The sequence below is a fragment of the Anabas testudineus genome, chromosome 6 (genome assembly GCF_900324465.2).
Source record: "Anabas testudineus chromosome 6, fAnaTes1.2, whole genome shotgun sequence".
NCBI classification, from domain to species: domain Eukaryota; kingdom Metazoa; phylum Chordata; class Actinopteri; order Anabantiformes; family Anabantidae; genus Anabas; species Anabas testudineus.
This window is the reverse complement of record NC_046615.1, coordinates 17,442,713-17,543,749: the sequence shown is the minus strand read 5'-3', so window position 1 is coordinate 17,543,749 and position 101,037 is coordinate 17,442,713. Positions and strand designations below refer to the sequence as shown.

General features: G+C 40.1%; 2 protein-coding genes and 1 long non-coding RNA gene across 4 annotated transcripts; 1 reads left to right on the top strand and 2 right to left on the bottom strand.

Moving 5' to 3' along the window:
- Window positions 1-13,025: 13,025 nt before the first annotated feature.
- Window positions 13,026-78,253, top strand: LOC113166139 (A disintegrin and metalloproteinase with thrombospondin motifs 20). The gene is made up of 39 exons (XM_026366105.2): window positions 13,026-13,385; window positions 13,486-13,847; window positions 17,482-17,650; window positions 24,586-24,839; window positions 25,901-25,984; window positions 26,446-26,570; window positions 26,681-26,721; window positions 27,040-27,145; window positions 29,922-30,068; window positions 33,028-33,169; window positions 33,599-33,703; window positions 42,052-42,197; window positions 42,488-42,669; window positions 43,510-43,646; window positions 43,914-44,031; window positions 46,457-46,552; window positions 47,947-48,113; window positions 48,350-48,479; window positions 49,136-49,262; window positions 49,351-49,561; window positions 49,725-49,889; window positions 50,191-50,361; window positions 51,226-51,345; window positions 51,597-51,704; window positions 53,096-53,260; window positions 53,992-54,261; window positions 55,544-55,705; window positions 55,958-56,134; window positions 67,456-67,623; window positions 70,471-70,644; window positions 71,497-71,667; window positions 71,912-72,118; window positions 72,319-72,448; window positions 73,230-73,324; window positions 73,424-73,518; window positions 73,677-73,810; window positions 75,187-75,278; window positions 75,485-75,589; window positions 75,791-78,253. Exons 1-39 carry the CDS (start codon window positions 13,295-13,297, stop codon window positions 75,878-75,880), a joined length of 5,739 nt encoding a protein of 1,912 aa, XP_026221890.1. The 5' UTR covers window positions 13,026-13,294; the 3' UTR covers window positions 75,881-78,253.
- LOC113166141 lies at window positions 60,249-65,960 on the bottom strand. 2 transcript variants are annotated; one of them, XR_003299156.1, is made up of 3 exons: window positions 65,694-65,960; window positions 63,708-64,841; window positions 60,249-63,450 (listed from the first exon to the last, which is right to left on the bottom strand). It is a non-coding gene; the product is annotated as an uncharacterized LOC113166141 (long non-coding RNA). The 2 variants fall into 2 exon arrangements; XR_003299155.1 differs by having other exon boundaries at window positions 60,249-63,864; window positions 64,795-64,841.
- Window positions 78,254-88,720: 10,467 nt separating the features above from the next.
- Window positions 88,721-90,313, bottom strand: LOC113165345 (SLAM family member 6). Its single transcript, XM_026364765.1, has one exon. It carries the CDS (start codon window positions 90,122-90,124, stop codon window positions 89,123-89,125), a length of 1,002 nt encoding a protein of 333 aa, XP_026220550.1. The 5' UTR covers window positions 90,125-90,313; the 3' UTR covers window positions 88,721-89,122.
- Window positions 90,314-101,037: the final 10,724 nt, after the last annotated feature.

Genomic DNA, 101,037 nt, shown 5'->3' with positions numbered 1-101,037 from the left:
TTTCTGTTTGAGTTTCCTTTCAGCTTCACAGCTATTATATGACATGACTATGACAAAGTCAGACACAAACACAGCCTTGTAAATTGACTAATATCTAAGCTGTAAACAACTGCACATTTAAAAAAAAATACAGCCTGGGGATATGATATATGCATTCAAACATATTATATACCAAAGAGTACAGTACACAAACACACACACACACACACACACACACACACACACACACAAACACAAACACAAACTCTCCACGGTTACTAAGTTCTTAACGGCACAAATGGAACTGGCCCACAGACATAGCCAGCCCCTTTCACTCACACACTCAGTCCAAGACGTCTGTTAGCAGAGCCCCTCAAAACTTAACCTCTCTCCTCACCCCACTGTCACCTCCCACACAGCTGCTTGCCGCCATATTGTCCCCCCATCATTGTCAGTGTCACTGTCATCACCATGCACAACATGCGCCCACCCTACTGCTAACCTTTCCTCTCAGCAAGCCTGGCCTCTGGGGTTTTAGCTGTGAATTGTTCTATGACACGACTGTGGAGCTGAGTGGCAAATCAAAGCCCCGCAGTCCCGCAGCAGGAGAACCCCTCAACTCTGGCTTGCTCTAGGCTGTTCGGCAGCCCACAGCAACCAGCCTTCCTTCTCCAGATCTCTGATTTTAGGAACCCTGCCACTCCTCCCCACTCCATTGCTCCAGTCCCCGGCCAGGAGCAAGTCCAGAGAGACAGGCAGGTCTGTGAATAGGCACAGAGGCTGAATAGGCATTTCTTCAGACAAGGCTAATGGGTGGTCCCTTTACCTCGGGATTGAACTGCATGGAGGCAGCCCAGCCAAAATAGCTCTCATGCAATGTCACCTCGAACAATAATCTGCAAAAACGCTCCAGAGTTTGGACTTCCTGGACAGACATTTACTTTGCCCCATTTCTTTTTGTTCAAGGGATTTTCAAAGGCAGCTCTTGCTGAGCAGGGAAGCTGTCTTGAACTCAACCCCCTCAGCTTTTTTCTCTTTCACCCTTCCTCTCTCTTTTCACTCCCTTTCTTTGTTTGCTCAAGAGGTGTCAAGGATTAAGGTGTCTTTAACTCACAAAACCTCTACCTGAGAATTTGTCCATCACTCACATGCCACTTGTCCACTTAGTAGAAACTGAAAGATTTGTCCCCAGCGTTTCTTCAAAATGTCACAATGGGGTTTGCTTTTCTGAGTATGTATGGTGACCTCAGGTCCGCTAAGAATGAGGTGTTCTGCGAGGTGAGCATGATTTCCATGGCTTGTGTTGTGCAAACAGAGGCTGTCAAAATGCAACAGGGCCTCTCCGAAGGAACCACACCAGACAGATCTGTGTCTGTCATCTCACTGTGGTACACACATACACACACAAATGCACAGCACTGACACCGGCTGCATGTAAAGGTGCCTTTGATCAGAGTTTCTCTCAGATGTTCAGCAGCTTCCCTGCCATTTAGACCTGTTTACACAACTTCAAACTAGCTAAGGAACAATATCTGAAACACCCATTTAAGGAGCTGGAGGACATGTATAGTTGAGGACATACTGTATTTGAATAAGTTTGACGTGAGCTTGTCCTGTTATTGTAGGTCATTATTATCTTCACATCATCTTTTCCTTATTACTTTTATAGTTCAGTGTGACATATTCTTTAGTTCTACATACTACAGTACAATACTCATGTTAGTTGAAGGTTTCATCGCGTTTGCATCCAACAAAAGATAAAACCCTTTCAGTTTACCTGCCAAGTAACAGCAGGTATTCATGTCTGCTTTACTTTTCTACATCAGTCATTGCAATTTTGCAGTTTTTTTTTGCTGTAATACCACAGCTGTAAAACAGAGGCAACATGGTGAGAGATGCAGTCTATCATCATGATTAATAGAGATTTACCAGTGTTTTACCAGCCGCAGAGCTCAGGTGGACTGCACTGAAATGCACATTAAAAACTGTTTCAGAGTGGATGGATGGGAAATCAGCAATGAAGTGTTGACCATGTGCTGAGATTTTACTGCAGCTCAAAGCCCCCTGATGGTGGTATGGGGATAAATGAAGACCACCTGGACTGGGGCTAATCCTCCAATCACTATCCTCATCCTCAGAGCTGCTTCACTGACTCATGCCACAGGATTTACAGAGTTTTGGATTTGAAACAGGCTCATGAGTTTGTTTATCTTTTTTTGGTTGGAGAGTGGATGAAGGTGGTGGGGAGGAAGGAGGTACTGAACCTTCTCTTGTGAGTCTCTGACTCACAAGGTCATGAACCTGTTCAAGGTCATAGCTGAGGCATGCTGCAAGGACAGCACAGAGGTTTTTGTAATTAATGGATTTGTCATAATATAATTTTAATTTTCAGACTTTTCAGACTAGCGTCTGTTGTAGATTAGGAATTTGTAATCTGAAAAAAGTCTGTTCAATAAAAGGGCCAAATGATTCATATCACCAGACTATGCATCTACTTTATCTTGCATATTTGCACTAGTTATCTGTTTAGTTTTTGCCACATGATAGCTGTTATCAAATCACGGGACTACTTGATACAATTGTAATTCAAAATGAATGTGTTGAGAATTTAGGCCTTCGGCGTGGTATTTAACCAAGATTAGATTTGAGGAAACATAATCTTTTGAAGTTGTGTTAAAGAGTAGCCTCAAACAATACCGTGGCGTCAGATTTGACTTTGTTGCACCAAAATCACATCCATCCGTTCTTCCCGGAGAGAACACAGCACAGCACACAAACACAAAGATAACATAATTAAATAAGCTAGGGACACTGATTATCTACATAGGTCTCAGGATAAGGACGAGGTGAACAGGCGGATTACCAGGTGTTACACCCATTTCCTCTCGGCTGCAGGTTGTCTCAATGCTGAAGAGAGGAAACAAAAAGCAATAAAGTAAACATGCGCTTGCCCATGCAAAACAGTCAGGACTGGACACTTGGTGGTGTAGTGATAATTATCCCTCCCCCCTGTAGTGAGCGAGCTAACCATTAACTCACTACTTAATAACAATAACTCACAGAGGTTCTTATTTTCTTTCCCTCGTCTGCTCTGTTTACCTCCCATCTGACAATTTGTTTACTGTTGGACACTATTGTTAATGGCCAGTTAGCAGATGGGAGAATACATAACTTAATAAAGGTGATTTAAAGGTGATTTAAAACATTTGTGCAGTTGAATCCTCATTTCTTTTTCTTTTTTTGTAACAGTTTTTACTTAGACACAGAAGCTTCAACAAAAGTGAATAAGTTCAACTATATACAACTCAGAGTTTTTAACTGTTGAGGCGGCTTTTGCTCAGTCAAAGTTCACAAAAGATGAATGAGCAGAACATGTGTATATTTTCAGTTTCTCTACCGCTCTGTTTCTCTCTCTGGAACTCACAGACACATACTGTACTCACAGGGCAGCGGTGGCAGCAAAGTGACTACTAGTGAGCAGCGTAAAATCTCAAGCTTTCTTATCCTGAACCATTCTGACAACACTAATTTTAGACACCGTAGTATCTCTGAAGCCAAGTTATCTGTGGTTGAACGTTCTCTGGGCTCCTTGAGAGCTGCCATTTTTTACTCTGGGAGAACCAGGTCTTCATCAAGGGACGCCTGTGCAAGCCGAAACCTTTCTTTGACAGAGTCAGCTCAGGCAGAGATTAATCTCAGTGTGTGTGTGTGTGTGTGTGTGTGTGTATGTGTGTGTGTGTGTGTGTGTGTGTGTGTTTGTATAAGAACCAAAAACTCATAATAAAAGTAAGAGGAGGAGGTAGATTTCAGAAGTGGTGGAGAATGTTGTTCTAATTTTTGACAAATGCTGGATGCATACATTACCAGTGCCACAGTTTGGGATTACAGGTAATATTAGGCTTAATATGAGACTTAACAAGGTCATTTTAAGCTTTGCAGATGCTGGTGGGATTTCTGGACAGAGCCTCTCTTTTCCTTTTTTCCTGAAACAGGCATTTTACTTTAAACAAGCTTTTTACTTTTTGCTTTAAGTCTCATTCACTAATGATAAGGTCTATGCATGCATCTGTGTGTGTGTGTGTGTGTGTGTGTGTGTATGTGTGTGTGTGTGTGTTTGGACAACACATTTCTGCTACAAGGCCCTAATCCTGTTGCAAGGAAATGAAATGAGGTGAAAACAAAGGGATTTCATGTGAGATTGTAGAACAGCGGTGAGCTCAGTGGGTGAATCAAAGATGAGACTTGCTTTAAACTGACTGACTAATGACCTTTGGTCAGTTTACTCAGATCACATTTTTATTCTAATTGAAATTCATTTTTAAGTTGTATCAGGTCTGGTGTGTTTCAAATCAGAGATTTTGCTGAAATCATAATAAGGCCATTTAAGACCATTGTTCTTCACTATAGCTCATGTGACTGCCTAATACAATGAGCATCAGTTTGTGCTTTCTGCATATGTTATGAAAATGACATCACCAGACAGTTCACGTGAGTCCAGGGGTGTCTGCATATAGCAAAAACGGTTGTGTCTATGTTTGTGTCTTTCCACACTGCGGTTTCCCCACCTATTTTCCCGCTTTAACACTGTGTGTTAGTCGTTTTTTGTCTGTTTTATTTAGGAACTTACCCATCAGTGCATTAACACTGCTCCTGTTTGATCAATGTCATCAATTTCATGTATAAGCTCTATGATATTTTTTTTATTTCCTTGATGAATATCGTTTTTATTTGTGTGTGGTTTTCGAATGAAACACAAAAACAGAAAACACTGTCATTTTACCATCAGGCTCTTTGAGAGGCTGTGGTGAAAACAACACAAACCTATTTTAGGGAAAACAAAACTTGAGCTAACTACAGACATAAACTAATACTTAATTACAGCTATGAAAACTAAAATCACCTTCTGTGAATGACTGAATTAATTTAATGAAAAGAAATACCAGTTTGCCATGAATAGAGATATTTAGAGATTGACAGTTCATAATTCCAAAGCTATGTGAAGCAGATGAAGAGCTGTAATTAACCAAAACACTAATGATAAAGGGAATTAACTAAGTGAACAGGTTGAATAGTGTGAACCCTTTGTTTAACAACTATATATTAGTTTAAAAAGTAGAAGAACTAGAAGTACATTTTCTAGTAGAAAAGTATGAAGTCTGTGCTTGTGTTTTTCAATTAATTGTCTTCTAATATGAGACCATTGTGCAAAAATCCTACAGAAAGAGAGAGTTACAAGACCCAGAGTGAACAGACTGAACTTTGAACAGAGGATCACCATTTGTCACTCAGTGTAATGTAAACTACTAAAACTACCCTGAACTGTTTACACTGTATCTTCCCAATGTTCCCAGCGTAGCAAAGGAGCATTAACATCATACCCACATGTAGTCTCCAGAATTTCTCCAGTGACGCTAATTTACTGGGTGTCTATGATGGGTGGTGTTATCTATTTCCACCCCTTCTGACCTCACTGTTATTTTGGTTGCTGGTTACAAATAGTGCAGCAGTTGTCCTGCCTGTGGCCTTCTGGGATTTATTAGTTTATCCTCTAATTTAATCTCTTTTCAAACGCATGCAAGTTACTGGTCACCTGATTATTTATATGACATGTCCAAACACTTACGAACATGCAAACTATAGTAAGATTAAAAAATCTTACATATTGTGTGTTTGGAAATTAAATAAACAGAATGGTTGTCATCCTGTGGTATGAAGCCATCAACTATGAAGCAAATGGAATAATATGTTTTCCACTTACGTCCTAAGACATCCAAACATCACCATAACCCTGAACTATGGCTGCTAATTGAATAAAGAGAATGAGAAGAGAAACTTGCAAGCGAGGAGCCCTACAGTAAAATTTAGGAGACCCTTATGTGGGGGATCTTCCCTCAATATTCTGTAACTCCCCTTATAAGTTAAAATTATTGTTTTTACATGAGAATTGATTAAACCAACAAGTTATGACACCGTAATTAGCCTTAAAGATAAGCTAGCTGGAATCCCTCGCTTCCACTTCCACATATGCAAAACTTGACTAATTGTCTTCTGGCTCTAGCTCAATACACAGACATCAATTATCTTATATTACTCTAGGAAAGAAAGTAAATAAGTGCATTTTACTATTGCTTTACAACTGCAGCTATATTCATGTAAAGTGGTGGTGAGCAGTAAGATGTGTCTAAGAAACTAGAGGTTTTATACAGTAAGACACAGACTCAACAGTGGTCAGTAATAAAACAAACTGTTGCAAAGAGCTGCAAAAGCCCTGCACCATATTTACCCATGATCTCACACACACGACTCACACTCCAGGATGTTGTGTTTATACTATAAGTGGAGCAGAAGAAAGATCCAAGGACCCCCTACTGGGCTGTCATCAAATCTCACGAGTCGCTGCTTGCTTAAAGTTCACAGCTGTTAATATCCCAGATACCAGGCAGCTGTCTCTGGCATGGTCCGTGCCACTTATCACTACCAGATTAATCCACTATCTCACACAAGATCATGCAAAGCCCTGCAAGGTGAAATAGTCACATAGTGTGGGTCATACAAACTTTACCTGAGTAAATCATGTGTACTGTTGAGTTGTGTGGCATTCAGTGATGGTAAGGAGACATATGATAATGTAGATTGATACCAGCGTTTGCATTTGGTGTCAAAGCATTTCCAAGTAAAGTGAGAGGCTGAATCTGCCTTCGTCCACTGGATCAATTGAGGATTTCACCTGTTGATGTGGAAAGTGAGAAAAATGCAGAAGAAATTAGCACCCTCTATTTCTATCACAGAGATGGACACACGATTGCTGGCAGACAACTGCAGAAAGGGAATACGCTGAGTGAAACCAAATCACCCAGTCACATGACCTGTGTGGCAGGCATCATGTGGTGAGTGGAGTCACAGTGGATCTCCTGGGTGTGAAACACTTGCATAGCTTCTGTTTAAATCATCGTCCTCTCTGTGTAATGTTTATGAGTATGATATCTTAATACAGTTTATGACCTCCCTTTTGGTCCTTGTTCTGGCCTTTTTTTAAGTCAGGTATAGCGTCAAACATGATCTCATGTCGCTTGACTGCATGATTTGCCTCCCAGTTTTAGGGTAAATGATACAATCATGTGATGCATTATATTTTGGCTATATGACACCAGACATGGCCCTATCCCAAAAACACACATGCATGCTGACTAAGGTGCAGTTTTTCCTTTAGTCTCTAATGAAGGTATGAAAAACAGCAAAAATAAAATCTTTGGTCCTGTCAGCTGACAGATCACAAATAACAATACACATATGGTGTAAATCAGGATTTGGAAAAAGACTCTTTTATTTAACACCCCTGTAATGCTCCCTCATTAAGCTGTGAATTAGAGACATATTGAGGAATTAAATCCTTAATCACTCACTTAGTTAAGCAGTTGTCCATAATCCACAGGGGCAGTGGTTGAGTTCATTCCTGGTCACGTCATCCACAAGTGTCCCTGGACAAGATGCTGAACCCCAAACTCTGAGCCTTAAATGTGGCACATGTCCACAACAATTTCTCCTTGGGCATAAATAAAGTATATTAAAAACAAAGTAAAGAGGTAACTGGATTGCCACTTTGGCTCATTATTTTACATAGACCTACATATTTATGCAGCCAGTACCTCATAGATCAGTTACCTCTAATTAAAAGAGAATGTAAACACAATTCTAAGCGAATAGCCTAACTCACTGACACGATCATTTACTGTAATGTAAATATCTGAGTTAAAATACAGTAGGTGACATTCATCATTTTCATATATATATGTATATGGGATGAAGCAGGACATGATTTGCATAGCAATAGACTGTTTCTCTACTGCAGGTCCTGATATTTTCTTAGCAGAGAGAGGCAAGCAGACATACATTCATTTCATTGTTGCTGCATTTGTCCTTACACCTGTTATGTATATGACACTATTTGAAAGCACCAAAATCAAATGAATATCAGGCATGGTAATTGTTGTGTTCTTTTCAAAATCTGTGTAATGTCTCTCATTTTAAATGCCAATACTTCTGTGGAGTGTCAATGTGCTCTTTGACAAACTTCATGCGTGCAGAAATGTTCTTTTTAGTAAGCAGCAGCTTCTTTCATGGTGTCCTGTGATAGACACCCTGCTTGTTCAATGTATGTTTCGCATACTGTAGACTACTGAACACAGGTGTTAGCCAGTTCCAATGATACCTTTAAATCTTTGGCCACTAATTTTCTTAACTTATGCTAACATCTAAATCCAATTAGCTTTTTTGAGATGTTTATGTCAAGGGTTCACATACTTTTTCCAAGAGTGTAACAAATGGATCAAATTATTTGCATATTTTTGGCATTTGATTTAATTTTTTGATTTGAACAGATGTGGCCACTAGCTACAGTAGTTAACACAGTAGACGCTCTAGCAAGCTAATATAACACTTTTGTAAACTTAAAACACAACAATGTGTTAAATGTGTTTGTGTGACATATGGAATTTTAATTCAGAATCACAAACTACTCATTAAGAAGGTGCTGTGTTTGCTTTATATAAACTCAAAGATCAGATACATCAGGAACCTATTTAGGATGTTAGTGGCGCTTTACACATCATTTAGTTCCAAATATGTTTCTCATTTGTTCTTTGGAAAGCACACACTTCTGTGGTCTATACTGAAAAATAAAGTTGATTGTGCTTTCTGCAGCCCTTCTTTGCTGTTTCTTGTGATGCAATGTCCTCAATGGTACAATAATAAACACTGATCCATGAGAAAAAAGATGTCAAAATACAGGATCTGTATTTGTAAAAACAGGAAGACCTCATCATTTATTTACACAACTGTGTTTACCACATTTATCACAATGTAAAATTAAAAACCTCTTTGTTTCATTTCTTTCAGCAAGAACCAATCTTTCTTTTCTGCCAACCGTTTTTTCATTACTTGGCCATAATATGATGCTTATCAATGAGACAGTGCTCAGGAGGGTGGTGAGAGAGTCGAGCTTTGACATTGTTTTACAGCTGTCTGCAGGGCTAAGACAGACAATGCCTCACTCAATGGGAGCAGGAAAGAGGTTGACAGATCACTGTGTTTAAAGGGCACTTGGAATTCAGCGGCTTATGAAGCTTCGTTGCGGCAATGGGGGGGCGGAAGCCTCTTTAGGGGGTGCCTTAATCTGCAGTGCAAGCCAACACAAGTCTCAGGTGGCCGAGCTCCTTGATCACTGCACCATGAGAACCACCTGAACGGTCAGAGACGGGGGAGGGTGGGAACAGAGATAGGACAGAAAGGGGAGGTGTGGCTAGTATGTTATGGTAACTCCTTCGGTGACACAGTAACCTGCTATTTACACACCAGTGACTTTTTCATTTATCCTCAGGTGACTTGAAGTCATTGCACCATGTAGATTATAGTACAGCAAACGACATCAGTGTCCAATATGAGTATCTTTATGCAGCACAACACACGTTTGTAATGCTCTATTAGTGTTTCACTTAGCTCTATCGATTGTCATGATGATATCGCTGTCAAGCACACTACACTACAACAATGTGCAGTGATGTAGTGCAGTTTTTGGTTACCCACCGGTAAGGAATCATTCTCCAAGGCCATTTAACAATCTTTGCCCAGGAGGCCTCTTACATGTGCAGATATTTGTCAAAGAAAGTGGAGATTGCAACACTGCAAGGAGTGGCTGGTAAAGGCAAGGCCCTGATGTATGTCAGGAGGTATAGATCACTGTTATGACTGGGGAGTTCAAACCAATTGAACCATGAGAGGGAGAGTGGCTCTGTTTGAGCTCTCAGACCTGAGCTTTGCGCAGGTTTGGGGTAAAGCACAAGGAGGGGGCTTTGAAACCTAGATGATAAATCACCTGACCTGTAAGTGTATGATCTTCCACTGCTGCCTCCAGTTACAGTCTACAGTGAGTGGCACTTCTCACAGTACAGAGAAACATGTTTGAAGGAGCCTTCTGGTTTTTATATTACATTACCAATTATACTTTGTAATGAAAAACATATTTACTATTACATAATGCATTTCTATCAGTTGTACTTAAATGAGTCAGACAACTTCTTTCACGCCTTTGTCGATTTAGGTTATATTTTATACATTTCTGTTAATAAAATTGAAAAGTAAAATTGTTGTAAGATGTAAATAAATGTAGTGACAGCAGTCTTTTGCTATCATGGCAGAATAAATATAATATCATAACAAAATGTTGAACACTTGAAGTGTTTTAAATACAGTGCATTTGTATTGAAAATGTCCATGCAGCAAAAAATGGGGATGAACCAGTTATTTATTTAGTTCAGTTTATTTATATAGCAACAATTCAATTGTCTCAAGATGCATATAATTACATAGATATCATGTAATTCTAGATATATTGAGGTGAGTGGAAAGTGGAGAGAGAAAAGAAAAACAACAGCAAGCAACTGACAAATATACATAGTGCAATGATGCTCAGTGCATAGATTTTAAAGATCCATGTCCTGTTTTATTAGTCATTTGACCAAACCTCATCCACCTCTTTCCCTTGACCCCACAGTGTCAGCTGGGGCCAAGGGTCAAGCAAGACGCAGGGCCATTCCAAGATATTTAATTGCTTGTTTCAGACAATGAGATGGATAACATGAGGAAACCAAAAAAGCCTTGACCAGCACTTTTTCAGACACTGTCATCTGATGTGTGAAGCAATGGCCTTATTATGTGCACAAATAGGGCCTCTAAAACACATAACTTCCTGATGTGCTGTTTTGGGTACATAATAAGTGGAAGCATCACTAACTTTGTGGGGACTGATAAATGGCAGTGCTCTGTACGGCCATGGATCCATATAATCAAGATGAATTGGACTTATTGCACTGCAGTGTCAGTACACTCCAGATTCCAAAATTTATAGAGGCCTAAAGCAGAAACTGACTCATCAGAGCACCGACTAGGTACATCTGGCATGAATTGAGGATGTTTCATCCATTAACTGAGGCATCTGTGAAAAATTAATGAGTATGTGGCAAGCTACACTTACACTAAATAAGCTATTCAGTGCAGTCATATGGGTAACTTTAAAATGTGCCGTAGGTGACAAAAGCCAGTTAATGGCTGGCTGGCTGGGTGAAGTGAAGTTAAAGTGATAGCTACAGGCCTTGGCACATGTGTATAGCAGAGGGTCCAATAGGTAACATCCCTACAGTGGTTGCTATAGTGTGAGAAAACTGAACATCTGGGGTTTCCCATTATTTTTACTCCCTTAAAAATGTATCTTGATTTTCAGAATGCTTTTTCTCCCCACTCTCATAAAACAGGATCTTTAATATAATATTTTTTCTGGCTGTAGAAATGATTATATTTTGAACATACCTACAGATCTATCAGACAATCTTAGTTATTTAGTAGCCTTTGCTTTTTTCTTTATATCTTTTTTATAAGCCATGTGTAAATGTCTTTTTGTCAGCTGTTTTCTGCTCCTGTCAACTGTTTTGCACATTCTCATTCTACGTACATGTTGTTGTTAAAAGAAAAGTGACAGTGGGTTAGTGGGATGAATAGCATTACAGGAGGTTTGGCAAGTCTTTGAATAACGCATCAGGGGAGTAACATTGGAGAGGTTTTGTTTAAAATAACAAAAACTTTATCCTGAAAGCTCTGAAATTCAGATTAATCTTGTAAAACCAGGCTTGAACCCAAGTCTACACATGCATCCACCGGTTTGTAAATGCTGTAAACTATAATAAAGTGGAATGCGGGAACCTTTGGTTGATGTTATTTTATTAGCAAGTTGGTTTCCAGATGTCTGCTGTAGCAGATGTGTACACATTTAGATAGGTGGTCTATTTATCATAATGAAGACGTTCTGATCTCTAAACAGACTTCATCCATTTGAAATATTTGGGCATAAAATATTAAAGGAAACTTGATAGCCTAAATTTGAAACCAGAGAGAAAGCTAGAGAAAGCCAGAGAGGGAGGAGGGAGAGAGAGAGACTTTTAAAAAGTAATAGCCATGACTTGGAGACTAGATGTTTTGTGTCTAAGAAAGAGCCTACAGGATCAAAAAGTGTTTCCGGTGAGCCCACCGAGTCTAATTACTCACAATGCTGTGACATTAGTTCTCAAAGGACATGTAAAACAAGACTTCTTTCACACGTCCGTCAACTTTTTGTAAGACTTTATGTGCCCAAATGATTAACGAGAAGCTGACCACATCATGGCCAAGGAAGTCCATGTCCTCCAATAGATGACAGTGAAGAATGGCTTTTAATGCTCTCTTTGCTAATTATTTTGTGCTTTGATTGCATAAAATTTTCCCACGAGTTATAATCACATACTACGGTGGACACATTTATAAAAGTGGAATTCAATAAAATATAATTTTTAATGAAACCTATAATACACGCTCTACATAGGGCTAAAGAATAGTCCTATAATGTTGTCAGTATACCTAATCTAACACTGTTGAATGCTATTAAATTTAGGCCTCATTTGTGCAGCCAATAGTGAGACTATTATAGAGACCAGTTCAAGGTAGAATGGAAGAAGCTGTATATATATATGCTCTGGTAATTTAACCCATACTAATAGAAATAATAAGTTTAATTTCTTAAATAATGACCATGGCACCAAGATTTCAGTCCCTCCATCTATATGTCAGACTCCACAAATTGTAAACGATGCATTGTATTTGACATCCTCAGGCACATCACAAGTCTCCACACTAATAACTTAACAATGAAATATTGTTTTTGAAATAATAAGCACCTGTGTGACACCAAACGTGGTTGAGGACCTAGAACCTAAAGCCCTGAATTTAAAATGGTTTTGTTGTTCTTCTTGGGGTTCACATCATGACTGATACTGTGGGTGATTTGAAAGACTTGCAGCACTGAAGCTTGTCCCATGTGTTGTGGTTGAGGCGCACTCACCATTGGATCTGGAGCCAGAAGGGGCGTTGCTTCGCGTTTGATGAGTGCTTAGGGTGCACGGGGTGTTGTAGGGATGGTTAAGGGAAAGCGCACTTGGCACTGATTCCTCCTCTCTGCAGAGACTTCTAGTTTCCACGGGGCAGCTACGTTTTGTCTGGGGGATGAATGTGTCATAAATAGTTCGCGTTCATAGAGGGTAGTGGATGCATGTTTAGCAATGCGATGAGGCCAGTGCACTTTGCAAGACTTGCGCTGCAGAGAGCCTCCGCGGATCCCACGACCTGTTGCTGTTGACAAGCCGGGGAAAAGGAGAGGGAGAGGGGAGCCGCTCGGGAGAGCCAGAGGGTACTGTGCTTGGAGACGACAGCCTGGGGTTTGTTCGCTGAGGAAATCATGCAGTTTGCAATTTGGCTGGTTGCACTGATGTGTCATCTGTCAGCTTTTGTCCAGGGAACTTTGCAATATCGATTGCATCCGAAACAAGGTAGCGTTTTGTTTTGATGTATGAGTTTAAAGGTGTTTTCACAGTTGTCTGTTGTATTTGAGTGTGATGCATGGTATTTTTATTTTTTATTTTTTTGCAGAAAGCTTCATCAAGCAGCTGTCATCATACGAAATCATCACCCCGGTCCGTGTGAATGACTTCGGAGAATCGTTTCCACATGAACTGCACTACAGAAGGAGACGGAGAAGTTTAAATGATGACCTGTCGGGCTTGCGGCTTCACTACAGGATTGATGCTTTCGGGGAACGCTTTCATCTCAATCTGACCGCCGACTCCGGCTTCATCGCCCCATCTTACACAGTGACACACTTGGGAGCGGAACAGAGCAACGACTCGGTGTCCCACTTGCACGACCCGAGCGATATGCGCCACTGCTTTTTCCGTGGACACGTCAACGCCAAGAGCGAATACCCTGCGGTCTTCAGCCTGTGCACCGGCCTTGTGAGTATTGACTCTGCACTGCACTTGTGGAGAAACATTTTTCACACGCTTTAATCCAGCGATACGCACCGTACCTCCACGCTTTCCCCCGTTTCAGTGGCTTCCATCCATGCATACCTCCATGACTCTCAGCTGAAGTGAAGTGTGTAGGAGTGTGAGAGGAGCAAGTGTTGCTGGACTAGTGTCACTGAGGTGCAGAGCCGCGATGCATGCATCATACAGTGCAGTCAGGTCATCAGGTTGCTGTGGTAGGCTGGGCTTGACGTGACAATAAGCATCCTCAACTGAGCAACTGAGCACAAAACAAATCTTTGCTCAGCTCCAGCTTGGGTTGGTTTTATGTGACAGACCCAATGAGAATTGGGGACAAACAGAAAGACACATTTTTCCTACACAGACAAGTACCCACAGGAAATACTAGAATCTCTGTGCAGTTATTTGGTGTTTTTACTGCTACAACAGAAATAATGCTTAATACTTTTTCTGCTTTGTAAAAATGAAGATATTTGTGTTAGGAAGTGTAGGTTGGTGGGTATGGATTCAGATAACTTGTTATGGGACTTAAAGTAATAGGTACATGGAGAACTAATCATCATATATGCTGTTAGTGAAAGTAAAGCAACTGCCTGCTTTGTTGTTACCTCTTATCATGTCTTCTAATGGGGCTGTAATGGAGTTATTAGATAATAATGAGTTAACAGCCCACTTGTGCTACATGAGGATCCTGACGCTCAGGTTATTTAGTTTGTCGATTCTTGTGTGAGAGAATACGATAACTGTTGAAGGGGTTGACTTCATGGGTCACATAAGGTTAGTCGTGCAGGGGCACGGGGTTGACCTCAGTCGCGCCAGCTGGATTCTGGCATAGACGCTCACTGGTGGGGGTGTTTGGCTCACTACAACACAGACAGGAGGACCATAGCTTTGGATTCTCCATCCTGTCACAACCCCTATCAGTGACATAATCCTTATTTTAGATAGGTGCACTGTGTACAGTGCCAGGAGCCTCTCACAGAATAGAACTGCCCTCTGAGGTGTTTTGTACCAGTACATTCACAATGCATGGTGGCTGTACTCCTGTTTAGACCTGGTATAATGATTATATTTGATTATTTATTATGTCTTAGCAAGGATAACTCTGATTCACATTACATGTTTTGTCATGTTTGTATAGCAATTTAAGACGTTGTGTATAATGCAGCTATCAGGGTAATAAGCTTTTAATTGCCCCTCTTCCCAACTTTGATGTATGACTCGCTTATCCAAACATGTTTGCATCCTTTTTTTTAGCAATCTTTGTTGCTTATCCGCATCATCATTCATTGAGAATGACAGGACAATGAACACTGCACCAGAGGCTATTGGGTCATAAATGTGCCCGTATGTGATCACTAGGCCTTAATGGCCAGGCACATTTTGTGGAGATGAGGTCATTAAAGAATAATTAAGCCAAAAACAAAGCGGTCATTCTAGAAAAAGCAGGTTCCCCTTTATCCAGAGTTGCTCCAAGCTGTCCCCAGGGAGTAAATCAGGGGGGCGGGGTTGAGGAGCTTTTGGCCTTTTCAGAGTGAGCTGTGACAGGCAGAAAAGAGGAGAAATGCTGTGAAGAGGAGACAACTGCCAGTGAAGGTTTCAGGGAACTTAAGGATTTCTCACACCGTGGGAAATGTTAGTTCCTGAAGGAGCTTCGTCTCTCAGTTCACTCACATAATAGAAGTGTGTGGTGAGTCAGCCTGTCCTGAGACATGAGACTATCTTCAGTCCAGCACCAAGTGATGTACCTCTGTGCAAATATCAGGCTCGTGACACCTTTATGTCCTATTTACCTTTAGAGACTGACTGATTTGTACTATCACTTTAGAATGACTCAGCAGCCACAGGATTTGAGCGTGTCTTTGTGGGATTTCAATAAAACAGATGTGTGCCAACAGTCATTCCATCCATGTCATGAGTGTGACCTTGCTTCAAATAGGATTCTGTCAGTTTCAAGGTCCAGTTCAGCACCCACTACTGAACAGCAACCATTATGTCTTTCCAGACCTTTGCCAAATTTGTTGCTGAGCTAATGCTGGGAAACCCTGAAACCCTGCCCCCTCCACTGACTAAACAGAGCATTTGTCTGTTCAGACTTCTGTTAACACCACACGAGAACTTTAGAAAGGCTCAAACATAATCACCTAATTAGAGTTAACTTACTGCAGATAGTGATTTTCAAGAGACATGCAAACATCTAGTATTTGTTACACTGTATAAATCACTAATTACATCTACATCACTACACAGTAGTTGTAGTAATACTACAATGTGATAAGTGTCTAAAACTTTGTTTAGGAGTAATCAGAAGAAAGTTTAATGTCTTACAATCAGACGAGACAAAACAGAATAACTAGCAGTCTTTCTTTGAAATCATGCAGACGAGAATTTCTTAATAGAAAAAAGAAAAATATTTAATTACATTTTGGACCACGGCTCCTAAGTAGAAGCTTTTTGTTTATTTTACACATAATAATCATTGTCAGTGACTGATATTTATTTACTAACAATGCCTGTCAATGTTAATGTGAATAACTGGGTAACTATTAACCTTTTTATTAACAGGGTGATTGAAAGTCATGTTCAAAGTCAACAGGTGAATGTTAAAATGTTTTATTTTTATAATAGGGTCTTTTGGTTTGATTCGTTTTCTCACTATTTCCACAAAAGATCTATTGGCATGGATCAATGGATTTGCTTAATAAGCACTTAGATGTGATCAATTATAGGGTTCGATTATGGGAACAATAAGTTGTGAATGACATATTTGATTCACCTTAGTGGGACCAGCTCTAAAATGATAAGACTTCTAAGTTAAGCTTATTAGACAGTGGCACTGAATACATTTAGCTCAAGGTGTGTGCATTTTTTGAGGAATTATGTTGTCTACATGCAAGTCCACTGATATTTCACACTTTGAAAGGTGAAGAGAAAAGGTACGCATGCGGTATGTGCATGTTTTCCATTTACGATTTGTATGTTTTCCATTGTCAAACGTCTATCACTTGTGTGGATGGCTGTGGAGAAATGCTGCCTTAAAGATAACATTCCAGTGTGTAATATCCTGTTTAAGTGTGCGTATGAAATTACCATACAAACACCACTGTGCCTCATGGCTGAGTGAGTAAAGAAGCTTTACTGAATCTTTACAGGAACTGAACTGCCAAATCAATATTAGCATTCCTCTGTCAGCAGCTCTGTCCATATGATGATGTCACTCCTTCCAGTGTCAGGTTGTGAAGGGAAATACATGTTCATAGTTATAAGTACTCCAACATGACAGACGTCATATACAGTGAAGGCGTGAAATAGTTTAATAAATGAATGAATATGTGTCTAAAAGGCTTAAAATAGCTCACCTCGATTCTCTGTTTACTGTTACAGTTTTTTTCTGACCTTTCTGAGTCATCATGTTCTTTCCATGTACATCTTTCAAAAGCAGAGGTTGTGACACAATGTGCACAGTGGTGCTTGGACAACACCACAACCTCTCTTCTGTAAACTAAACCTGCACATTCCAGTATATGGTTTCGTATGCACACATGTAAATGCATGCTTCGTGCTAAAGCCATCAATAACGCCTCTTCTTCTTGTTTTTTAGATTGGGACTTTTACAACACAACACGGTGAATACTTCTTGGAGCCTCTTTTAAATGCTGTGGGGGAGGAATACGACGAAGAGCACAACAAACCCCACCTTGTCTATCGACATGAGAGTAAGAGAAACATTTCAAAAACCGACAACAAGACAGAGACCTGTGCTGCCTCAGGTAACAGACGATAGACTGCCTAACTATACTTACTGTAACCACTGTCTGTCTCACTTTCTCAAACGCTCACCTCCTGATGACCTGCATTCACTTACTGAACCATGGCACTAAACACTGTTCTAAAATGTAAATTATACGCAGTCACGATCTTTGGCTTGCAGGATTCCCGAACAATTTCAGGCTTGATTAAGGGGTGTTAGAGAAAACTCCTCAACTTAATTAAGCAAAACGCGTTCCAACACTGCTTGGTGTTTTTATTCATGTTCTGATGGAGCATTCAGTCTCAGATTTGTGGCAAGAGCTCAGAGGGAAGGAATAATTACTTTTTAGTTTTTAGTTGCAATGAAAAGAAGTGGAAAGGTTTTCTGCTTGGGAGGCAGCTTGAACGTTCCACCGGTTTCATTTGAATTTTTATGGTAGGAGCCTTTGGGTGGTGGAGAGGCCCTCAAGAGAAAAGCAGGGTGACTGAGTGGAGTTCACCATGATGGAAGGCCTTAGCGTTGTCCTTGCAGGGATCTCTGTGGGCGGTCTTTGTTGTGTGATGCAATAAATCTTTTATGTGCAGACTGCTTGATTTGCTTGTTGTCTGAACCCAGCCATTGTTGCCTGGTGGTGGCTATTGTGTATGGCGGCGCTTTAAAGAACTTGGACTGACCTGATGAGCACAGGCCAATACCTCCTTAATATGCTTTGCCCTTTCACTCACTCAGTGTGTGTGTGGCAAAAGAGACTGAGAAATCTTGAGGGCCTCTCAACCCCCACTCTGAGGCACTTTTAAATATACTCTTGCTTAGGAACTGGGTAAGCATAGACTTTGTGAATGACTCCTGAGTTGTGATGGACCAAGAATAGTCATTTAATTATTGTTTTTGTCTTATGCCAGCTGTTGTTTAATATCTGCTTAGATACATCATTAAAATAAACCAATACACTCCTTCAGTGTACAGCAGGGGATAAGGAAACATGCATAAATGGATGAGCTCTCTGTAGCGCTTCATCAAAGGGTAACAGGTAAACAATGAACATGAGGAGTAAAAGGACCAGTGGGCTGGCTTAGGACTGTGAAGTGTCCCAGGCTGCAGTGCGTCAGTTTTATCTGATAGGCCCCTCTCCAGATGAGGCGATAAATGGGCTCTTTGAAGGCCACGCTGAGCCAAGACTAACAGGACTGTCCTGTCTTTTTATGGGAAGGAGTGCAGTACACACTGCTAGTAGCAGGTTAGATATAAACACTGACTTGGCGCGTGTCGTCTTGCTTGCAAAACACTCATAGTTGCTGCTCCTGCTCTTCGGTTTGGACATTTGCATCTTGACTTTGGACTTGTGGGTTAAAGTTTTTGAGAGATGTGCACCTTTAGCTGCTGCAGTGTTGCCCCTTTTCATTCTATTTACTTTACCTCAGGTCTGTACAGTATGTCTATTTCTACAGGCTCTTCCTCCTGTTTATGTTCCTCATCAGACTGAATTAGTCTCTAAGTATGGGGTTTCTAACCACAGCCTAATTGCTGAGAGAAAGAAAGTGTCAAGAAACACAGGACCACCAAGTAGAAGTGCGGTTAGTTAAGGAAGACCTGGATCTTTTAGAAACAGTGTTTGGACTGTGTCTTTAAAACTTATTAAAACTGACAGAGGTAACAGAGAAGATGTGTTTTATTTCACTTTAGTTGACTTCAGCTTTCAATATGTCACTCACAGACTGTAATTTATAGCATGTTGGGTAACAAATGTTGGGTATCTCTACTCAGTACTCTTCATCAGGGTCAATCGTCTCATTGGCCTCTCTCTTTTGGTCTTTCTCTCTTTCCTTTTCTACTCCATATTCCTGTGAAGGGGAACAGTTAGAGAGCTGATGGGTTTGGCGGATTAGGGACTTTGAGTTTAGAGTTTGAAATACCTTGTAGGTCCAAACATACTCACAGTGATGATTGTTGTTTTTCATGAGCTGTACTTGGAATAAAACATCTTACTTAAAACGACAAAGATGAAACAAGCTGTGTTTTATAAAACAGATCTGCTCATCTTTGCACAAATGTGTTGAAAAGATAGGAAGGCTATATTTCCTTATAGATAGATTTAACAAAGACGTTTTGTTTTCAACTTTGAATGTCATCTGTGACACATACAAATACTCGAGTTCTTCATACATGTGCCGTCACTACCTGTGAACTGTCAGAAGTCAAAGTACAATGAAAAGGGCTTTTAAAGTGTTACCTTGATGGGGTTTGTTATTTCAGCAGTCATCACACAGCTGTCTTCAGCTGCTGTTGTTCACAGTGCTGTTGATAAGCACCACAGCATCAGAGTATGTGCTGCTAAATGGTAGCAAATTTTAAAATAGGTTTTAAAAGCAAAGTTTTAGTTTAAGACAGCAAATCAGAAGCGTAAGAATATATCAAAATACAAAAGTACAATCTGTGAAATAAAGTCTCATTGACCTCAGAGAGTTATAAACTCTATCAGATTCCTTTTGCTGTCAGCCAACCTGGGTGGCTTCCCTGCTGTTTAGAATACCTGGAGCAGATAGCTGTTGAGTGGGTGATTAATGTTTGAAAGTCACAAAGTACATTATTGTGCCTGGTTCTGGCATTTAAAAGCCTCTGGAGGAAGAAGCTCAAATCACAATACAGATCCAACCTTTAATGACACATTCTACAGGGTATCTGTCTGTGAGCTTGCATGTAAACCCCTGCATCGTCCCTCGATAGAGATAGCCACAAAGATGAGGGTGTCAGCAGATGGGGGCAGATTCTTCTCTGCTGTGCTTTCTAAAATCCATGTGAAGACAAGCAAGAGATGGAGGGTAGGAAAACTTTGCAGTGTCTCTTTATCACGGTCTTGCTGTGGGGTGTCATATTTTGTCTGCATTAGAAAGAGTGCATTGAATAAAAACAGCTTGATGGCAAAAACTTTACCAGCTGAAATTCCACGGTTGCCTCACATTATGTCATCTGATTTTGTTGGATGGCTAACTGAGGAACGCTGCGACAGCAAAGTGATTGACTTTGATGTGACAATATTTGGCACACATGCCATCTGTGCCCCCTGACCCAGAGCACAATAAATGTATACGATTCCCCCACGGGTGCCCACTGTGTATACATGGTGGTTCAAATGCTACCATCAGATGTTTGGTCAATGGGTTCATTTACATGGAAAAATACCCTCCCCCGCATGGGGTTTGAACTAGCCGGCTTGAATCACTGCCTGCTCTCCCTGTGTACTTTCATGTATGTGAATGGACGCACTTGTTGGTTGTAACCCCACTTCCCTCTTTGTTTGGAGTCACTCACTGGATGGGTGGATGTGACCTTGAAGGCTTCTCCTCCTATAGGTGCATGGCTCCTGGACGTGCTGACTTATTTACTGAGATTCAGTCAGTCAGAGCTATGGATGCATTAGGCCTTCCTCTTAACTCCAGCTCTTGACAGGGGTCAGGAAAGGTGGCCAGGCTGGGTGTGATGGACGGGTGCTGATCACTCAAACAACCTTTCTCACCTTTAGGCCAAAAGGCTTAGGCTTGCTCCGTGCCCCCATGCCCCCTGGACAGATTGAACCTCCCCCATTCCAGGAAATATCCATTGTTGCCAAACCAAACGTTTGTTTTTGGGCTTTTGTGTGCACATATAGATGTGGTTTGCTTGTGAGCTTTTGTTTACTTCTTTTAGGAGTGAATGTCAACTCCCTGGCCCGTCAGTGGATGAAGTATCCCACTGAGTATTGGAAATTGCTGAGCAGGCAGTGCAGAGGAATGGAGAAAGGAGTTTCTTTCTTCATATGTTTGAGCAGTCCTGGCCTGTGCTGCATGTGCCTGTCGATCTTGCTCCAGACATTGGCAGAGGCCCCAGCCGTTTCGCAAGCTTCCACTGTCCACTGCATTTCTGCTTTTACACCTGTTTCTCTCACAGTAGTTTTCGAATTCATGCCTTTTTGTTGTCATGCATTGAAATTTGAATTTCTATATATTTGTAAATGCCTTTTTTTTGGAACTCTAAAGTAATAATGTTAGCATGTTAACATGTTAAATGAGTTGAAACATGCGTTGACTGCAATTCTTGAGCCAACATGTGCATTAGTTTTGCTTAATATGTAGGGTTTTCCTTCTGGCATGATCATACTGTTATTGCTTCACATTTCATGCTGCATGACAGATGCAGGTGCATGCAGCCAATACTATGGTGCGTTGCACTCATTGTCATCTAATTTTAAAATAATAGATACTTTAAACTAAACAGGGCTGGCTGGCTATAGACAGTCTATAACTTTAATAGCTGCCATGTGTCTGCCTCTCCTCAGGCATCAACCCTATTGAACCCAATGTGTTATGTTGTCTTCGGAGTTCCTGTGACAGATTCCAGCTGAGACTATTTTCTGCCACTGTCTACTGTCTGGGCATTCTTAACAGATGGCCGCTGATTAGAATGGTTAGAGCAACTTGAGTGACAGAGACTGACTGCATGGTGGCATGGGTGACAGTCAGAGGTGAGAGGGGGTGACAGGTGAGCGACAGTTCCCCACTGAGATACACTGGGAAGAGATAGTGGCCAGCGAAATGTCAGTGTCACTGCTTGCAGCTCTGGCTGTTTTTCATCTAACAGTCCAGGCATCACTCAGACCTGACCTGCTTTGTCTATTTCAAAGCAAAAAATTGTTGAAACTATTGCGTCAAGATGCAAAATAGGTTTTTTGGTGAATGGAGATGTAGTGTCTTACTATTAGGTGCTTGCAAATACAAATGGCAAATTGCTTCTATACTTTCATGTTTATAAAAGAAAGAACAAAATAACAACATATATAAACATGCAAAACTGTGCTTGGCACTCATTGAGCTTATAAATCTGTTATTAAGTGAATATATATATAAACGCCGTTCCTACTATTTGCTGCGTTTGATTATCTTTTGGCACAATGATAAAAAGAATTCAAGTTTACAAGTCAAGTAGGTGTTGGAGCAGAAAAGTGAGTGTGGTATGGGGCTGTGTTTACTATTTGTATACTAGAGCCAACAAAATGACAGCATTTAAAAAAGCTTAACGCTCTTTCTGTACAGGGTTCACTTTATTATTCTCTGTTATGAAGAACTGCAGCAGCCTGGTGTCACAGGAAAATTAGCACATTACATTCTGATGTTTGCAAATCAGATCAAAAGATACACATGTCTGGTGATGTTGAATTGATGTCCAGTGCCCAGAGGGTGATGTCATGCCTTTGTTTGTCCAGAGGGTCGGGGCTGTCAACCCTTTCTTCTCATGGTGTAAGTAGCAGCTCACTACCTAGTGAGAGGGGGATTTTCACCCTAAGGCGATTTGGGAAAGGTTGTGTGTAGCTAATCTGCACTGATTCAAAGGCTGTTTTAACAGTGACCATATTTTCACCTCCTTCTTCTCCTCTTTTTTTCATCTTCACCCGCTTGCTCTGAGTCTTAATACCAGTTTCTGTAGATGTACATACTCTTCTTTGGTTTGTTAATCCCCTTGATGTCAGATTGTCTGCAATGATGAGTCTGTTTAAGGGGTTTAGTGTAGTGAGTTTGGCCCCGGAGAGATTTTTTCTGGAAAATACAAAGCTCTGTTCTGGCCCAGCTGCCTGGCCTGTGTGCATGGGCACAAACGGGCTTGGCACTGACTCGGAAGCTGGCTTTGGCATGAAGCTGGGGCTCACGGTGGCAAGAGCTGCGTGCCATTGTGCCAGGGAGTCACGCTCCGCCTCGCGTGCCCGCTGGGGGCATCGCTTGAATAATCTCGATGCACTCCTTTCTCTGACAGTTTCAAACAATCTCTCTCTGTCTGACTGTCTGGAAAAATTGACTCTTCAGAAGACAATGAAACTCTTCACTCTATCTGGCCTATTTAAAGTCAGCTTGTAAACACTGATAATTGTAAATAATTAAATATTATAAACTATTACAATTCATTTACTTATTATTTACTTATCTTTTGTGTCTGTGTGTGTGATTTGTCACTCACTCCTGCTTCATTTTTCTAGCCAGTTGTCTTGTGGCTGCCTAAATCTATCTTTCCCCATCTGAGAGACGACAGAAGTTACTGTAAGCAGTGTTTCTCACGCAGTATCATATGTGGCTGTGTTTCCACCGCAGATCTGGACAAAACATTGTGCTGTTTTTTCCTCAGATGTCCTCAGATGGCCTGTTCCACACAAAACAGCAATAGAAATACATCAGATGCTAATGAATTATTGATCTTGGCTGAAATGAGGACAAACCATGCTGAAGATTTTTAATGTTTGTCATTAATTTGATTGATGATGTTTAAAGAGAACTTCCTTAACAAAGATCTATCACTGGATGGCTGTACTGGTGGATTACTAGTCAGTAGCTCCTATACTCTAAAGCTTGACTGTGTGCCTTGACTCATAAACAAATCGTGTATGGACATCATACAGTATGTACGTGTAATTGGGTTTACAGTTAGTTTACTTTGCATCAGACATAACCGCTTCAGAGTGTTCTCTTCTTATCCTCCAGTGAAACAAGTCTTTCAGGCTTTCCTAGCCCTGAGCTTTCCTGTGTCTCTGCTTCTGTCTCCCTCTTTTAATTTGACTCTGTCATGGTGAAGGAATCTATCAGTCATAGCCAGCTCAACACGTGCAATTCAGCTGAGAGATTGTCAGTGGAGTATGTGAAGTATATGGCTGTTCTGCTTTTTTTTTCCTTCTGAGGCGTCTGTTGAAGGGATTTAACCCAAGCATATAAAGGGAGTAATTTAAATTTGGCATTAAATATATTTGTTTTGTTGTTATAGCTGACTGTGTGTTGTCCTGTTACATCAGTGGAATCATACATTAATTGTATATGTACCATACTCTATCATGAAATGTCTTTGTAAGTTGAAGTGGTGAGTGTTTTAAATGCTGATGAATCACCTCCCAACATTTTCATCAGACCACCTTGACATTTGTCATTTTTCTTCTCAACACAGAGGACTCCAAGAGGCCGGTGTCTTTTCAGAACAGGGAGGCTATGGGAGAGGAGATGGAGTATCTCCGAGCCGCTATAGAGGATCAATACATTCATGAAAACAGCTCTAACAGCACACACCCCAGATCCCCACGCAGACGCAAACGTTTCCTCTCCTACCCTCGCTATGTTGAGCTGATGGTGACAGCGGATGCCAAAATGGTGCGTCACCATGGACGCAACTTAGAGCACTACATCCTAACAATCATGTCAGTAGTAAGTAAAATAATGTTTCTAAAACAATCTTTGTTTCGTTTAAAGTTTGATTTTATTTTTTTGGTGTCAGTTTTGGTGTTGTGTGTCCATGTTTTAAAATAATAGCATTTCACTTTTGGCATTCCCACGTAAAATACCGAATATAATTAATTTTGCGTGGGTTTATTGTGACATTGGTTGATATCAGAATTGGAGTGTTAGCACAGTCAATGTTAAATATATCAGGCCAGGCCAACATTAGTTCTGCTTGTGCTTATGTCTGCAGACCAGTGGTGCAGACACACAGAATTACAATCTGTTTCTTTTCACAGACTCTCAGATCATTTATTTTTCCAGCATTAATTTTTAACATGGTTTATAGTGTGTGTTCTGTACTGTAGTGATCACCCAGTAGTGTAGGCTGCTTTCCCTTCACCTTTAGTTCTTACACTTATCAAACAAATAACATACATTGGGCGAGAGCATACAAAACGAGGCTGTGTCATTGTTGGAATTATAGCGAAGACAGGCTCCTCTACCTACTCTGAACATGCCTGTACCATGTCTGCCTCCTCCCAGGGCTAAGACAAGCTAAATGTTTATAGTGGGCTAATGAGTTCCTGTCAGGAGACCGCACATGGCCTCAGGAGGCTGCTGGTCAACCGTGACTGGGGTGCACAAATAAAGCAAGAGGAGCAGAGGGGAAAACGACCAAGGGAATATTTTGCTGTCCTGACAGAGGGTCTCTGAGCTACACCTTTGCTGAAGTTTCACATTTGTTGCTGGGTCCAGGTTTTAGTTTACTTTTTCTTTGCTAAGGTCTGTGGTGGAATGGTAATTGGTTCTAATACCCTGTTGATTAAACTTACCCTGAAGGAGACTTTTTTCCCTTTTGACTTCAGTGAGCTGCTGCTATTTTGATTAAACCCTGTGGAGCTTAACTAAAAAAAGCAGCAGATGTACTTTATCATTCCAACGGTTGAGTTAAAAGTAGTACTAGTTTTATACTGTTTCAGCCTGTCTACCTGTTCAGGTTAGTGGAGGTTTGCATTTTTCGTCTGTGTGTTTTATTTTTATTATAGGTAGCAGCAGTGTACAGGGACCCCAGCGTCGGAAACCTCATCAACATCATGATTGTCAAGCTAGTCGTCATCCACGATGAACAGGTGAGTGCAGGGTCTTGTACGCTCCCTGTATGCAGACCTCTGATATGTCTGACCTCAGTGCAGGTGTCCCTGGCTGTTTTACTGTGGGGCCTGTTGGAAAGGACACTGCCTTTCTTGTCAGTCTTATATTTCAGGAGAGGTCTCCCTGGAAAACAAATGGTACTGTAGTTAAAGAAAGACAGTTAGACACCTGGGAAAGATGGATTCTTAAATATGTAAAACAAAGTTGTTTAGAAAACTGTAAAGTCACTTTTATTTCTTATATCACCTGAATCTCTACAGTGAACTAATACAATACATACATATTTTACCAGGACCAACTATCATTAAGGCAAATAACAGCATCACCAAAAAACTAATGCAGGTTTACCTTAGACGTGAAATGTAGTAACTACCTAAATCATTCTATGTGTAGACGCATTTTATTGGTAACACCCCCATTTGTGTTTCACCCAAAACAGGAAGGACCTGCAGTGAGCTTTAACGCTGCTGCAACGCTCCACAACTTCTGCACATGGCAGCAGAGCCAGAATGTCCAGGATGACAGCCACCCCTCTCACCATGACACAGCTCTCCTTATTACAAGGTACCGTACATGCTAATGTCCTAGTCTTACTTTGATAGCAGCACCAACTTGCTCAAGAAAGCTTCTCAAAAAAATTTATATGAAGAATTATTGTTTTTGTTGTTTTTCAGGGAAGACATCTGCCGTGCAAAAGATAAATGCGATACATTAGGTAAAGTTTTGCCTTTCTCTTTGCAAAAATATTTCCACGTCAAGCCCTTTAAATGAACTTTCCACTCTGTTAACAGCTCATAAATGCAGTAATGAGTTTAGGCCAAGCTGTCAGCTAATAATATTATAGTGACAGAGCAGAGTGGTAGAAAGGGGAGGAGAAAGGGAGAATGGCAGGAGTTGGTGGTGGTGCTAATCTCTCTTATGGAATAGTTTTGATGGATTAATTGCCTTTAACAGTAAAGTAGCAGCATTCCCTCCCCCCGTTTCTGTATGTGTTATGTGTGCTTGTGCGTTTTGCATGAACTTGATCCTGTAGGTCTAGCAGAGCTGGGGACCATGTGCGACCCTTACCGGAGCTGCTCCATAAGTGAGGAAAATGGAATTAGTGCCTCCTTCACCATTGCTCACGAGCTTGGCCATGTGTAAGTTGCAGCACAGAACTAAAGCAAGCCCACCACCCCCTTGAACCCACTACACATACCTTACACACACACACACACACACCCTCTCTCACCCCTCACAACTAGCCTTGACCAACAAAAGCCCTCTTATCAAGAGACACAGGGCACGGCAGACACAGGTGCAAAACATAATAACGTAAAAACTCAAGTTTTAATAACATGCCAACCTTTAATACTTTACTATACAGCTTGAGAAGTTTAACCCTGTATGTATCAGAGCTCTGTTCAAACAGGATTACAAGTACACGGTATAAAGTGAGTATGAATACATTTAAAAATAAATCTAATTTGGGTTGACTTGTTTTGAAGCCTCGAAATTCAAATTCAATAGATGAAAAGGTGACTTTGTTTGTACAGTAACCATCTTTGAAATATCAGCCACTAAAGATGGATATAACTGAAGATGTCACTTGTCTATTAGCAAGTAAAGGTGTGTTATCACAACACGTCTGTCTGCCAGAGCGTGTTTTCACAACAAGAAAATATTGCCACATGTGTGGAGTGAAAAAAAAAGTCAAAACACATGACTTAAGTCTCATACGAGGCCCCGTTTATTTCAAACATCCACCTGTGGCAAATTATGGTAAATCAGTCATTCCCACCTCTTTCATGTAATTCAGTTCAGGTCATTAAAGTATGATGTTATTAAAGGAGCATTGTTTAGTTTAGATCAGAAGCTGAATACCCCAGCTCTCCTTTCACAGTTCAGCCTGCTCGTATTCACCATGCATCTGTTTTTGTCTGCCCACCTCCTTCACAGAGTATAACTCGGAAAAGTGAGTCAGAGATTTTCTTTCCGGTCTTTCTGTCCATTAGTTGGAAACCAAAAAGGACCAGTGTCAGTGCGATTGTGAAACACTGGATAACAATGAAAGATATTCTTTCTTCCTCCTCTGTCCCGCTCACACATTCTTCCAGTGGAGAAATCAGACCAGAGCAGTGGCCAGATGGAGGACACTATGGGCCCCCTTGTAACATAAAGTTATCTTAACGTTGAAACAGCTGGAGGCACAGTTGGCGCTGCCGATAGGCGTGGTTAATTGCTATGTTCACAGGTGTGAGCTCTCAAGAGTGTTTAGTGCTCTGGGAAAGGCAGTGTCAGGTAGTGGGATCCCCTCAAGAGCATTGCAGATTAAAGAAAGATTTAGACTAATGGATAGGAGGCCTTTCTCAGATGACTGTGAGGATGTGTGGCTACCAACAGCCATCGTGAGGATTTTCAGGCCAGGCCACTCGATAGCTGTTCAAAGGTGACACATACAAGGCTTTATCAGGTTTGTCACCAGGCGATGCCGAGACTTCAAATGTCTTAGATCACAAATAGATCTTCCTGACATTTTAATATGTTGGTGTATTCCTAGTATTTAGTGCTCTCTGACACTGTTGTGCCTCTTTTTTAATGCTGACAGGCTGCTGTTTGCTGTGCTGCTTATTTATGTAAAGCGACCCACAGGAATTCGCTCCAGCAGTATGTTGTAGTCTCACTGTTTCAGTACAGACCTTTGTTCAGAGGGATGGACACTCCGGATGTCAGTAATTAAGTGATGGAGGTGGCACTTTATTGATCTATTGATCTCTCGAGGTTGCCAAACGTAGAGCCGCAAAAATGCCTGATTTGTGACCCAATTAGACTAAAAGGCTCTTACCTTGGGATTTTAAGCCAATATCCCCATTAGTGGTCTTCATATTTTGACCAACTAAATCAATGTAACGTGTAAAGAATACAAACACTGTGGAGCCTGTCTCAAATCCCTGTTGTAATGTCTGCATGGCGCACCATAGTAAGAGATGGAGAAAGGGTTGCAGATAACATTTGCACCACATTTGAAATTGACATTATCAGTCAGCAACCTGGTGTGTGTACATGGGGATCATTACAATGCTAGAAGCTTAATTATTCCCTCAGTGTATCCTGGACTCTTGCCAACCATGCTATGTCTTGTTAGTGCAAGGACTCACCCTCGGCCACAGCCCAGATCCCAAATCTGGAGCACATCCTGTTGTAAACATCTAAGACATCATACAGCTGCATGGGTCCCTGTGTATATAAATACATGTGTGAATGCACTAAGTGTATTTATGGGCACAAACAGGACATCTATACTGTACTACTGGACAGAATTGATTTTAATAATTGCATTATCTGGTACTTTTTGAATGTGAGGACTTTCTGTTTTTATGTGTTTTGTGTCACAGCAAATAGCATATTTGAGTTTTGGATTTGACGGTGTCACCTTGATAGATGAAAATATAATTATTTAATCATTAGTTTCTGCTCTAATTATGACACTGGCAAACAAAATATATATATTATTATATGTTTGCATTGGAACAACATACATATGTGCACTGATGTACATCCTGGAAGTGAGCTAAGGGTGATTCTAAGTAACTTGCCATCCATAAAACAAAGTGTATGCTGATAGATGAAGTGACATGTTCTATAAAATGTTGTGCCACCTACTGGCCAATTGGAGGTTTAATTAAAGCCTGATTTTACTCTATAAGTACCAAGAGTGAAAAACAGATGCAAACAGACACAAAAAAGAAAAGCATCTGTAAGTTTACTCAAACATGTATCTGTAGCTGCATCTGTGTGTGGCTGCCCCCAGCTACAGCGTTGGGAGATCTTCAGTTCATTTATCCTTCTTTCTACAACTAAACTAAGCAGCTGATAATCCAATTGCATGTGGTCTTCACATCTCATGCCTCGTTTTTTTCTCCCTCTCTGCCTCAGGTTTAACATGCCTCATGATGACAGCCCAAAGTGTCGCGAGGCAGGCTTGAAGCACCAGTATCATGTTATGGCTCCCACCCTCAACTATGACACCAGTCCCTGGTCGTGGTCCAAGTGCAGTCGCAAGTACATAACAGAGTTTCTAGAGTAGGTATCTGCAGCTCTCCTTACCAATTGTAAACTGAATCAAAATCTAAACAAATGACTGATTACAGGCTTATGGAACAGAAGCACAGACCAATCAATTTCTTTTCTAATCTCATGTCTTCACATTGACTTTTTCAGCATGCCTCTTACTTTAACTAGTGATGCAACCAGCTCAACAGACTACTTCCATGTCCCTGGCAGTGCTCTGCAGACAGGACAACACAATATAAACTGTGTAGAGTTGTTATTGCCTGGTGTTGAAAGACTGTTTCCTGTTTGAATCTGGGGGTCTTCCCTGTGTGACCTTAGCAATGGATCTTCTGCAGCGACCTAAGCTGCCTCTCCACTCAGACAGAGACCTGCTTTCAAGATCCTAGGAAAGCAGTAATCTTGTCACTGGCCCACTTTCCTCACTAAAAGTTGTAGTATGGGGCAACGACTCATTCACCAAGTCCTAAACTACGCCATGGTCACTGTTCCTGGTGAAGGGCATCCCTCAAATATGGGAAATTCAGTTATCCTTTAATCTTTGCCTCATTTTCTCTGTTAATTGTGGAAGCATTCACAAAGGATGGCCTTGTTGACAAGATGCATCTCAAGACTGCAGTGTTTAGCGACGCCTCATATGGCATTTTCAGGTTGTGCTTTACATATTTTCCAGCCAGTGATGACCTCAACATTGAATGACCGAATATTCAGCTAAAGATGGGGACAGTCTCCATGAATCTCTTCATTCTTTAGACTGGACTATGTCAGCTGTGCTGAGTTTCTGTATATGACTCATTACTGCAAAAAACTATTTAGAATATGATTTAAATGTACTTGTGATAAAATCTTAACGTTCGTTACCTATAATAAAATATCTGACAAACAGGTATAAAGAGAGTAAGTTCAAGTGTAGGAGCTGCAGCGGTGGGAAAGGCCTTTGAGAGTGTAGCCCAAGAGCTTTTGAAGTCCGTCTCCAGCCAACAATGAGGAGCATTGATTCAAATTACCATGTCTACAGTGCCACTCCTGCTCAGTGGACTGACCTGGTCAAGTACATCAGTGTTTTGACTGCCCATTTTCCCTAAAGAGCAAATTCAATCTGCACCGCTCTCTTACACTTTTATAAAATGCAATGCTATGCCACCTCTCAAACCTTCAAAAGACAAAGGATTCTCCTCCCTCTGCCCCTTATCTTACTGATGCTGTAATAATGTGCACAGAACCCCCACACCTAAAAGCAGATGAAAAGCGTCCTGTTGTTGTGCAGTGTAATTATGTGTCAACTACGACATAAAGAAACCATTCATTCCACCTGTGGAGCTTGGTTGTTTTGTTTCAACCTTAAAATCGCAATATAAAAGTAAAAATGCAAACCTTACGCTGTTGCCACCCGCTATTAGTTGTGTTCTCTGGGTGCTGAAACAACATAATCATTAGTAGTAGGCAAGGTAAAGCATTTTCCACCTCAACCACAACTACAATTACTGTATTGCATTTGAATGCAACTATTGAATTGTCTGTCCAGACTCATATTCTAATAAATTTATGCATGAATCCAAGCGGATGTTTGTCCAAGATGTTTACAACAATGGGCTGCAAGAACTGGATAAACATGAGGTGATTGTGACCTTAGCCTTTGGCCTATGGTTTAGTTGGTGCTGTTTGATTAAACACTGGTGTCATTCAGCCGTCTGCAAAAACCATCATTCTGACATCTAAGTAGACTGAAACCTAGTATGCTATACATGGAAACTATTATTGTTTAGTCTATTATGACAAGCACACAACAGCCAGCTAAGTCGTCTTATAAATAAACTTACTTTAGAGTTTCCCAATGGGCGCCAGGTGTGGAATGTCATGTGGTGCCTGAGAGGAATCTGCTGTGTCAAATGCAAACTACTGATGAAAAAAAGGATGTTGTATTTATAAAATGACCACACTGACCCCTCCTCTTTCTCTCTGTCTGCCTTAGTCTTAATAATCATTCCTTTAGCTTCCAGGACACTGACTAGACAGATGACCAACTGCTGAAAGACACTGTAATATGGGAGTGTTGCTATGATTCCTTGACAGGCTGGTTCGTAGTTTTAATTTACAGTTTCTTCCACTGCTGGTTTATTTTTCCTATGCAGTCGTTCCCCTGCCACTTAGAACAATTTGCTGCAGTTTCTTACGCTTGAAATGAAAGGGGAAAGAAACAAAGTATCTGTAGCTCAGGATAATCCTGGGTAATTACTGGCTGTCTCATCAGCTGGTTTTGGTATGGAGCAGGTGTTTTAGCAGCTCAATCCAGGATGGAATTTGTCATTGTGGTGCAGACATGTTGTGCAATTAAACATCCATACCTGGCTCATCCACCAATTTCTTTTTTACTAGCACCTTTTCACAACCGTAAAGACGGATGATTTTACATGCCGAGTGCTGGTACATGCATTCAGTCTAGCTGTGCATACTCTAATGTGAGTCAGGGTGCTGCTGATATCTAGGACAATCTGTCATTAGACTGCAGTGCTGGTACTAGCACCCATTTGTGTAACTTAACCAGGGCGTGTTATGATTCTGAATTGTCTTGTTTGCATTCGGCACAGAGAAGTACAACTCAGATAAAGGTTTGCTTAGCATGTAGATTCTTTTCCTTCTTTGTTACAATTCGGTTTTATTCTGTCTGTAAGGAGTCTGGTGCCGTACATTGTTTCATTGTGGCAGAGGAAGGGGTATCAGTATGATAGCTAACTTTACAGACCACCCACAAAGGAAAACACATCATAGGATTATTGCAGACAATTACACAAGGTTTTTACTTTTGCTACATGAGAGACAACACATGTTGATACTTTTAAAAAGATCGGGATACTGGATTATCCTGATAACTTACCATACCATGAAAGTTTTTCTTGTGCATGTGTGTGTCTGTGCAGACTTGTACGGTTATGCGTTTCCATTTCATTTATTCACATTCTTACTTATTCAGCACTGGATATGGAGAGTGCCTCCTCGATGAACCTGTAGGCAGGACATATGAACTACCAACTCTCTTTGCTGGGCAGATCTACAATGCCAACAGACAGTGTGAACTGATGTTTGGGCCTGGTTCACAAATTTGTCCCTATATGGTAAGTTGACATCATCACTATGAAAAGGCGAAGAACTAAGGAACTAAAGGGAACCTTGTTTTTATGAACAGTGGATATTTTAGCACAGCTGTTATCAGTATGGAAAACATGCAACTGTAGTTTGTGTTGTTTGTTGTTTTTAGGACTATTTATTGTACTGTAAAGTGGAGTAATTGCATCTGTGAATTCCTATCAGGAAGGTATAACATGTATTTTAACAAGACACAAAGAGGCAGATTATTGTTGAATGCACACCCATTAATTAAAACTAGCCCAATGAGCCCATTAAAATGCATCTTGCACATGTTTGGTGATGAAAGTGATGAAACACTTACTGTGTTTTGCCTGTGGATTCTCACTTTATAGATAAACTCTTTTTCAAGTCAGTCAAAACGATTCATTGCTTGTGTTTAAATTATTTTTTCTAAGAAACAGTGCAAGAGGCTCTGGTGTACAAGTGCAGAGGGGGACCATAAAGGATGTCGCACACAGCACATGCCACTGGCTGATGGCACTGACTGTGGACATGGAATGGTGAGTCACCACACTTGTAGATTTGTAGATCTCCTTTTATTTGACATTATTGCATCACTGTGGTCACTCTGCAGCAGTATTGATGCGTCTCCAAATTGTGTGCATTTTTTTGTGTCTCATAACAGCTGAAGTCTTCTGTGTCTACAGTATTTTTACCAACCTACGTGCTTTACGCCCACAGCTAACAGATAATCTGCAGCATAATTATTCTGTGCTCAAATTGATATTGAGCTAAACTGACATATATACAAACTTTTGTCTGCCAATAATTTAGATTTGCTTGCAAAGACAATAGAGGAGAGAAACGTTTTAAGTTAAAATATTATTAAATGAATACTACTTTGTGCTTTGATTTAAAAATTACTATGTAGTGCTTGCCAAATGCTTATGGGAATCACTGACCCAACTTCAGGGATTAAATAATTAAAGCTGGCCCTAATACATTTTGGAAAAAATACATTACAGATACAAGCAAACCTCCAGTGCAGCGCTGCTTTGAATTCCAATGATTTCCCTTGTAGTTCACTTCCTCTAGCAAGAAAAAAGGGCATCATTTATCATGCATTACTTTTCTGCCTGTGAACTAGTTGCAGAAATCCATGTAAATGTGGTCAGGTGATGGCTTTAGTGAGAAACTTGATGCTTTACCCCCAGTGTTGTTACAGGTCCCCAACCCCCATTAGCGTTCATGTTCTCCTCTCTCTGGGATGTTATGCTAATTGCTGCTGAGACGGTGGGGTCAGTCAGTGAGGATACAAGGAAAGAACGGCTGCTCAGAGAGGGGGAGCAAGAAGGGAAAGACAGAAAGAAGAAAGAAAAAGAAGGAGAGAGAGGGAAAGGTGAAGATGTGGGCCCTTTGAAAGAGGATGCCGCCCGCATTCACAGTTGAGTCACCTTGTTGTGAACCCATAACCCTAAAACCTTTTGAAAAGGCGACTGAGTGGGTCAGTGGTCAGACCGTAACAGAGCCCAGGCTGAGATCAGCCAGTGCTGTTACAAAAGGCCTCACATCAGTGATTCTGCAGAGCAGGAGGTGGGAGGAGAGGAGGGCACGGAGAGTGAGGAGGAGGTGCAGGGGCATAAGGATGTGGTGGGCTGGTGATTAGCATTCAGAACATGCATGGGAGAGAGAAAGAGAGGGAGAGTGAGAAGGAGGGTCTTCTTCTCTCCTGAACCTCCTGCCCTTCGGTCTTTTCCAGCGTAGACCTATTCCTCCCTGTGTTGACTGAAGGAAGGTTAACAGGGGTTAGTTAACATCTTAATCCAACTACTACAACTGGACTGAACAGTAACGATCTTTGGACTTTAGCTCCAATATGACTCAGCCTGTGTTTGACAGAAATTGTTTTGGAGACACTTTTTGCTTTATTAAGGTCCAAACCTTTAACTCAATTATAGCTGACTTAGATTTGAATAGTTCTGGGTCCATATTTATCAAGTGTCTTAAAATCAAGAAAAAAACCACAATAAGCCTCCCTGTTTGCAGGAAACATGTGATGTCTGTTTTACAACACTGAGAGCCCGAAGTACAAGTAATTATAGTGATGTGTTGTAGTTTTTCAGACAGTTGAGATTTAGTTTTAGATAGTAGACAACTGAAATACTGACAAGTCTTCTTGTTTATAAGCAAAACATAGATAACTGAATATAACACACAATTATTAAAAGCTTTAGTTATATGCTTCACACTACAGTAATTCTAGTTCTGTAGCAGGATACACTTGTTGGAAAGCCACTTCTTAGTTGTAACAGACTAAAATCAATTGAATGAAGTTGCATCAACCGTGGTTTTCTGTGTACACTGCTTTTGTGCCTGTGCTTAAAGGAACAGTTCAACCCTGAACCACCCATGTCAAATGTATCTTTAATGTTTTCTATAACTCACTGTTATGGTCACTGTTCACTGTCTGAGAGCCATCTCCAGCCAATTGGTGATGTAATGTAATGTAACTACTAACGTAAACATGCTAACATGCTAACAAGGGCAATACAAAATTTTACAGGTGTAATGTTTAACATCGTAGTTAGCAACCAACCAACCAACCAACCTGCCAACATCACCTGTCGTTTGTTCTCTATATGAAGGATATGAAGGAATACAGTGTTCTTTCATTTCTTTGTGTGTTTGAGTAGTGGCACCACCTTTGTTTGTAGTGGTGAGGCCCTGGTTTCATCTTATGCAGGGGGCTGTTTGAAGTAGCGTGAGTTGAAAGAGAGGGGGACCCTGCACCAAGACTCACCTGCCGTTACAAGAGCGCTTTTATGTGGTATTTCTGTGTGTGTTTTTGTTCATCTTTATGTCAGCCTCAAAAGTCTGCTAATCTTTCTTGCATCAGTATTGTACTTCTTTGCCCCTCTCGTCAATTCATCCGCTCATCTTTTTCTTTTCCTAGATAATCTTCTCGTTTTTTTTTTGTTTTTTTTTACGAACAAGTCATGAGGTGCAGGTCTAAGGCTTTACGGGGTGTTGGGTCAAGCTCAAGGCCCTGAGATGTCTGCTGAACCCCAAGGTGAAGGTGTCAGATCTGGCAGATTATAGTTATGGCCTCACCAGGGAATAACTAGCAGCAGGTATTATCTAGGAAACGTCCCTTTAAAGATTTTATATTATCATTAGGCCAAAGACAACCGTCATATTCTAAACATCATCTCCTGTGCCTGTGTGTTGAGGAGAGGTTTTCATTATATCGGGTTATGAAACAAAGTTCTGACCGCATTGAGTAATTGAGGTCAGTGCCCAAAAAGTGGGAGAGAGGCACGTCCTCTAAGTGAAGAATAGAAAAAAAGTTTGTTTGTACACAGCTTAGATGAAATGGAGCGATGGACACTGCACGCCTCATGGTTTTCTTCGCTTTTGCTTTATTCTTTTTGTCCCTCCCTCGCTCTCTCCTGCTCAATGGGTCCACTCACAAGGGTGCCGGCGTGAGTAATGTGGTCACATGACCTCTTGGCGGCGTGTCTGTCATCTGGCTCAGTGGGCCGTGCACTAACGAGGGCATCCCATCACTTGTTGTCTATAAATACTGCCACCACCCTCCCTCCCCTTCATCTCCTCTTGCTCTTTCTACTAACTCCCCCCATTTTCTGTACCTCTCACTCTTCAAAATGACCCTGCCTGTGCAGTATTACCTAACTTTAAGTGTAAATACATGCGTAGGACACGGTGTGTAGCTTGGTGCCAGGCTGCACCATCAATATCATCTGCATCCATATTACACTGATCTGATCTGCTTCCACACAACATTGTTTGTTGGGTGTTTGGAGGGAAACGAATGCCAATTAAACATGAATAAACTGTGATGTTTTGTTGTTTTTATTCTTCTTTCATTCATCTTTTGTTTTGTTTCTTATTTGATCAACTTAATTGTGGTCTGAACGATTTTTTTGGAAGCTTTTCATTCATTTCATCATGGGAACTTGTTTCATTTAATGCAGCAACTGCTCGCTTAACTTTCTTTTCAATATGTGTAAAACCCAAAAAGCTTTCCCAGATACTCTTAATTGGGGCTTAATTGAGTGGTTAGTGTAAGTGAATAACGGGAAATCGTTTTCGATGTCCAGAACATTCCTCAGAAAAGAATGACAACCTGCTCTGGTTTCAGCCAATTAGACAGAGATAGTGAGGTCTTGAAAAGTGAAGCCAGGGCAGAATTGAGTCTGCTGGCGAAGGCGGTGAGTGTTGGCTGGAGTTTCCTGGCAGCCTGACAGACTTGTCGTACGATGCTTGGACAGGGTGTGTGTGTGTGTGTGTGCATGCGTGTGTGTGTGTGTGTGTGCATGTAATCAAGGTTGGGAATGTGAGAGATATCAGTGTGAGTGTCACTCAGCTCAATCTCTGGACATTTGTGATGTGACATTTTGATTTGCAATCATCACAGACATATCTTTGGATTTGGGCTAACAAAGGGATTGCTGTTTTGGTACTAGTTAGTTAATTAGTTAGTTAGTTAGTTAGTTTATTAGTTAGTTGCTGTCTGTCTGTATCATTAGGTCAAAGAACAACTCAGTGTCTGCCACATTGGATGTGTCCTGACATTCTGCTATTTGCAGTGTTTTTGCAGTCTAATGCACAGATATCATTCTGTAAAGAAGACATTCTTATGAATGGATATTTAGGCATAGCAGAGAAGACTTTTGTGTTGTAGAGAAATGTGTGTGCAAGTTCTCCCTTGCTGCTTGTAGGTGAGATTAATACATACTGAAATTACTAGAACATAAAATTAAATGGCCCCACTAAAGTTGAAAGAGTCCATTTCCATTTAGGGATAAGTAAAGCCCAGTCTCTGCGATGGACACATCTTAAATCCAGATGTGTTGAATGAAATCCTAAATCAGATATTTGTCTCTAAACAATGCCAGATGAGCAACATCAGTAGACATGGTAGTCGTCCAGCCTGTTCTGTTTGCTGCTTTGATAAACTTTCTCCTTAACCCCCACAGTTTAGCAAGCGATGTTCGTCAGAAAAGCAGCCATGACGTTCACACAACAGTCTACTGAGAACCGTTCCCACACCACAGGAAGTCAAGTTGAAAACTTGAACCACAGGCCAAATAACTAAGCAAACAGTACCACGGGTGCACTACAGTGCATTCAGTAACATGTTCAAGTCTTTTGTGAATGGTGTCAAAAAAGGATCATCATCCATTAGTCTCATCGTTGGCTCTATATTCACTCAATGTTCCATTTGTTTCTCTCAGCTTCAATATGTTTAGTGTCTTTGAATTCACTCCTTAGGTTTTACATCCCACAACATAGTTGTCTTAGCCTAAGTGTGTGACTAAGACACTGTTTATTAACATGTTCCCCATAGTAACTGACCATATGTTAACAGAGTTTACAGCTTGTTGGGCTGCCCCCGGTGGGACACTTAAAAACACAATAATAGGCTAAAAGAGGGTAAAATTACTGTAGAGCTGCGTAGTTGCAAGGTGATTCTAAGTTAGATGTAATTTTCATATTTCATATAAGTGTTTTATTTCTCATAGAATAAAAATGAGTGTAGCTTTAACATTACAAAGGGTATGTACTGTATATGTTAGTCGTATAGCGAAGACGGTAAGTGAGAAAAACTAACAGTAAAAATGTCTTTGAAGTGCATGTGAATGCAACACCTGAGAGGACCAAACTGCTCATTCACTGTAATGACAGCCTTTCCTTCTCTTGGAAACATGTGAGGGATCACAGAGAGTGGAAAAAGAGGATAGGAAGGGCATATAGCAAAAGGTCAGTTGGGGTCATGGTTGCATCATGTTGTTTCACTTGCTGTCTTTTGCTCAGCGTACCTTCCCTCTGGTCATTTCTTTTCCTCTTGCACTCTTTCAACACAAGGCAAAGAGGAACTCACAGGGGAAAAATGCATGCTTGACTGAAAATGAGTCAGTGCAAATCCCGTCTATAATAACAACTGTCACAGACTTATTTCCAGTCCCTCTTCCACCTAAAGACATCTCCAGATCAAGTTATCACACATGTAATAGTAAACCGTGACTTACTGAAAATCAACAGCAGTGATCATTCAGATTGCACAAATACACAAACCCCCAACAGTGAGCTCCAAACTCAGAAGCGTGAGACAGACGCCACAAAATGAAAGGTGATGCCTTTTGGAAATGGCCGTGTTAAAATGAAAGAGTGGAGGACTTTTTAAAGCGAGCCACTACCTTTTCATTCATGCAGTGATGTATGACTTGGGTGCAGAATAGGGTGCTCACTGCAGCAGTTTCCAGGCAATTAGAGGTGCTAATGTCCAAACCACCCAGCTGAAGAGCTCAGAGCAGATGCTGCTGTGCTTGGATTCTATTCCCACTCTGTGTTAACATGCTGGTGGCTATTCTAGGTGGCTGGATGGATAAGTCGGGTAAACTTTATATACTTTGTCAGCATGCGATTTGAGAGTAAATGAGCTAAGCTTATGCATGTTACTCTGTCTGCATTGGGTATTTATGTGTAGTGTCTTTCTACGTGTCTTGCAACGAGTTGGTGAGTCAGCGTGCGTCTTTGTGAGATTCCTAATTTGAAACACATGCTAGTCACAGCTGGACAGGTTTCTCTGACAAAACCTTCAAATGTCTCACCACATTCCCAACTGAGGGCAAATTTTGACAATCTCTTTAACATTGTTGTCTGTGATGCCTGTTTGAGCTTTGCCAAGTCTGCCTTTCCGTTTTCCAAGGGTGTGTTTGTGCACTTTGGAAAGAGAGGCTAATTGGAAGTGAGCGTGGACCCCAGATGCCTCTGGGCAATCACTCTCACATTTAACAAACACACGGTCATGTGCGACTCACATTCACACACACATACATCATCTTACACAGATGTTTTTTTTTTTTTTTCCTTCCACTCGCCCCTTTCCTCTTTTCTTCTTTTCACCCACATCACCTTTTCAAGCCAAACAAAACGGTTGTAAACACAGTGTGTCAGCGGGGGGAGTGGAATGCCTCAGAGGCTTACAACAGGCTTCGGCTCTTTCTGACAGACCGTCTTGTGTTTGACAGCTCTTTGGGTCCCACGGCCCGGTTGTTGGAGCCAGAGGATAGATAAGTGTGGAGATGACGTATAGAGGGGATGATCGGGTCCAGGTTAACAGTCTCTGTTAATCTTAGGTGGGGGAAGACACTATAAACACTATGAGAAGGGGCGAGCTCCTTGCAGAGACGTGGTGCTTTTGATTTACCTCAAAATGTGCTTCATTGAGAATTCCATGAACTCCAATTGATTAGATGTTTGTTTTTCTTGTTTTCTTATTTTCTTGAGTAGATGACTCAACCAGCAAGGACCAGCACCTGTTTGTGTGTGGAAATTGCATTTCTGGATGTTTTATCACATCATTTTTTACGTGCATGGTCTGTGACTTCATTGTTTGTGCTCCAACAAAATGATCCGTGGCCTCAGTTTGCAATTTTAGTGACATCAGACAGGAACAAGGACTGTGGCCATTATCTAAGCCAGGTCTGGATTATGGAAGTGTTTGTGGCTTGTTTAGTCCAAACCCTGCAGCTGTTAACACCTCTCTGTAACTGCACAAACGTTACACTCTATCATTATATCTGTAATTGTGTAAAAACACACGAATACGAGGGCAGAACATTAGAGGCAGGGGTGCCTGATTCTCTATGTTTGTGTTTGCACTTTCTGCAGGTGCTCTGCAGAGGTATTGGCTGCAAGTTGTGAAGTTACGTTAAGGCGGAACTGGCCAGACACACAACAGATAAGCTTTTATCCAGTTGATGACTTTGATTGATATGCTCCCTGGTTAATTAGTAATTATGAAAACCTCATTGTTCTCATTTATCAAGAGGCTGTGTTAGTGTTCTTATTTTATCTGAAGTAAAGGATTAAATGACTTAAATTGTTGTGGAACAGGCACAGGGCCCATTGAAATGATGTTGTCTCCTGCGCATGGTGCCAGCAGAGGAAGTGGCAACTTGGATGTCAACCTCAAAGACCAAACTCTGAAACAAAGTGAAATTAACACAGACTGAGGTGTCCACAAAGAGCATCCCTTTTCTTGTTACAGATTTAAAGCCAGGTGCCTGGGTAGAGACACAGCTGAACTTCCTGATACCAAGCCAGTAATGAACTTTGTTCCTCTTGTTATCACAACTCTAGAGTTTCCCTATCATGGTGCCAATACTCCCCGTGCCTGTGTGCCCGGACGTCGGGCTATGTACCCAGACAGACGCCGTCTTGTCCTGCATTCTTTCACTGAACAGGACCCACCGATATCTTAGCTATTGAGAAGGGGATTTGGTTACACACAAAGGGGGAATGGGCCTGCCGTGCTTTGCTTATGAAAGCAGTGTTAGCACTTCTTGGCAAATGTTGGTTAGTGTGCTGTTTGCTTGTAGGCGCCTTATATTTTATCTTACACTGGGTCTACTGCATGAAAGATCAGTAATCTGTAATTTCATATAACCAGTCCAACAGAGAAAAAAGTATTTTCTCTTAAAATTATTGATTCATTTTCATTTTGCTTTTTATTTTTTTATTATTTTATTATTTAACATAATGCTTTAAAATTCAGTGTAGACTGACACTTATACAGTGTTTCAGTTTCAGGTTTGGCACGATTCCCCTCTGTCTATTTTTATCTGTATTCATGTCTCTCGCTCACACTCCCATTTCTCTTTGGACAGCTGGAGGACTTGGATGCATTCCCTAAGGGTAAACAATAGCTGAATTAGGATTTTCTTTAAAACATAGATTGAGATCCAAACAGAGACTTAAGAAGGCAAAGAAGAACACCACTCCCCGCTCCAGACAGTCCATGTTTGACTTAAAGCCTTCAGGGATTTGTTAAAATAGGATTTTTATACGTTTGTGTGTGTGTGTGTTTATTCGCATGCAGTATTGCAGGCATGGAATGTGCGTAAACAAGGAGTTGGACCTGCAGCCAGTGCATGGGGGGTGGGGTCCCTGGGGACCTTACAGTGCTTGTTCCAGGTCCTGTGGTGGAGGCACACGGAGCACCATCAGAGACTGCAATAAGCCTGAGTAAGAGAATCAGGGTGTTTTGACAATCAATGCTATGACAGACTGTAAATAAACATGTAGGCACTAAATCAGTAGGAAAAAAAAAGAGCAGTCAGGCAAGAAAAAGGGTATAAACACACTTAAGTGAATAACAAGCCAAAAATGTATGTGTTAGATTTAATAAGTCTCAGTATGATTTTAAACTGTGTTAACAATGTTGGTTTGAAGTCATGAAGCACCTGTCAAACATGATTTTAAATTTGAATTAAGTAGCGTGTAGTGCTTCTGTGACCCATCTTCTCTTGCACTAGGCCCAGAAATGGCGGAAAGTTCTGTGTGGGTCGCAGGATGAAGTTCCGCTCTTGCAACACTGAACCGTGTCCGCGAGGACAGAAAGATTTTCGTGAAGAGCAGTGCTCCCAGTTTGATGGCAAGCATTTCAACATCAACGGTCTACCTCCCACCGTCCGCTGGCTCCCTAAGTACAGTGGCAGTGAGTACACCAATGTAATCCTAAAACATGTAATTTTAATTTCTTGTGGTAACTTAAGCTGCAACATCAAAGATATATACAATTTACATCCAACTATAGAGTGGAGTTTGAAGCCAGTGATACATAATGTTTGGTACAACTTAAATGCTGCACTTTGTTTTAGAATCAGTTATTGTCTGCACCCAGTTATTTATTCACGTTTTGTATGATTACTTGGCCTTGTGTAAACTGTGTACAGCCCACATTGTGTGTAGGAGGTATAAGGAGGCCAAGGCATGCAAAATTGTGACGTCTATATAGCAAAGACACTGCAATTTTAATAAACGTGGTAAGAAAAATAGTTCTTGTTTATTCAGTGGATGTGTATGAGAGTGTTCCTCTATGTTTGGTTCTTTCCTTTGTCATGTTTTGCATAACCATGATAAGAGATGCCCCCGAGTAAAACTCTGACAGTACATGACAGCAACATTAAAACAGCATGTAGCCATGCCATATGAGCCGTCTGGAAGTTTTCTGCAGCCGTATCTTATTCTTTGCCAAAGTGGCCTGGTGAGGTACACGAGATTACCATCTAGCAAAGACCACCAGAAGAACTGGAACCAGCATATTGTCAGATTCTCAGAGATTCTTTTAAGCAATTCATACAATTTTGGCAATTGTAGCAAGGCTGTGCTGAACTGGGTAAAAAGTTGATGGGTAAAAAACGTGAGCTGAGTTTGTTTTATTTCAGAACGGGTAACTCACCTCTAGGCATTTCTTCTTATTATTGTTCAAGATTTCTGTTAATTACTTTAACGTTATGAGCTATAATTAAACTTTTTTTTTGCTTGCTCCATCCAGTACTAATGAAAGATCGCTGTAAGCTTTTCTGCCGGGTTGCTGGGACTATGGCATACTATCAGCTTAAGGACCACGTCATTGATGGCACGCCGTGTGGGCCAGACACATATGACATCTGTGTTCAAGGCCTTTGCAGGGTAAATCTCTCTCTCTTTCTTCTTTTGTAACAGACCTATGCACACACATTAGCATGTGCACAAACATGGACAAGCTGCAACATCAGCATAGCTTTCAGTCTTAACTTCATAATGTGTAGTGTTAGATATTTGTGTCTGTGTCAAAACTACATTTCAGTTAAACTTCAATCAATCAATATCAAAAGAGTTTTCAGTGAAGTGTCATGAAGTACATGTTGTCCAGATTACATGTGTCAGTATTTCTCCTCTTTGCTTGTATCTCTTCAGCAAGCAGGCTGTGACCATGTTCTTAACTCGAAGGCCAGGAATGATAAGTGTGGAGTGTGTGGTGGGGACAACTCGTCATGCAAAACTCTGGCTGGGACCTTCAACGATGCTCAGTATGGTAAGTCTCTCTGCTCAGATTACATATACAGCACACGAATAGCTGAATGTTCCCAAAAAAGCAGTGCTGTTTAACATACATTATGTCAGCAGCTTCTGCACAAGCTATGATAAATGTGATATGCATTAAACATAGAGGGACTAAGAGAGACATCAGTTCCACGTGTCTGCAATACTGACATGCTATATTCTCATATTAGACCCTTATGTTATGTCTGGTTGTGTTTAAACATATCAGGCCTGATTTTCAGGAACAATTCGTGCCTTAGTCATATTTATAAAAATGCAAAACACGGATCTTTACTAAAGCTTCAGAAATTGATTAACACAGCCATCTCGTTCTGTTGGGTCTTTCAATATCAAATACCATCCCTGACATCACCCCTTTGAACTGTCCTGTTTAATGCTGTGCTTCAGTGTGGGCCAACTGTTGATTGCATCCAGTTCTTTTTAAGTCTGGGCAGCCGAACAGGAGAGATATTAGCATAAGAGCCTGGGTGTGGTCTCGGCATGTTTACGCCACATTAGTTTGGCACTGAGCTATAATGTTGCTCCATTTATTTTCTTTCTGCACTCTCCTGGCCGTTGGGGTCACAGGATTTGAGAACTATATTGAGTCAAACCAGGCACTGGCCTCAACCCTGGAAACATGGCTAACCTTAAAGAGAACATGACTGGGAGTGCATTTGAGGCCGGATATCACTGCTGGGTCTGAGTCTGTCTTTTACTGTTTTGTCATTTTTGGTTTGTTGTTTCACTATGTCTGTCTCAACATTGGCTACATCCTTAGTTTTCGTTTTTGTTGTGTCAGTTTTTATAGCTTGTCTGTGCTTTCCCTTCTTAACTGACAGGAAAGAAAAATCTGTCAATGAAACCACTATATTTCTTCAGTCTTCTGGCAAGGTCCACTCACATCTTAATAAGTGAATTGCAGTGTGGGCCAGAAGCTTCTGACATTTGTGGTCATGACAGTATCCCAAAAAAGGCCAGCACGTCAGAGTAATGATGTATAATCCCAGTCTCTCCAGATTACTGTAGCACTTGTCTGTCCAGAATTTATGACTAATTTATGACTAAAGACTAAAATGTTGTCTAGTGTCATTTCAGCTCAAATCCAAGTCTCAAGACTGTTGTTGGCAATAAAATTAACAATGTCTAAACACTGTTCACTACTTGCCATTTACTTGATGCAGACTTCTGTTTCTTAGTTTAAAGGCAAATAAAATTACAACAAGAACTAACTTGAAAGTAGACTGCAATCTGTCATACAATGGAAAGACAATGAATCACCGTAACTACAAAACAACTAAATGTTATTATCTCAGTGAGTATCCTGACAACCTCAATCAGGCTGAGTTTGCGACATCGTTCCTGCGGCATATTGATACAATATCATCTTTTCTTGGTAGAGGCAGAGTGAAACATGTTTGAGGGTAAACCCAGAAGTGTCTTAGTGAAACATGGTTTACATACTGTCTACTGGGTCACTCTGCGGTGGAGGAGAAATGGGTTTCTGTTCAGCTGGTCTGATGCTTGTTGATGATGTTTCTTCAGAGGGTGAAGACAACTAAACAAAGATTTGGGTCTTTCTGTGAAATATTATGCAAAATAGTTTTATTTCATAGCAGTGTAATATCAAAGCTAGTAATGGCATCCCATTAGATGTGTGTGTGCATGTGTGCGTGTGTGTGAAAAGATTGACATGGCTGTTGAGAGGAAGATATGTAAACCAACTGCTGCCCCCGAGTGGCTCAGGGTGTCAGGCTATACCACCAGCACATATCTTTCCTGTTGTTCCGTTCATAATGTTATTGTATTTTCACAAAAGAAGAATGTATCAACTAGAAGAAGATATCAAATGGTAAATGTTGTATAAACAACTGCAAATATATCCCACGTAAGATATAAATCCTTATGTTTTCTTTTTTTGTCGTCCTCTCATTTATTCCAATATTTTTCTTACTTATTTCATGCCTTACCTCCTGTTCAGTCTCTATCCCTACATTTTTGTTGTTGCTTTTGACATTCACATGTTCTCTCTTTCTTTCTTTCATGCTCACTCATTTTCTATGTTAGTTTATCATGGGACAACAAGCCCAGTGTAGTAATTACAGGCCAAAGGTAGGTCCAGGGAATAATTACATATCATTTCACGGTTGGGCCTCTGAGACTAAAACAAGGTCTCCTGCAGGTTATTTGAGAGGACTAGACCATTTTTGTATTTTTCTAAGTGTGACATTAAAATTCCCAGTGGTTGGAACCGGACTTCCCTGACTGGGATTTGGTGTAGCACAGAGAAGCTATTATGAAAAGGAAGGTGGGACTTCTCACTGATGTTATTGTGGCTATATATTTTTTTACAATTATGTAACTTTATGTGTTTTATTTACTCTCCCTGTCTCTCCATCTTTATTTTTCTTCTTCAGGTTATAATACAGTGGTGCGTATTCCAGCTGGAGCCACCAACATTGATATCAAACAAGTCAGCTACTCCGGGAAGCCAGAAGACGACAACTACCTCGGTAAGTGTGGGTGTGTTGGTACGAAGATATGGTTTTAAGCAACACTATGTAAAGTTTCAGGTTATCTTGGAGAATCAGTGTAAAATGGAAATGTTTATAGTACACCAGTTCTCATCTGGTAGGTCAGTGCCATTATCTCTTAACACAACCATAAACCACCCAGACTTGACCCCGACTTGTAGAGGTAGGCTTGGCACTGAGACATGAGGTAAACTGCTGTCAAAATGATTTCTTAAAAGAAAGGAAACTGTCATTTGTCCTGAGTGTATATGAAGAAAGCATGTAGGGGCGTTGGTCCATCTGGTTAGGAGTGCCAGCCCCTGATAAAGATAAATGAGGCAGCAATAGATGCTAATTAGAGGCATGTGGCGTGCAGGCCGCATGAAAATGGATATAGGAGTAACGGGTTACACGGACCCACTGTGCTCACAGTGTGTGTGTGTTTGTGTGTGTGTTTCTGTCTGTTTCTTGCATGTGAGAGAGTGACAGACACAGAGAGAGAAAAAACAGAGAGGGGTTTTGCTTGTGTTGTAAGGATGGAAACCAGTTATCATGTAGTTCAAGTCAAGCTCCTGATGTTTTAAGTCAAATATTCAGAAAACACATCTGGCAGAGCGTCTTCGCCACACTGCTGGGAGAAGGTCAAGCCCTGCTGTTTATGAGCGCTACACTGTGGCAGCCATACTGATCATGAGCTTTGTATGTGTGGTTATGTGTCTGAATAATGTTTATGCATTTTTTACTTTATTTTATTTGTTTTATTTTTTTCTATTGCATGACACCCAAAGTCATCCCTGTAGGTCACTGTCAAAACCCCTCAGACCGCACAGTCGTTTCTGAGCTAAAGATGACTACCTGGCATCCAATAATATGCAGACTTGGATGTAAACAAAGTAGTGGTTAGAGACGAAGTCCCAAACATTGTTCCAGCGTGCATGCTTGGATTGTAATTAACTGCATATTTCTTGGAACCATGGTATTTGAGAGAGAGGGGTGGTTGGTGAGCACTTGGGGTTTCTGTGCTAGTTTGCCAAGTGTGAGTATCCATCCATGTGTTTCTTTGTGTTATTGGTGTGTGTGTATGTTTATGTGCTTGTATTTGCAGTCAATGGAGATCCTGTGTTTACACTGTCAGTCATTAAGAGGAGTTACGCAGTCTGACTCCAAATAACTGCAATTTAGTGTCACCAGTGTTGAAACATACCTCCCCTGCCACAATGCATTTGCAGAACAATAGGGTAGCAAGTCAAAGACTGTTTATTTAATGTATAGACTAAAATTATAAATGCCACATCTCAAACATTCCTAATACTTCTTTTACATTTTGAGGTTTGCATTGTTTAGGGATTTGTGGTCACATTTGTTGTTTTAAATCTGTCTGTTTTTTATTCCAGCATTATCTGATAGCCAGTCCAACTTTCTCCTTAATGGGAACTTTGTAGTGGCCATGTTCAAAAGGGAAATCACCTTCAAGGGAACAGTCATTGAGTACAGTGGCTCAGACACTAAAGTGGAGCGTATCAACTGCACTGAGCGTATAGAAGAGGAGCTAATTCTACAGGTAATAGGACATTTCTCTTTATCATTAATTGTATTTACTGTATGTTAAATTCTTTTTATACTCTTAGTATGTATTATTCTGCTTTGCTTATTGTCCTTTGATCTTCACATCTCTCTGGTTTCTTTTTATGATAGATTTGTACTGTAAGAGAGAGATACTGTAACTCTGTGTGGACTTAAAATAAGAAAGTACTGTCAAGTCTTTTGACCTTACCTTTCTCACCCTCTTATAAACAGGTTTTGTGTGTGGGAAACCTCTATAACCCAGATGTCCGTTACTCTTTCAACATACCCATTGAAGAACACAGGGAGCAGTTTGTGTGGGATCCCTCAGGACCCTGGCTCGAGTGCAACCGCATCTGTCAGGGTAAGTTTTCAGCTTGGCTTTCAAAGCCACACATGAACAACATGATAATGTCTCTTTGGCTTCAGCGAATTTTAAATGGGTTCAACATTGCACAAATTATTACAGATCTTTTATGCAGTTGTAATAAATGCATAGGTACATATTTATATTGTTCTCTTACAAATTACAAATTCAACCTTGTGAAGAAATCTTTATTGCTTTAGGGACATGTGTTTTTTGTTGAGTCAAATTTAAAAATTATAGGCACTATAATTTGTCTCACAGCTCTTATTACATGAAATTATATCAGTATCAGTGCATTACTTACTGTACTCACTCATTTCCTTCTCCCATAAATCCCTCTCTTGCAACTTCAACGACACAGTGTGTCAGTCATATCGTCTGATGCCTTCATCTTCGCCTGACCCTCAACCCAAATATTCCTTTCAGAAACAAGTTAGTCAGGTCATAGTGCACTGCGGTTTCCAGTAAATGGATTATGTGTTTGTGGGGTCTGAGAACAACACATACCTCTGAGGCTGTATGATGAAGGAGTGGATGTCATAAAGCTGGTCAGAGTAGTTAAAGGTGAAGAAATGTGATATTCTGGCAAGTGAACTGTCTTCCAGATGTCTGAATTCAGCTTTGCTTTTCTTCTTGCATGTGTGTTACTATAGGTGAGCGGAAGCAAAAGGTTATATGTGTGCGTAAGAGTGATCACCTTGAGGTGTCAGACCAACGCTGTGAACATTTACCTCATCCTATTGCTCTTACTGAGCCCTGCAACACTGACTGTGAAGTTAGGTGAGCAATAATGCACAAAACACACAGACACACTGTACACACAGTGCAGCTTAAAAAGGCTAATTATTCTGCATCTCCTCTCACACAGGTGGCACGTTGCTGGAAAGAGTGAATGTTCTGCTAAATGTGGACCTGGCTACCACAGCCTGGATGTCCAGTGCATGAAGTACAGCCTGTTGAAGAGGCAAAGTGAAAGAACGGAGGCGAGTGACTGTGGAGACATTTCAAAACCTCAGAACAGAGAGCCATGCCACGGGGACTGTCTACTAAAGAACTGGCAGTACAGTGCCTGGTCACAGGTACGGGCAGTGGATGATTTCAAAAGGAAACGGAACACAGAATATATATATATATATATATATATATATATATATATATATATATATATATATATATATATATATATAAATCAAAATAAATTAAAACATATGATTGACTGGGCTAAACTCGATTGATTTCCAGTGCTCTAAGACATGTGGACGTGGGAGCCGGACCAGAGAGTCTTACTGTATGAACAACCTGGGTAGACGGCTGGCGGATAGGGAGTGCAACGAGTACCAGAGGGTGGTTACTGAAACTTGCAATGAACAGCCGTGTCCGAAGTGGTCTCTCAGTGAGTGGAGTGAGGTGGGCTTTCTAACACGCGTAGCATACTGATGTGGCCACACACACACACACACACACACACACACACAAATGCAGCACGAAAGTGTGAAAACATTTTTTTAGTCCAAGGTTTTATTACAGAGGTCAGAGAGGTGATGATGTTTCCTACAATTGCTTTAGATAGTTATATGTAATAGTTTGTTCACTCTCTCAGACGTGAGTGACATTCATGCACCTTTTCCACGTTAATCACTTTTTCTTCACCTTTTTCACCATCACCATACTCGACCCTTCCACCTCCCCACCCTTCTCTACCCACCAGTGCCTGGTGACTTGTGGGAAAGGGATAAGGCACAGGCAAGTGTCTTGCAGAATGGGAAATGGCGAGGAGAAGCTGAGTGAGCACTTTTGCGATCCATCTAGCAAACCTCCCACTGTGGGGAACTGCGAGCTGCCCGAGTGTGCGTCCTGGCAAGTCGGCGCCTGGGGAGCGGTGAGACCTACAAACGCACACACACACACAAGCGCACACACAGATAAGACAGAGAAACACTGGGTCAGGACTGACTTGATGCAATGTTTGACTGAGGAAATGGGTTTCATGTGCAGCTTGCTGTCTAGGATTTTCACTCGTATCTGTTACTCTTTCTGTGTGTGTGTGTGTGCACGTGTGTGTGGTCAAATAGAAAGAATGCAGTGTGTAGGAGTGACAGTGTATATTTCAAGTTTGTGTGTATGTGTATGTGTATGTGTGTGTGTGAATGTAACCTGATACAACAGTGAGTTACGGAGGAGTGTGCTCTGACTCCAGCTGCCATTTCCTCCACTGTGCTTTCACTTTGCCCTCATATCCTGTCAGATTAAACCTGACCCACAGTGTGCACGTACACATCTTCACATACATTCATATGTCATTCAAGTTTCAAAATGTTTCTGTAAAAATTTAGCTCTGTTAATATAAGGGACTAACTGAATGAAACAAGTATGAATGGGCATCTTTAGTCATTCATAGTCTAGTTTATACATCTAGGTCTAGAGCCCATATACTGATATTTACAGAGCTGGAATATATTGGCTTGTTAATTCCTGTGTAATTATAATTTGCTGCTCAAATAAACCTATCCCGTGGCACTTCCTCTATTCACGTGCTGTACCTAAATGCAGTCAGATTGCCTTGTGTGTGAGTTAAGAACTGGGTAAGGGGTCGAAGTGAGACTGTGTGTGTATGTGAATGTATGTGTCCTTATGTGGATATGCATGTGAGGGCCTTATTCAGGCTCTGCTGAGCTTTACCTTGACTTAGGAGCCTTGACATGATTTTGAGGTGTGTGTTGTTGTGTGATTTCTTTTTTTTCAGTGTGCTGTGACCTGTGGCCATGGCTACCAGATGAGAGCTGTGAGGTGTGTGTTGGGGGACTACGGTGACACAGTAGATGATAGAGATTGCAATGCTGCAGCAAGACCCAGAGACAGTCAGGTGAAAGAAATAACTTCTTATGATAATCATAACAAAGTATATTGGCAGTATTTCCAATAAATTGTCTCCTTAACCTTTAACTTACCTTTCAGTCAGACAGAGTGTACATTCAAGTTTGTACTGGTGGAGATGCCTTCATCTTTGAGGGGTTTATTAATATTTTTGTGGTTTTATTTTTTCTTCTGCTTCCATTTACTGCTCAAGTATGACTAATAGCTCATTATACTGTGTTGATGTGTTGGTATTTGTAGGACTGTGAGATGCCAGCATGTCCCTGGGCCTCCCCGGTACAAAGCACGCCTCGTCCTGAAAACACAGCTCACCTCCTGGTTCAATGGCGATACGGCTCCTGGACTGCGGTAAGGAAACAAATATGGTTTATTGGGTCAATCGGAACGCATTACAATGTATAGGTGTATCTCTAACAGTCTAAAGAATATATAAAGTCTGTATTCATTAGTAAACAGGTATAAATTGCCAGACCTTTCTGTATGTGTTGCTTGGAGTGTGTGTGTGTGTGTGTGTGTGTATGGGTGTGTGCATTGATTTCTGGGTGTGTGTGTTTGTGTGTGTGTTTAATAGAAGGAAACCACACTCCAGTAACAATGGGTTTCCTGCACATGCGTTTACAAATACTAGGTTGACATATTAAACTTTATTGTATATGCCAACATTCCTTGAAATAGTACATACTGCACAAGACCATGATCCTCTTTGGCACTGACTCTTTTATCCCCTGCTTACACACACACACACACACACACACACACACACACACACACACACACACACACACACACACACACACACACACAGGCTCCACTGTCTGGGCTGAGAGGCCCCTCTGTCTCTTTTATGTACATTGCATTGTTACTCATAGCAAATGAAAGCCAGATTTCATCTAAACACAAGTCTACGGTTTCTAAGATTGAACCTCGTCTGTCAATCTTAACGGCGTTGTGAGCTCACATGTCAAAGAAGCCATACACATGGCACATACACATACATTTCCTCTACCACTGGAACTGCTATCCTGAGTGTCATTGATATGAGAGGGATATTTAGATGCCTATTTGAGCTGGAGCCATTTGATTGCATTAGTTATTCATCCCTTGAGAAAATGTTTACTATAACGTCCCACTGAGATGAACTGACTTACAGAGTTGTAAGCAGGTGAAAGTTAATGAAGGAGTCATGTCAGGATACCATGTAGAGAAAACTAAACATACTTATATGTAACACCGCGTGAAGACCTACCTTCGCACATAAACAAATTATATTAGTCAGCAAAAATGTACAATCATCGTACAATCGCAAACAAACAAATTATTTACAGATTACAGAAATATATAGGGTGGTTTTATGCAGTTCACATTTTAAAAATAAAAAAAAAACACTATTTGCCTTGAAACAAGTTGAAGAACCTAATAGAAATTGTGATTATTAATTTGTATAAAAATTAAAATATGATGATTTTATGGCTAAATAATTTAGCTTTGTTTAATTGCTCTTTGTGGGAGATCTTCACAGGACGGGATTGAAAGTCTGCTCAGGGATGATGCATGAAAAAAACGGGCTTGCCAAATGTGATTACATAGCACTTTTCTCATTTTCATGGTGCATTTTCTAAACAGTACTGTACTTTAAAATAATTGTGAGTCAGGTAAAGCACAGTGCAGTTAACGGCATCACTTTGAAAACCACAATACAAACATTTTTGACATTCTGCCTGTATGTGCACGTCCTGTAGTGCTCTGTGTCCTGTGGCAAGGGAAAGCAGGCACGTTATGTCAGCTGCAGAGATGCCCAGGGAGGAGTGGCTGATGAATCATACTGTGCCCACCTGCCCCGCCCGCCTGAGTCATCTACCTGCTTCAGCCCCTGTGGTCAGTGGCGTGCCGGGGAATGGTCTCCTGTGAGTAAAACATCCAACAATGTTTCTAATCAATACAGTTATTTTCCGCTACAGTGCTCTCCAGTAATCATGTATTCAAATGTTTTACCCTGAAACAAAATGAGCATTTGGTACTAATTTGATACTGTGGTCTTGTGGCTGTTAAGTCTTGGTTTGGCAATGTCAGCGTAGCAGGAGAGCCTGGACTATTGATAATGTCACCAAAAGAGCAGTGGGATTGTTTAACAGGGATTTAAGATGCCAACAATGATTTACAGTGATTCTGTTGTAATCTTTAATCATTTGATCCTCTAAATCTAAAAGCCCAAATGATGTATTACTAGGGACAAAGTCTTAGGTTCAAATTCATGCCATATCAATTTGATTTCTACTTGTGTTATATTCACAGTTACCCTCATGGGGTTTAACATCAGTGAGCATCATGAAGCAATATATGAGAACAACCAAAGAAAATAACACTTCTCAAACACAGGGAAAATTTAGACCTGGAAAAATTCCTACAAAAATCTCATTTGATGTTTCTCCCAGCAATGTAGACCATGTAGTTGTCAGAGATGACAGATGATAGTTCTACCTCTGGGAGAAACACAACTCTCAATGTGCAAATATAATTTCTTTTTCAAAATAAAATTACAGTTTAATTGTTTAAATTATTGTTTCATTTTTTTAAATTAGCAGTTCCCTCCCTCACATCTGTTGTCAACACTTTGGCTTTCTCTCCCATGACACAGTGTTCAGTGACATGTGGCGTGGGAAAAGCCACCAGACAGGTGGTCTGCTCTAACTACCACCAGCCAGTGGACCAAGCGTTTTGTGACCCAGATGAAAGGCCTACAACAGAGCAGGAGTGTACTGCTGCACCCTGCTCCTCTGTCTACCACCGCCAGCGCATCAATGACCAGCCCTACGGATATCCCCAGGACCCTGGGCGTCATCCTGGGCACAGCAGTTGGAATGTGCCGTCTGCAGACAACCAGTGGAGGACTGGACCCTGGGGCTCAGTATGTTGGTTTGGTCTTTGGATTTTTTTGTATTGTTATAAATAATTTCAGGAAACCCATTGACACACAAAGCCAAACGTTCATAAACAGCCCCTGAAGAATGAAATGTTTATACATATGGCTAAGATGGTTCATAATGTGTATAACATGTTGTCAGAACTGCAGAGCCAGTGTAAAAATAGACACTGAGTGTAGTAATCTACACTGTTAATATGTAACTAAGATGACAGAGATTAGACAAACTAAGAAAAAATCCATGTGTCCATAAAATAGAGCAGTAATTCTTAGCCTGTAATGCTTCTTGGCCTTGAATCATGGTGGCTATAAAACAGGTAGAACTTTTATTTGGCAACTTTATCTTTAGTCATTATTTATTCATCTGCACTTAATTTTGTTTCACATCTGCAATTTCTCCGTTTTGCTATAAGAATACTCTTTTGTACCCACAACAGCATTATGGCAAACGCCAGTGGAAAGAATTACTGTCTTTACATATCGGTAAAACAGACCCCATCAGAAATAGATAAGTACATAAATTGAGTAATGGTAGATTTTTACATGTACAGTAGTGTCATCCACGACTGGTAGGATGCATGTTAATGAATTCACTTTAGTCACTTTATGGTATGTGGAGTTTCACCATCAGTTTCAGAAAAAAGCTTTGCAGGTTTTCTTTTTTTTTTTGCCATGAGGAAACATTCTTCATATTTTTAAGTTCAGAGACATTCATCCTGGTACACTGTTAAATCTCACATAATCAACTTGACTGGAAGCACTGCTGTTGAGGCTCACTCTGTGCTGTCCTCCCTCACACATAGTGCTCTGACTGTACTCACTCCCACTGACAGTGGAGATGTGTCATTTTAATTGGATGCAGAGTGTACCTACTGCTCTGCTCAAGGCTGTGTTGTTTAGGGGTTGAGACTGTCCTTTATGGGTCGATGTTTTCCATCTTAGGAAAACCATTTTTAACAGCGCAGCTGGGTCTTGGTTAGTCTTGGGTAAATACAAGTTGTGTATTGAGTGTTTGTCTATATGCGTTTGCTTGTTTCTGGTTTGTGAACAGTTAAAACATCATAAAAAAGAAGCCTGTCTCAGTATTTGGAACCATGATGAGACCTTGTTTGTCGTAAGTCAAACAGCAGTGAAGTATAAAGCACTTATTTTCATACTGTGTATTAGAGGGTTAGTGTTTCCAAACAGTTGTGTGCCTCACAGTATGAGCATATTTGTGTAGTGCACATGTTTAAGTCCTCATAGAAACATTGTGTGTGCTCTGCAGTGTTCCAGTACCTGTGCAGGAGGCTTCCAGAGACGAGTGGTGGTCTGTCAAGATGCTGATGGACGCAGCAACAGCTACTGTGACGAGAGAGTCAAACCTGCCGAGTCCAAAAGCTGTGACTCTGGGCCTTGCCCTCTGTGGAATTATGGTGTCTGGGGCGAGGTGAGCTCACATTTATAGTTGAAAACACCGCTTTTCTCAAAGACTTTTCATGTACTCAACGGAAACCTTATTGCATGTCGCACACCTCTTTTGTGTGTCATCTCCATTGTCTGTTCTTTTCTTTTCAATTACGATAGTTGAATCAAAGGATATCAGTGATGAAACGGTTCCGAAATGTGAAATTATAAAACACATCATCATAATAATCTTAATAATAAACAGTAATATTATTTCTTTCTTTGTTACTCTCAGTGCACCCAGACCTGTGGTGGAGGAAGGAGAACTCGTCTGGTGGTGTGTCAAAGGCCCAGTGGTCAGAGAATGAATGACTACAACTGTGACATCCTGGACAAGCCACCTGACATGGAGCAATGCAACCTGCAGCCCTGCCCAGGCTCTGCTTCCTGGCATCGCCGACCGTGGAAGATGGTACGATAGTACTTACTCGTTCCTCCAACACTTATCTTCCCCACTGAGGGCGTGTAACTGTGAGTAGACACAGTGTGTGCTAAAATGACTACAGAGCTGTGTAGTGTGTTTTTTTTAGCCTAAAACTATAGGAGGTTCTGAGGTAAGCGCTGCGTATGTAGAACCAATGTTGGCTCGTCAGCTTCAGCCCACCCGGATGAGCCCTGCAGTGGCATGGTGCTGATTAGAATCATGGAAAAAAAGGGGAAATACACAAAAACACAATGCTGCTCCACTTAGACAGTCATTAAAAACACATGGATCTCATTCTGAGCCAAGGCTCTAAATTAAAACCTATAAATCGGGACAGTGTTGTCCAACAATGTTAAATATTTACTCTAGAAAATATTTATTTCATATATGAGGCGTGAAGTAGATGTTCTTTGTTGTTATTGCTGTCTTCACCCTGTATCCAAAAGTACACAAGTGTATATTTGTGTATAAGAGTTAATATTATGGCTTTTATTGAACAGCAATAATTTTGTATATGTATCTATGTACAGTATGACCTTATTTTCAAGTAGCTTATTTTTGTTACTGAATGTTTAATATTTTTGCTGGTGCTCTTGGTCAGACCTCTCGTATCTCTCTATGAGTAAATTCAATTTGTACAGAAGAAAATATTTTCAAATCATATTTCATTTGTATTTTTGATAATGTGTTTTTTTAATTTAATATTAATCTTTCTTACTTTATATACAACTGAAGTAAGAAACTTAGATATTACTTACTACTACATACAGTCAAGCTATTTGGTGTGTCTCAGAAATGAGCATCATAATGGATTTAATCGTACCAACATATCTGTGAACACTCTCAGATTTAATTCAGTTGTTCTGCAACTGAAACTGCAACTTTAAATGTATTTTCTAGCAGTGTGATATCTTGTCATTATGATAAGGTGCTTTTGAATTTTACATTATGTGATGGCACATTGTGGTTATCGTGATCATGAGAGTTTTATCGTGTCTTCAGGCTTAAAATGAATTTATTTATTCTGTTAATCACACAGTTGACAGCATCAGTGCAGCTTATTGAACATAAAACTGCAGTAAACAAGGTAATCATTGAACTATTCTTTTTTTCAGCCTTCCTCTATATCCATAAAACCAATATAAGCACACAGATACCTCTTTTTTTCAAAGGTATAGTTTTGTTGCCGTGTCTCTTTATTCCTTTGGCTAGTTTTTAAAATTCTGAAGGTTGAATGTTTTTTTTTTTGTTTTGTTTTTTTAATGAAACTTATTTATTTGTTTACAATAGATTAATTAGTAGCTTTGAAGTGTTTTAAAGTTTTGATTCACTTTAGAGTGATGTAACACTTTACTTGAATTATTTGTCACAAATATCAGTTATCATCACACACGTAACCTGAAAAAATCAGGTTTGAGCCTTTGGTCTTTTTTGTCATGTGACCCAAGGTAGCCACTGCAAGCTAACTTAAAAGCCCAAAGGTGCCCCAATTGGGGGACCTGGTGAAACATTTTGCAAGCACAGTGTGAAAAAATGCACTAGTCATTAAAGAATATTGTGATGCTGCACATCAAATTAAACAGCAAAACCTTGCTTAAAAGACTATATACCCATTTTATTCATTTCCCAAACACAGCTCAAATACCTAATAAAAATATATCAACATCGCTTTGACAACCCACTCGCTACATTTTTTTCCTCAACCACTATGACATTTTGTGCAGAACATATGAGACACAGCTCAAATGACAGCAGAGATAGAAACCAAAGAATAACAACTGCATAAATTGTTTCGATAAATGATAATTTTTAACAATAGGCGCATGCAGTGGCCTGAGTGCATCACCTAACCACATTCTGCTGATTCTGATTGGCTTACACTGCTGCCAATCTGATCACTTTAGTGACATCATCTGGTAAGTTACTGCATTGGTGATTCATGTACAAGAAAGCTTGTGGAATACTTTGTAGCGCGAATGTTTACCTCAAAATTGTCGTGATCAAATATACATTTGGCGTTGGAATAACTTTCCTGAGTTGTACACTTCTGTCTGTATTTGAAACCACTGCAAAGTGTTTTCTTATAAAGTCTTTAAACATATACTTTATCATTACAACTGGACTTCCTGTATCATGTTTCATTATCTCCCCATACATGAAACAACATACACCCATCAATACAGTCTCTTGTGTTGTATTAATCTAGGGCAAATCTGTGTGTGTATGCATCCTATTTAGGCAGATTTCAGACTAAACCCCACGTGAAGATGTGTAAAACACTTTTAGCTCATATCAGGAAAGGCAGTCTGGTTACTTTAAAAGGTTGGTTCAAAGTTGTAGGGCTTTGTGTTTATTTAGTAACTTATCCAGGCAAACTTGCAGCTCTTGTTCAGTGCAAAATCAGTAGTACTTTGTCTTACACCAACTGAGTATATGTTGGACTGTGAAATAAGCACTTGGACACTATCCAGCGCCTGCGCAGCTTTACAGATGATATGTGAGAAATCTAAATTTTATTTAGATTAAAGCAAAAAAATTCGTAACCTATATTTCAGGTAAAGTGTTGCACTTACTAAGTTGGTATCCTCTCCGGTGAGGATGTCTGCATTCACCTTATTTATTTCTTTGCTTTTTTTTTTTGTGTCGTTTGTGTCATTCATAACTAAGACTCCTGAGCCATGGCAGTTTCATCCCACATTTCAATAACCCTGTCATGCAACCTTGACAAAATCAAGGGGGCCAACTCTATTTCATTTTGCATACTTTGCTTTATTGTTGTTCTTTTTGCTATTTATTTCATTCACAGTCAAAAAAACATACATATGTTGAATTAGCTTTTTACCACTGTAAAGATCATTAAAGAACCATAACTGTGAAATATGTGTTGTTTCTCAATACAGGAATGAACCTTTAATGACTTTAGCAATTGTTTTGTACTCTAAAGTAAGAGCACCACTTATTTCAATGTTACAAACAAATATAACTCAAATAACAAATCTAAAAGGGAACAGAATAGGGATGTAAAAGCAAAAAAGCACAAAGTACACTGCAAAATGGTAGAATTACAAATGTGTTTGTTACTTTAACATGGAAACAGATTTTGTTGAGCTACATCAATTGGCTCTGTAGTACCCTAGTATGCTCTTGGAAACCACCAGCATGCAATACATGTATGCAAAATATAGTGTATAGATAAGTTACTGTGAATAGCTCAGAGAAACAATTTGACTTGTAGGTCATTATGTGGTACTTTGGTATTTGACCCTCAATTGACTTTATTGTGTTAAGCAGTTTTGAGTAAACTCTTATAATAATTATGTCTTTGGGGGTATACTTAATATCTGCGTAGTATCTGTCGTACTTCACATACCTCTGCATAATGTAGTGTAAAATCATTGCAGGCTTTTTCTCTTTACACACTTTAACATATTATTTTGTATCTCCCTGGAGAAAATATACGGGGCCAAATCAAACTTCAGCGCTGGGTGGTACATCTGTTTACCATTGTATTAATGGAGCGCTCTCTCTATAATGCATTTGGCAGGAGACCAACATAGTACTACTTTTACTACAACAGTAATTGGTAGTAATGCATGTTGGCTGTGGTTATTTAGCTAAGGAGATCCAAGAGCAAGACCTAAAAAATAATTATTGAGGACTGTTGATTCAATTATATTTGTACTGTATATGCTATATGTAGAGAAGGTTTTTTTCTGTGAGGGAACAGCAGTAATTTAAATTGATGCAGTACTGAAAACTTTAGTCCACTTAAAACATATCAGATTACTATATTCCACAATAGAAATCTTCTTATTTACCAGATGCAGTGGAACAGTGTGCAGTGTTCATTAAAATTTACTTAACTTTAATCACAGGCTAATGTCAGTATTACATTGCTGCATCTAGGCACTACGGCTTTTAGCTTCAATATACTGTATAACATATCTTATAAGTAAAATGTGAGTCATACTTTATATTGCCCCAAATCATCTCTTGGGAATAAAACTATCAAATTAAATTATCCCACAAAAACAATTGTGGCAAATACATTTTATTCACATTTTTTTTCCTTATATTTCATTGGTATGCTACATTCTTGTGAATAAATCTAAATACATATTAATTATGACTTTATCACTGCTATAGTATTATATTCACAAATGTGCACAGTTTCCTGATAAACCCAACCCAGAGGAATCATGTATGTTCACATTCTTTTATATTAGATGAGTTTACAAACTTACCTCCTCAGTCTCTGCTTCAGGTTGCTGTTAACAGGTCGCACCAAAATAATTTAGCTTGTATTTGTTTCCTTCTGGACTCTTGATCATTTTTTATCTTTAATCAAAATAAATTAACTACTTACTGTAAAAGCTATATTTATTTTTAAAAACACCGGTCATCAAAACTCATTTGTCATATTAAAAAAAAGACAAAACAATTATCACATTTATTGTACAAAAGACACACACTTGACTTGACTATCAAGAATGTAAACATCATTAACTAATGGTAATTACCTTAAAATCAATGTTGATGTCAAACATGTACAAGGAGCAACAATAAGGCTGTGTGTGATAATTTGGCAACCAAGGCACCACTTTAGTAATTTATGGCTGTTTGTTTTTGCTAACAAAAACATACCGTTTCCTGTCCACAGTTAGTTTCTCATGGAGTCTGTGAACTAATCATGCTGTTTAAAATTAAATCCACATGCACGACACTGACATACTTTACTCTGGCCTGAGGGCAATGGGTAAAAATATTCTCCAAACCTATCACCCTGGGGTCAGTTGGTCGTGACATCATTGGGCTCGTGTTTCGTGATCCTGCCTATATGCCAGTCGAATGTGAGCAATTGATGCAGTGGCTGTAAGGTCCTCTGCTGGTCCTCACTAGCATGGTTCTTGTCATGTCTTTAATTTAAATGTGAGTCAGGAGATAATGTTTCATTTTGGTCTTTGAGAGGAAACAGAATAGTTCAGTTGATCATTTGCTGGTTAAAAGTCAAGCACTACGGCCTACATATTTTGGCAAACCATTAAGACTTGGGAGGCAGAAAACCAGATGCCATGAGATGTTATATGAAGTTCAAAATATTGTGATCACAGCATGGCTTACACATCGCAGACAGAAGTCTCTTAGATCAAGCAGTTGAAGGAAAAGTTCCCATATTGCACATGGTATTGTAGATTTCTTTGCTGGCACTTGCATAAACATCTTATTAATTTGTTGTCATTTATAGAACAGTTAAAATAGGATATTTATGGTATCCCTATTGGAGCAAAGCTCCATCTGAAGGAGTACGAGTTGACTGTGAACCACAATGAACTTGTACTTGAGACTGGAAGAAATTAAGAGATGAGACCATTGGTTGAGGATAGATGCTATTTTTGGGTGATCAATACTGGGCGCAGATGCAGTGAGATGGAGAGAGATGAAGTGAGACAAGACATGGCGTGAAAGTCTGGAAGCATTTAACGTTTGTCTTCCCCAAGCCCATCGACTGATATGGAACATGGCCACACTTTGACAGAGTGTCTGCTTTTGCTCAACTCATTGGCCAAGTATTTATAAAGTGGTTTAAAGCCTCTAGGAGTCACTTCTTAGATTCTGCTTAAATGGATGTTCTTCTCACATGACCGTACCACCTCAGACTTGATGGGGCCTGGTCCTCTTCAGACCTGTCCATGCTATCGAGTTGATGGAGTGAAATGGAGTTCGTGGGACTCGACGTCCCTGTCAAAGACCTTTCTCCCTCTTATTAGAGAGAGTGATAGATAGGGTGTTGTAGCCTGCTTTCAGTAACAGAGGGCTAATAGTACTTTATCTGCGTCAAAAAAGACTGTATCAGGTTTTAGACTGTAGACATGAGCCATTTAGCTGTACTCACATCCAACTATTTGTGTGTGCTATGCTTTCCAGGAAAGTTAGCTACCTGTCAAGTCTGTTTCTACTTGTTCGTCATCAGTGTTAGCAGGGTCACTGGTTCACAGATGTGAGGAAATTCCAGTGTTTAAGTCAGTGCCTGATGCACTAGATATCAAAGTTGTCCCCCTTCTCTACTACTAAGTAGTTCGAGTATTTTACTAGGTAGACATACGTTTCTTAATGCACATGTGATTTTGTATAGTTTCTGTTTCAGCACTCCAACATGGTTTTACAGTAGTTAGGTTTAGGAAATATTTTTCAGCCACTGCATTCTGCATTTAGGGCTAGTCAGGCAAACTCCCAGTGGGGAAGTTCCTCTTTTTGTCTCTTCTTATCTTCTTATCATGGCTTTCATTCTTGTTTGAGTGTTTACCATTAATGGGAGTCTGTAAATCAACACACTCTTTGCCGTTTAATCCGAAGGACTGAAACCACAGTTTTATGTTTACTTTTGACATTGTTGTAAAATCACAGTTGTAAATCTGACTCAAAATCCATTTTGCTGTAGCTCAGCTAGAAATGTATCAGCTGTAAATGTCCATACATGGTGCGTAGGAGATAGATGTCTTTAAGTATATGTTTACTTATTTTGTCATTGATGAAGGGTGGGTGTTTCCTTCAAATGAGTAATTCTTACAATGTCCAGACTTACTACGCCCATTGGACTTGGCTGAGACCAGGAGCTGGATTAGCTAAGACGAACTAAGAAAGAAGGGGTTAGTGTGATAAAGGTGAAAGTGATTTTCAGCTGCTTCAATCAAAAAAACAACAATTCAGTAACAAATGTTATTCTCCCATTCTTGATCGTTTGTTTTTATTAGAAATATAAATGCAGATGCTTCCACCTCTCTTTTCCACACTCCCATCTGTTATAACAGATCAGAAAAGCACCCATGTAACAATTAGCTGAAGGAGGGAGATAGACTTAAATGTCCTGTGCCAAAGGTCACTCTACTTTCTAACTTGGCACTATTTTATTAGCTTGTTCTGATGCTTGTATTTTTTAAGTTTGTTCATAAAGAATCTGCTGTGTTAGTTGCTGTTTTTGACCATCTGCAGCATGGTAATCATCTAAGAAGTGCTGGACATCTCGGTACAACATGCGACCGTAATGGAAAAAAGCTCCCAGTGGAATGTTTAGATAGACGGAAAAATTCGGCTGTTTTGTCATTTCGTTTTGACTTATGGTTGCTAAGTGTACCTTTTCTGAAGGGTGTTGACTTAAAAAGGAAACTGTGTTGAAGAAACTGTATATGCCTGCTCAACAATTTGTTTATTTAAATGGCAAAGTTATACTTTGGCACGGAGTGCAGAATATGCTGTTAAGTTTCAGAAGTACACAGCTGCTCCTGTAGCTGACAGTCTGTCAGGAACTGCATTGACAGAGACAGGAAATTATTTCCACATCATATAATCATCTACATCCTGGGATGAATACAATGACAAAATCAACTTGTCACATCTGCAATTCATTAGTAGTTGCTGTAACGTTACTGATTTTGTTTTTTTATGTATTTCCATATGCTTGTTTTGTCAGCTTATGGTTTCTGTAGTTAAATTGTACGATTGGTTACAGGCAACAAATACAGTAGCATGATATGATTTCCATACATAAATATTAGGAATTCACCCTTGTGTGCATGGTTTCACAAGTCTAGGTGGTTATCTTGGCTTGATGGATAAAAGATCTATGACTCTTAACATTCCTCTGCCCCATGACATCGCTCTTACCAGCTGTTCCCATGTTGACAACATGTGGTGTTTTGACTTCTGTTTTTGAAATCTCCCTGCAAAACAAGACAAGACAGAGAACAGAAAAGCAGCCTCAATGCTCCTTGATCCTCTATCTTCCTTTCTCTTGTCTCCTGTTTTGTCTCAGCTAAACCTTTAATCTAAGTCCCAGACAACATAGCGATACTGACAAAACTAAAACAACATTGACATCATCATAAAGTTCCCAGCATTTGCACTTTGGTTGATTTGCTGTATATATGATATTTTGCATCACGCATTAAGATTTTGCTGGATCATTGTTCGCCAGCTTAGTTTTTAAGATACTGTGTCTCACAACAAAACATGACAGCATGTAACCCAGGGTATAATTCTATACTCCCTCCTTAGTCTTTACTTACTTGTTTGTTCTTGCTCGGGGTCAGCTCTGAGCTCCTTTGAAGAGACTATGTAACTACAGTTACCATATGCTTGGTATTACCATCCTCTTGCATTGTGAACATGCTGCAATGTGATCGGAATTTGACCTTGGCTCTCGCATTTTAAGATATGGTCTCGCTTAAAACCAATATATGAAACATACATTAAGAAACTAAGCAGCTTCTCTTTCATGTTTTAGATGATCATATAGATAATGAACTGTAAAAGTATATTCATAGCTTGGCTATAGTCCTATGTGCAGATTCTCTTTTAAGCCTCCAAATGAAACAGTTGTTTCCAAAACACTAATTTCTGCCTTTATCACCAAACAAAAATATGTTTATAGCATAATTATAGTTCTTACAGAAAAACGTATTTTTATGCTTAAATAAATGCTCATTAACACACAAAGTGGTTACTGGTTTTGTGGAATTTACCTTGTCTCTGCAAGAATGTTGTGCAGTATTAGCTGCTTTGACTGCCATATTGGCTGAGTGACAGATATTTAAACTCTAGCTGAGTTTCTCTGGGATGCCTAACAGTTTCCATGTGTCCTATTGGCTTACCTGTTCACAGTAATGCAGTGGGTGGGATCATCTCGACGCTGCCAGACCTAGACAAAGACATAGGTGCTCAAAAAAAGTATCTAGTATCATTGTGATTAGTCTGTTGGAGGTTATCTGTACGACATCTGTCTGTATGAAATCATATTTTCTAAATGTAATCAAAATCAGACATGCATGTTTAAAGCTCCCTTAGGGCGGTTTTATTGTTTTATAGCACACAGAATTTGCTCGCTTTGGTTTAGCACTCAATTATGTGATTTGTTCCAGATCTGTGTAACTCTATCAAATCAAGAACACTGCTTTGTAGCCACTGAGAGGTGCCTGTTCATTACATATGGTTTTAAATAATAACTGTGTCTTTCTTTGAAGATGTTCTGTTGGTCATGGAAAAAAACAAAGTTGTTTCACTTGGCTGGTTTTCAACTTTGTGCCAAATCTGAAGTGGTTAAGCCTTTCCATTTTATAGTAATCCACATTATACCTACATGAATGTTCCCAGATTATACTAGACTTCAACCACCTAATGATGTGAAATTAATTGCTGGGACGATGTGGGAGGGCAAATCTGTCTTAAGAGTGTGTCATTTATCTTATGACACACTGATTTATGTGCTGTTTTTCTTCTTTACGGTAAAGTAAATGTTCTAAAATGTTCTGTTCAGAACATGAACACTTCAGAAAGACATGTTTAAATGAGTCTGTTTAAATAAAACATAATAAAATGTATTATTGCATTAGCAAAAGTCATAACACGCTAATGTAAAGGTAAAAGCACACTTCCACTCTTCTTATGCAGGCACCACTATTATGGTAAGAGGATAAAAGAGAGGATAACCGTGGCATTGTAACTCGTCATTCTTCTGGTGGCTAAATGTAAGTGATAAATGGAGCAGTCTTACCTGAGTGGGTGCTGGTGAGTGAAACAGCCCAGCTGTAGTTCGGTGAAGCAGGGGTCCTCGAGTCCTCTGCTCTCAGAGGTGAAGTTGTCCTCTGGTCCCACGCACTGTGCCAGCTCTCTGTGCTCTGTGTTACCAGCCCTGATTAATTAATGGCTGACAGATGAGGTTGGCAGCACAGTGGGAGGAGCACGTCGCCATATAGCGTCTTTTTTCTCAGTGAGGATGCAGATACAGTTCATCTGGGGGAGCGTAGCCTGTATGGCTGCGATTTCCTTTTTTCCTCTCTTTCTTTCTTTCTCTTTTTTTCTCCTGCTTTTACAGCTTTAAGGAGGGGCTATCCCCCAACACCCCCCCTCATCCTCTCCAACATGTTTGCTTGCCTCTGCTCTTGTTTGAGGTAAAGGGAGTTGTGTTATCATTTGTGAGTGAGTGTGTAGCGGAAATGTGAATCTGCCGTGCTCAGGACTAGTCGCTCAGCTTTGGCCTCAGCTTTGATGTTCTCTGTCAGCTGAGCCAGCCCTGTGTTTAAAATGCCTCGGTAATTACAACATGCACGATGCATGTGTGTACCCGCACCACACTTAAGACGAAAAGGCTGTAGGTGACTTTGTTAAAAGGGTTCAAATGGGCACTCAAACCTTGATCAGTACAATTTGTAAGAAATAAAAAAGTCTTATAGCTTCCAGAAATAGAAGTTTGAACTTAGATACTTCTTTTTGTCGTACATTATCTGTGGTATGACCATTGCCATGAGCATAGAGGGAAAAAAATCATGTGTTTGGTGTTATGCAACATTGTGAGATCATAATTAGAAAACAATGTAATATTATGGTTATTATCTGGACTGGAAAATATGCTAAGGCAAAACTCTCTTTGCCTTGTCTATTTGAGTCCAGCACCCCATTTTTGGAGTGGCTTTGTATAGGGCTGCTCACTCACACAGAAATAGCAGGCACCATAATTACTTAATTACTGTCCTCATGGGGATTGAAGATTCAAATGTCATCAACCATCTCTTTTATTCATTATGTCTTTTCTACTTCTTCTTGGTTGTCTTCTCTCTAGCTTTCCTACATTATTTCTAGGTTCCTTATTGGTACCAGATGAATGCCTCGCCACGTGCATCCATCTATGTTTCTTTCTGCATTATTTTTTTCCCTCTTTCCTCGACCTCCTTTCACTGCAGGTCTATAAGTCCTGTGTTTACAGGTGAAATAACTGGGTACATAACATGAGTGTGTGAGTGTTTGAGAAAAGGTTTCAGCCAAATCCATTTGAGTAGTTTTGATGAAATTGGTTACAGTGTGTTCAGTTTGGCATGAAATGGTATAAGTAGGCTGTTGGGGGCACCAAGTGCTTTTGTGGCAAGCTTTAAATCCTGTATATGTAGTACAGAGATAAACATTGTGATGCACTTTTTTTTATTCCATGGCTATGTCTCCTTCTTCTCTTTCATAAAGGCTTAATTCACCCAAAATGTATAGAAAACATGGTATGTTAGAGTGTACTGATGGTAGCAGTATTTAGCCATGCAGATCACTGAAATTTCTGCCTCCAGTGCAATGGAGGTTAATGGATTTTTTTGTTTTATTCAACAGCAAAGTGTATTTCTAGAAACAATGTCCTGCTTTAACAAACTCCACTATCAACATTAGTCACTGTAAATTTTAAAAAGATGCAAAGTTATGGACTTCTACAGACCTTTGCTAACATGTATTTCTTTTCTCACACCCATATCCTGTGTTTGCTCTTTCCTCTTTAGTGTTCAGTGACTTGTGGTCGGGGGACTAAGCAGCGGGAGATAGCCTGTGTTTATCAGAACCAAACCGAAATAGAGGAGGCACACTGCAGTCATCTGCCACGGCCGCGCACACAGAAGGCCTGTCGAACTCGGGGATGCCCTAGTTGGAAAGCCAGCAAGTGGAGTGAGGTATGTTTGCTCTTCTAACCATCTCGCCTGGATCACAAAATAGCCTCTCAGGACCATAAAAACAGTAACACAAACAGAAACACAAGCGTAAACACAGCTAAACACTTCCCAGAGTTTACAGATGTAGGACGTGCACACACACAGAGCACCTGTCCAGTCACTACTACTCAGGAGTAATGTGTAATTTCCTCTAATGTGAGTTAAACACCACAGGCTGGACTTGCAGAATTGTTTATGCAGTTGGCCTGAAATTAATCAAGTTAATAAATATTCAGATAAAATGTTGAAGTAGTTGTGCAGTGTAGTCTATAGCTGTTCTCAGAACATGTGCTTCTTCAGAAACCTTTTTCAGACTACGCACTGATCAGAAACTTTATGTTTTTTAACCAGTGTTGAATGACACAACAGCTTGTTTATGCAAATCACATAAACTAAATCATATTAACAGTTTTTACATGGAGATCCAAAGGTGCAGCTCATGCAGCCAAGCGTTTGCCTCCCATGCAGATGAAAGGATGATGGTCACAATAGCATGTCCTAAAGTAAAGGGGTTTCTGTACTATTGTACACAAGTGCAACTTGACACCGGCAGAGTAAAGGCTGTGCATAGAAGAGTGACCGGGGGGTGAGATCACAGTCATCATGGACGATTATGCATGCAGCCGCAACAGTTTTGGCTCAACGTCATGCTGAGTTCCTACAGGGAGGAAAAAGTTCAAAACCAAATTTTTCACATGTCATAGGCCAGACTGAGAGGAGGGATGTTCTGCCATGGATCTGTCATGCTTTGTTAGATTCCCCTGGGGAATAGATATTCTGTGTGTTCAGAATAAGGACAGAAACATTGCATTCGTTACCTGTAGAGGCACACGCCTAATGTATACAAGACATATTTTCCGTATTGACCGCTCAGATGACATTTTCCTAATATTGTAAACTGTTCAAAATGTTTTCTTCTCCTATGTGGAGACCTAAACTCTCCCTCCCTCTTTCCAAGTAAGCGTAAAATCTCAAAAGGTCCACAAAGACCCATGTCTGCCTCCTGCCACTCCCCACTCTTTGAGGGTGTCCTCCTCCCCTCTTGCTCCCTCTCCCTCTGGTATCTGGAAGCAATCATCTTCCTCCACATACCACCAGCAACCATGAAATCCTCAACTGGAGCATAAAGACATGTTTTATATCTTAATATCCATGCATGTGACAACTTTGAAACCTCAGCACCCACTGTTTGAGTTATTCCATAGATGTCCAGCCCTCTCAGTCACCTCTGACAGAGGGGTAATGGACAACATGTTAGTGGAGCTGAGAAAGTGGGTCCTACCCATTGTGCTAAGGACACAAGTATCACTTTGCTCTTTTTGCTCCAAAGTACAAAAAAAGTTGTAAAAAAAAAAAGTGCTTCTTTATTTACTAGGCAGTCTGTAAGGCTTTACAGCATTTTACCCTGACGCAATGGAGGTAACCACAACTTAGGTTGCCCAGAGCATTGAGAAAATATATCACAAATACAATATTGTCCAAACATTATTTTTTGAAATGTCAAGAATCATTCATTTAGTGAACAGCACAAATTAAATGTAATGTATTGAGGATGGTGGCAGAAACCTCAAAGGTGGATTTGCAGAATGATCTAGATTTACCACTAGAAGTAAGTGAGATACATACAGTATTGGGTTAATAATAGTTTAACATCTAAAGCTAACTAATCACCAATCATAAAATTATGATCTTTTTGATCCCAAAAATGTTTTATGATGTCACCATTGCCTCTGTTTAAGGTAACGTGCAGTAATGCAGAAACACGGTGGCTATAATTACTTTACCAGCTGGTTCTATTGTTCTGTGTAACATTTCTTTTTTGGTTTGAAGGTCAGATTTCCTACGTTCCGTTTCTAAATTCAAGGACTTGACCTTTTACATATTCTGCAATGGTAATACACAATTGCGGTGAGAAAAAGAACAACACAAATATTGTACATCTGGCAGTTTTCTGGAAATTCGATACGTGCTGTATAATGCGCCGATTTTTTGACCGTGTGAAATCACTGAAGCCTGGCACTGTTCTTTGAGGTCTGTTGGGACTGAGAAATCAGCCCGATCAGGCCTTACTGAGTGCTTCCTGAGTATGCAGGTATGCTGCTCAAAGCACATCAAAGAGATGTTTGAGACAGACATTTGTGTGACCACAGACACACAGCTCACAAAGAAACCAGCTTCGGATTTATTATGTACATTGAACTGGAGCATTAAAGCATCAATGCTATGATTGCACTTTTTCAAACAAACATTTTCAGATATTTTCATGATTCTGTGTCTGTCAAAACTTGAAAGAAGAAAACTGTATAAGAAGACAATTATAAGATTAGTCTTTCTCTTGCAAATTAATTATTCTAGAGATTTTGCTCTTACAGCCTTACTCAGTATGGAATGAATTGAAACATGTGACAGGGCTCTCTACCTGAAATGGTTTTGGACAATTTACTATTCTATAAAACAACATCATAAACAACCTTATGGACCAACTCTACTGACTGAAGTACACAGGAACATTTTCTAAGAAAATGTACCAGTAAAAAAAAAAAAAAAAGTCATTATGCCGTTTTTAGTGCATGCAGCAGATGGAGACACAAGAGTTTGCTTTTGTGGGATTTTTTACGTGCAGCTCATGGAACTATAATGTTTTTCAATATGTACACACATCATCACAACAGGGAAATTATAACAAATCACAAAAACCATAACATGGCCCCTTTAAATAAAGTTCAAAGTAAGACAAAAACTAAAATAACTGGGTTTCCACGTCTGCCTTTTGTCCTTCAGATGTGTGTTCTGTGTCTGCTTTACTAGTGTTCTGTCACCTGTGGAGTCGGAGTTCAGAACCGAGATGTGTACTGCAGGCTAAAAAGCACCGGGCGTGTCAGAGAGGATCTCTGTGATCCTCACCAGCGTCCTGCTGTTGCCCAACCATGCCAGTCTGCAGAATGCACGCATTACTCTTGGGTCCCTGGTGAATGGGAAGAGGTAAGTAGGGACTTTCATTCTTTCTCTGTCTACAACTCCCCCCTTGCTTGCTCTCAGGCTCCCAGTGTGAAACAGATGTACAGATGTTTAACCATCTTATTATGGTTTTTATTGGCTGAGAACTCCGCTTTCTTTCTCTGTCTCTGCACCATTAAATGAATGACCGGCAGGTACTCTTGCTCGCTTGCGTCAGTCGAGGCCTTTAGAGATAACCATCTGTCAGCATATCATACAGTATCAAACCTCAAAGTACTGATGGCCATCATCCCCTTTTGTTCTGCTGGATATCCCTGTTCTGTGTCAAGCTAAACATCTTCTTCTCATCTTTCTTTCATGCCCGGTGCTTTGTCCTTGAACGTAAACCATAAAAGAGGGGGCGCCATGTAGGGACATAGCTCTGTATCCTCTTCATGTTTGCAGTGTTCAGATTCCTGTGTGTGTTGCCTCGAGAACTCGCCGCCTCCTTTTTTCCACAATATGGCCATAAAATCTTCTCTGTTCTCATAAGATACAGAAGAATTGTCATCAACTCCACATGCAGCAGATTTTTTACATCAATTGGTTTAAGATTCTGGTCTATAGCTTTCATTAAAAACTATCATTGGCCTTGAGGGAAACCAGCTTAACCTTTATCTTTTATGGCAACTTTGTCAACCAGAGCACATGTTTAGGATTATGTCAGTGTTACCCAGTGTTATACCAGTATCACGCAGCGCTTAATTTTCTCTGCTTGCAGAAGTAAAGCTTAAAGGTGGAAGTGGAGAAATAAGTGATTGAAGTACAACACTGCCCCCCCTCTACCAGCTACTCTTTGCTCTTACTGACGTCTCCCCTGTTTGATTTGTCTTGCAGTGTAATGCAACTTGTGGAGAAGGAATGAGAAAAAGAGTGGTGGGGTGTATGGGTCTGGGGATGGCACCTGTCCAGGATGATTACTGTGAGCCCTCATCCCAGCCTCCGTCACTGGAGCCTTGCACGGGACCTCCATGCCACTATATATGGATCACAGGGGAGTGGTCACAGGTAGGAACACGAGCTAAAATGAAGACAGAGATATGATTTAGATCACAGTGTGGCTTGCAATACACTCATGAGATTGTGGAAATTTCTTTAGGTGGCCTAAAGCATGTACAGTGAGTCAGTAATAGTACATCGGTACCACTAAATCTTGGCTGAAAAAATACACTTCTCTTTTTGATATTGCTGCTCTGTGCAAACATGCAGGTACTAGTAAATGTCGGTGTATGTTTTTCTATGTGTGACTCAGTGCTCTGCCAGCTGTGGTGTTGGCTACCAGCAACGTATTGTCTCATGCTCCATGGTACCCTCCCTGCGGTCCGCTCACCTGTACACTGCGACCCAGTCCTCCACTGCCAACACTCCCTGCCGTGAGCCCCACCCTCCTGGTACCCAGCCATGCCTCCTCAGGGACTGCCCTCACACAACCTACTGGAAAGTTGGCCCATGGAGCAAGGTGAAACTGAAATAGCATTGAGCAATCACCTAATTGCCATTTACAGAAAACATTTTGATGACTTGTGCATTTTCCACTTGTGCTGATAAATCTCATTTATGGATTTGGTTTTAGTTGCAGCTTATTCATTAAATGTTTGGTGCTGTTTTGAGAATTATTTTGTGTTTGTGTGTGTGCCTGTGTGTGGGTGGGTGTGCTAGTGCTCACAGACCTGTGGGGCAGGAGTTATGGAGCGGAGAGTGGAGTGTGTGACCTCAAAAGGCCATCCGTCCAAACACTGCCGTCCATCGGAAAGACCTGAGTCTCAAGCTGCATGTCAAGACAGAGAATGTGAGTCGAAGTCCTCCTCTCCTCACTGAAAAATACATTTCTGTTGAGTACATACGGCATCTCAACGATTCTACCATATTGTAGAGCTTTCTGATCCATGCAGTGCTTACTGCCAACATGGAATGTGCAGGGTAATTGTATTAAATTGAGTGAACTGTATACAGCAACCAAGACCGTATCTGATTGTGTTTATAGAAACTCAACTTTTTGCTGTGTTTTAACACATTAAGCAGAACAGTGACTTCCACTTAAAGCCTCTTTGAGTAATTGCTTAGTGGAACAATAAATAGGCCGTCAGCGGTTTTCTTTAAATTGTGATGTGGACAGTCTGTCAGAATGCCTCAGGGCGTGTGCAGCCTTCATTGTGAACGTGCAAGTGCTGTTAAACCCGGCACTGGGCCAAAGCTCACAGGTTTGCTCCCCCACATTTCAGTTTAGTACTGGTGCACTGGACTGTTCATTCCCGACTTGGCTTCTGCCAAGTCAGGCACTGGTGAAATTAAAATGATATGCTCGGGTGACAGCCAGTTCTGCGGTCAAGAATTAATGCTAATCGGCTAATCAACATGATATGAGCTCTGGGACAATAGGGGAGGCAGCACAAATAATAAAATAACTACAACAACTCTCACTAAAAAAGACAACAGCCAAGTTTTAGTCCTTTCTCTGAGCTTATTAGCTTTTTAAGCTGTGTTTGGCAGAGTTTAATGAACAACGTCTTGTTCCCTTGGTGCTGCACTAACATTTCTCCTTCTTCCTTCCTGTTTATTTCTTCACACAGGCCAGTTGTTCACTTCCTGCCGTGAAGTTCAGATGAGACAGGGTGTAAGGATAGATGGGGAATACTATCTCAAAGTCAAGTCTCGGATACTACAGGTGTGTCTGCTCTGTCAGAATTTCTCTTCCCCACATAATGACTCAACCTGCATCTTCCCCACAGGCTCTCATCTGTTGTCTCCATGTGTTTATCCTTAGATTTACTGTGCTGGGATGCAAACCGATTACCCCAAAGAGTACGTGACTTTGCGCAGCGGTCAAACAGACAACTACTCTGAGGTGTATGGGCACAGGTGTGTTTAATGGAGTGATGACTGATAGCCACTTGAGTGACTCAGTACAGGATTATGTACTTAAAATTACTGTGCCGCCTGCAACCCCAGGTGTATACATTATAGCATCTGTGTTCAGATTCTTGTCTTCAGCTACACTCTTTTTCATTATCACATAGGTTGCTGAACCCTTTTGAATGTCCATACAATGGCAGCCGCAGACAAGACTGTAACTGTAGGAATGACTACGCAGCAGCGGGATACACGCTCTTCCACAAAGTTCGTCTGGACTTGAACTCCCTGAGGATAATGAGTACGTAATTACTGTGTGATTGTCTTACACTGTTGGCTGTGAAGAGACCACACATCAGTGTTGTTTCAACCCTCAGACGGCTTGTCCCTTAGTGCCAATAAGGACTCCTATGAAAGTCTAAGCTGTCCAAATGCAGCATGTTCTGCGTTTCCCCACACTCTCTCCTCTGAAATCAAGATAATGACCTTTCATCGCGCTGTGTTCACAGCACTGGGCGAGGACTTGAAACCGGGCCTCTCAGCACAAACACGTGAGACTGAGAATAAAGGAATGTGTGTGTGCACAAACAGACATGGGCCCCTGCTCTCAAGCACCGACAAGACAAGATGTGAGGCTGACTTGCACATCTTTTCTTTGGTGCACTCACACAAGAACACATGGAAACACAAGTACACATACACACGCATGCATGGAGTTGCATCGGTATTAAACTCTTAATCATACTAGCATGCAAGAACTCACATATTCACAGACACAAGCACACTGTAATACAAACACATCTTCAGGCCATATCCCTCTGCTTATTATTACAGTCAGCGCCATCTTCGTTGTTGTGTCCAAGTATGCCTTTGATTAGAGTATGTGAATTATTGTACTTTGTGTGTGTGTGTGTGTGTGTTTGTGTGTGTGTGCATAGAGAGGAAGTTGGATTAGAACCTAGACATTTATCCTCCCATTCTGTTCTTTTTGCCTGGTCTTGGTCCTGACGTAAGCGTAGGCTGGAAGCGTAATGAGTTCAAGATGAAGGGAAAATAATGAAAAAGGCTATTTGTGCATTTTGTGTTCGTTATCATAATTTCATACTGAAATGTTTGGGGGGGGGGGGCAGGAAAAGGTGCTGGTCAGGATTAGCGCGTGAAAATGCAGCGGACATGGTAAATGACAAAGTAAAGTTAAATGAAAGTCGTGAAAATGGTTCAGGTTGTTTTAGTAAATTCAAAATGTAAGAATTGATTTACAACATGATTTAACTTTTAGGCGTTATACACCTAAATTAATGCTACGATCAGAGTCAGTGTGAATCTAGCTACTTGTCTGTAAAATACTTTGATTCACAGGTGAATTTCTTTTTTGCTTTGTTTTAATGTTTGTGTTAATTTTGTGACTTAAAATTTTCCTACATTTTACTTAAGGAACCTTAAGAAAGGACTCAAAACTATTCTGAATTGATAAGTGGGTTTGTTTCCGGTTTCCCATTCAAGAAACCTTTATAGAAAAAATTATTTAGAAAGATTAAAACATCTGGTCAAGTGACAGTAAAGTGGCTTAAACCCTGCAATTAAATTCTATGTGGGTATTTGTCTTCACTCCACATATACTTTACTTTGTACTGTTACACACTGTGACTTTAGATGTGTGTCTTTTCTCTTTACTAGTCACAGACCTTCAGTTTTCCCAGACTCTTCTTGGTCGACCTGTGCCTTTTGCCACAGCAGGAGATTGTTATAGTGCAGCCAAGTGTCCACAGGTAAGTGAAATACTGTATATTGTAGCTTCATAGCACTGTTTAATGTGTCTTTCCTATGACTTATGTTGACCTTCCATGTGTGTGCAACCCGGCCCTGTGCAGTTATTTCCACACACATTTTCTTCAGATTTTTCCAATCAACCTTTCTGGTTGAATAACATAAAAGAACATTTTGTAATTCCTCATTCATTCTGATGTGTTTTAAGGGCCAGTTCAGCATTAATTTGATTGGCACTGGCCTCAAAGTAGCGGAGGCCACCAAGTGGACATCTCAGGGCAACTATGTTTCTGTCAAAGTCCACAGATCTGAGGTAAGAAGCAGTTTATGTATAAAATTGAGTTTGATCTAAATGTATTTTGCTCTGATTGTATAGTTTGTGCTTCATGTTTTGAAGTAGCTCTCTATGATTCACTGACAAGGAATCCCCACTGACATTTATAAAGCTCATATTCTCTGCATAAAAAGCTGCCCTTTGCCCACTCTTTCCTCTCTCATTTGTCTCCGTCTGTAGGATGGAACAAGAATCTATGGTCGCTGTGGTGGTTTCTGTGGGAAGTGCATTCCCCAGGCTCATAACGGCCTACTCCTTCAAGTCCACTGAGGGTCAAGCCGAGACCAAACCCCTAAATCTGTCTTGAAAACTGTAGCCCAGGAACACACAACAAAGGTGAATTGTTTGAGCCTGTAGTCGTCTGTGAGTGTGATGGAGGAACATTTAACAGTAATTATCCTGCATTAACACCCCCACTTCCCAAATGGCAGCTAAAACTTACAAGGTACTACATACTGTGCGGTACTACAGGCCCACTGTCAGGTCCTCATCCGCCAGCTCTGAGGAGTAGCCAGCCTATTTGCTTGCCAGCAGTGTTGCAATAACTATTAAACACATCTGCGCTTTGAAACCTAAAAAGCTGTTGGGCATTTTTAGTATCATGCAAATGAATATAGTACTTCAAACACAGAAACATCAACTATACAGACAGTGAAAGAAACTAACAGAAATCCTATTTGTTCAAGAAAGAAATTCTCATCTTTAAAAAATTTTTTTTATGCTATTCTGTGAAATGAAGTGTATTCTGTAAAAAACACTATGAAGTACTTGTTACTAATCCTGTTTTACTGTATGTTACCTTTCATGGTACATATATATTTATATTTACAACTACTGTAAGCATTTAGTTGCCACGCTTAGACAACATAGATAAAAACCAGAATACTCCAGGTGTGCAAGAATCACTGCAGCAAAAAAGGGCAACAGACATCGGATCAGACTGTAAAGAATGATTGTGTTATTGTTTGACAGAACGGCAGCCATTAGGCTGATATTAAAAATACACACGTTTAAAGGAGCAGTTTTAGTATTTACAGTCATTTATTTGTGAAACTAATATGAAATTAGTTCCATCAGCCAGTTAGCATAACATGCTAACAGACGTTTATTTGTGGAAATTACGTTGGAAGCAATAGAAATAAGCTATAACTACTGATATCAGTCCAGATGTCACTTTAGGAGAACGTAGGACAACTACAGATAATTTTACATTTCATCCACTGTCTGTTGTCAGTTATTTCACAAAACTACTGAAGCCTGGATCGACGGTCCACTGACCATCATGGAGACAAAATAAACACTGGTGCTGTGAGGAAATAGCAGCTGCAATACTTCAATACTTACTAGTGTAAACGTTTTCTGTTGGGTTTTTTTTTTTTTTTTTAAGCCACTAAAGATTGTTCAGAATTGTATTAGTGTTATTCTTTAATGACGTCACACAGAGAAGTTCTCATCTGTTGCACCGTCACACAGTATCAGGTGTGACCTCTCACCTCACACCCTCCATTGAGCCTGCTGTAGGTGCCTGCAACCCCTACCTCTCCTAATCATCCATACTCTAATGAGATATGTGTTGTAATATATTTATGTTTGACCATATTTATTCTGTATTGACTTGTAGATATGTTCTTTGTTTTAAGGTACAATGACTACTACCATCAGAGAAGCCATTGTCTGATATGTTTAAACATGGTCTGCTTTGCTAAAAAAAAACAAATAAAGGTATTAGCTTACTGTTTGTAGTGTATAACCACTAACCTTAAATGAGGATCCTTTGAATGGTGCTTTTGAACTACTGGAATTACCTCTGATCTCAAGAAGGAAAACACTGGCTTTGGGATTAATGCTCAGCTGCGGCAACGCTTCAGCTCATTTTAACTGACAGGGTTTGGTTTACGTCTCTTCAGCAGCGTCTACCTATAAAGTCACGGTCCTCTTATTAATGTAGCTGAAAAACTAGCAGCAGCGTAGCCAGATAGACCACTGTATGAGGAAATCTGCATGTGAGTATTACCTAACGCATCATAAATTACTTTCACCATGACCACATCTACCACATGCATCCTAATATGCCGGTTCTCTGATGTTAAGCTTTAACCAAAGTTAGAATATAGATGCAGATTTCTTTTTCCTCTCAGACAATGCAGCTTATTTAGAATGAAAGAATGGCTGAGGAATAAGTCAGTGAGCAGCTAGAAAACATTTGGCTATCATTCATTTTATGATGGCTAATTGTGCTATGAGGTCTGTATCAGAAATTTAAAGAATACTTGATGCACTATGTGCCATATATTTTGTAGAAATGTAATCCTGTTTTTTTTTTTTTTTGTTTGTTTTCGTAACAACCGTAAAAATGTGTAACTTATGATATGTGTATTTTTAATATTCATACTTGAATTGTAAACGGTGTGCTAAATGTTGACTGGGCATTGGTACTGAACAGAGGAACGTGTGCTTGTTTGCCATGCTTTATCCAAAGATATTTTAAGAATCATATGTACCTACAATATGTGTGTAGCCTGTTTAAAAGAAATGAATGATTGATTCTGGTGCTACGGTCACTAACTGTACCAGTACTGTATGTCATGCTACTATACTAATGCTGTAAGTAACAATAAAAAAAGCTTTTTAGCTCACTGACAATTTGATTTGTTTCTCTGTTTACAATACACATATAACAAAAATAGTATTTACTAATTGTACAAAATATTTTATATTTTTATTTTCTATGTAGTGATATTTAAAACATAAAAACAAAAAAATTACATCATCCCAACAAAAAAAAAAAAAAAATCCGCAATCAATTTATATATAAATACAGCTTCTTTCAAGATGAATTTACATGTGGCGACTGGTTTTAATTATAATTATTTTTTAACCAGATAGATGTTGGCAACTCCTTTTACAGGTGAGTCATTTCCAAGATGGAGTTTCAGTCAGTCAAATTTAACATGAAACGCACTAAAACAATAACACGAAAAGGCTTTAATCTCTCCTCTCTCTATGTCTTGTTTCTACCAATGCATATGGACATATTTATCATTTTATTTTACAATTACAGAGTGGCGGCAGCTGTTGGGGGGCCAATCCTTACAGACCTCCTTTATCTCCTTTATGTACATAACATAACACATGCCTCAGAAATGATGATGATGTGTCTTAAAGTCAGGATTGGGGTGAGCACAGAGACACATTTTTATGGGATTATTTAAAAAACTCAAGTCTTTCATATCATCGTAGCAAAGTTCCTCTTGTCTACAGGGAGGCCGGTTGGTTAATAAAGAAGGGCAGCAGGTCAACACTGGCTGTGTGATTGTGCTCAGCACATTGTGGCTGCATGTGGACTCACTTAGAGGTGCAGGTTGCATTTCCACAACATGCCTTTCTAGAGTTCAGTTCCACTTAAGAGACACATAAACAGACCAAATACCTTTAAATCAATTTTTCACAGAAGTACACGTATTCTTGAAATCTGGAAACAGCTGAAGCTGTCAACTGCCCAATGAGTCATCAAGTAGTTATGTCAAATCAAAGAATGAGGTAAGTTCTCAGAAAGCTTTTGATAACTTCACCATCAGGTGGAAAGTACCCTTTGAGGAATTATGTCACTGAAATAAAGGTGCAGGTACTTCAGCGAAAGGCAAACTGTTTAAATACAAAGCACTTTTGCAGGGTTCATTGCGCAGAGATAGTTTTGTACATTAAATGAAAACAGATACTGTGGTCCCTCAAGAGCTGCTTTGATTCCTTGCCAGAAGCCTGCCTTGGTTCTTAAAAGCTAATCTCAGGATTTGGACGAGTCTTGAAGCACGACAACAACTCCTGTAAAAAGCAGTTTTTCAGCGAAACCAAGCTGTGCTGAGGTCCTTCCATAGCTCTCCAGGCTACGGACAAGTTAGGTAAAAGATTCCCTGGCCTGCTTGCTGTGAGCATAAACCAGACGTCTTTAATGGCCGAGCTGAAAAACACAAACCTGCACCAACAGTCCTCATAAAACACACTAATGATTGATGTTTAGCATGAAGCACAGCCTGCTTTGAGGCACCAGCACAGACATTCCAGTTCAATCTGCAGCTGCAACCTGCTCCACAGAGACACATACCCAGAGACCATGGTTATGATTTCTACTGACACACAAAATAAAACACACCCCAAATTAATCAGATACTTTACAATGCACATCACGATTTTCAAATTTCAACTGAACCACTTGACGTGGTCATGACGTGACAGGGTCTAGTCCCTGTCCTTTTAAATATTTTCAATTTCACTCCTTCTTGAGTCAGTCATGTGATGTGATCACAGCGTCATAACTGTGGGCTCCAAAGGGGTTAACATTTAACACATTTCATTTCACACGTCAGTGTTGAATTATGTCCCAAACTGAACAAACAGTGACCCCTAGTGTATTAAATAGACAGGGAACGATGTTGGCAGCATCCATTCACAAGAATGATGATGAAATCTGTCAAGAATCACCAGGAATATGTTACATGACAACACCTGAATGAAACAGACTGTTCTCTCTTTACTCTTTAACTCGACGTTATGATTTTCAGTACAGAGCTTTTTTCACATCAGACATAAGGACTTGTTATTGCAGGAAGGGCACAGGTGTTTCTAATGACATTAACAAACACAAAACCAGGACCATGAAGCCAAAGCAGATCAGTGGATTTCAGCTGTCAGTCCTCTTGTTATTAACACCTGTGCTTATACCATCACAAAACTCCAAGGGTGAGCGAAATGAACGATTTTTCCAAAGAAATATATTTTGTATGTTGTGTGGAAATGTTGCTTTAAAAATGTATTGACTTTTATTACATTTACATTACAAGTTACAATGAATTTAGTATTTAAGTTTGGCCTTTGCATTTCTAATGGGGCTAAACTTCTGTGGGGCTGTGAAAGTAAAAGAAAATGTTATATCTGACCACTAGATGGCGGTAAAGCTTTACAAAACCACTGGTTCGCTTCAGAAGGTTCATTTCTAGAAACGTGTGAGCAAAGAAATAAAGGTTTTACTTGTGGGTTTTTTCTTTTAATTCCTAAAAACGTGTACAAACTCTATTATGCTCTGCCTTTATGGTATTTTTGAGGTTTTTCTTATGTCATACGCAAACAGCTTATTCCATCATTCAGTTTGTTGTCTCTCTCTCTCTCTGTGCGTTTATAGGTTATTTATTGAGGTGTATATAAATGATGAGAAATATATTGTGGATTTAATCCCCTCTCTCTCTCCCAAGCTTTAGATATTTGATGTGTCCCAGCCTTTTCCTGTATTTTCTGCATGCATTGCTGTAAATGCCAAGGTGAGCACAAACATCCAGTTTCCTAGCTCAGTGGTCCTTGAAATGACTTTCACAGTGAAAGTTGTTGAATTAGCAAGAGTTTGTTTAAGCAAGTTTCAAATCCTTGTATACCTTACATTTGCACACATTTAAACCATGCATGTCTGCTTCAAGGTCCATGAAAACTTCACATGATTACAGAGATTTTGCCACTGCCAAATGGACTATCAGTAGTTGTGTGGGTTGAAGCTCTTGGCAATTTGCCTTCGGAGTGTTGTGGATTGTTCTGTCAGCCTGGCTTCCAGCACATCTGAAAGTCACGTCAGCTTTGACTTTAACTGGCTGAGACTGAATGAGGTCACTTTTGCTTATTGTATTACATTTCTACAGTGTCCATTTTGTAACAGCTGCATGAGATGTGTGGGGGATTCGGTCCAAAGCTGACCACTGATTCACTGCACATGGGCGAGTGGTATGCTGTCAGAGACGGGCATGGCCCAACTGGAGGAGGTATGAAGGGGTTGGGGGGGATTGGTGTTGGACCCCCAGGGTCTGTAAGAATGTGCCAATAGCTCATGCACATGTGGTGTGATGAAAAATGGGCTTGCATTGTTTGATCTGTGAACATGAGACTCTAGCGTGATTCACACATTAATGCATGCGGTGAATTGAACACATTCACTGAAGGAGTTTCCGATGTGCTCAAGGATCCTTAAGGCTCCAATGTTTTGTTTGTTTGTTTGTTTGTTTTTTGTAGTCTTGTTTTGTAGCCATTATTGAGACTGAAGTTCTCTTTTTGTCGCACAAACACTAATTAGTAGCTAGTGGGGTGACTGGGAATCTCCACAGTCAGTAATTAGTAGTAGTTCTCTCAATGAAACGGTCCTAAAAGCCTGTTGTAGGTCATTTAGGAAATGCACACATCATGGCCAGTGGCAGTGTTTTTGTTGCTGAAAATACTTTCCCATTGTAAAATGTAAGGCTGTTAAGCAGCCTGGAAAATGTTGCCCCATGTCAGCATAGTTAGAATGAATGAGGCAGAGGCCAGACTTGGCTGTAGCTGTGAGCTGTGGTCGGCCTTTTGTTTGTGGAAGTCGCAGACGAGACTCTTCGATAACAGAAGTGGGAACGGGGTGGGGGCTAATTATTTTTAACAGCTTAACACTCCAATCAAATGAGCTTTCTGGAGATTTTTACACACGGTTGAGACTCACATCGCCAGGGTATACTAAACCTCTTACCAGAATGCTGCCTTTGTTCTCCTGTATTTCACACTAAGAGGCACGGGAGGTGTATACAGTACTGTACAGTTACTCACACACAGCCTCTCATGTGATGACACACACAATAGACTATGCAAGCAAATCCTCCAAAATTCGTTTAGTCGGTGCATGATAAAGAAGTAAACCTCTGCACGACGTGCTCAGTGGAAAAGTTGGCAAAACGACTGTAGCAGTCACGAAGGAATACTTGTCAAGGTAGCTCATAGGTTACTGCATGTCAGGGGTTTTTTTATACACAGTTGTTCTTTTCTTGAAGTAAACCAGATTTTGTTTTTAACTACACCAGACACAAAAAAAAACCTAAACATAGCTCACATGGACTTCTTCATAGAATAGATAGAGAAATAAGTCCACTATCACCGATGGCTTGGAGATAGATATTCATGGACGGAGATGACAGAGCAAAGAGCCTGATCACTCTATTCTAACAGTGGTAGGTAAAAACCATTTGGAAATGATTTATGTCCCATTCTGCACTCGTTCATAACCCTGAATTTGACAGAGTTAACTCACATCCATCACTGCTCTGACTGTCTTCTGCTCTCAGAAACCACGGTTTCTCTGTGCTTGACTAAATAATGGGTTCTGGTTTCTTGTACCCAAGAGACATGTAGACTAGCTGTCCTCTGTCAAAGGGAGATACAATCTGTGGAGATAAGAGAAAATTGAGAAATTCCCAGACACTCGAACATTTGGTTGCACAAAATAACTTCTGCTTTGATTATCAATTCTTGTTTCTTTGCATTAGGGTGTGATTGTGTTTTACCCAAAAGAAAGTCCTACTATCATCCAGCTACACCCTTCAAAAGGCTCTCAATAAAACAAAAACATCCCCACCCATCTGACTACCTGTTCTAATTAAGAGCCAGTCCTGCATGTCTTCCTGTCTGGGCTACAGACAGCATGTGTCAATTGGCGTTGCGAGAGAGGCACTCATTCCAGTCTGTCTCGTGGTAGCGCTACTCAGACACAGACAAAGCTACTTCAGTCACCAGTACAACAGCCCACTGACAAGCTTTTATCACGCAGTCCTACCCTCTAACAAAGCTCTCCAGACCCCTGTCTGTGTTTTATCATAGAGTATACTTCAATTCAAACATACATATTTTAATTTGAAGCACATCTTTAGTCAGCCATGTCAGAGAAGAGAGATTTTGTGCAATGGCACTTGAAGGGTAGTGGGTTGGATGATTTGAGACTTTCATAGGTGGGAGTGTAAATTGTTATGTGTCTATGACAGGCTCTACTCCTCCTCCATGATACTGCAAAGGATAAGTGGGAATATAATTATTTGAAACTATTTTAGTTGTAATCTGAGAGGCTGCAAATTAGCAGCAATTGCATCACCTTAAACAAGTAGAGAGAAATGTCTCCTGTTTAGACAGTACCAAATGTGTCCTCAAGGAAAAAAAAAACTCCAACCCCATAATTTCAGATAGGGATGTGTTTTACAACTGATTACATTCATGTCTGGATGTGTGTTTGAACTGCAGATGTGTAAATACAGAGCACAGAGGTTTGTCTTAGATTAAATATAATAAAATGTGGAACATGGACCAAAGCCTAGAATCAACTCATGCACATTGCTCCTGAGAGGGAAGACTGCATTTTTTCAGATGGTTACCATTGTTGCTGTAAAAGCCAGTGTTCCCATGCTAAGGTCTGCACTGTTTCTTTTAATAAAGAGAAGAATCTGTCTTCTTCCATGAGAAACTGCATATTCTGTCAGCAAAGAATCAATCAAACTGTTGGCTGCTTTCATGTCAGACTATTGCTGATCAGTCCTCGTACTGACAGAAAGCATGAACCGTGCCACCTTCTGTGATGAAACATCTCCAGCATTGTCTTCAAAAGAACCTCACAATCAAGTATTATGTCTTTAACCCGAGTCATTGTTCACATTTTGTAACCGGATAGCCCAGACAGCGAGTGAAACATAATGTGTCGTCTAACAAAGATTCATGAGCTTTTCACATGCGGCGACGGCAGCAGGGTTTTTGATTCCGTTTTAGCGCTCCATATGGTAGTGCAGCTCAACGACTTACACCGCCCAGCTGCTTGTGTTACATTCACTGGCACAAAGTGGCCACTTTGACCAGACTGTCTGTTACTTGCCATAAGGACAAGATCTGACTGTGATTAATTGGCCCAGAAGACGTGTTAGACACATGATTAGATAGATTCTAATTAACCCTTGCACACTGATTTGTGAGATTTGCACAGTTTATTTGTAACAAATATTTATCATAACATCATATATGATAGCTCCAGAGAGTGTTATAATGTATTGTTGTTTCCTTTGTAGTATTTTCTATTTCTTTATCTCTGTGACCACCTCTGACCTCACGGATAGATAAAGATGGCTTATAATAAAGGGCTCTTTGCACTTGTTGTTGTTGTTTTTCAGTTAAAACTGGTTAAACACACAATAATGACATGTTGTGCAGTAGCGATTTCATTTTCTCTTCCTGTTTAGTACTGGCAGAACCTTTGTTGTTGGCCTCATGCAACTTCCTCTTTTTTTGAGTAATTATTTTAACCTGTTCATCTCCATGGCAGCCATAAATAACTTGCAAACAGACATGCTTCCCAAGCTCTTATCTATTTTGGTGATAAAACACACACAACACAAGGCAATTTTTAAGTGTGAGGCCTCTGCAGAAAGCTGAGTGCCTTTCAAAGACGTTTGAAGAAACCGAGGCCACACAGAGAGGCCATTGGGGTGTTGTGTTGATGCTTTGTTAGATAGACACAGCATAGCCAAAGCAAAACCTTGTGTTGTTAGCCCTCCGTCGCACCTTTACACCTCTCTCATCTTCAACTATTGTTGTACGGCCCTTCACTGACATGCTGTTATCCCTGCATGAATCCACACACACAAAAAGCTTAAGGGATCCTTTTCATTGAGGGGAGATAGGCCCGCAGACCTAGACAAAGGCTTCAAACTATCCAAATTATCTCTTCTGGGTGTTCCTCCAATGGTATTATAGCTATCTGGGAGAATCATCTTAAATGCTTTTTCCCTACATGTCAAAGCAAATGATCGTATTGTGAAAAATGTACATCATAAGCAGCAGGGTGTTGATTTTTTTTCTTCATTTTTTTTTGCCAGGTTGTAATTTTGTGTTGGCGCACATGCATTGCAGCTCCAAGAATGCCTACATAATGTTTGATGTCTGTATGAATGTTGAGTCTGTGCACACAAGATGCTTATTAGAGCTAGAGGTGGAATTTTTCTTCCATCTGATTTATATCTCGTACAAGACCACGGACGGGTAATTTGGCTGTTAGAAGCATTTTTATTAGAGAGTTGTGGTTGTGGTGGAAATGATAGGCCTCCTTTACAGCGTATGCAGAGTGCAGTTCTCCTGCTTTCTTTTGTCTACGGCTGATACTCCTGGAATGTTTGTTTAGACTCATCCCCTGTACGGGAGCTTCACCTGGAATTTGTAGCAGTGCCCAAAATGGAGACAAGCTGTGAGATACACCTGGTGACGAATAACAAACAAACAAGATGAACCATCCAGTAATGCATCCTTTAAAGACTACAGACATCTCTCATGTGATCTAACCACAATCACACTGAGGGAAGCAAAATAGAGGGAGGGATGGACAGAGGAAAGAGGAGATGGCAGGAGATCTAGATGTAGACTGCCAGTTTTTTTTTCCTCGAAATTTAACAATCCAAACTGTAACGAGCTGTCAGCAGATAACACCCCACAGATTTTAAATTTATGCTTGTGATCACATAGAGAATACAAAAGCTAATACATCAGACTGTCGAGGGATGGGAAGCCAGTGAGGGATGAAGTCCAGAATGGCAGCACCTACTGGTTGGCTGAGTCTTGACTGGTGGGTGGGATGTGGGGAAAATGGCAAATATAAGTATTGTGTTTAATCTGCGAATTCACTATTATACAGAACTTTATAGTGGTTCTTAGCTCATTTAAAAATATCTGTTGAGAGCTGGGATGTCCTGTTTCGTGTCTCCAGAACTTGGTCCTGTCACATTCCTGCACTGGCTAAAAATGGCAGCAGTTCTCCTGTTTAGTTCTGTGTCTGAAGAAAGGTTGTTGTTTTTCCACTCTCTTCTCTTTTCACATGTCCGGCACCAGCTTTGTATTTGTTCTAGTCACTCTCGATATGTACTGAGCCTAGATTCTTTCTCTCTGTTTCTTGTATGACCTCTGTTTCTCATTTCCTGAACACTAGTGAATGTTGCTCATGCAAAATTTGAAGCTCAACCAACAATTTGTCACTAGTTTTATAAATGTGCTTCTCAAAAAGGAGAGGCCACCAAACCGAGCCGTGGATTTCTGCTTTGTGACCTCAGTAGACTCATAAACTCAACTTTAATGAACTGTTGTTTCAGAAGTGCTGGCCTCAGCAAGACTTAGCAACAAAATGCAAAAGTTAATCCAAAACCCCACAAAGCTGTCAAAGCAATCTGCCTGTTATTGTTCTTCTAAAATCTTTATACTACTTTGAGTCATCCATTAAGAAAGTTATAAAATTGTAAGGCTGCAGATCAGAGACATGTTGGTTGTCTATTTGTCTCTTCCACCAAGTCAAGATAGACTTGATGGAGGATTTAAAGGGTGCAGGGAACAGACTGAAACAAAGTCCTGTAATGGAAATTAGGTAAAAAAATATATATTAACAGAGATAAACAAGCTCTCATTGGTTAACTTTGAAAAAGAAACTCATCACAAATCCAAGTTTGCTAAGACAAAAATGTGTTGACATAAAAAAACACTGCCAGGTAGCACTTACCTAAACTTAGCAAGGACCTTTGAGTGAAACTGGTGCAACCAGACTGAAGGCAAAATATTAAGTTCAATTTCACTTCAAAGACCCAATCTGATAACAAGTCAGATCAGTGGCACTGTAATGTCGGAAAACTGCAGTGTCTGAGGTGCTAAGTCTTGCTGAGATCTGGAAAGTATTCCAGTGCTGCCTGATTCCTCAGCAAATTTGTGAAGCTGATTTGGTGTGCTGCAGACAGCCACAGACTGCACAGGGCCAGTCCTCAAACTGCATGTGCATGGGTGGGAAAAAAAGGTGTTAAAAAATGTGTGAAGTGTACAGATGGAGGAGAAAAAATAAACACCATTTTAATATCACATGTTCAGCAAGACCGCAACATAGGCTTCCTAGATACTAGATACTATTACTTTCAAAGTTTATTGTGTTTTTTGTTTTCTCTTTTTTAAACTGGGAACTGATTGTAAGATCATAGTTTCAGATAACTCACTGCTCTCAGAAAGAGCTGAGGTTAAATAGTGCTAAGTCGGTTCAAGAATGCTAATTGGTCATAATCATCGCTGTATTTTCAGAAAAAAAATCTGATTCGAAAGCCCACTGCACTGGCTGACCTTTGATTTTCTGATTTCGTTTGTATTTTCCCCAGGACTGTGCAGCTCGTGACAATGAGAGAACTGTAATAAGCATTATCTGACATGAGTATAAATACTTTCCATGGGTAACTGACCCTTTTCCTGGACACACACACACTCCAAGATCAAAAGGTTATATCCTCTAGACTCTAAGAGCCACTGATTAAACACATTTCAGAAGTATTTCCCTTCCATTTTCAGGGCTGATCTGGCAAAGGCATATGAGATGTGTTTCATTAAGTTGTATTATGAAAAACAGTCTTTGTGTTTCACTGTGTGTGAGTGTGTATGTGCGTGTTTGCACTGTGTGTGATAATACATTATGCCTATGAGTGGTATGTGCATGCCCGTTGTCCTGTTTATGTACTGCAAATTGTGCACATATTTAGCTGGTGAGCAGTAGTGATGTTGCTTGTTGCCGACCAAATCTCAGTGTTTCTCAAGAAAGACAAATGGCGTTGTTCCAGGAGCAGATACCAGCCTCACAGCCAAATCCCTGCCGGCTGGACTGAAATTTTAGTCATGTAAAGCGAGCAGGAGTGGAGCAGGGCCTGACAAAAGATGACATTGGCTTGTAAGTTTTAGGCGATGACGCTCAGGGGGATTTCATTATGTGGCTGTCACACAGCATTAGGCAAGAGAACAAACACTTTCATGTGTGGATTACCATTTACCCATTGGAGATAATAGATATTTGCCTTTGCTAATCCATTCCTCTATTGATTTCTCCCCTTTTAATAACTTCTTGCAAGCAAGCAAATTTTAATAAGTGCAAGAATGCTGACATAAAATGCAAGAAGCTGGAATAACGTGCTGTGTTTGACACAGATAAACTGCTTAACATAGTTTGCCAGACAAATATGAGATATAAGATCATTTTTGGGAAGTGCTTTTGCTGCAGATCAAACACGTAAACATACAACATCCATGTTTACATTTCAGACATTAACACAAAATAACATTCATGAAAAATAAATGTCCCAAAACCACTGAGCCACATTGTTGCACAGACATGTTCCCTCATTATCATGACTTTGGTCGTTGTAATTCACACACCTTTCTGCTGCAGTAAACACTCGCTAGAGCTTGGAAAATGTATGAAACCGCTGCTGAAATACTTCCAAGGACAAAATCACAGTGCTCAGATGTTTTAGGAATTTATTTAAATGACTCAAAAATATTAAAGAAGACATCAGCATTTTAATTTGACATGCTGACAATCAGAAACTATACAGAACGTCACCAGCATAATTCATTTATGCTTTATCCATTATACACAGTAATGAAACACATTTGTTCACTAATATGCAACTCTGACATTCATTCACAGTTTACCTGGCAGTAAACAATTCAAAATCATAACAAAGCACAGATGAGCCCTAAAATTACATTAAAAGTACATTCAAAGAAATTTGTAAATTACACTGTGCACAAAATGTAGTTTCCTAACTTGTTTTCTCCATTTTGGTTACAGTAATTATTAAACTACAAACATGTCTTTGGTATTAGTTAAAAGTTCCTGAGGTGGTAACAGAGGCACATTCACATGTTTGTTGTCTGGGTGATTTTCGTCCTTGGCTTTGGCACCGGTGAAGGTTTTAGTTCCTCAGCAGCTGCAGAGAGTTGCACACTCTGACCTTCAAGCTGAGAGTCATTCTTGTAACAGGCTCTTGGTGAAGGCTTGGGGCTCGGGGACAGATAGTCCTCTGTCCCGTGCATAGTCTCGTAGTCCGGGCTGATGGAGCCAGACTCTTGCTTGTTTAGAGAAGGCATCCTGAGTTGCACTTTGTTCGTGAGTCTCATTTGGGTTTTGGCACGTTTGTGGTGACAACATAAAATGATGATTATGATGAGCAAAAGCAGGATCAGACCCCCGGCTCCTGCCAGCACTGCCGCCATGGTTTTGAATGTAAAACAATGTAAATTTGCCCATGTTGGACTTTTACAGGTTAGACGAACAACATCACTATTCTCCCTGTTAACTTTGTTTCCCACACTACACATCACGTTTTCTCCTTTCAGGTGTGACAGTGATATACTCCATGTTTGTCTTGTTTGGTTTAGTAGTGTCTTTTTACCTAGTGTCCATGAGAACACCAAACCCTCAGGACTGGTTACAATGCAATTTAGATTAACAGTACAGAACTCAAAGTCACAGATGTAAGTGAGTTGAGGTTTTGGTACCTTGCCTTGCACACAGAGACGACCACTCCATTTTTTAGCTATACTGTTATTTGGATGCAGCACATCGGCTTGGTAAGTCCCTGCATCTGAGAATTGTAGGTTCTTCAGTTGAAGAGATCCCATTGGAGAGATGTCCCCCGTTTTTACAACAATCAATTTGTTTTGCTTTCTGTGGAAAACTACTGTGTTATTATGAAACCACTTCAGCTCATGTGCGTTTGTCAGTCCATCAAAGTCGAGAGGCAAAGTCACACTCAGCCCGACTGCAGCATAGAGGTCACAGGTGTCCCTGTTTGCTGCTGAGAGGTTGATTAATCCCAACAGAAAGATGACACCAACCATGGCAGCAAAATGTCCCATGCTATGCAATTGGGTGTCCTCTAAGTTGTCCAAGATATCCTTGCAAAATTTTGCCAAAATCCTCGAGTGATCAGTTATTTTAGGGTTTCAAGTCCTGATTGAGAAGCAGTCCGTTCAAAACGAGTCTTTGCATTTACTACAGGAGAATATAAGAGAGCCCTTCAGGAGAAGTGAAATGTTTAGTAAGAAGGAAACACTATGAGGCAAGAGTCTACTTTCAATTCCCAGAAGACAACAAAAAGCTTTGTCAGAGTCATGCGGCAGCTCACATTTTCCACTCCTGTAAATGTCATTCTCAGATATATATATATATTTAGCAAAATGTGACTTATTTATGTCATTCACTGCAATAATGCCAAGGATGGTGAACTGTAATCAAAATATTGCTGAGCAAACCACGAAAAACTCTTTGACATTTGCTTAACATTGATTCTGAAAACCTCTTACGTAAGGCATAATAAATAACTCTGGCTCAGAGAAGTTGTTGTGAAATGTGGTTCATTCTGTTTCAGATTTGTTAACTTTCAGAGATGTTGCGGGAACATTTTATGCTGACATTTTAATTCTGAGATGTCATACAGTGTATGCTTTATCTCATAATCTCTGAATTAATGTAGCCTGTGCAGATTCAAAATCTTGACTTACATCAAACTGCAGATGTGAACATCTCAGACACACATGCTCAGACTTTTTGAATGAATATGAATTTAGAAGACAGTACATGAATAAACCAAGCTGGTTATAACTGGCTTCATGTGTGTTCTGAAAGTACATCAGTGGCAGCAATACACAGTGCAATATATCAGCAACTTAATATACACGGCCCTGTATATGAAGCTGGTGAAGAAGTTTGATCATCAGTTTGATATTTCCCTGCCGGCTTTTGCATTATTTATCCTTTTTATTGGTTTTTGTCTGTCAAAGAATACAAATGACTTATATTTGTCTACTTTAAATTGGTTTAGTCACAGCTGCCTTTTCCGATAAAGCAACTGCATAACGTGAGGCCACCGCGTCATGTAAGCAACTGTGACAAATGCTTTTGTTTTGGTGGTTTCAGTTGAGCGGCTCCATTACAACAGGGAGTGTGTTTTTTTTTTTTTTTTAATTAGAGATGGTGGCTGTGCTGTTCATTGAAATTTAAATTAAATAATTGCAGTAAGTCCTGTCTTCAGGGAAGAGCTGTCATATAGAAACAACACTACTTTACTTCACTAATCCCGGTCACATCGTGACCTAATTTGGCTCAGTGGTTTAATCCAACATGTCTCCATGTTGCACATAACTTCAGCTCATTTCAATTTCATCTGGTTTTTAATTTGGCAGATCTGAAACTGAGCTGGCATTTTTTCACCTTATTAAATAAACAATTTGCTTTTGAAATGTATCCCAACCATCATAATCAAGCTTGAGCTTTCTGTAAATCCCCTACAGCATTTCCAGTAAACCACCATCATTGTTCAATTAACATCGAGAAATGCCCATCGTTCCATAATTCATGCCATCCACCACCCCCCAAAGTATTACTCTGACAGCTCTGGCTCAAGCTACACTAGGATGAGTTCATTTTTTTTCAACCCACAACTATAATTTCATGCAATTAGCAGTGATTCACAATCTTTCTGTAGCTCTCAGCACCTTCAAAGAAACCCATAGCAAGTAGAACACCTGTTTCTTTTAGTTTCACTGTCATTACACTTTTTCCTACCCTGAGGAAATAGATTGATATAAAATGTGAGCTATTCAGAGGGGGATGTGCTGAGAAGCGAATGCAATGAATTCCAACTTACAAATGTTGTAAAGATTATATCTTGAAGAATTTCCCTTGCCAGCTCCCAAATAGGAACATGTGTGAGTGTTGTGTGTGCAAGTTAAAAAGCAGCAGGCTCACAGAAGTTAAAAACAGGCATGCAGACATATGGTATGCTTATGTTTTATATCATAGCTGACATGAGCCAAAGAAGGAGGCCATTCCCAACTCTCCACCTTTTTGATCAATGTCTGTAATACAGTGCCTGGCCTGAACACTGGGCGAATGAAGGTGTCAGCTGGAAGAGTTTCACAGCTCAGCTTTTCCCCGTTCCCCCTTTCAACACTCATTGCAGTTGTGTCAGCACCACAAGCACAAGATCCATGCGTTGGCACAACACAAAACATTTATCTGTGTTTTTTTCTTATTTATAATTTTAATCTGGATCCCATTACACTACCTGTGAAAGAAAAAAGAAAATTTCAGGAGACTGAAGTGTCCATGGACATAACTGTGGCTGAAGAAACGGAACATCGCTTCGTTAAAATGTTAGGCAGTTACAATTAACATGGTGTTCAAAATACAAAATTATGATTTCTAGTAACATAAATAAGATTAAACCAACCTAAAAAGTGTAACAAAAAAGAGGAAATAAAGGGGACAAAACTGTCCTTATAGAGTCAGTGGAGTTCACTTATACATCACTCTGTCCATGTCCACTGAGTAGCTGGCTAACTTTCAATGGTTCCTCACTAATTGTATATGACATTAAAATTGTAGCATGACTTTTATGACATTTTACTGCACCTCCAAACCTGACAGGCGAGTCCAGGGTAACTGCAGTGTCTGTACAGTGTCTCTAAGTATTAGGAATTGGTTTGGTTTTGTTTTGTAATTATGCACATTGTGTATTTGAAATTAAAGTACGAGAAGGTGTGCTGACAATTAATCGATGTATCTAAATCAAATCATGCTGTCTACAACTCTCCCCACCACAGACCGTGATGCTTAACTTAAGGGTGTTTACATCTAGATCTGATAAACCATGTGGAAATTGTATTGGTTTTCATATGGTAGACCCAGCTCCCCTCCCCCAAAGATAACAAAGTCATACAGTGTTCATCCACTATCAATGTGAACATCTACAAAACGCCCCTAAAGCTAAAAGTCAGCACTTTAACCTCAAAGCAGGTGTTTCATTTCAAATTCTGTGTTTTGGAGCAGAGCCAGAACAATGAAACACATATCAGCGTCCTAATACTTACAGCCTGTGCAGGATGAAGATAAATCCAAAAATTATTTGGGGACACTCATGGCATCAGTCCACGAAGGCTAAATCAACCAGAGTCTACATCCTGTTAACCTACAAATGTTTTCCCCAGTCACATTCGAATGAATTAGCAGTTTCCACTTCGTAGCTCGCACATAAATTACAAACTATATAAACAACAACAAGCAGTGTAATGACCGTGATTACTTTAGCTGACAGGTTTATGAATGAGTTTTCTTTGGTATTAACAGCAGTACCTTTTCATTCTTTAGTACTGTAGATACGATAGAATGAAACAAGTGTTCAGATACAATTTACTACAGCTTCTGTCACTGCATTTCCTGTCCTTGTTTCACCAGCAGAAGTACTTCAACATATGAGACATTTCAGAGATGGAAAAGAAGAACTAAGCTGTACTGAGTATCAGCTAGGGTCTGATGACATACTGACAAAATGTCACATGGCACCTTATGTTGAGGTAGGATTTCCGCTCTTTTGAAAATTTCTAGAAGAAAATATCGGTGGTGCTCTTGGATTGGCTTACAAAGCTTATGACGACCTGGCCATCACTGTGTGTCTGATGTTACTGTAAACCAGACGTAGGCGTTTCATCATACCTTTTGATTCCCTTTTGTGATAGTCCCTCCTAATTGGCTACAAAGTAAGGTCTGAATAGACCGGGCATGGGTTAATTGGCCTCCGTTTCTGGTCCTTAAGCTTTGAGGCAGGGAGCCCGTCTGCTGAGCTGATGTTTAATTCAGGGGCCCAGATGGAGGCATAACAGCCTGACTGTGAGATCTTTGACTCACACTTTCACCAGACGTGGCTGTGGTTCTGGATGGCCCCAGGGGACAAGAGGGTCTGGGTGGCCCCTCCTGCTTATCAATGTGATAAAGGTACAATGAGTCAATGTAATGCTGGTACAATGCTGTGGTACAGTACTATGAGCTGAATGGACTGAATTTCTTTTTATAATGACCTGAAATAAATTGAGTTCAATAGAATTAGGATCAGTGAATGTACAGTAAAAAAAAAAAAAACTTTTATTTGTGCATTTAACTTGCAAACCCTCTTGGGATTGTTGATATTAGAGGAATCAGAAAGCCAAAAGGTCAACAAATGGGAAGTGACAATTACTGTAGACACTGTTAGTCATATCCTATGGTATCAAAACTTCACTATATGCTCTGATAATTCACTGGCAGGAAATCAAATCACTACAGTATTGCTTTATCTTGTCTTACGGCACATTGAGAAGCCCTTTCTCAGTTTACCAATGTACAAATTGCAATAAATACTTTCTGGATTTACAGAGTGAAGTGAATTTGGTTCATAGATGAGGTGTTTTTAAGTTGATTATTGATTGAGATGCTTCAGGCGGTGACACAGGTCACAAGTTAACTGACACATATACATGTGCATCATGTAAGCCAATTAACCTAAATCACCATTTGACACCAAAAATGAGTCTCATCGGTCTACAGCTTGTGAACCCAATAATCATATTAGCCTCTTCATTTACATAATGCTGTATAATCCCCTCACACAGCACAGCAGTTGTTTAGTTCGACCCTGTTTGTTCAAGGAAGTGCACTGCATGTCGGAGTTCATCATTAAGGCCAGTTTTAAATGAGCTCTCCATATCTTCCACATAGAAGAAGAAGAAGAAGGAAACTATTTGTCAGACTAAACTTAAGAGAGGAATCTTTTCACATATACATCATTTTTATGACCAACCATATCCTGTAAAGCTCTTTTATACTTTTCCCATTCTCCCTTGCTGACATTAAAGCATGCTTGAATGATTTTACAGATCACAGTCCGCGCGAGTCAGAGTCGCTCCTGCTACTTCCCCAAAATGGACGCAGTGACAAAAGCCAGACTTTTTCTTTTTTTTTGACAGGGTTCAAGAGATCACAGTTTATATTTCCTCTTGCATTACATGGGTCTCTAAATTGTCTGGTTTTGGTAGGGCTGTGGCTTATCATTGTTAACTGCTCTGGTTCCACCGCTGAGGAAGGAGCAGCTTTTATCATCTCTGTTTGGCTCGGGCCCAGCTGTTTTTGCTCACCAGGCTGAACAGATATCGGCTGATCGTAAGAGTCTTTCCTGCCTGTGATGCACACAGACAAGCAATACATAAAGCGGAATCACAGTGACCCTGAAGAAACCTCCCATCAACCTGCCAGAGTTCAAGTTGAAATAACTAAGAGGGAGTGTTTTGTCTCCCTTTTCCCGTTTTTTTTCTCCCTCTCTCTCTCTCTCTCTGTCGTCTTCCTCAAATAGCCAATGAAAACAGGGGCTAATTTTTATTTTAATAATAGTTGTGCATGATTAGGCTCAATCAGAAAATTTCCATTCTCTACAAGTTTCTAATAAAATAAACTTTTAACAATAATTTTTAGATTACTAAGCCAAGTCAGTGTGTGTTTGAAAACACTTGAATTTTCATCACAGATTGTGATTGCTTCATTTGTACTTTCCTAATTCTCCACAGATTTTTCATTTTTCCAGCCAAATCTGAATGTTATAGCAAAGACCGTTCCTCTGCTGAGTGATTCCTACTTTAGACTCTTTAATCTAGACCCTCTTCTGAGTGAAAAACTGACTAATGAAGACCTAATAAACGCCCCTTAATCCCCTTTTGTTGAAGCTGTTTTCATCTCTCAGCCTTCAATGCTAACGTATACTCATGTTGATTATATTCCACTTTAGATGTTTCCCACAAAAAAAACATCACAATCTTACATTTATATAATTGTCTGTATGCAGATCCATGCTGTCAAACAGCGTGAGTGTTGTAGTGAACGGTGGAGGTTTAGGGGTGTGGAAGGCTGTGATTAAATGCTTGTATGATGGCCTTAATGACTCTGTTGAACAACTTAAAGTATGGTGTATGACAGACTGGTCAAAATAGACACAGTTAATCACTGCACAGCTGGAAGGGAGAAATATCAGCCTGACAAAGCGAATGAAAAATGGACAATTTCATTGCGTTGACAACCCACAAGAACACACAGTCAGTTGTATTTTTCTTAAGGTCTATTGCACTCAACAGTCTGGGACTACTGCTTGTCAGGCGGGTTAGCTGAATAACCCAAATGTTAGCTGTAGTTCTTTATACAGTTTATACTATCATGTTTAAGTTAGGAAACATGATGTCATTTATTGGTATCTAACAGTGCAGTGCCAGATCTTGGTGATATTTAAAATGGAAAGGTAATTAAAAGTCAGTGATATAGCCAGGCACACATACAGTATAAACATGGTTAAACCTTTTATTTCATAAACTTGTCATGTCTGCTGTGAATCTTGGTGTGTGATTTGCTTTATGTTCTCGTTCCTTTTATTTCATGAGCTAACAGGTAGTGCGGAGCAAAACAGCGCTGTGCTGCTGTGTTGGAGAAAACGTGTGTAAAGAGTAACACCTGGTGGCTCATTCTCAACACCTGTCCCTCAATTAGGGCTGGAGTTTATAAAGGAGGGCTGTTCGGTGGCATCTGTTTTTTTCTCACTTCTGTTGGTTAGGCTTTCTCGTTGTTTGATTTATTGCTGCAGGCAATGACATGAAAACTACAATCTCAAAGTTGCACACAAGTGAAGCTCAAACCTGACCTGAGCCTCACTGGTCTTGAAACTAAGCCAAACAGTTTATCATTTTCTGAAGGTTGCATGCCATTTTTCTTAGCAGACTGTGGCCAGGCACTGTGATTTCCTGTGATCTGTCACACTCATAGCAATGACAACTCTGTTATGTGTGTGCACATGTCAGCTTTTGCCTCTGTAGTAGTAAACCTAAGTGATTTTAAAATCCTTAAACTTCAATATCTTAGTTACGAATCTCTGTGAACACAAAGTCGACACTTCAAGGCTCCAAATTTGCAGAAATGAAAATATTTATTGGAGCTTCAGATGCACAGATCAACAAAAGTGCACTCTAAGCATAAGACAAACATAAAAGTGGCTGTAATATAGCACAGTGACAGATTCTTAAACAATAGGTTTGAATGCAGTGGTGGAGTACACAGGTTTCACAGTACTCCAAGTCTGGCAAAGCTAGAGCTATGTCTATACCTCAGGTCATCCATCAGTCTTCATTCTCCTCCTTGGCTTCTGCATGGCTTGGATTAACTCATATGAAGACAGGATGCCCTATTCTCCACTTTCTTTGAATAGCTTCGTCTTTGATGTGGGTTCACATGTGAGAAAAGATCAAGAGATCAAAAACTGCTCACATCCAGGAGATAAAGCTGTTGGTCATGTCTGTCAGTTGCCATAGAAAGACTATGTTCTGAGTTTGATGATAAGGTTGCATTGATTCTGGTGTGTTTGACCAGACAGTTTGGCTTGAGCAATATTTGGATGTGGTCCGAACTGATCAAATCTGCTCAAATAGCTTTTTACATACAAGAAATTCCGCAGCAAAAAGGATAAGCCAAAAGGAAACCAGTAATTCTTAAACTGATTGTTCTTGTCCCAGGGCTTTGAAGTGTCTTCAATGTGAGGATGACTAGGATGTGGAGTCTTTCCAGAGATTAGCCTGTATCAGATTCAATGTCGTCCAGCTCTCTTGATATTAATGGAGAAAAACATCCAGGTTTTCCTGTTTGGTTTTAGGGACCTGACGAACAAAAAATGTAATGTATTTCTGCACTATGTTTTTATTGTATCAGATTTTCACTTTGCACCTATAACAACATTTGTCTCTACATTAAGAAATGAGAAAACTCCCTTTGAATCAAATACATTACTAGTGGTTCCCAAAATAAATCATTTTAAACGTGAAATTACTTTTCATAATTGACAATTGTTCCCAGAATTTGAAATATATAAATTTCAGACTAATTATATTCAGTGGTTGATCCAAGGAAAAAAGACAAATTCTTTCCCTTGTATAATCCTAAAAAAATTATATAAAATTGGCTTAAATATGCATCTCGCCTGCAATGAAATATATTTTCAAAGTTCATCTACTTTTAAATACAGATATAGTCCATTAAAATTCTATCACTAATCCCACAAAGAGAAGTGGTCTTCAAAAGATGTCCTGTAGAGTATGTGTTATCTTTGCAGACCAGAGATTCATTGGACACAAAGCTTAACTTGAAATGATTTTTGAGAAGGATATGGTGACCAGTAAGAAGGGGTCACACTTTCCATTCAGCCATGATGCTTTCATGTAGATTGAAAGGCTCACAGCACCTCGGTATGGTGCCCTGTCCCTGACAGCACAGTTTGTGCTGCCAGTGGACACAAAGAGACAGAAAAATGGATTTAATTTAATACACATAGAAAGTGATTCTGCTGGTTCCTAGTAATCCCAGTGCTCTTTAACCCAGGGGTGTAATCGGGCTGCAGCACCGACCTTGACAAGCGTTAATCATAAATTGCAGGTCCTGTGTTTCACTGGGGGGTAAAGTTAAAGATAGAGGGAGCCAGTTGGCTGCATAAACGAGCAGAAGGAGTTTGTTTGTTGACAGAAAAAATTAACAATAAGATTTCTCATGTCTCTTGGAGTAACTGCTTACTGACCGGATAACACAAATGCTCTTTTAAAGAAATGTAAAAAGAGAGTTAGATAATGACTCTGTTACTGGTGTGACTTTCAGGGCAGACTGTGATCTATGTGGGATGGATCTGTGATACATGCAGATTTAAAACGCTCAAAGAATTCACACAACACATGACATCAAGTCAGATCTGATTATTATTATTATTAGGTTTTTCTTACTCCAGTTCAATGAAATAATATTTCATTCATTTTATAGACAGGATCATTATTTTTTAAAAAGGCTCCACTTTCTTTTAGACGTACTAAGTAAAGTGCCCAGAGGAGAGACTATGACACAAAACCCCAAGAAGGAGCATGGGTGAATGGGAAAATTTCATAGTGAGTTGTACCTACAAATCACAGATAGTGGGCACAATAGTAAATCTTGTCGATGGAGAGTTGATAAACTCCATCTGCACTGCAGAGGAATGCAGCGTTGTCTCCGATAAGCGAGGTCTCACTGTAAAGTCTGAACACGCCATGGGGGCAGAGGCCTTGGAACCATTGCTGATCTAATGATATGCCACACTTTTACTTTGCGTGTCTGCCAAAAGAGAAGCAGATAAAGAGGTAAGGAAAGTATAGAAAATAGAAATCCCTTATTTGGAAAATAATTATTTGGAAACATCATGGCAGCAACATTAACGGGGAATAAAATGTGTATGTGGGCAGTTATTTCACTGTAGCTGTAAAGATTCTGTTGTTTTCAGTTTAACAGTCAAATAAGTCAAAACTAAAACGAACAAAAGCCTTCTCTAATCTGAAATAATAATGAATGAAAGGCCAGAAATGAGAGTCATGTAATTTCTAAGTATAGCTTACCATCCACAGTTAACCTGGAGTTCAGCCTGGGTTTGTGAAAAAATTCCCAAAAACCTTGAACAGGTTTGCGAATGGTCACCGATCACCAACTTACTTCCAACTGCCCTGACCTATTGGAAGTAGATGTGTGTTTTTCTACAGACATTATAAAAGGCCACAGCTCTTAAGATACTCAAATGCAATCAAATTTGGCATGTTTGTAAAAACTGGCCTACTGTTGTCACTCTCTATGACTCGAATACTTGTGAGACACAGTTATAATAAATGATAGAAACAGAAGGCATTTAGATGGCGCTGTGGACAAATGCGGGAAGTATGTGTTGGAGGGAATTAAAGGCTGTTGTGTTCTCAGACACTGCCTGAAATGACACAGCACTTCTTTTTGCCATAAAACTTGATGTTAATGTTGATAATTTCTTTATCCCCTTAAGTGGCTGGAATAAAATTGAATAAAACAGACACTTAGTTTAAATGTAATGACTTCTCAAGTTTTTTGCATGGAAGTAATTTATTGTACTTAAAATTTCCCTATCTTTTCATAGACATAACAGCTATCACAATACATTTGCAGCTGCTGATGAACCACTGTCACAAGACACTTTATTTATCTCCAATTTTGTTAAGCTGTCAGTTTTTGTGGTTCTGTGGGAGACCTGGATCAAATTAAAGTTATTATTTACATTTTTCTTGCCAATGATCTCCCAGTCTTCAATTTTAACCAAACCAATGTGGGTCTGCTCAGTCCTGATATGTTTCCTGTTGATGTGCACAATATAAGCACTGGGATGGGGATCTGTGGTGCTCATCCAGCTGAAAGCAATAACTCCAGTGCAAGTGGAAAACACGGTGACTGAATAAGTCTGTGGCATAATCAGACCCAAAGCGGGTGCTGTTGATTATGTCAGTGTTGCTTAGTCACTGATAAACACTGCTGAGTTTAAATTTTATTGGGGGACTTCAAGCTTTATGAGAGGCTACAGACCGTACACAAGCACATTCAACAGACGAAACATGCTCTGTAAGCTCGTTGATCAACAAGAAAAATTGGCAGGATGTCTTTAACGCTACACAGCTGGTGGCAGTTCAGGATCCAATTCACTATTTTGTGCAAACCCAGGTCGAAGCTCAAATCATTAAAACAGATAGCTGTAGCATTTTCACCGTCCTGTCGCAGTAAAGATGGAGAGAAAGTGGAACAGTGGCCTGCTCCTCACTGCTCTAATAAAAGTCAAATGTTATCAGGCTCTCAACAGAAGCTTGGCCCTTTCCACTTCTCTGTTTACAGGTACATTGACCTTTCTCTGACCTTGCAGACATTTGGTGAGTAACCCTAGTTTACCTCAGAACTGGGGTCAGGAGGGCAAAAGGAACAGAAGGGTCAAAGAGCAGCATGTTGATTTCATGTTCTAATGACTGTCAGACAGTTTACGACTGGAGACAGCCGCAAAGAAAACCTAACTCAAAGTTGTCTTTGATATGAAGAAGCCTTAGCAAGCCTGTGACCCTTAGCAGAGGCATCC

Excerpts from the sequence above, each read along its gene's own strand:
- LOC113166139 (XM_026366105.2), top strand. The coding sequence starts at position 13,295 with ATGCAGTTTGCAATTTGGCTGGTTGCACTGATGTGTCATCTGTCAGCT. Across the intron at positions 30,069-33,027 it reads TACATAACAGAGTTTCTAGA|CACTGGATATGGAGAGTGCC; the intron begins GTAGGTATCTGC and ends TTACTTATTCAG. Across the intron at positions 43,647-43,913 it reads GTGTTCAAGGCCTTTGCAGG|CAAGCAGGCTGTGACCATGT; the intron begins GTAAATCTCTCT and ends GTATCTCTTCAG.
- LOC113165345 (XM_026364765.1), bottom strand. The coding sequence starts at position 90,124 with ATGGGACATTTTGCTGCCATGGTTGGTGTCATCTTTCTGTTGGGATTA.